The 144179-nt window shown below is 38.3% G+C and overlaps 1 protein-coding gene, 1 non-coding gene and 2 pseudogenes across 2 annotated transcripts; 3 read left to right on the top strand and 1 right to left on the bottom strand.

Annotated features, from left to right (window-relative positions):
* Positions 1–5584: 5584 nt before the first annotated feature.
* On the bottom strand, positions 5585–82618 carry ZNF782 (zinc finger protein 782). Its single transcript, XM_025931577.2, has 5 exons — positions 82492–82618; positions 80315–80370; positions 75342–75468; positions 14616–14711; positions 5585–8909 (listed from the first exon to the last, which is right to left on the bottom strand). The coding sequence occupies exons 1-5, from the start codon at positions 82502–82504 to the stop codon at positions 7039–7041; spliced, it is 2163 nt and encodes a 720-aa protein (XP_025787362.1). The 5' UTR covers positions 82505–82618; the 3' UTR covers positions 5585–7038.
* Positions 48989–57616, top strand: LOC147574797 (F-box/WD repeat-containing protein 2 pseudogene; annotated as a pseudogene).
* Positions 82619–107692: 25074 nt separating the features above from the next.
* On the top strand, positions 107693–108379 carry LOC112868712 (translin pseudogene; annotated as a pseudogene).
* A 28402-nt stretch (positions 108380–136781) lies between these two features.
* On the top strand, positions 136782–136888 carry LOC112868754 (U6 spliceosomal RNA). The gene has a single exon (XR_015243612.1). It is a non-coding gene; the product is annotated as a U6 spliceosomal RNA (small nuclear RNA).
* The last annotated feature ends 7291 nt before the right edge of the window (positions 136889–144179 follow it).

Raw genomic sequence — 144179 nt, forward strand, 5'->3', positions numbered from 1 at the left:
CAAAAAACCCAAAATATGAGCAAAAAATATTCAATTACAGCTTGCTTTTATACTTACATTGTTTTATGGCCATGCTCTTTGGGAAAAATATGTAAAACTACCTCATCTTTTTCCTCAACTGCATATTATTCCATTGTATGGGTGTATCTTTTTTTTTTAATGTTTATTCATTTTTTGAGAGAAAGCATGAGAGGGGGAGGGGCAGAGAGAGGGAGACACAGAATCTGAAGAAGGCTCTGGGTTCTGAGCTGTCAGCACAGAGCCTGACATGGGGCTCGAACTCATGAACTGTGAGATCATGACCTGAGCTGAAGTCGGACGCTTACCCAACTGAGCCATCCAGGTGCTCCTATACTAGAGAAAGATATAGAACAACTGTCTTAAAGATACTCTAGGAGCTGAAAGAAAACATGCACAAAATCAGGAAAATAATGTCAAAATGGAAATATCAATAAAGAGACAAAAAACATAAAAAGGAACCAAAAAAATTTTGGACCTGAAGTGTAGCTGAAATGAAAAATTCAACAGAGGATTCAAAAGCAGATTTAAGTAGGCAGAAGAATCTATGGATTTAAAATAAGAGTCTGACCTACCCTATGACCCAACAGTAGCACTGCTAGGAATTTACCCAAGGGATACAGGAGTACTGATGCATAGGGGCACTTGTACCCCAATGTTTATAGCAGCACTCTCAACAATAGCCAAATTGTGGAAAAAGCCTAAATGTCCATCAACTGATGAATGGATAAAGAAATGGTGGTTTATATACACAATGGAGTACTACGTGGCAATGAGAAAGAATGAAATATGGCCCTTTGTAGCAACGTGGATGGAACTGGAGAGTGTTATGCTAAGTGAAATAAGCCATACAGAGAAAGACAGATACCATATATTTTCACTCTTATGTGGATCCTGAGAAACTTAACAGAAACCCATGGGGGAGGGGAAGGAAGAAAAAAGAAAAAAAAAAGAGGTTAGAGTGGGAGAGAGAGCCAAAGCATAAGAGACTCTTAAAAACTGAGAACAAACTGAGGGTTGATGGGGGTGGGAGGGAGGGGAGGGTAGGTGATGGGCATTGAAGAGGGCATCTTTTGGGATGAGCACTGGGTGTTGTATGGAAACTAATTTGACAATAAATTTCATATAATAAAAATAAAATAAAATAAAATAAAATAAAATAAAATAAAATAAAATAGAGTCTGAGAAACAGAAAGAAAACATATGTAAGAAAAGTGACCAGAGCCTAAGGGACCCATGGGACACCATGAAGTGTACCAACATACACAATGTGGGAGTCTGAGAAGGAAAAGAGAAAGAGAAAGGGGCAGAAACATTAGAGAAATAATAACTTAAAATTTCCCAAGTTTGATGAAAAAACGTGAACATAAACATACCAAAAGCTCAACAAACCCCAATCAGGATAAAGTCAAAGACTCACGCTGAGGCAAATTATAATCACACTTTTGAAAGCCAAAGAGAGAATCTTGAAAGCAGCGAGAGAAGCGAACCATCCTATACAAGGAATCCCAATAAGAAAGTAAGCAGATTTCTCATCAGAAACTTTGGATGCCAGGAGTTGATATATTCAAAATGCTGCAGGAAAAAAGAAAACTGCCAGTCAAGAATCCTGTATCTGTGAAAATCATCATTCAATGAGGCAGAAAATAAGGCATTTCCAGATAAACCAAATAATAAAAGTTTATAACAACTAGATGTCCCTGCAAGAAATGCTAAAGGAAGTCCTTCAGGTGTAAATGAGACCAGATAGTAACTGAAAGTCATATAAAGAATAGAGACTTCTAGTAAAGATAAACATATAGACAAGTATAAAAAGTAGTATTATAATTTTGGTTGATACCTCTACTTTTTGTTTCCTACATGATTTGAGACTAATGCATAAAAAAACCCTTATTAATGGTTTTGGAGACACAACATATGATGTAATTTTGTGACATCAATAACTGAAAGGGGTTAGGGATCTCCATCCCTCCATCCCTGTATAGAGGCAAGAGCTTTTGTAAATTACTGAAGTTAAGCTGATATAGAGTGCAATAACACTAGGAAGTTAAATGTAATCCCCATGGTAACCACAAAGAAATAGCTCTTGAATATGCACAATAGGAAATGAGAAGGTAATTTAAATGTTTCACTAAAAAAAAGTCTACAAAACAAAAAAGATGAATGTGGAAAATGAGGGACAAAAAACCCAATAAGCCATATAGACAACATACAGCAAAATGAATAGAAGTAAAATAGAAGTTAATTCCTCTTTTTCAGTAATTAAATGTAAATGGAGTACACTCTTCAATTGTGAGAGACTGGCAGAATGGATTAAAACAAAACAAAACAAAACAAAACCTTGATCTAACTCTACGCTATTTACATGAGACTTTAGATCCAAAGACACAAATTAGTTGACAGTGAAAGGATAGAAAAGATATTCTATGCAAACAGTAACCAAAAGAGAGCCTGGATACCTATAATATCAGACAATATAGACTTTAAATCAAAAAAAGTTTGGCACAAAATACATTATACATTAATAAAAGGTGCAATAGAGCAAGAAGATCTAACAATTGCAAACAATTACACACATAATAACAGATCAAAATATAAGAAGCAAAAATAGGCAGAATTGAGGGAGAAACGTATATTTCTACAATAACAGGGAGATTTCAATATCTCACTGTCAATAATGGACAGTACAACCAGACAGAAGATAAATAAGGAAATAGAGGATCTATATAACAAAATAAACCAACCAGATCTAACAAACATTTATAGAACAAAATAAACCAACTAGATCTAACACTTATAGAACACAATACTAAACAAAATACACATTTGTATCAAGTGCACATGGGGTATTCTTCAGGAGAGACCAAATGTTAGGATAAAAATGAAGTCTCAATAGATTTAAAAAGAAAGGTATTATACAAAGGCTCTTCTATGACCATAGCAGGACGAAGTCAGAAATCAGTAACAGAAGGAAAATTGGAAAACTCAAATTTGTGGAAATTAAACAGCATTCTCTTAAACAAACAACAGATCACAAAAGAAATCACAAGGGAAATTAGAAAATACTTAGAAACAATGAAAAGGAAAAGACAATACACCAAAATCAAGGGATACAATAAAAACAGTACTAGGAGGTGGGGGGAGGGGGTGTGTGGTGGTGGTGGTGGAATTCAAAGCCAAATACTATAAAAATATTGGGAAAATATGGCAAAGAGCAGTCTATGCCACACTTATTTTGAAAAATTATATGCATTTCCCCACCAAAACATAGCATATAAAAACATATTACTAGTGTGGTTGACTGTTAGAAGTATCACTCAAGCACTCCTTGGTTTGGTAAGTCTGTCATTGACACAGATTAACTCAGAAAATGCTTCAAAATGGATTGTAGGTAATTACTATCATTATGCACCTTTCACAAATGAGGAAAGTGAAGAACATAAAGGAGAACTGATTTGCCTAAGGTCACAAAGACAAACAGGGAGGGGAAGGGGGGAATAAATACCCAAGTAGTAAAGTCAACAAGCCACTTGGTACTGGGTCTCATAATGTACTGGGGATTTTAAGTTCACTATGATCTTTCAAATCAACTGTACTGATATGTAATTTATGAAATATAAAGTATATTAATTTTTTGCACATTTTGATGAGTTGTGAACATTTATTCAGCTTTGTAAATGCTATCATAATCTAAATATAGAATATTCCATCACACTAAAACATTCCTTTGTTCCTCTACCCAGTGAATCCTCACCCTCCACTCTTGGAAACCAATGATCTGCTTCCTATCACTCTAGATTAGATGTCTTCTCTTGAATTTCATTAATTGAGATCATAGAGTTCTACGTTCTTGTGCTTGGCTTCTTTTCCCAGTCTAATCTCATTGAGATTTATCAATGTTGATATATCCATTAGTAGTTATTTGTATTGCTGAGTGCTATTCCATTGTAAGGTAATATCACTGTTTACACACATTTATCTATTGATGAACATTTTGGTTAATTTGGGGCTATTATGCATAAAAGTTCCATGAATATCTTAATAAAATTCTTTAAAAAAAACTATCAAAAAGTTTTTGGTATAGTTTTTTATGTTTCTTTGGGGGTAAATATCTAGACCTGAAATTGTTGGTTGTAGGTGTAATATTGTTAACTTTATAAGGAACTATCAAAAGAACTGCAATGCTATCACATTACAATTTTAATTTGCACTTTCTTGATTACTGAAGCTTTGGACATCTTTTCTAGTATTTATTAGCTATCTATATATCTTCTTTTGTGAACTGTCTTCCTGTTCTGCCCATTTTACCTAGGTTGTTTGTATTATTATTGCATTATAAAAATTCTTTTTTATTATTAATATTTTTTACATATCATGGATACAGGTCCTTTGTCAGATATAATTGTCAGATCTATTTGAGACATTTTCTCCTAATCTGTGTTTTTCTCCATTTTCATAATAAAATCTTGAAAAGCACTTTAAATTTTCATAAACTCCAACTTTTTTGCTTTGCTGTTTCATACTTTTTGTTACATCTTAAAAATCTGGTCTCAAAGTGAAGTTACTTTTTTCTCTGTTTTCTAACAAATTTTGTACTGTTAGCTATTTTGTTTAGGTCTGTTTCATTTTTTAATAAATATTTAATTATGATGTAAACATCAAGGTACATTTAAAATAGATGAATATCCAGTTATTTTCTCACCATTTTTGATCCTTTCCCCATCAAATTATGCTGGAACATTTATCAAAATCCAGTGACAACTTTCAGTTTTAGCTCAGGTAAGTAGAGAGCAGGAAAAGAGCACTGCTCCCATCCATAAAACAAAACAAAAAAAACCCCAGCTAGGCAGAATTTAATTTAACAAGTTTTCTTGAAAGCATCAGACATCTGACATTTTAGGACAAAAAACCCCCACAGTCTGGAGAGCTAGGTGCCTGCAGGGAGAAGGAAGCAAGGGCTCAAGCAGTTGCTTAACTGAGCCAGAGAATGCCAAATGCCATACAGAACGACTCTAATAGAAAAGCTAGACAACATCCAAGATCAGATAGGTTATTTCAGCAGAAATATGGAAAGTTTAATAAAATTTAAGTGCTTGAAATAAAAAGCACAGTATCATAAGTAAAGAATGCCTACAAAGGGCTCCTCAGTATACTTGACACTTCTGAGAAAACAATCAGTGACAATGAAGATGTGTGTGTGTGTGTGTGTGTATGGTTAAATGTGCTTAAATGTTTTGGTGACCCCGAGATAATACAAAAGTACACAGAAAACGTTGTTTGGCTTCTTTGAAGAGACTGTTAGTAACAATGGCCTTTCCTATATGTACATGTAGTATGGGATTCTCACTTTTCAGATACTTTCTGTAAAAGGTTTATTTGTTATTAATCTCTATGTGGCAAAACATAGCTGATGTCAGAATAGTTAATGAGCAAGGTACATAATTATATTACAATGATGTAGAGTTCCAGTATACATATTAACTAACACCTGGTAAGTGGTATGCATGTATACAAACCCACACAAAAATTAGAGAACTCAGAAAATAATCACATACATTCAATGCTGTTCAGTTTATGCAATTTATTTCTTATTCTTTTAAAGCTTATTATTCTAGTGAATCTTGTATCAACACTGTTATGTTTCAGTAACTGTCTTAATAATAGATATGAAGTAACAGTCTCATAGAACAACGTCTAAGTAAACACCATTACTTACCTTTCTCAAATTGATAGATTTTCCTTGTAACACATTCTGAGAGAGATTAAAGTTTGATGACTTGTTGAAAACTTTCATACATTTACAATTCAATTATCAGATATTTAATGAGAAACCATTTTTTTTTTTTGGTAAAGGATTTCCTATGTATATTCAAATGTTGGATTTCTTCCACTGATATTTACCTGACTGATGAAGAGTTGTGGATATAAACTATGGTCATTCAGGATGTTGTCAGGGGTTTCTCCTGTGTCGGGTTTCTGATATACGTTGAGTTCAGATATCCACAGAAATCATATTCATAGGCTTTACTGAGGGTTGGTGAGTATATGTCAGTATTAAGTATACCCAAATCTGTAACTCAGCAGAGAACAAGTTTATTTCCTTGCCGCAAAAAGTCTGTGTACATGGAGGAGAAAACTCTATTCCAGTCACTCTTTTTCTGTTTCCTTCCATCTTGTACTCTCCCATTTTCAGCATATGACCCCCATGGTTTCACTGAGGGCAATCTCCACTCCATTATGATAAGGGACAGGAGAAAACATTGGGAATTTGAGGGATGTTTTCAACGAGGCTTGTCAATGATCCCCATATTCCACTAGCCAGAGATTACTAACATGACCCCATTTGGGTGGCACTAGTTGAGAAATTTAGACTAGGTGTGGCATGAGGGAGAGAGGAAATGGTGGGTTTTTTTTGTTTTTTGTTTTTGTGAACAATTACTAGTCATTATGGCATACGGGGATTACTTCTGTGTAAGTCAAATTGAGGATTGATTTATAATATAAGGATTCTCACATCCATTGCCTCATTTTTTGTTTTTATTGATTAGATCTCTAGTCTCTATATATTTTCTGTTGTACTAAGAAAGCTGACTTTTGGCTAAAGGTTATCCAACACTTATTACATTCTCAGGTTTCCCACTGAATCATTTCTCTGATGATGAGGAAGTTTTGATTACTGATACAAAGCTTTCACATTTTTATACATTCCCAGAGCTTTTCTGCAGTGTGATTTTTCTGAGGATTGAGTACAGAGTATTTTTCACATTCATTATCTTTACATTTTCTTTGCTGGCTGAGTTCTCTGATCCATAATGAGGACTGCACTCTGGGTGAAAGACTGCCCACAGAAAATATATTCCAAGAATTTCTGTCCTGTTAAGTTCTCTGATGTTTGTGAAGGTTGGTATCTTACAGAGGAACTTGCAAGTGTTGATTGTATTCATAGGGATTCTTTCTCTTTTGTATTGTGAGATTTGATTTCTGGCTCAAAGTTTTTCCATATTCTTAACATTCATATGTTTAACTCCCTGTGTGGGCTTTCTGATGTTCTCTAAGGCTTGATTTCTGGCTGAAAGTTTTCCCACATTTATCACATTTATAGGGTTTTTCCCCTGTGTGAGTTCTCTGATGGACTCTGAGGTTCGACTTCTGGCTGAAAGCTTCTCCACAGTGATTACAATTATAGGGTTTTTCCCCTGTGTGAGTTCTCTGATGTTTTCTTAGGACCGATTTCTCACTGAAAGCTTTTCCACACTCATTACATTCATAGGGTTTCTCCCCTGTGTGAGTTCTCTGATGTCCTCTGAGATTTGATTTCTGCCTGAAAGTTTTTCCACACTCATCACATTTATAGGGTTTCTCCCCAGTGTGAGTTCTGTGATGCACTCTGAGGTTTGATTTCTGGCTGAAAGCTTCCCCACAATGATTACATTTGTAGGGTTTCTCCCCTGTGTGAATTCTATGATGTCCTCTGAGTTGTGATTTTTGACCAAAAGCTTTCCCACATTGATTGCATTTATAGGGCTTCTCTCCTGTGTGAGTTCTGTGATGTTTTCTTAGACCTGACTTCAGTTTGAAAGCCTTCCCACATTCATCGCATTTATAAGGTCTTTCCCCTGTGTGAGTTCTCCGATGATTCCTTAGGCCTGACATGTGGCTGAAAGATTTTCCACATTCATTACATTCAAAAGGTTTCTCTCCTGTGTGAGTTCTCTGATGTACTATGAGGATTGACTTATAGTTGAAAGATTTCCCACATTCATTACATTCATAAGGTTTCTCCCCTGTGTGAGTTCTCTGATGTATTCTTAGGCCTGACTTTGCACTGAAAGCCTTCTCACAACCATCACATTTATATGGTTTCTCTCCTGTGTGAGTTCTCTGATGTTTTCTTAGGCGTGACTTCTCACTGAAAGCTTTCCCACATGTGTGACATTCATAGGGTTTCTCCCCTGTGTGACTTGCTAGAGACTGAATCAAAAATGAATTCATAGAGCAGGATTTTCCACATTCATTACATTCATATGGTTTCTCTGTTATGGGAGATCTCTGATGTATGTTGAAAGCTGACTGACAAACTAATGTCTCTGTACATGTGTCATAATCAGATCTGTCTGTTGTGTGAGTTCTCTGATGCACTGGGAGGGCTGAATTACGGTTGAAATTCTTTCCATATTCAAAGGGTTTCACTCCTATGTGAATTTTCTGATGTTCTCTAATTTGTGATTTTTGGTTGAAAGATTTCCCTTCTGTGTCAGTTTTCTGAGTGACCCTACTGAAATTATTTCTGTTTTCAGTACATTCATATTCATTAAGCTCATAATGACTCTTCTCCTCTGGATTATTGCTATGAGAGACCATAAAAGTTGACTTATCACATTGTTTTCCCCCAAATTTATTAAATTTATAAGATTTCACTTTTGGGTGGGTACTCTTAGATGTAATGAGGACAGTCTTTTCAAGGAAAGCTTTTCCACATTCATTGTATTCAGAAGCTTGCTGCAAAGTCTGAATTGTCTGATACTGAGTAACCTTCTCTTTATGACTAAAGGCTTTCACGTTTTTACTACAAACAAAAGACTTCTCTCCAGTATTAGTTCTTCCCTCTTTAATACTGAGGAGCCATTTCTCACATACATTAAGCTCATGAGCCTTCTTTCTTGAATACTGACAATGTGGAGCCACTGAGCTGAGATGTAGGTAAGCAGGTCCTGTACTGTCAAATTTATAGGGCATTGTTCTTGGAGTTAAATTGTTTATGTCCAGATTACATGGTTTTCCTGAAAACTCTTCCTCTGTAGTCAATGATCTGTTGGTGAATAAAACTTGCCACAAATATTTGCCTTGGTTTTCTAGGCTCTTCTCTGAGAGTTGATTAGGTTGGTATTCTTCTAAAAAATGAGAAAATTAAAAATACTTTATGATATTTAACACACTTATGGAATGGGACATAAAGATACATGCCCTATTATGTATTTGACTCCTTGGTTTCTGGCTAAGTTTTGCAACAATACAGTAATTCCAAGTGCATATTCTCTCTTTTTTGTAGTAGAAAAAGAGAAGTAATTAGAAATAAATAAGAAGAAGATATAAAGGAAAGGAAAAACTGAGAATGGAGAATATATTCAAGAGAGATGGATCTTGGAAACAGAAAAGAACAGAAAAAAACAGAGAATGGGATGAATTTAGCAAAGATTATGGCATTAAATAGATTAAAGGCCTTCAGTGGATTTATCTGACATAGAATATGCATTAGGAAAAAATACCAGAGTCTAGGTTCTTCGTGAAATACAGATTGCAATGGGAGCATAATCATTAGTCTATATGATTCCAGTTGGAGCTCCATTTTTTCCAGTCTATACAACAACACTAAAATAAACTTATAATGGCACCAAATTCCTCATGGTGAAAAAAATAATTCTACTTGTCATGCTTTTATTCTCTCTGTATATCATTCAGAAACAAGTGTATCAGTAGAAGTATGAAAAGAAAAAATGATGGGAGTTAAGTAATTTTCCATCTATATTGGGAATCACTGCTCTATCCTGGTTCTCATACCTTGGTATATCAGAGTTGTTCAATACTGACTATCTCTTGGTCATCAAACTTTAACTTTTCTCTTTTCAATGTGCTTGCTCATAATTTCCCCCAAAATACCTTGCTTGCTCAATCCTTGATTCTGTTTTTCAGCATATCTAGGTTTTTTTTTTGACCACAAGAACTTAAAGGATCATGTTCCAAACTGGCCCTAAAAACAAGTATCTTTTGTATTTATTTACCATATGTTTCCTGTGCATATTTAACATTTATTTTCCTGCTTCTACCCACACTTCTAGCAAAAATGTCAGGCCTATTGTAAAAATATGTGAAGGCCTTGAAAACAGTGCCCTAGGGACCAAGAGATGAAAGATTTAAGTGATTTAGGGAAAGAAAGTTTCACATTAACTGCATGAACATTATGTGTTCTGGCTATCATTCTACCAGTTCACAGTATCTTCTGCTCTAATCTTGATAAGATATCAGTCCCCATTACTTGGTTCATTTCCATATAATTTTATATTTATAAGTTTCCGTAAATTACCCTCCATTCTAGCCTTAGGACTATATAGAATCTAGATGTCCTTCAGGCACAGCAAAGCTATCTTCCCCAAACTTAACAACAACAACATCAACAAAAAGGCTTCTAGTATCTTCTCACAAATTTAAGCAACATTTATTTTAAAATCTGACAGAAGTATCATTCTGCCTATATCATTCATTTTAACAAGGGATATAGAGAGCACCCATCATGACCCATGATTTTTAAAAGCAAATTACCATAACTGAAATCAGGAGGCATCTTAAAATTGATGGCAAGTCCATAGTTAAATCAGCAGCATTTTCTTTTTCTTGGATGTACTTATAATACTGGTTCATTTTTTAATTAACAGCACCTTATATGATATGAAATATATTTTATGTAGTTTTGCTCACTTTTCCAAAATGAAACCCTCACTGTGATATTCTTTGGATCCTTCTCTGATGTAAAGTCAGTGGTCCATAGAAAGCAGTGTGCCTCAGAATTACCTAGAGAATTACCTAGAGAGCTCTACACATATAAGGGCTCAGATCAATTGCTGACCTACAACTGAGAATTCAAAAGTCCCAGAAATTTTACTTGGGCATTGCATTTATGAATGTCTTCTGTATGAATATATATGAAATAGTTATCTCCACCTGGGTTTGGAATCAATCCACAATGTTATTAAAAAATATTTATCATAGGGGCGCCTGGGTGGCGCAGTCGGTTAAGCGTCCGACTTCAGCCAGGTCACGATCTCGCGGTCCGTGAGTTCGAGCCCCGCGTCAGGCTCTGGGCTGATGGCTCAGAGCCTGGAGCCTGTTTCCGATTCTGTGTCTTCCTCTCTCTCTGCCCCTCCCCCGTTCATGCTCTGTCTCTCTCTGTCCCAAAAATAAATAAATGTTGAAAAAAAAAATTAAAAAAAAAATTTATCATATGATGTGTGTATATATATATATACACATACCAGAGTAAGGAAAAATAAAACAGACCATCCTTTTGGGGGCGAGGGGATCTCATTTGATAACCATATGCTATCTGGCACAGATATCTCATTATCTTTGACACATCCATCAAATGGGTTAGAAGTTTACAAAAGTAAGAGATAAAGTATAGGGTAAAGTATTCCAAGGTTATTTTATAGAAATAGGAATCTGTTCCAAATTTTATGAGTAATGTGCTTTCTTTCCTTTTTCTGGCCGAGGTTAGCTACATTATTTATTTTTATTCCAAAACTACCTTTTGCTTTATAATTTATACCATTATAGTTTTTATTATATCTTTTGCTTTACTTAAGATTTCTTTTACAACTCTCTCACTTGTTAAAATAAGTACACTTGACCCTTGAACAACACAGGGCTTAGGGGTGTTGACTCCCACTTGCAGTTGAAAATCTGTGTATAATTTCTGACTCCCCAAAAACTTTCCTAATAGTCCTATTGGACAGAAGCCTTACCAATAAGATAAACAGTTGATTAACACATATTTTGTAAGTTACATGTATTATATACTGTATTCTTATAAAAAAGTAAGCTAGAGAAAAGAAAATGTTATTAAGAAAAAAATATATCTATAGTACTGTACTGTATTTATTGAAAAAACAAATCCATGTATAAGGAGATCAATGAAGTTCAAACCTGTGTTGTTCAAGGTCAACTGTATATGAGACTAAAAATTCTGCACTGCTTTATCTACAGTCCAAAGTTTGTAATTAAAACATGTTTTTCATTAAAAAAATTTTCTGGATATTGTATAATTTTGATAAAATAGGTTTTAAGTTTATTAATTTATTTTTGAGAGAGGGAGCATGAGGGAATACAGGGAAGGGGCAGAGACAGAAGGAGAGAGAAAGAATCCCAAGCAGGCTCTGCACTGACAGTGCAGGGCTAGAACTCGTGAAGTGTGAGATCATGACCTAAGCACAAATCAAGAGTCAGGTGCTTCACTGACTGAGCCACCTAGGTGCCCCGATAAAATAGGTTTTTAAGATATATATTCATCACTGATTTTAAGATAGAGGAATTTTAACTTTTCTCATATTGTTTGCAATTTACAGTGTTACTAAACAACAGTATCTCTACCTTGTGGAATTTATTGATGTTTGTCTAAAATGCTTGTACATTTTCTCAATATTCCAAAGTCATTTAAAAGCAGGTTTATTTTTTGTTTTCAGAATAGAGTTTTGAAAGACACTTAATAGACTCATTTTATAAAGTATGCTATTTATACTTTCTAGATCAGAGGTTGGCAAACTTTCTCTGTAAAAGGCCAGAGAATAAATGTGTCAGGCTTTGCTGGTCATGTAGTCTCTGTTGCAATTATAGTTGACTCTTGAACAACATGGGGTTTAGGGGCACCAACTTCCACCCCCACCCCACGACGTAGTTGAAAATCTGCATTACAATTTTTGACTCACCAAAAACTTAACTATTAATAGCCTGCTGTTGACCAGAAGCCATACCAATAACATAAAGTCAATTAACACGTTTTGTATGTCACATTATTATACCCTGTATTCTTTTTTATATACTTTATTCATACAATGAAGTTAGCTACAGAAAAGAAAATATTAAGAAAATCATAAGAAAGGGCAAATACATTTATAGTGCTGTACTGTATTTATTGAACAAAAAATCCACATAGAAGAAAACCTGTGCAGTTCAAACCCATGTTACTCAACTCTGCAGTGTGAATACATAAACAAATGGATATGGCTGTGTTGTAATAAATGTTTCTTTACCAAAAAAAGCTGCAGGCAGGATATGACCTAGGGATAGTTTCCTGAGCACTATTCTAGACTCCACTGGGTCTGGTATGAAATCAGAGCGGCATATTAAAGTCTACTGCATCTAATGTACACCTACTTCTCCTTATAACTCTTGCTGTTTCTTGTTTTGAATCTTGATAATCTATTTGGTGCACCAATAGTCAAAACTTTCACATATCCTTTAAACATGATCTTTTTTAGCTTTATCAAACTGTCCTTTTTCTTCTCTGTTTTTGACGTGATCTTATTTTACATTTTGGGCTTAACAATTCATGACTATATTTCAAACTTTGTATGTTACTTTTTAGGCATATCTCTGATACAATCTGGTGGCATGTTATCTTAATAGGTGAATTTAATTCATTCACATATTAGTTGATATGGCAGATAGATTTACCTTACTGTATATTAGATAGTATATTTGCATAGCTTTTGTGCAGAACACTTAACACAGCAGGCCTGAGATTATTACCTTAGAAGGTGTGCTTGCAAGATTAATCCTTGGCTGGCATCTGGGAATTTAGATTTTGAAATGGTTCCCAAGAACCTAGTCGCTAATGAACTTTCCAGGTAGACAACATTTCACATGTGTTGCCACATTCATTGCTGGGATGATGGAAGCTTGCACCTGTTTCCTCTGGACTTTGTCCATTTTCTCTTTGCTAATTTTGCTTTGTACCAATCATTTCACTTTATAAATCTTAGCTATGAGTATGACTATATGCTGAGTAAGAGAACCAGTGAATGTAGTGGTTGTCCTGGGGACTTTTTTTTTTTTTAATTGAAGTATAGTTGACACACAATTTATCAGGGACTCTTTATACAGCTTTATAAGAAACTTTTCTATCTTTGCTCAAACACGTTTAACTTCTAATAATTAGGAAGGATGCAGTTTGCTCCAGGAATTATCCTTTCCAATTACATTATGTAATTCCTTAATCATCTATTTATTTAGATGGCTTCTAGTAATTAATTATTATATAATGATAAAATTATGGTTCCTGGGGTGCCTAGATGGCTTGGTTGGTTAAGCATCTGACTTTGGCTCAGGTCATGATCTCACAGTTCATGTCGGCCTGACAGCTTAGAGCCTGGAGCCTGGAGCCTGCTTCAGATTCTGTGTCTCCCTCCCTCTTTGACTCTCCACTGCTCATTCTCTCTCAAAAATAAATAAACATTAAAAAAATTGAAAGACATCATGGTTCCTGGGGCACCTGGGTGGCTCAGTCGGTTTAGCATACAACTTCGCCTCAGGTCATGATCCCGTGGTCTTCAGCCCATGGTTTGAGCCCCACATTGTGCTCTGTGCTGACAGCTTAGAGCCTGTAGTCTGCTTCAGATTCTGTGTCTCCCTCTCTCTGCCCCTCCCCCACTCACACTCTGTCTCTTTCTCTCTCTCAAAATAAATAAACATTAAAAAATAATTATCATTCCTTTCTCTTTTCTGATCTGCTGACTCTCAAGTTTAGTTGTTTTATTAACTTTAGTTTCTATCTTTTTTACTGTTAAGTATGCAAAATTCGTTACTTTTCAGCTTCAAATGGGATACTTAGCTCCCATCTTTTAAAGGTAAGAATATAAACATGCTTAATCCATTCCTTGTGTTAGCTGGCCCCTTCCACATTTTATTAGATCTATTATTTTTACAATTTCAAATGTAAAAGCCTGTAAAAAGGACAGTACTGCAAAATGTTTCAAACTGCTCACTTCTAGCTCATCACTTTGTACCTAATTTTCTTGGATGCCTTCTGCCAGTATTCAATAACTCACCTGGGGAGCCTTTTCTTAGAAATTCTTTCTTAAATAACCATGGATCTTCTCCTTGCTCCAATGTGAAGATCAGTTCTGGTTTTGTAAAGCAGTACCCTGTAAAAGGGAAATAATTTAGCACTTGAGTTAGCTGCACAGGTTTCACTGTTTCAGAATGTGAAGGAAGGTATAGTTTCAAAAGTGGAACATTCAGGGTGTTCATGACAATTTTTGTGAGGGGGGAAGTGATAACAAAAAACATTTTTTAAGGCTCATCAAGGATCTATCTTAAAACCCCGAATCACAAGCGTAAGTGATGTTAAATTCTAAAACAGTTAATGCCTGTGTTTCAAACAAGATTTCAGAAGGACTTCCCAAACTTGCCATAACAGAGTGAAAGGAACGGATTTACCCCTCCATAGCAGAATTTAAAAAAGCATACAAACTATATAAACTGGTTTTTAGACTTCAGACACCAGGCAGTCTGGTGGGATACTTACAAGAGGAAAACAAAGGAGGTGAGTCCTATGATTATCACACATCAATAAAAATGAACAAACGTTTAAAAAATTTTTAAAGAGGGACTCCTGGGTGGCTCAGTGAGTTAAGCTTCCAACTTCAGCTCACATCATGATCTCATGGTTCATGAGTTTGAGCCCCACTGGGCTAGTTGCTGTCAGTGTGGAGCCTGCTTCAGATCCTCTGTCCCCTTCTCTGTCTGCCCCTCCTTCGCTTGTGCTCCCTCTCAAAATTAAAATATAGCATTAAAAATTTTTTTTAAAGAGAAAGGAAGAATTGTATTTGAACCCAAGTTAGGACAACTGCCGATACACAATCTTTACAAGGATGAGAGTGCTCCAGGGAAGGAACATTTGGTGCACGGTTATATATGTTCTTTACATAAAGAGTCACAAATCAAGAGGAAGGACATTCCAGAAAGTTACAGACTTTATCTTATGTTTTTATTATGTGCAAGGTTGTATGACTTTAATCTTATGGGAACCAGGGAGAGTTTTTTGTTTTGTTTTTCTTATCTTTATGTTTGGAATGTTCCTTTTTTTTTTTTTTTTTTTTTTTTTATTTGAAGCAGATGTACGCTTGGGGCAGAAATAGAACCAATGCTTTGAGGTTTTTTGCCAAGTCATTTTTACCTTGGTAAATGTTAATGCATAGCATCCCTGGAAGCCCAGGAGCAGGGCCCACAAATATTAAAAGTTGAAAATTTCCCTTATCACACAGCTTACTGCCCAGAAGACTTTACATCCTACATAACAAAAAGATCCAAAAAAAAAAAAAAAAAAAGCCTGGCTGACTCAGTAAGTTGAAATGACATAATTAACTTTTTAGGAATCCATGACAACTAGAATTGTTACGGATAAAACAGCAGAAAAGAAAAAGGTATAGTGATATACAGTCTTAGAGATTTGCAGAAGAGTCTCCTAAATTGTGCAAGTATGTAAGAGATACTTAAGGCTGGGGAAAGACCAGTGAATCAGAGTAGGCTGAAAAAATCATCAAAGCATAAACAAATGTAGGAAGTTTCTGCTGCACCAGGCAGGGTAGAAAAATCTCCTACTTCAAGGCCAATTGGGAAGAATACCAGAAAATTGTCTTTTGCTTAAAAGAGGAGCCAATTAGTCCTAAAGTGAGCTCTGAATCTAATGTAACAAAGCTTAAAACAAGCCTTGAAATGATCAAATTAATTCCAAGTAACTTAATTGTACATCAGAAAACGCCTCAAAAGATTTAAAATAATACAGCAAAACTAGAAACTAACAATATAAAGTTCACAACACCCAGCGGCCAATAACAAATTATGAGTTATGAATAGAAGTAAGGATATACAACTTTTATTGAGGAGAAAATCAATCAGTAGCAACAGAGTAAGAAATAACACATGATAAAATAATCAAGGCCATTTAAAACTGCAAATATACACCATATGTTCAAGAAGAGAAAGAAAAACATAAACATGATGAGAACAAAAGAGAACTTACTTGAAAATTTCCAAACTAAAATCCTAAATATAAAAAATATCTGAAATGAGAAAACCAACCAACCAAACAACAAACAAGAAAACACTAAATGGGATTAAGAAGAGAATAGATACTACATAAGGAATGATAAATAACATAATGGATACTTTAAGGCATAGCAAAACAAAAACAAAAACAACCCCCAAAAACCCAAAAAACAACAGCAACAAAAAAACTATGAAAGAAGAAACCCAGTGAATAAAGACCAGAAAATAATAAACAGAATTAGTTATCTGTGACCTTTGTGATGATATCAAGTAGTTTAACACAGGTACAATAAAAATTTCAGAAGAAAAAAAGAAAGATAGAAACATTTGAAGAAATAATGGGCAAATGTTCAAATTTTGATAATGTGTACAAACCCTTAGATCCAAAAAGCTAAATGAATTAAGGAGCAGAAAGATGAAGAAACCCACACCAAGGTACACTATAATCACACTGCTAAAAACTGCTGATAATATCAACAGAAAATATTTTTTTAAAAATATAATTAACATAGTTTTATATTAGTTTCACGTGTACAATATAATCATTCACCAATTCTATATGTTACTCAGTGCTCAACAAGATAAATTTACTTTGCATCCCCTTTATCAATTTCATCATTCCCCCCACTGACTTCCCCTCTGGCAACTACCAGTTTGTTCTTTGTATTTAAGAGTCTGCTCTTTTTGTTTGGCCCTTTTTTGGTTCATTTGTTCATTTGTTTTGTTTCTTAAATTCCAAAAGGAATGAAATCATATGGTATTTGTCTTTCTCTGACTGACTTATTTCACTTAATATTATGCCCTCTAGGTCTATCCATGTTATTGCAAATGGCCAGATCTCATTCCATGAAAAGAAAATCTTAAGTAGACTGGGAAAGGTACAATACATATAGAGGAACAAAAATAAAGATGAATGCCTACTTCTTGTCAGAAGTTATATAGCCAGAAAACAATGAAGTGACAATTTTAAAGTACTGAAGGAAAAAAGTCAACCTTTAATTCTATATTTAGCAAATACAACACATTTTCAGTTAAAGCTGAATTTATTACCAACTGACATATATTACAGGAGAAGTTAAAAGAAATGCTCAGACTGAAGAAAATTGCTATCAGGTAGAAATCTGGATTTATACACAGAAATGCAGAGCACCATAACCTGGAAACATGATGATATATAAAATATACTTTTCTTATTTTCAGAATGCTTTTTTAAAAAAAATGGTAAATTATCTTTTAAAATAACACACTGTAAGGTTTATAATATATGTTATACATATGTATGTATATGTAAAATATACAGTGACAATAGCATAAAAAGTAGCAGGTAAAAAATGGAAAACTACAAACTTCTCATAAATGAAGTGAAAAAATTATTTGAAGTAGATTGTGGTAAGTTACCGATGTATGCTGTAAGTGCTAAAGCAACCACATATCCACAGAAGAGAGGCACAGCTAATAAACCACTAATCTAGATGTAATAAATCATTCAAAATATACAATTAATCCAAAAAAGCAGCAAAAGCAGAAAAATGAAAAAAAAATTGCAAAAATAGCTAGCAAATAGCCATATGGTACATTTAATGTTAGACATAAATGGTCTAATCATTACAATTAAAGGCAGAGATTAACAGATATGATACAAAAGCCAGACCCAAATATATGATGTATACAAGAAATTCACATTAAAGACATATATAAATTATAAGTAAAAGGAACAAATTAAAAGGAACAAAGTAAAATAAACTATAAGTAAAAGAAACAAAAAAAAAGTACCATGCAAACATAATAAAAAGAAAGTCTTGTTCACAGAAACTTGGCAGGCAAGAAGGGAGTGGCAGGATATATTCAACATGCTGAATTGGAAAAATATGCATAAGAATTCTTATCCAGCAGACTGTCATTCCAAATAGAAGGAGAGATAGTTTCCCAGACAAACAAAAACTAAAGGAGTTTATGACCACTAAACCAGCCTTGCAAGAAATTTTAAGGGGAACTCTGAGTGGAGAACAAAACAAAATAAAACATAACAGACCAAAAGCAACAAAGACTAGAAAGGACCAAGAACATCACCAGAAAGACCAACTGTACAGAGAGCACAATGGCACTAAATTCCTATCTTTCAATAATCACTCCAAAGGTAAATGGACTAAATGCTCCAATCAAAAGACATAAGGTATCATAATGGATAAGAAAATAAGACCCATCTATACATTACCTACAAGAGACTCATTTTAGATATAAAGACACCTGCAGATTAAAAGGGGATGGAGAAGCATCTATCTTGCTCATGGATGTCAAAAGAAAGCCAGAGTAGCCATACTTACATCAGACAAAATAGATATTAAAATAGATTGTAACGAGAGATGAAGAAGGGCATTATATCATAATTAAGGGGTTTATGTACCGAGATCTAACAACTCTAAATATTTATGCCCCCAACTTGAAACACCCAAATATATAAATAAATTTGTGGTATTATTATTACAAATGAGTTTATATTTATGGTTAACATAACGAAACTCATTTGTAATAATAATAGCATTCAACACCCCACCTGTAGCAATAGACAGATCATCTAAGCAGAAAATCAATAAGGAAACAATGGCATTGAATGACACGCTGGACCAGCCTTAACAGATATATTCAAAATATACCATCCTAAAGCAGCAGGATACACATTCCTCTTGAGTGCACATGGAACATTCTCCAGAATAGATCACATATTGGGTCACAAAGCAGCCCTCAACAAGTACAAAAAGAATAATATCACACCATGCATATTTTCAGACCACACCACTATGAAACTTAAAGTCAACAATAAGAAAAAATTTGGAAAGACCACTAATTCTTGGAGATTAAAGAATATCATTAAAGAATGAATGGTTAACAAAGAAATTAAAGAGGAAATTAAAAACTACATGGAAGCCAGTAAAAATGAAAACACAACAATCCAAAACCTCAGGGGTGCAACAAAGGTGGTCATAAGACAGAAATATATACCAATCCAGGCCTTCCTAAAGAAGGAAGAAATGGCTCAAATACACAACCTATCCTTACACCTAAAGGACCTGGAAAAAGAACAGCAAATAAAGCCCCAAAACAGCAGAAGAAGGGAAATAATAAAGATTAGAGCAGAAATCAATGATACTGGGAAAAAAATAAAACAAAACAGTACAATAGATCAACAAAACTAGGAGCAGATGCTTTGAAAGAATTAACAAAATTGATAACCCCTAACCAGATTTATCAAAAAGAACAAGGAAAGGACCCAAGTAAATAAAATCATGAATGAAAGAGAAGAGATAACAAGTAACACCACAGAAAAACAAACAATAAGAGAGTATTATAAGCAATTATATGCCAACAAATTGGGCAATCTGGAAGAAACGGACAAATTCCTAGAAACATACAAACTACCAAAACTGAAACAGGAAGAAATTAAAAATTTGAACAGACCTAGGGTGCCTGGGTGACTCAGTTTGTTGACTGTCTAACGTCAGCTCAGGTCATGATCTCATCATTCATGAGTTCAAGCCACACATCAGGCTTGCTGCAGTCAACCTGTCAACGCAGAGCCCACTTCAGATCCTCTGTCCCCTTCTCTCGCTGCCTGTCCCCTGCTTACGTTCTCTCTCTCAAAAACTAAATAAAAAACATTTAAAAAAAAGAAAATTTGAATAGACCTATAACCATTGAAGAAATTGAATCAGTAATAAAAAATCTCCAAACAAGAGTCCAGGGCCAGATGGCTTTCCAGGGGCATTCTACCAAACATTTATATTTTTTATTTATTTTTAAAAGTTTATTTTTTGAGAGAGAGAGAGAGAGAGAGCACGTGCACAAGCAGAGGAAGAGGAAGGAGAGGAGGGGGAGGAGGAAGGGGATGAGAAGAGAGAGAGAGAGAGACAGAGAATCCCAAGCAGGATCCGCACTGTCAGTGACAGCCCAACACGGGGCTCAAACCCACAAACTGAGATCATGACCTGAATCGAAATCAAGAATCCGAGGCTTGACTGACTGAGCAACCCAGGCATCCCTCTACCAAACATTTAAAGAGAGTTAACACCTATTCTTTTGAAGCTGTTAAAAAAAAAAAAAAAAAAAAAAAAAAAGGAAGGAAAACTTCCAGACTCATGAGGCCAGCAACACCTTGAGGCCAGCATCACCTTGATTCCAAAACCAGACAAAAACTCCACTAAGAAGTAGAGTTTACAAGTCAATATTCCTGATGAACATGGATGGAAAAGTTCTTAACAAGATATTAGAAAATTGAATCCAACAGTACATGAAAAGAATTATTCACGATGATCAAGTCGGATTTATTCCTGGGCTGCAGTGTTGGTTCAATATCTACAAATCAATCAACATGATATATCACATTAATGAAAGAAAGAATAAGAACCATACAATCCTCTCAACAGATCCAGAAAAAGCATCTGATAAAATACAACATCCATTCTTGATAGAAAACCTCAACAACGCAGGGATAGATGGAACATACCTCAATATCATAAAGGTCACATATGAAATACAGCTAATATCTTCCTTAATGGGGAAAAACAGAGAGCCTTTCTTTTTCCTTTCTTTTCTTTCTTTTTTCCCTATACTCAGGAAAAGGACAAAGATGTCCACTCTCACCATTACTATTTAACATAGTATTGGAAGTCTTAGACTCCCTCAGCTAACAATAAGAAATAAAAGGCATCCAAACTGGCAAGGAAGAAGTCAAATTTTCGCTATTTGCAGACAACATGATACTCTATGTAGGAAACCAGAAACACTCTATCAAAAAATTGCAGAACTAATACATGAATTCAGCAAAGTGACAAGATATAAAATCAATGTACAGAAATTGATTGCATTTCTATACACCATTAATGAAGCAGCAGAAAAAGAAATCAAGGAATTGATCCCATTTGCAATTGCACAAAAAACAGACACCTAGGAATAAATCTAACCAAAGAGATAAAAGATCTGTACTCTAAACTATAGAACACTTATGACAGAAACTGAAGGGGACACAAAGAAATGGAAAAGCATTCCATTGGATGGATTGGAAGAACACTGTTAAAATGTCTATACTACCCAAAGCAATCGATACATGTAATGCTATCACTATCAAAATACCACCAGCATTTCTCACAGAACTAGAACAATTCTAAAATCTGTAACAATTCTGGCTTTCAAGCTATATTATAAAGGCATAATCATCAAGACAGTATTGTATTGGCACAAAAACAGACACAGAAAACCCAGAAACGGACCCACAACTATATGGTCAACTAATCTTTAACACAGCAGCAAAGAACATCCAATGGAAAAAAGACAGTCTCTTCAACAAGTGACACTGGGATAACTAGATAGCATCATGCAGAAGCTTGAAACTGGACCGCTTCTTTATACCATACACTAAAATAAATTCAAAATGGATTAAAGACCTAAATGTGAGACAGAAAACCATGAAAATCCTACAGGAGAACACAGGCAGCAATCGCTTTGACCTCCATTGGAACAACTTCTTACTAGACATGTCTCTCCAGAGGCAAGGGAAACAAAAGCAAAACTGAACTATTGGGACTTCCTCAAGTTAAAGAGCTTCTGCACAGTGAAGGAAACAATCAACCAGACTAAAAGGCAACCTACAGAATGGGAGAAGATATTTGCACATGACAAACTTGATAAAGGGTTAGTATTCAAAATCTGTAAAGAGCTTATCAAACTCAACACCCAAAGAACAAATAACCCAGTGAAGAAATGGGCAGAAGACATGAATAGACATTTTTCCAAAGAAGACATCCAGATTTTTAACAGACACATGAAAACATGCTCAACATCACTCATCATCAGACAAATACAAATCAAAACCAAGATGAGACACCATGTCACACCTGTCAGAATGGCTAAAATTAACTACATAAGAAACAACAGGTGTTGGTGAGGATGTGGAGAAAAGGCAACCCTCTTGCACTGTTTGTGGGAATGCAAACTCAGAGTGCAGCCACACTGAACAGCAGAGTTTTCTCAAAAAACAGAAAACAGAACTACCCTACAACCCAGCAATTACACTACTAGGTATTTACCCAGGGATACAAAAATACAGATTCAAGAGGGTACATGCACCCCAATGTTTATATAGCAGCATTATCAACAATAGCCAAAACATGGAAAGGGCCCAAATGCCCACTGATTGATGAATGGATAAAGAAGATGTGGTATATATACAATGGAGTATTACTCAGCCATCAAAAAAGAAAAAGAAATCTTGCCATTTGCAATGACATGAATGGAGCTAGAGTGCATTATACTAAGTGAAATAAGTTGGAGAATTATGATTTTACTCATGTGAAATTTAAAAAACAAAACAGATCAACATATAGAAGTGGGGAAAAGAGAGGGAAATAAACCATAAGAGACTCTTAATGATAAAGAATTAACTGAGGGTTGATGGAGGAAGGTGGGTAGGTAATGGACTAGCTGGGAAATGGGTATTTGTTTTTATTTATTTATTTTGAAAGGGAGAAAGAGAGCGAGAGAGAGCAAGCATGTGTGTACATAGTGGAGGGAGAGAGACAGAATACCAAGCAGGGTCCATGCTCAGTGCAGAGCCTCCTGTGGGACTCACTCTCACAACAGTGAGATCATTACCTGAGCCAAAATCAGGGGCTGGACGCTTAACCAACTGAGCTACCCAGGTACCCCTGGGTGATGGGTATTAAGGAGGGCTCTAGTTATGATGAGCACTGGGTGTCATATGTGATGAATCACTGAATTCTACTCCTGAAACCAATATTGCACTGTATATTAACCACCTAGAATTTAAATAAAAATTGGAAAAACAAAAAAAAGTGTGATATTTATTTTCCATTTATTTGTGACATTCATTTTCCATGGTCATTGATTCTGTATTTTCATTAATTGTGATTAGAACAGATACTGCATACGATTTCAATCTTTATTTTTTTATTTAAAAAAATTTTTTTTCAACGTTTATTTATTTATTTTTGGGACAGAGAGAGACAGAGCATGAACGGGGGAGGGGCAGCGAGAGAGGGAGACACAGAATCGGAAACAGGCTCCAGGCTCCGAGCCATCAGCCCAGAGCCTGACGCGGGGCTCGAACTCACGGACCGCGAGATCGTGACCTGGCTGAAGTCGGCCGCTTAACCGACTGCGCCACCCAGGCGCCCCAACGATTTCAATCTTTAAAATGTATCAAGACTTGGGGTGCCTGAGTGGCTCAGTCAGTTGTGCATCCAAGTCCTGATTTCAGCTCATGTCATTATCCCAAAGTCATGGGATTGAGCCCTGTGTTGGGCTCCATGCTGAGCATGGAACCTGCTTGAAATTCTCTCCCTCTGATCTTCTCCCCTATTCTTTCTAAAATAAAAATAAAATAAATTGTATTAAGACTTTTTATTTTTGGTCTATTCTGAAGAATGAACTATGTACATATGAGAAATACATAGTGTATTACATTTGACTGGAATCTTCGTTTTTTAATTAAATTATTTTACTTTTTTAAATTTGAGAGTGTGTGCATGTACCAATGGGGGAAGGGAGGGGCAAAGAAAGAGGGAGAGAGCAAATACCAAGCAGGCTCCAGTTTAGTGCAGAGCCTGACATGGGGCTTGATCTCATGATCATGAGATCATGACCTGAGTCATGACAAGAGTCAGATGCTTAACCAACTGAGCCACCCAGGAGTCCCTTGACTGGAATCTTCTATATGTTTGTACAGTTCAATTGGTTTCTTGTGTTGTTCAAGTCCTGTTTTTCTTTGGTTGCTCAGTCCAATATTGAAAGTGAAGTATTAAAGTGTTTATTACTGTACAACTGTGTATTTCTGCTTTCAATTCTGTTCACGTTTGCTTATATATTTGGGGTCTCTGATGTTTGGTGCATATATGTAACAGCTGTTATGTCTTCTTGGTGAACTGACCCTTTTATCAACATATAATGTTCTTTGTCTCATAACAGTTTCTGACTTAAAGTCTATTTTGTCTGATATTAGTACAGCCTCTACTCTCTTTTGGTTACTATTTGGATAGTATATCTTTTTCCATCTTTCATTTTCAACTTGTGTCTTTAGGTCTAAATTGTCTCCTATAGACAGCAGTTTTCTCATTTTTAAAAAATTCATTCTCCCAATCTCTTACTTTTTAAATACTTTCATTTAAAGTATTTACTGACAAAGAATGATTTAATTGAGCCATTTTGCTATTGGCTTCCATAAGTATCATAGCTACTTTGCCTTCATTTTCTCCATTACTGCCACCATAGGTTGATTTTTTGTTTTGGTGCTGATACATTTTGATTCTCTTCTCATTTCTATTTGTGTATATTCTGTAGATATTTTCTTTGTGGTTATCAAAGAGGTTAAATATAACATCAGATTGCAACAATCTAATTTAAATTAGATATCAACTTAACTACAGTCACATTAAAAAACCTCTACAGTTCAATCCTACCTTTAGGTTACTGATGTTACAAATTACATCTGTATTTATCATAAATCCAAATAACATAAATTTATAATTATTATGCTTGTGTCTATTAAACTTGGTAAAAGTCAAAAGTAGAGCTATAAACCAAACTTAAGATAATACAGGTTTATATATTTGTCCATATATTTTGTTTACTGGAGATCTTTACATCTTCATATGACTTAAAGTAACTAGCTAGCATCTTTTCAATTCAACGTTAAGTACTCCCTTTAGCATTTCTCATAGGGTAGCTCCAGTAGTAATGAACACCCTCAGATTTTGCTTATCTGGGAATGTCTTAATCTCTTCCTAGTTTTATGGATACAAAACTGTCACTTAACATTTTATTTCTTTTAGCACTTTACATACACCATCCTACTGCCTTTTCTTCTCCAATGTTTCTGGGAAGAAATTAGCTAATACTGTGTTGAAGATTCCTTGTAGTGATGAGTCACTTCTCTCACTGCTTTCAAGATTGTCTTTTCACAGATTATGTGCCTCAGTTTGGGTCTCTTTGGAATTATCCTCCCTGGAGTTCATTGAGGTTGTTGGATTTGTAGATACAGGTCTGTAATAAAATCTAGAAGAGTTTTTGGCCATTATTTCCTTAAATAACTTCCTTTTTCTCATCTCCTTTTGGGATTCCCATTACATTTGTTACTTTTTAATTTTTAAAAATTATTTCTGTTTATTTCTGAGAGAGAGGGAGAGACAGAGTGCGAGCGGCAGAGGGCAGAGAGAAAGGGAGACACAGAATCTGAAGCAGGCTTTAGATTCCGAGCTGTCAGCACAGAGCCTGATGTGGGGCACGAATTCATGGATTGCAAAATCACGACCTGAGCTGAAGTTGGACGCTTAACTGACTGAGCCACCCAAGTGCCCCAATTTTTGTTATTTTTCTTTATTGATAGTGTCCCACAAGTCCCTTAGTCTCTGCTCATGTTTTTTTCATTCTTTTTCCTTTGTGCTTCTCAGATTCAGTAATTTCAATTGTCCTATATTCAAGTTCACTAATTCTTCTTTCTTCCTGCTGATATCTGCTGTTGAAGTTCCCTAGTCAGTTTTTCATTTCAGATATTATACTTTTAAACTGCAGAATTTGTTTGGTTCCTTTTTATTATTTCCATTTCTTTGTTGGTATTCTAATTTTACTCAAATATTGTTTTCCTGATGTCCTTTAGTTCTTTTTCCATGTTTTCACTTAGCTCTTTGGTCATATTTAAGATAATTATTTTAAAGCATGTGTCTAGTAAGTCTACTATCTCGGCTTCTTCAGACAGTTTCTGTAGGTGCATTCTGTTCCTTTAAATGAAGTCATTGTTTTCTTGTTTCTTCATATTTTTTTCTTCATTCTTTTTTTGCTAAAAACTGGGCATTTAATTCTTAATGTGGTAACTCTGTAAATCAGATTCTTCCCCTTTGTCAGGGCTTGCTATTTTTTTAAATTATTGGAGGATAGAACAGTCTGTTTGAGACTTTTCCAAATTATTTTTGTGATGTTAACTGCTTGTAGTACACGATTACTGAAGGCCGTTCCTTTTGTTATACTCAGACTAATATGTTTTTACACAATTTCCTTGAATGTTAGGAACTAAACCAAACAAAAAACTAAAAAAACAATGCAAAAAAAGAGAAAAGCTGCCTCTCTAGTCTTTGCAAATTGGCTCTATTCTGGGGTACTCCGTTACTGCTTATTTAGGTTTTCTATGAGCCTAGAAATCAGCCCTAGGAGAAAGCTTAAGATCTTAGATCTTTTCTGAGTATGTGTCTTGCTTAAGCATGCATATGGCTTTCTAAATTTCCCCATGTTCTCAGCTACTTTTGCATGTCCTAATTTTTTTTTATATATGAAATTTATTGTCAAATTGATTTCCATACAACACCCAGTGCTCATCCCAAAAGATGCCCTCTTCAATACCCATCACCTACCCTCCCCTCCCTCCCACCCCCCATCAACCCTCAGTTTGTTCTCAGTTTTTAAGAGTCTCTTATGCTTTGGCTCTCTCCCACTCTAACCTTTTTTTTTCCCCTTCCCTTCCCCCATGGGTTTCTGTTAAGTTTCTCAGGATCCACATAAGAGTGAAAACATATGGTATCTTTCTTTCTCTGTATGGCTTATTTCACTTAGCATCACACTCTCCAGTTCCATCCACATTGCTACAAAGGGCCATATTTCATTCTTTCTCATTGCCACGTAGTACTCCATTGTGTATACAAACCACCATTTCTTTATCCATTCATCAGTTGATGGACATTTAGGCTCTTTCCATAATTTGGCTATTGTTGAGAGTACTGCTATAAACATTGGCGGACACGTGCCCCTATGCATCAGCACTCCTGTATCCCTTGGGTAAATTCCTAGCAGTGCTACTGCTGGGTCATAGGGTCGGTCTACTTTTAATTTTTTGAGGAACCTCCACACTGTTTTCCAGAGCGGCTGCACCAGTTTGCATTCCCACCAACGGTGCAAGAGGGTTCCCATTTCTCCACATCCTTTCCAGCATCTATAGTCTCCTGATTTGTTCATTTTAGCCACTCTGACTGGCGTGAGGTGATATCTGGGTGTGGTTTTGATTTATATTTCCCTGATGAGGAGAGGCATTGAACATCTTTTCATGTACCTGTTGGTCATCTGGATGTCTTCTTTAGAGAAGTGTCTATTCATGTTTTCTACCCATTTCTTCACTGGATTATTTGTTTTTCAGGTGTGGAGTTTGGCGAGCTCTTTATAGATTTTGGATACTAGCCCTTTGTCCGATATGTCAGTTGCAAATATCTTTTCCCATTCTGTTGGTTGCCTTTTAGTTGTGTTGGTTGTTTCCTTTCCTGTGCAGAAGCTTTTTATCTTCATGAGGTCTCAATAGTTCATTTTTGTTTTTAATTCCATTGCCATTGGGGATGTGTCAAGTAAGAAATTGCTGCGGCTGAGGTCAGAGAGGTCTTTTCCTGCTTTCTCCTCTAGGGTTTTGATGGTTTCCTGTCTCACATTGAGGTCCTTCATCCATTTTGAGTTTATTTTTGTGAATGGTGTAAGAAAGTGATCTAGTTTCAACCTCCTGCATGTTGCTGTCCAGTTCTCCCAGCACCATTTGTTAAAGAGACTGTCTCTTTTCCATTGGATATTCTTTCCTGCTTTGTCAAAGATGAGTTGGCCATACGTTTGTGGGTCTAGTTCTGGGGTTTCTATTCTATTCCATTGGTCTATGTGTCTGTTTTTGTGCCAATACCATGCTGTCTTGATGATGACAGCTTTGTAGTAGAGGCTAAAGTCTGGGATTGTGATGCATCCTGCTTTGGTCTTCTTCAAAATTACTTTGGCTATTCGGGGCCTTTTGTGGTTCCATACAAATGTTAGGATTGCTTGTTCTACCTTTGAGAAGAATGCTGGTGCAATTTTGATTGGGATTGCATTGAATGTGTAGATAGCTTTGGGTAGTATTCACATTTTACCAGTATTTATTCTTCCAATCCATGAGCAGGGAATGTCTTTCCATTTCTTTAAATCTTCTTCAATTACCTTCATAAGTTTTCTATAGTTTTCAGCATACAGATCTTTTACATCTTTGGTTAGATTTATTCCTAGGTATTTTATGCTTCTTCGTGCAACTGTGAATGGGATCAGTTTCTTTATTTGTCTTCCTGTTGCTTCATTGTTAGTGTATGAGAATGCAACTGATTTCTGTACATTGATTTTGTATCCTGCGACTTTGCTGAATTCATGTATCAGTTCTAGCAGACTTTTGGTGGAGTCTATCGGATTTTCCACGTATAGTATCATGTCATCTGCTAAAAGTGAAAGCTTGACTTCATCTTTGCCAATTTTGATGCCTTTGATTTCCTTTTGTTGTCTGATTGCTGATGCTAGAACTTCCAACACTATGTTAAACAACAGCGGTGAGAGTGGGCATCCCTGTCGTGTTCCTGATCTCAGGGAAAAAGCTCTCAGTTTTTCCCCATTGAGAATGATGTTAGCTGTGGGCTTTTCATATATGGCTTTTATGATGTTTAAGTATGTTCCTTCTATCCCGACTTTCTCAAGGGTTTTTATTAAGAAAGGGTGCTGAATTTTGTCAAAGGCCTTTTCTGCATCGATTGACAGGATCATATGGTTCTTATCTTTTCTTTGATTAATGTGATGTATCACGATGATTGATTTGCGAATGTTGAACCAGCCCTGCATCCCAGGAATGAATCCCACTTGATTATGGTGAATAATTCTTTTTATATGCTGTTGAATTCGATTTGCTAGCATCTTATTGAGAATTTTTGCATCCATATTCATCAGGGATATTGGCCTGTAGTTCTCTTTTTTTACTGGGTCTCTGTCTGGTTTAGGAATCAAAGTAATACTGGCTTCATAGAATGAGTCTGGAAGTTTTCCTTCCCTTTCTATTTTTTGGAATAGCTTGAGAAGGATAGGTATTATCTCTGCTTTAACCTTTTATTTATTTTTGAGACAGAGAGAGACAGAGCATGAACGGGGGAGGGGCAGAGAGAGAGGGAGACACAGAATCGGAAGCAGGCACCAGGCTCTGAGCCATCAGCCCAGAGACCGACGTGGGGCTCAAACTCACGGACCACGAGATCGTGACCTGAGCCGAAGTCGGACGTTTAACCGAATGAGCCACCCAGGCGCCCCTATCTCTGCTTTAAACGTCTGGTAGAACTCCCCTGGGAAGCCATGTGGTCCTGGACTCTTATTTGTTGGGAGATTTTTGATAACTGATTCAATTTCTTCGCTGGTTATGGGTCTGTTCAAGCTTTCTATTTCCTCCTGATTGAGTTTTGGAAGAGTGTGGGTGTTTAGGAATTTGTCCATTTCTTCCAGGCTGTCCAATTTGTTGGCCTATAATTTTTCATAGTATTCCCTGATAATTATTTGTATTTCTGAGGGACTGGTTGTAATAATTCCATTTTAATTGATGATTTTATCTATTTGGGTCATCTCCCTTTTCTTTCTGAGAAGCCTGGCTAGAGGTTTATCAATTTTGTTTATTTTTTCAAAAAACCAACTCTTGGTTTCGTTGATCTGCTCTACAGTTTTTCTATATTGTTTATTTCTGCTCTGATCTTTATTATAATTTCTCTTCTTCTGCTGGGTTTGGGGTGTCTTTGCTGCTCTGCTTCTATTTCCTTTAGGTGTGCTGTTAGATTTTGTATTTGGGATTTTTCTTGTTTCTTGAGATAGGCATGGACTGCAATGTATTTTCCTCTCAGGACTGTCTTCGCTGCATCCCAAAGCATTTGGATTGTTGTATTTTCATTTTCGTTTGTTTCCATATATTTTTAAATTTCTTCTCTAATTGCCTGGTTGACCCATTCATTCTTTAGTAGGGTGTTCTTTAACCTCCATGCTTTTGGAGGTTTTCCAGACTTTTTCCTGTGGTTGATTTCAAGCTTCATAGTATTGTGGTCCGAAATTATGCATGGTATGATCTCAATTCTTGTATATTATGAAGGGCTCTTTTGTGACCCAGTATGTGATCTGTGTTGGAGAATGTTCCATGTGCACTCTAGAAGAAAGTATATTCTGTTGCTTTGGGATGCAGAGTTCTAAATATATCCATCAAGTCCATCTGATCCAGTGTCTCATTCAGGGCCCTTGTTTCTTTATTGACCATGTATTTAGATGATCTATCCATTGTTGTAAGTGGGGTATTAAAGTCCCCTGCAACTAGCACATTCTTATCAATAAGGTTGCTTATATTTGTGAGTAATTGTTTTATAAATTTGGGGGCTCCTGTATTCGGCACATAGACATTTAAAATTGTTAGTTCATCTCTTTTTACAGCCTTTAAAGTCTAGTTTGTCTGATATAAGTATGGCTACTCCAGCTTTCTTTTGACTTCCAGTAGCATGATAAATAGTTCTCCATCCCCTCACTTTCAATCTGAAAGTGTCCTCAGGTCTAAAATGAGTCTCTTGTAGTCAGCAAATAGATGTGTCTTGTTTTTTTATCATTCTGATACCCTATGTCTTTTGGTTGAAGCATTTAGTCCATTTACATTCAGTGTTATTATTGAAAGATATGGGTTTAGAGTCATTGTGATGTCCGTAGGTTTCATGCTTGTAGCGATGTCTCTGGTACTTTGTCTCACAGGATCCCCTTTAGGATCTCTTGTAGGGCTGGTTTAGTGGTGACGAATTCCTTCAGTTTTTGTTTGTTTGGGAAGACCTTTATCTCTCCTTCTATTCTAAATGACAGACTTGCTGGATAGAGGATTCTCGGCTGCATATTTTTTCTGTTCATCACATTGAAGATTTCCTGCCATTCCTTTCTGGCCTGCCAAGTTTCAGTAGACAGATCCGTCACGAGTCTTATCGGTCTCCCTTTATATGTTAAAGCACATTTATCCCTAGCTGCTTCAGAATTCTCTTTATCCTTGTATTTTACCAGTTTCACTATGAAATGTCATGCAGAAGATTGATTCAAGTTACGTCTGAAGGGAGTTCTCTGTGCCTCTTGGATTACAATGCCTTTTTCCTTCCCCAGATCAGGGAAGTTCTCAGCTATGATTTCTTCAAGTACACCTTCAGCACCTTTCCCTCTCTCTTCCTCCTCTGGAATACCAATTATGCGTAGATTATTTCTCTTTAGTGCATCACTTAGTTCTCTTAATTTTCCCTTCATACTCTGTATTTTTTTATCTTTTTCTCAGCCTCTTATTTTTTCTTAACTTTATCTTCTAGTTCACCTATTCTCTCCTCTGCTTCTTCAATCCAAGCCGTGGTCGTTTCCATTTTATTTTACAGCTCGTTTATAGCATTTTTTAGCTCCTTCTGACTGTTCCTTAGTCCCTTGATCTCTGTAGCAATAGATTCTCTGCTGTCCTCTATACTGTTTTCAAGCCCAGCGATGAATTTTATGACTATTATTTTAAATTCATTTTCTGTTAGATTGTTTAAATCGTATTTGATCAGTTCGTTAGCTGTCGCTACTTCCTGGAGTTTCTTTTGAAGGGAATTCTTCCTTTTGGTCATTTTTGATAGTCCCTGGAGTGGTGTGGAACTGCAGGGCACTTCCCCTGTGCTGTCTTGAATAACTTGCGTTGGTAGGGGCAGTCAGATCTGATGTCTGTCCCCAGCCCACCGCTGGGGCCACAGTCTGACTGGTGTGTACCTTCTCTTCCCCCTCCTAGGGGTGGGATTCACTGTGGGGTGGTGTGGCCCGTCTGGGGTATTTGCACACTGCCAGGCTTGTAGTGCTGGGGATCTGGTGTATTAGCCTGGTTGGATCAGCAAGGTGCACAGGGGTGGGAGGAGCAGGCTCAGCTCGCTTTTCCTTTGGAGATCCGCTTCTGCAGGCACCCTGCAGCACCAGAAGGGAGTCAGACCCGCCGGAGGGATGGATCCACAGAAGCACAGTGTTGGGTTTTTGCATGGTGCAAGCAAGTTCCCTTACAGGAACTAGTTCCCTTTGGGATTTTGGCTGGGGGATGTGCAAGGGACATGGCGCTGGCGAGCGCCTTTGTTCCCTGCCAAGCTGAGCTCTGTCGTCGGGGGCTTAACAACTCTCCCTCCCGTTGTCCTCTAGCCCTCCCGTTCTCCGAGCAGAGCTGTTAACTTATAACCTCCAGATATTAAGTCCCACTTGCTGTCAGAACACACTCCGTCTGGCCCCTTGGCTTTTGGAAGCCAGACTTGGGGGCTCTGCTTTACTTTGCCAGCGGGCTGCCCCTCAGCCCCAGCTCCCTCTTGCCAGTCTGTATAGTGCACAACGCCTCTCCGCCCTTCCTACCCTCTTCCATGGGCCTCTTGTCTATGCTTGGCTCCATAGAATCCATTCTACTAGTCTTCTGGCAGTTTTCTGGGTTATTTAGGCAGGTGTGGGTGGAATATAAGTGATCCACAGGACGCGGTGAGCCCAGCGTCCTCCTACGCCACCATCTTCCTCCCTCCTCTTTTTCCTATATTTTCTGCATGTCCTAATTTTTAAGAGTCTTGGCCCAGTTTTTCCTTTGGGGGGAGAAATATACTATTGTGTATTTCTACTCATAATCTGTTACCCCAGGCATGTGTGGACTTGTAGTCCACCTTCAGCCTTTTAAGAGCAAGACTCAGTTGCTTTTCCTGCCTGCATTCTTTATTATGTGAAATAGATAAGCACCTTGAGTCAGTCCTCCAGGTATCCTCCATACAGGTCAGAGCAGCTAGCTAACAATTTAAAAATAAGGTGTGTTCTCCCTCTGATCTGAGGGAGGACCTGTGAACTGCGCTGCTGCCTGACCACCACTACATTGGGGAGAGGTAGGATCAAGTAAAAACACTAAGACCTTCCTACCATTTTGAAGATGGCTTTTTCTTAATTGTGTGTTTGGTTACAGTAAACCTGTTGCCCAGAGGTTTCAAAAAGTTGGTTCAGATAGTTTTTGGTTGGGTTTTTGATGTTTCTATCGGGGAATGAGAGGCTATAATTTCCAGCATTTTGCTGACATCACTCTCTTGTATGTAAAAACTCATCAACAATCCCAGGTCCTAAATTTTCTTTTTACCTTCTAGAAGCTTTTGTTTTGCATTTTACTTTAGGTCTATAACCCATTTTGAGTCAATTTTTATGTAAGATATGGAGCCTGAATTTGAGTTCACTAAAAATATATATATGTATATGGGCATCTAATTGTTCCAGCACTACTCAACAGAAGGCTGTCCTTTTGAAAAATTTTTAATTTATATTTATTTATTTTTGAGAGAGAGAGAGAGAGACAGACAGAGAGAGACAGAGAATCCCAAGCAGGCTCCATGCTGTCAACACAGAGCCACATGTCTCACAAACTGTGAGACCATAACCTGAGCTCATATCAAGAATCAGACACTTAATCTACCTAGCCACCCAGGCACCCCAAAAAAGCTATCCTTTCTCCATTGAGTTGCCTTTGCACTTATCACTTTTGTCAAAATTCATTCGATTAGATTTGTGTGGATCTATCTGGTCTCTCCATCCTGTTCCATTGAATAATAAAAGTATTTTCTGCCAGTATCTCATTATCTTTTTTTTTTTAATTTTTTTTTCAATGGTTTTTATTTATTTTTGGGACAGAGAGACAGAGCATGAACGGGGGAGGGGCAGAGAGAGAGGGAGACACAGAATCGGAAACAGGCTCCAGGCTCCGAGCCATCAGCACAGAGCCTAATGCGGGGCTTGAACTCACGGACCGTGAGATCGTGACCTGGCTGAAGTCGGACGCTTAACCGACTGCGCCACCCAGGCGCCCCAGTATCTCATTATCTTAATTACAACAGGCTTATACTAAGCCTTGAAATTGGGAAATATTATTCTTCCAACTTTGTTCTTTTTAGAGCTATTTTGGCTATGGCAGGTCCTTTATTTTCCATATAAAATTTAGAATCAGTTTGTTACTAAGAACTTCCTGGGATCATGATGGAGATTACCTTGAATCTTAGATGACTCGAAAAATGGACATCTTAATCTGAATTGTTCAATCCATGAATACAAAACATCTCTCAATTATTTCAATGTTCTTTGATTTCTTTTATCAATGTCTTATGGTGTTCTGCAAATACATCTTGTATTTTGCTTGATTTATCCCTAAGTACTTCCTTTATTTTTGTGCAATTGTTACTTAAAAAAAAAAAAAGTCAAGTTCCAACAGTTCATTCCTGATATACAGGAAAGCAACTTTTGTAAACTAGCTTACAATCCTGTAAAGTTACTAGATTTGCTTTTATTTCCAGAAACTTTTTTGGGGGGGAGGGGTTCTAGATAGAAAATCATATCATCTGAGGCTAAGATAGTTTTACTTCTTTCTATTCAATATGTAGGCTTTTCCTTTTTCTTCCAGTAAGACATTGAATAAGAGTAATGACAAATGAAAACTTACCTTATTCCCTAACTTAGAGGGAATGGGTTCTGTCTCCAACCAATAAATATGATTTTAGCTTTAGATTTTTCATATATATCTTTTATTGTTATTATCTTTCTATTCCTAATTTTTTCAGTGGTTACTTTTTCTTCATGGTCCATTTGAGCTACTATAACAAAAAATGCCATAGACTGGTATTAAACAACATTTACTTCTCATAGTTCTGGAGGCTAGGAAGTTCAAGATCAAGAAGCTGGTAGTGAGGGTCTGCTTCCTGTTTCATAAGTGGCTGTCTTCTCACTGTGTCCTCATATTTTGGAGAGGGTGAGTAAAGTCTCTGGGGTCTCATTTATAAGGGCACTAGTACCATCTATGATGGTTCTACCCTTATGACCTAATCATCTCCCAGAGGCACCACCTCCAATACCACCACACTGAGGGTTAGTATTTCATATGAATTTTGAGGGGACACATTTCAGTCTACAGCAAATGGCTTGTGATTTTATGAAATGCTTTTTATTCTCACACTGATATGATCATATAGTCTTTCTTATTATCTGTTAGTGTGATGATTTACACTGACCAGCTTACAAATGTAGAATCAACCTTACTTTTTTGAATGAAACCATTTTGGATATATTACCCTTTTACATATTGCTGGATTTAGTTTCCTAACATTTATAAAAGATTTTTAAATTTATGTTCATGAAAAATCTTAGTCTGTAGTTTTCTTACTGAATATTAGAGTAATACTGACTCAAAATGGTAGGGATTGTTTCCCTCCTTTTTACTTTACTGCAAGTTTGTGTAGAATTGGTATTATTGCTTAAAAGTTTGGTAGAATTCACTGGTGAAATCACTTGTGTCTGGTGTTTCTTTTCTAAAAGGTTTTAAAATCTAAATCAAATTTCTTGTATAGATATAGGACTACTCAAGTTAGAGATTTCCTGAGTACATTTGGAAGTTTGTGTATCAAGGAATTGGTCTATTTCATCCAAATAATCAAATATATGGGCCTATAGCTGTTCATAGTATTCCCTTATACTTTTAGCATCTGTACAATCGGTAGTCATGACCCTTCTTTCATATTTGATATTGTTAACTTGTGTTTTTCCTCTTTGTTAGCCTGGGTAGAGATTAATCAATTTCTTAAACATCTTAAGGAATTTGTCTTGTTTTGATAATTTTTATCTATCATTTTCCTATTTTCAATTTTATTAATTTGTGCTCTAATTTTTTTCCTTTTTTTTCTTTTCTTTTTTTAATTTATATCCAAATTAGTTAGCATACAGTGCAACAATGATTTCACGAGTAGATTCCTTAATGCCCCTTATTCATTTAGCCCATCCCCCTCCCACAACCCCTCCAATAACCCTGTTTGTTCCCCATATTTAAGTGTCTCTTATGTTCTGCCCCCTCCCTGTTTTCATATTATTTTTTCTTCCCTGCCCTTATGTTCATCTGTTCTGTGTCTTAAAGTCCTCATATGAGTGAAATCCTATAATATTTGTCTTTCTGTAATTTCGCTTAGCATAATACCCTCCAGTTCCATCCACGTAATTGCAAATGGCAAGGTTTCATTTTGACTGCCGAGTAATACTCCATTGTATATATATACCACCTCTTCTTTATCCATTCATCCATGGATGGACATTTGGGCTCTTTCCATACTTTGGCTACTGTTGATAGTGCTGCTATAAACATGGGGGTGCATGTGTCCCTTCGAAACAGCATCCCTGTATCCCGTGGATAAATACCTAGAAGTGCAATTGCTGGGTCACAGGGTAGTTCTATTTTTAATTTTTTGAGGAACCTCCATACTGTTTCCCAGGGGGGCTGCACCAGTTTGCATTCCCACCAGCAGTGCAAAAGAGATTCTCTTTCTCCACATCCTTGCCAATATCTGTTGTTGCCTGAGTTGTTAATGTGAGCCATTCTGACAGGTGTGAGGTGGTATCTCATTGTGGTTTTGATTTCTATTTCCCTAATGATGAGTGATGTTGAGCATTTTTTCATGTGTCAATTGGCCATCTGGATGTCTTCTTTGGAGAAGTGTCTATTCATGTCTTTTGCCCATTTCTTCACTGGATTATTTGTTTTTTGGGTGTTGAGTTTGCTAAGTTCTTTGTAGATTTTGGATACTAACCCTTTGTCTGATAGTCATTTGCAAATAGCTTCTCCCATTCCTTCAGTTGCTTTTTAGTTTTGCTGATTGTTTCCTTCACTGTGCAGAAGGTTTTATTTTGATGAGGTCCCAATAGTTCATTTTTGCTTTTGTTTCCCTTGCCTCTGGAGAAGTTGCTGCGGTCAAGGTCAAAGAGGTTTTGGCTTTCTCCTCGAGGATTTTAATGGTTTCCTGTCACATTTAGGTCTTTCATCCATTTTGAGTTTATTTTTGTGTATGGTGTAAGAAAGTGGTCCAGGTTTACTTTTCTGCATGTCACTCTCCAGTTTTCCCGGCACTATTAGCTGAAGACACTGTCTTTATTCCATTGGATATTCTTTCCTGCATTGTCAAAGATTAGTTGGCCATATGTTTATGGGTCAATTTCTGGGTTCTCTATTCTGTTCCATTGACCTGAGTGTCTGTTCTTGTGCCAGTATCATACTGTCTTGATGATTACAGCTTTGTAATACAGCTTAAAGTCCAAGACTGTGATGCCTCCTGCTTTGGTTTTCTTTTTCAAGATTGTTTTGGCTATTCGGGGTCTTTGCTGGTTCCATACAAATTGTAGGATTGTTTGTTCTAGCTCTGTGAAGAATGCTGATGTTATTTTGATAGGGACTGCATTGAATATGTAGATTGCTTTGGGTAGTATTGACATGTTGACAATATTTGTTCTTCCTATCCAGGAGCATGGAATCTTTTTCCATTTCTTTCTGTCTTCTTCAATTTCTTTCATAAGCTTTCTATAGTTTTCAGTGTATAGATTTTTCACCTCTTTGGTTAGATTTATTCCTAGGTATTCTATGGTTTTTGGTGCAATTGTAAAGTGTGCTCCAATTTTCATAATTTCCTTTTCCTGGTTACATTTGCTTCTTTTCTCTAGTATCCTAAGGTGGAAACTCAATTTACTGATTTTAGACCTTTCTTCTTTTCTATTCTGTGCACTTAATGGTATAAAGTATTCTCTGAGTACTGCTTAATTGCATCACACAAATTTATTTTCACTTAAAAATATTTTCAGAATTTCTCATGACTTATTTGACTGATGCATTATTTAGAAGTGTGTTGGTTAATTTCTAAATATTTATGAATACTCCAGTTATCTTTCTGTACTTGATTTCTTATCTACTTCTGATAGAATGTGAGAATATATTTTTCAATTTCTACACATTTAAAAAATTCGTTAAAATATGTTTTTTGGCCTAGAATGTGCTCTATTTTGGTGAATGCTTCATGTACACTTCAGGAGAATGTGTACTCTTCTGTTGTTGGATAGCCTTCATATATGTCAATAGATTCAAGTTGGTTGCTAGTGATGTTCAGGCCATCTACATCTTTAGCAATTATCTGCCTTCCTGATCTATCAATACTAATGGAATAGAGACAAAGAGCAAGTTTGTCTATTTCTTTTAGGTTTTATCAGTTTTTTTACCTCATATACTTTGAAGCTCTGTTTCTAGGTGCATGAATATTTAGAACTATTATGTCTTCTTAGAGAGTAGATTGCTTATATCAGTGTGTAATATACTGGTAATGTTTGGAAATCTTCCATGTTTTGAAGTATACTTTCTCTGAAGTTAATGTAGTTTAATTTACTTTTGATTGGTGTTAGCATGGTATATTTTTCTATATGTCTTAGCTTTTAACCTTTCTGATCTTTGTATTTAAAGTATATTTCTTATAGTCAGCATAGAGTTCCCTCTTACCTTTTTTTTTTAAATCCTATCTCACAATCTCTTTTCCTTGATGTCTTTAGACCATTCATATTTGTGGTGACTTACTGATACAGTTGGATTAAATTTTTGTAACTTTTCTATTCATTGTGTTTATTCTTTGATATTTCCCCACCAATTCCTTGTGGGTTTTTTTTTTTTTTTTTGCCTTCTCTTTCAAAGAACATTTTGTATGAATCCATCTTATTCCTTCTCTTCGTATATCATTTATACTTGTTTTAAAATCTTTTTAGAGATTTCCTACTATTTATATGACACCTTTTTAAGTAATCTTTGTCTATCTTAAAACAACACCATAACCATACCACTTCACATATAGTGCAGGCAATTTACAACAGAGTATTCCTATGGCCCTTGCCATCCCTTATACTAATGTTGTCATTAACTTATTCATATGCTATAATCGCCTCACAGAGTGTTATTTTTATTATTATTACTATTATTATTATTTTAAATGTATTCCGGAATTCTAGGCATTATAAGATTCCAGATCTTTTTCACCTTTAGTTTTAGTATATTTCCTCTAACAGCGTGGCAACTGGAGAGAGAGGGATACTGTTTCTTACTCCTAGAGGTTTGGAGTCCAGGTTCTCCACTTAGCCTCTGCTGACACGAGGTAGGCCAGTGTTTGCTGACCCACTGACAAGTGGTGAAAGTCCTGGCTCTCTACTTGTCCTCCTCTGACATCATCCCACTGGAAAGTTGGAGGGGTACTTTGTTACTGCAGAATAGTGGTAGAAGTCAATCTTTACTGATAGAGGCACATAACTTTTCCCCATGGTGTACAGCTGAAGTAAAGCAATTATCTGAAATTTTCTTTCTAAGCTATCTTTCCTTTTACTTGTCTAGAGAAAGCAGTCTTTACTGGGAATTTTTTTTGTCTATGCACATTGGCTTGCACAGATCAGGTTGTCTGAGTTGTTGGTTTTATCCAGTACTGAATTTAGATGTGTTAGGCAAAAATAAAAAAGAAGAAACTGGGTGTTCTTTCTTGGATTCTGAGATCACTAGCAAATCTCTTTCCTTCGTTCATTCCACTGTCCAAAGTCTTCCTATGTTTGCTTTATAATTAGTGTCTAGGGTTTTAGATGGACTTAAAGTGTGGGACAGAGTGAAGTGTATCTAATTAATCTTATTTGGAACCATCAGTCTCTGAAATTTTCACACTTAAGAACTGCTTTTAAATTTAGTGTAGTTTAAGAATATGTAAAATAAACTATTAAAAGGTATATTCCAAGTCTCATTTCCATTCTTGTCTCCTCCATTCATTCCCCTCCTGTCCTTTTATTACTTTCTGATTTTTCTTCCAGTGCTTCGTTTTTGCAAATATAAGCAATTACATAATCCCTGTCTCTTTCTTTCTTACTCAAAAGAGAGCTTTTTATACCCACTACTCTGCTTCACGCTTTTTGATTTTATATGGGAATATTCCTCCTTACCTATGTGTAAACTCTTGTTCATATTATGAATGCATAATCTTCACTTGTGGGTAGACACAACCCAAGTTTATTAACTAGTCAATGATGAACACTTGGGTTGTTTATATTTTACTGTTATTACCAGCAATGCTGTAATGAATAACCTTGTATACATATTACTTTATACCTATGCAGTTACACCTTTAAGATAAATTCCTAGAGCTGAAATGTTGATAAAAGTTAATGCATTTGATTTGTATTTCTTAAAGATAGTTGTAGCAATATTACTATCTTACTTAAACATTCACTGGCTACTGATCGCTTAAAAACTTCCAAATATGGATTCAAGAAAATATATTATCTTCTCTTTCACATCTTGTGCCATATGACCTCTTGCTTTCTTTGTTCCAGTCTTGTTAATCTGTTTTTAGGACCCTGTGCTCACTGTCTTCTTTTCTGACAAGGAGCTTGGTACTTGTTCTTTTCTGTTTGGAATGTTCATATCTCCTTATTTTAGTTATTCCTATACTTTCCTTAAAGATTTGCTCAAGTATCATTTTATCTCAACCTTCCTTTTTCTTTGAGTTTGAAAATGTCCATAAAAATAGTAAGTAGAGGGGCACCTGGGTGGCTCAGTTGGTTAAACGTCTGACTTTAGCTCGGGTCATGATCTCACGGTTCATGAGTTTGAGCCCCACGTTGGGATCTGTGCTGACAGCTCAGAACCTGGAGTCTGCTTTGATCTGTGTCTCCTTTTCTCTCCGCCCCTCTGCCTCTGGAGCTCTGTCTCCCTCTCTCTCTTAAAAATAAACAAACATTAGCAAGATGGCAGAACAGCATGGAAGCTTTTTGTGTGTCTCGCCTCCGTGAAATACAGCCAGACCAACACTAAACCATCCTACGCACCTAGAAAACCGCTTGGAAGATTAACACGACAATCTGCACAACCTGAACCGCAGAATTCAGCAGGTACATGACGTGAAGAGCTGAACTTGGGGAGCAAGAAGCCTCGAAAGGTAGGGAACCCCTTTTGCGGGCAGAGAGGATGGAGACTGGGAAGGGGGGGAGCATGTGGGAAAAGCATCCCTCCCCAAAAGCAGCTGGAGAGAAAGTGGAAAATTGGAAACAGCCACAGGGACTAAACTAAAAAGGGAGAAAGGAGAAAGGAGAGGGTTTAAATTCCATTAAAACTGTAAACAAGGGGAGCGCAAAGGCTCGATACCTGGCGATACTTTGGTGGGAAAGGTGAATCGCCAGGAACAGAGTGGGGTCCAGGTGGTTCTCGGGCCACACAGGGAAAGCGGTTCCACTGCTGGAAGAACATTTGGTAGAGACTGTTGAAGCCACCTGGTCCCAGCAGACCCTGGAAGGCAGCCACATTCGCTGGTGCTGGAGCAAGGTTGTTGAGGGTGAAGCCTGGTGCCAGATGTGTGTTGCAATTTTCCATGGTCCCTGAAACCTTGAGGCTACACTGTCTCATGATTTTTTGGGGGCCGGCTGGCACCTGGCCACAGTCTCAGGGCACCGGCAACAGCAGGGTCCAGCGGACATTTCTGGGTGCAGCTGACATTCGGCTATTGCTCATTCAGCCATTGCTTGGTGAGACCCTCCGGCAGAGAGGCGGAGAGGGTCAAAGCCACAGTCCTTCAAAGTAAGAGGCCGGGGAAAACAACCGCATCCGAGACAAAACTTGGGAGAAAAAAAAAAAAAAAAAAAAAAAAAAAAACTTGGGAGAGAGGTACTGCCTGGGGCCTGGTCACGGAGAGTGGAAAAGTGGGGAGTGGACAAGAGCTGAAGAGGAAGGGACCAGTGCGCCATTGCTGATCTGGGAAAACAGACTGGGTGGCTGGGTGGCGCCATTTTTCACCGCTCCTGCGCATGCGCACCGACAAGCACCGCAACAATCCACCCCAGTAGGCTAGCAGCGCCATCTAGGGGAGAGCGGAGCTGTTACACTGAACCCTGCCCAACTGGGCCAACTTTGCTGTTGAAAAACACAAACCTCACTGCCAGCTTAATTTATGGACTATAAAGAGCTACATGGACTGACCTCTAGGGGAAAATGAAGCAATTTCAGTCCTACTTCAATCTGTTAGGTTCATCTATTCAATTTTTTTTTCCTTTCTTTTTTCTCTTTTACACTTCTTTTCTTTTTCTTGAATACAGAAAGAGAAAAAACTCATTTTTATTTTCAATTTTTATTAAAAACATCGGTCTTTAATTTTCATTACTATATTTTTTACTTTTGTGTAAATTTTTTCAAATTTTACTTTACTTCCATCATTTTATTTTAGTCTACTTCAGTACTCACCTTTTCAAATTTTCAAACAATTTCTTTTTTTTATTTTTTTCTTTTTCATTTCTTTTTTTTTTCTTGAATGCAGAAAGGGAAAAACTTCATTTTTACTTTCAATTTCTTTTAAAAATATTTTTATTTAATTTTTATTACTATATTTTTTGCTTTTGTGTAATTTTTTTCAAATTCTATCTTATTCCCATCATTTTATTTCAGTCTGCTACAGTGTATTCACTTTTTCAAATTTTCACACAATTTTTTTCTTTTTCTTTTTTTTAATCTTTTTTCTCTTTTTCATTTCTTTTTTCTTAAATACAGAAAACAAAAAAGTTCATATTTCTTTTTAATTTTTATTAAAAATAATTTTCTATAATTTTTTCTACTATATTCTCTACTTTTGTGTATTTTAGTCTACTTTAGTGTATTCATTTTTTCAAATTATCAAACGATTTACTTTTTTTTCTTTTTTTCATTTCTCTCCCCCTCTTTTTTTGTTTCTCTAATCTGTCAAATCACTTTCTACACCCAGACCAAACCACAACTAGGATCTAGCATCATCTATTTGATTTTTCTGTGTGTGTTTTTAATTTTAATATTTTTTTAGTTTTAATTTTTTTAATTTCAATTTTTCTACCTCATTAATTCCTTTTCTCCCTTCAAAATGACAAAACGAAGGAATTCACCACAAAAGAAAGAGCACAAAGAAACCACAGCCAGGAATTTAACTGACATCAGCAAGATGTCTGAACCAGAATTTAGAATCACGATAAGAATACTAGCTGGAGTCAAAAATAGATTGGAATCCCTTTCTGCAGAGATAAAAGAAGTAAAAAATAGCCAGAATGAAATTAAAAATGCTATAACTGAGCTGTAATCACAGATGGATGCAGTGGCAGCAAGCATAGACGAGGGAGAACAGAGAATCAGTGATATAGAGGACAAACTTATAGAGAATAATGAAGCAGAAAAAAAGAGGGAGATTAAGACAAAAGAGCACGATTTAAGAATTAGAGAAATGAGTGACTCATTAAAAAGGAACAACATCAGAATCATAAGTTTCCCAGAGAAGGAAGAGAGAGAAATAGGGGTAGAAGGGTTATGTGAGCAAATCGTAGCAGAAAACTTTCCTAACCTGGGGAAAGACACAGACATCAAGATCCAGGAAGCACAGAGGACTCCCATTAGATTCAACAAAAACCGACCATCAACAAGGCGTATCATAGTCCAATTCACAAAATTCTCAGGCAAGGAGAGAATCATGAAAGCAGCAAGGGGAAAAAAGTCCCTAACCTACAAGGGAAGACAGATCAGGTTTGCAGCAGATCTATCCACAGAAACCTGGCAGGCCAGAAAGGAGTGGCGGGATATATTCAGTGTGCTGAATCAGAAAAATATGCAGCCAAGAATTCTTTATCCAGCAAGGCTGTCATTCAAAATAGAAGGAGAGATAAAAAGTTTCCCAGACAAACAAAAATTAAAGAAGTTTGTGACCACTAAACCAGCCCTGCAAGAAATATTAAGGGGGACTCTCTGAGGAGACAAAAGATGAAAAAATAGATAAATAAATAAATAAATAAATAAATAAATAAATAAATAAATACCAAAAGCAACAAAAGATTAGAAAGGACCAGAGAACACCACCAAAAACTCCAACTCTATAAGCATCATAATGACAATAAATTCACATCTTTCAGTACTAACTCTAAACGTCAATGGACTCAATGCTACAATTAAAAGACATAGGGTAACAGAATGGATAAGAAAACAAGATCCATCTATATGCTGCTTACAAGAGACCCACTTTATTTTATTTTTTTTTTTTTTTAATTTTTTTTTTTGAACGTTTATTTATTTTTGGGACAGAGAGAGACAGAGCATGAACAGGGGAGGGGCAGAGAGAGAGGGAGACACAGAATCAGAAACAGGCTCCAGGCTCTGAGCCATCAGCCCAGAGCCTGACGCGGGGCTCGAACTCACGGACCGCGAGATCGTGACCTGGCTGAAGTCGGATGCTTAACCGACTGCGCCACCCAGGCGCCCCGAGACCCACTTTAGACCTAAAGACACCTACAGATTGAAAATAAGGGGATGGAGAACCATCTATCATGCTAACGGTCAACAAAAGAAAACTGGAGCAGCCATACTTATATCAGACAATCTAATCTTTAAAATAAAGACTGTATTAAGAGATGCAGAAGGGCATTATATCATAATCAAGGGGTCTATAGACCAAGAATACCTAACAATTGTAAACATTTATGCGCCAAATGTGGCAGCACCCAAATATATAAATCAATTAATCACAAACATCAAGACTCATCAATAGTAATACCGTAATAGTAGGAGACTTCAACACCCCACTCACAGCAATGGACAGATCATTTAATCAAAAAATCAACAAGGAAACAATGGCTTTGAATGACACACTGGACCAGATGGACTTAATGGATATATTCAGAACATTTCATCCTAAAGCAGCAGAATATACGTTCTTCTCCAGTGCACGTGGAACGTTCTCCAGAATAGACCATATACTGGGACACAAATCAGCCCTAAGTAAGTACAAAAAGATCAAGATCATACCATGCATATTTTCAGACCACAATGCTATGAAACTCGAAATCAACCACAGGAAAAAATTTGGAAAGGTAACAAACACTTGGAGACTGAAGAATATCCTACTAAAGAATGAATGGGCTAACCAAGCAGTTAAAGAAGAAATTAAAAAGTATATGGAAGTCAATGAAAATGATAACACCACAACCCAAAACCTCTTGGACACAGCAAAGGCGGCCATAAGAGGAAAGTGTACAGCAATCCAGGCCTTCCTAAAAAAGGAAGAAAGATCTCATATACACAACCTAACCTTATACCTTAAGGAGCTGGAAAAAGAACAGCAAATAAAACCCAAAACCAGCAGAAGACAGGAAATAATAAAGATTAGAGCAGAAATCAATGTTACTGAAACCAAAACAAAAAAAAAAACCAACAAAAAAAACCCACAAAAAACAAAAAAACCCCAGTAGATCAATGAAACCAGAAGCTGGTGCTTTGAAAGAATTAACAAAATTGATAAACCACTAGCCAGTTTGATCAAGAAGAAAAAGGAGGGGCGCCTGGGTGGCGCAGTCGGTTAAGCGTCCGACTTCAGCCAGGTCACGATCTCGCGGTCCGTGAGTTCGAGCCCCGCGTCAGGCTCTGGGCTGATGGCTCAGAGCCTGGAGCCTGTTTCCGATTCTGTGTCTCCCTCTCTCTCTGCCCCTCCCCCGTTCATGCTCTGTCTCTCTCTGTCCCAAAAATAAATAAAAACGTTAAAAAAAAAAAAATTAAAAAAAAAAAAAAAAAAAGAAGAAAAAGGAAAGGACCCAAGTAAGTAAAATCAAGAATGAAAGAGGAGAAATCACAACCAATACAACAGAAATAAAAACAATAATATGAGAATATTATGAGCAATTATATGCCAACAAAATGGGCAATGTGGAAGAAATGGACAAATTCCTAGAAACATATGCACTACCAAAACTGAAACAGGAAGAAATAGAAAATTTGAACAGACCCATAACCAGTAAGGAAATTGAATTAGTAATCAAAAGTCTGCCAAAAAACAAGAGTCCAGTGCCAGATGGCTTTCCAGGGGAATTCTACCAAACATTTAGGAAGAGTTAACACCTATTCTCTTGAAACTGTTCCAAAAAATAGAAATGGAAGGAAAACTTCCAAACTCTTTCTCTGAAGCCAGCATTACCCTGATTCCAAAACCAGACAGAGACCCCACTAAAAAGGAGAACTATAGACCAATTTCCCTGATGAACATGGATGCAAAAATCCTCAACAAGATATTAGCCAACCGGATCCAACAATACATTAAAAAAATTATTCACCACGACCAAGTGGGATTTATACCTGGGATGCAGGGCTGGTTCAATATTCACAAAACAATTAACGTGATTCATCACATTAATAAAAGAAAGGACAAGAACCATATGATCCTCTCAATAGATGATGAGAAAGCATTTGACAAAATACAGCATCCTTTCTTGATAAAAACCCTCAAGAGAGTAGGGATAGAAGGATCATACCTCGAGATCATAAAAGCCATATACAAGCAACCCAACGCTAATATCATCCTCAATGGGGAAAAACTGAGAGTTTTCCCCCTAAGGACAGGAATAAGACAGGGATGTCCACTCTCGCCACTGTTATTCAACATAGTATTGGAAGTCTTAGCCTCTGCAATCAGACAACACAAAGAAATAAAAGGCATCCAAATTGGCCAGGAGGAGGTCAAACTTTCCCTCTTCACAGGTGACATGATACTCTATAAGGAAAACCCACAAGCTTCCACCAAAAAACTGCTAGAACTGATTCATGAATTCAGCAAAGTTGCAGGATATAAAATCAATTCACAGGAATCGGTTGCATTCCTATACACCAACAATGAAGCGACAGAAAGAGAAGTCAAGGAATCGATTCCATTTACAGTTGTACCAAAAACCATAAAATACCTAGGAATAAATCTAACCAAAGAGGTGAAAAATCTGTATGCTGAAAACTATAGAAAGCTGATGAAAGAAATTTAAGAAGACACAAAGAAATGGAAAAAGATTCCATGCTCCTGGATAGGAAGAACAAATATTGTGAAAATGTCAATGCTACCCAAAGCAATCTATATATTCAACGTGATCCCTATGAAAGTAACACCAGCATTCTTTACAGAGCTAAAACAAATAATCCTAAAATTTGTATGGAACCAGAAAAGACCCCGAATAGCCAAGGCAATCTTGAAAAAGAAAACCAAAGCAGGAGGCATCACAATCCCAGAGTTCAAGCTATACTACAAAGCTGTAATCATCAAGACAGTAAGTTACTGGCAGAAGAACAGACACTCAGATCAGTGGAATAGAGTAGAGAATCCAGAAATGGAACCACAAACGTATGGGCAACTAATCTTTGACAAAGCAGGAAAGAATATCCAATGGAATAAAGACAGTCTCTTCAGCAAGTGGTGCTGGGAAAACTGGAGAGTGACATGCAGAAAAATGAACCTGGACCACTTTCTTACACCATACACAAAAATAAACTCGGAAGTGGATGAAAGACCTCAATGTAAGACAGGAAGCCATCAAAATCCTCGAGGAGAAAGCAGGCAAAAACCTCTCTGATCTTGCCTGCAGCAATTTCTTACTCAACACATCTCCGGAGGCAAGGGAAACAAAAGCAAAAATGAACTACTGGGACCTCATCAAAATAAAAAGCTTCTGCACAGCAAAGGAAACAATCAGCAAAATTAAGAGGCAACTGAAGGAATGGGAGAAGGTATTTGCAAATGACATATCAGATAAAGGGTTAGTATCCAAAATCTACAAAGAACGTAGTAAACTCAACACCCAAAAATCAAATAATCCTATGAAGAAATGGCAGAAAGACATGAATAGACACTTCTCCAAAGAAGACATCCAGATGGCCAACTGAAACATGAAAAAATGCTCAACATCACTCATCATTAGGGAAATAGAAATCAAAACCACAATGAGATACCACTTCACACCTGTCAGAATGGCTAACATTAACAACTCAGGCAACAACAGATGTTGGTGAGGATGTGGAGAAAGAGGATTTCTTTTGCATTGTTGGTGGCAATGCAAGCTGGTGCAGCCACTCTGGAAAACAGTATGGAGTTTTCTCAAAAAACTAAAAACAGAACTACCCTACAACCCAGCAATTGCACTACTAGGCATTTATCCAAGGGATACAGGTGTGCTGTTTCGAAGGGACACACGCACCCCCATGTTTATAGCAGCACTATCAACAGTAGCCAAAGTATGGAAGGAGCCCAAATGTCCATCGGTGGATGAATGGATAAAGAAAATGTGGTATACAATGGAGTATTACTTGGAAATCAAAAAGAATGAAATCTTGCCATTTGCAACTATGTGGATGGAACTGGAGGGTATTATGCTAAGAGAAATTAGTCAGAGAAAGACAAAAATCATATGACTTCACTCATATGAGGACTTTAAGAGACAAAACAGATGAACATAAGGGAAGGGGAACAAAAATAATATAAAAACAGGGAGGGGGACAAAACAGAAGAGACTCATAAATATGGAGAACAAACTGAGGGTTGCTGGAAGGGCTGTGGGAGGAGGGATGGTCTAAAAGGGTAAGGGCGGGGCGCCTGGGTGGCGTAGTCGGTTAAGCGTCCGACTTCAGCCAGGTCACGATCTCGCGGTCCGTGAGTTCGAGCCCCGCGTCAGGCTCTGGGCTGATGGCTCAGAGCCTGGAGCCTGTTTCCGATTCTGTGTCTCCCTCTCTCTCTGCCCCTCCCCCGTTCATGCTCTGTCTCTCTCTGTCCCAAAAAAAATAAATAAACGTTGAAAAAAAAAATAAAGAAAAAAAAATAAAAGGGTAAGGGCATTAAGGAATCTACTAAAATTTTGCTTTCTAGGGAAGATGGCGGTGTAGGAGGATGCTGGGCTCACCGCGCGTCCTGCTGATCACTTAGATTCCACCTACACCAGCCTAAATAACCCAGAAAACCGCCAGAAGACTAGCAGAATGGAGTTTCTGGAGCAAAGCGCAGATGAGAGGCCCATGGAAGAGGGTAGGGAGGGCGGAGAGGCGGTGCGCGCTACATGGACTGGCGGGAGGGAGCTGGGGCAGAGGGGCAGCCCGCCGGCCAAGCAGAGCCCCCGAGTCTGGCTTGCAAAACTGGAGGGGCCAGACAGACTGTGTTCCGACAGCAAGCGGGACTTAGCGTCTGGGAGGTCATAAGTTAACAGCTCTGCTCAGAGAGCGGGAAGGCAGGAGGACAACGGGAGGGAGAGTTGCTGAGCCCCGGGAGGACAGAACTCAGTTTGGCGGGGAACAAAGGAGCTCGCCAGCGCCATCTCCCTCGCCCATCCCCCAGCCAAAATCCCAAAGGGAACCAGTTCCTGCCAGGGAACTTGCTTGCTCCGCGCAAACACCTAAGGCTGTGCTTCTGCAGAACCACCCCTCCGGCAGCGGGTCTGACTCCCTCCTGCTGCCACAGGGCCCCTCCTGAAGTGGATCACCTAAGGAGAAGCGAGCTAAGCCTGCTCCTCCTCCCCCCAATCACCTTGCCTACCCACCCCAGCTAATACGCCAGATCCCCAGCACCACAAGCCTGGCAGTGTGCAAGTAGCCCAGACAGGCCACCCCACCCCACAGTGAATCCCGCCCCTAGGAGAGGGGAAGAGAAGGCACACACCAGTCTGACTGTGTCCCCAGTGGTGGGCTGGGGGCAGACATCAGGTCTGACTCGGCCCCGCCTACCAAATCCAGTTATACACCACAGCACAGGGGAAGTGCCCTGCAGGTCCACACCACACCAGGGACTATCAAAAATGACCAAACGGAAGAATTCCCCTCAAAAGAATCTCCAGGAAATAACAACAGCTAATGAACTGATCAAAAAGGATTTAAATAATATAACAGAAGTGAATTTAGAATAATACTCTTAAAATTAGTCGCTGGGCTTGAAAACAGTATAGAGGACAGCAGAGAATCTATTGCTACAGAGATCAAGGGACTAAGGAATAGTCAGGAGGAGTTGAAAAACGCTATAAACGAGGTGCAAAATAAATGGAAACAACCACAGCTTGGATTGAAGAGGCGGAGGAGAGAATAGGTGAACTAGAACATAATATTATGGAAAAAGAGTAAGCTGAGAAAAAGAGAGATAAAAGAATCCAGGAGTATGAGGGGAAAATTAGAGAACTAAGTGATGCACTAAAAAGAAATAATATACGCATTATTGGTATTCAGAGGAGGAAGAGAGAGGGAAAGGTGCTGAAGGGGTACTTGAAGAAATCATAGCTGAGAACTTCCCTGATCTGGGGAAGGAAAAAGGCATTGAAATCCAAGAGGCACAGAGAACTCCCTTCAGACGTAACTTGAATCGATCTTCTGCACGACATATCATAGTGAAACCGGCAAAATACGATAAAGAGAAAATTCTGAAAGCAGCAAGGGGTAAACGTGCCCTACATATAAAGGGAGACCTATAAGACTCGTGACTGATCTCTCTTTTGAAACTTGGCAGGCCAGAAAGGATTGGCAGGGGATCTTCAATGTGATGAACGAAAAAATATGCAGCCGAGAATCCTCTATCCAGCAAGTCTGTCATTTAGAATAGAAGGAGAGATAAAGGTCTTCCCAAACAAACAAAAACTGAAGGAATTTGTCACCACCAAACCAGCCCTACAAGAGATCCTAAGGGGGATCCTGTGAGACAAAGTACCAGAGACATCGCTACAAGCATGAAACCTACGGACATCACAATGACTCTAAACCCATATCTTTCTATAATAACACTGACTGTAAATGGATTAAATGCTTCAACCAAAAGACATAGGGTATCAGAATGATAAAAAAACAAGACACATCTATTTGCTGACTACAAGAGACTCATTTTAGACCTGAGGACACCTTCAGATTGAGAGTGAGGGGATGGAGAACTATTTATCATGCTACTGGAAGCCAAAAGAAAGCTGGAGTAGCCATACTTATATCAGACAAACTAGACTTTAAATTAAAGACTGTAACAAGAGATTAAGAAGGTCATTATATAATAATTACAGGGTCTACCCAGCAGGAAGAGCTAACAATTACAAATGTCTATCGCCAAATACGGGAGCCCCCAAATATATAAAACAATTACTCACAAACATAAGCAACCTTATTGATAAGAATGTGGTAATTGCAGGGGACTTTAACACTCCACTTACAGAAATGGACAGACCATCTAGACACACAGTCAATAAAGAAACAAGGGCCCTGAATGATACATTGATCAGATGGACTTGACAGATATATTTAGAACTCTGCATCCCAAAGCAACAGAATATACTTTCTTCTCGAGTGCACATGGAACATTCTCCAACACAGATCACATACTGGGTCACAAAACAGCCCTTCATAATTATACAAGAATTGAAATTATACCATGCATACTTTCAGACCACAATGCTATGGAGCTTGAAATCAACCAGAGGAAAAAGTCTGTAAAACCTCCAAAAGCATGGAAGTTAAAGAACACCCTACTAAAGAATGAGTGGGTCAACCAGGCAATTAGAGAAGAAATTAAAAAATATATGGAAACAAATGAAAATGAAAATACAACAATCCAAATGCTTTGGGATGCAGCGAAGGCAGTCCTGAGAGGAAAATACATTGCAATCCACGCCTATCTCAAGAAACAAGAAAAATCCCAAATACAAAATCTAACAGCACACCTAAAGGAAATAGAAGCAGAACAGCAAAGACACCCCAAACCCAGCAGAAGAAGAGAAATAATAAAGATCAGAGCAGAAATAAACAATATAGAATCTAAAAAAACTGTAGAGCAGATCAACGAAACCAAGAGTTGGTTTTTTGAAAAAATAAACAAAATTGATAAACCTCTAGCCAGGCTTCTCAAAAAGAAAAGGGGGATGACCCAAATAGATAAAATCATCAATGAAAATGGAATTATTACAACCAGTCCCTCAGAAATACAAACAATTATCAGGGAATACTATGAAAAATTATAGGCCAACAAATTGGACAGCCTGGAAGAAATGGACAAATTCCTAAACACCCACACTCTTCCAAAACTCAATCAGGAGGAAATAGAAAGCTTGAACAGACCCATAACCAGCGAAGAAATTGAATCAGTTATCAAAAATCTCCCAACAAATAAGAGTCCAGGACCACATGGCTTCCCAGGGGAGTTCTACCAGACGTTTAAAGCAGAGATAGGGGCGCCTGGGTGGCTCATTCGGTTAAACGTCCGACTTCGGCCCAGGTCACGATCTCATGGTCCGTGAGTTTGAGCCCCACGTCGGTCTCTGGGCTGATGGCTCAGAGCCTGGTGCCTGCTTCCGATTCTGTGTCTCCCTCTCTCTCTGCCCCTCCCCGTTCATGCTCTGTCTCTCTCTGTCTCAAAAATAAATAAAAGGTTAAAGCAGAGATAATACCTATCCTTCTCAAGCTATTCCAAAAAATAGAAAGGGAAGGAAAACTTCCAGACTCATTCTATGAAGCCAGTATTACTTTGATTCCTAAACTAGACAGAGACCCAGTAAAAAAAGAGAACTACAGGCCAATATCCCTGACGAATATGGATGCAAAAATTCTCAATAAGATACTAGCAAATCGAATTCAACAGCATATAAAAAGAATTATTCACCATAATCAAGTGGGATTCATTCCTGGGATGCAGGGCTGGTTCAACATTCGCAAATCAATCATCGTGATACATCACATTAATCAAAGAAAAGATAAGAACCATATGATCCTGTCAATCGATGCAGAAAAGGCCTTTGACAAAATTCAGCACCCTTTCTTAATAAAAACCCTTGAGAAAGTCGGGATAGAAGGAACATACTTAAACATCATAAAAGCCATATATGAAAAGCCCACAGCTAACATCATCCTCAATGGGGAAAAACTGAGAGCTTTTTCCCTGAGATCAGGAACACAACAGGGATGCCCACTCTCACCGCTGTTGTTTAACATAGTGTTGGAAGTTCTAGCATCAGCAATCAGACAACAAAAGGAAATCAAAGGCATCAAAATTGGCAAAGATGAAGTCAAGCTTTCACTTTTTGCAGACGACATGATACTATACATGGAAAATCCGATAGACTCCACCAAAAGTCTGCTAGAACTGATACATGAATTCAGCAAAGTCGCAGGATACAAAATCAATGTACAGAAAGCAGTTGCATTCTCATACACTAACAATGAAGCAACAGGAAGACAAATAAAGAAACTGATCCCATTCACAGTTGCACGAAGAAGCATAAAATACCTAGGAATAAATCTAACCAAAGATGTAAAAGATCTGTATGCTGAAAACTATAGAAAACTTATGAAGGTAATTGAAGAAGATTTAAAGAAATGGAAAGATATTCCCTGCTCATGGATTGGAAGAATAAATATTGTCAAAATGTCAATACTACCCAAAGCTATCTACGCATTCAATGCAATCCCAATCAAAATTGCACCAGCATTCTTCTTGAAACTAGAACAAGCAATCCTAAAATTCATATGGAACCACAAAAGGCCCCGAATAGCCAAAGTAATTTTGAAGAAGACCAAAGCAGGAGGCATCACAATCCCAGACTTTAGCCTCTACTACAAAGCTGTCATCATCAAGACAGCAATGGTATTGGCACAAAAACAGACACACAGACCAATGGAATAGAATAGAAACCCCAGAACTAGACCCACAAATGTATGGCCAACTCATCTTTGACAAAGCAGGAAAGAACATCCAATGGAAAAAAGACAGTCTCTTTAACAAATGGTGCTGGGAGAACTGGACAGCAACATGCAGAAGGTTGAAACTAGACCACTTTCTCACACCATTCACAAAAATAAACTCAAAATGGATAAAGGACCTGAATATGAGACAGGAAACCATCAAAACCCTAGAGGAGAAAGCAGGAAAAGACCTCTCTGACCTCAGCTATAGCAATCTCTTACTTGACACATCCCCAAAGACAAGGGAATTAAAAGCAAAAATGAATTACTGGGACCTTATGAAGATAAAAAGCTTCTGCACAGCAAAGGAAACAACCAACAAAACTAAAAGGCAACCAACAGAATGGGAAAAGATATTTGCAAACGACATATCGGACAAAGGGCTAGTATCCAAAATCTATAAAGAGCTCACCAAACTCCACACCTGAAAAACAACCCAGTGAAGAAATGGGCAGAAAACATGAATAGACACTTCTCTACAGAAGACATCCGGATGGCCAACAGGCACATGAAAAGATGCTCAACGTCACTCATCAGGGAAATACAAATCAAAACCACACCCAGATATCACCTCACGCCAGTCAGAGTGGCCAAAATGAACAAATCAGGAGACTACAGATGCTGGAGAGGATGTGGAGAAACAGCAACCCTCTTGCACTGTTGGTGGGAATGCAAACTGGTGCAGCCGCTCTGGAAAACAGTGTGGAGGTTCCTCAGAAAATTAAAAATAGACCTACCCTATGACCCAGCAACAGCACTACTAGGAATTTACCCAAGGGATACAGGAGTACTGATGCATAGGGGCACGTGTCCGCCAATGTTTATAGCAGCACTCTCCACAATAGCCACATTATGGAAAGAGCCTAAATGTCCATCAACTGATGAATGGATAAAGAAATGGTGGTTTGTATACACAATGGAGTACTACGTGGCAATGCGAAAGAATGAAATATGGCCCTTTGTAGCAACATGGATGGAACTGGAGAGTGTGATGCTAAGTGAAATAAGCCATACAGAGAAAGACAGATACCATATGTTTTCACTCTTATGTGGATCCTGAGAAACTTAACAGAAACCCATGGGGGAGGGGTGGGGAAAAAAAAAAAGAGGTTAGAGTGGGAAAGAGCCAAAGCATAAGAGACTCTTAAAAACTGAGAACAAACTGAGGGTTGATGGGGGGGTGGGAGGGAGGGGAGGGTGGTGATGGGTATTGAGGAGGGCACCTTTTGGGATGAACACTGGGTGTTGTATGGAAATCAATTTGACAATAAATTTCATATATTGAAAAAAAAGTCATTGCTTCACTATATATTAATTTGGATATAAATTTTAAGAAACAAAGTTAAAAACAAAACAAACAAAATAAATAAATATTTAAAAAATTAAAAAAAAAAAAAGTAGTCTAGTGAACCCCTCCCCGACCCAGCCTCAACAAATAGCACCATTTTGTTTTTTTAAATGGAAAGGTTTCATTAAGCTCCCTGAAGTCAAGTACTGCAATTAGAAAAACTGCATTGTATAATTTTGCTTCCTGGTGCTTATCATTTTGCAGAGCTGTATTTGCTTATAAAATTTAATTTTAATTTCCCCCTAGAATGCTGAACTTTCTGAAAGCAGACATTCTATATTTTGTTCATAATTACTTTTCTAGTACTTAGTTGAATGCTTGGCTAAGTGTTCAAACCACTCTAGGAAAATTAAAGGCTGTGCTATTAAATAGCTTGAGAATTGCACAGGTATCTACCAACTAGTGAGTATTAAGTAAATAGTTATGTTTTAAATACATTTCTTCAAGATCACATACTGTAATCTATAATGGAGGAGATACATTAGGAAATATAAATGAAGAATTTGTTTTAGTGACTTGATACACAATTTGTATAATACAGCTAAAGGAGTGCTGAGAAATTTATAGCACTAAATGTTTACTTTAGAAAAGAAAAAAAATGTCTCAAATCAATAGGGGCGTCTGGGTGGCTCAGTTGGTTAAACATCTGACTTTGGCTCAGGTCATGATCTCATGGTTCATGGGTTTGAGCTCTGCATTGGGGTCTGTACTGACAGCTCAGAGCCTGGAGTCTGCTTCGGTTTCTGCATCTCCCTCTCTGCCCCTCCCCAGCTCGCGCTCTGTCTTTCTCTCTCAAAAATAAACATTAAAAAAAAGCATGAGAGCACAATAAACCCAACTTCAGCAGAAGGAAAACTCAAGAGCAGAAATCAATGAAATTGGAAACAGAAAACAATTTTTAAAAAATCCAGTAAAAGAAAGCTGCATGAAAAGAATAAAATTGACAAACTTCTAGAAACAATGAACAAGAAAAAATAAGACAAATGATCAATATGACATATAAAACAAGGGTATAAAAAACAGAACCCACTGACACCAAAATTATAACAAAAGAATAATATCGTGAACTCTATGCACATAAATCTGACACATAAAATGAACTAATTGCTAGGAAAGCAAAAATAATACAATTAACCTAAACGTGATAATTAAATTGTCCAATAACTATTAAAGAAACTGAATTTGTAATTTAAACACACAAAAAAATCTCCAGGACCAGATACTTTTGCTAAAGAATTCTACCAAACAGGTTGCAGACCCCGAGAGACGGCTGCTGGTCCAAGCACCATGGCCGCGGAGCGGACCTGGCCGCTACGAGGCTCTGGTGGCTGGAGCACGCCTAGTTGGTGTGAGCCCGGCGCGAGGTCCCGGGCCCCGAGACGCTGGCTCAGGTAAATTTTTCCATAACCTTACAGAGAGAAAGGACTTTGAGACATGGCTTGATAACATTTCTGTTACATTTCTTTCTCTGACGGACTTGCAGAAAAAAATGGAACTCTGGATCACCTGATTAGTCTGAGTGGGGCAGTCCAGCTCAGGCATCTCTCCAATAACCTGGAGCCTCTCCTCAAGCGGGACTTGCTCAAACTCCTTCACCTGGAGCTCAGTTTTTGTTAAAATGGCTCGATCCCCAGACTTTACTCACATGCTGCCTTGTCTCTAAACAGTGGAATAAGGTGATAAGTGCCTGTACGGAGGTGTGGCAGACTACACGTAAAAATCTGGGCTGGCAGATAGATGATTCTGCTCAGGACGCTTTGCACTGGAAGAAGGTTTATTTGAAGGCTATTTTGAGAATGAAGCAACTGGAGGACCATGAAACCTTTGAGACCTCATCATTAATTGGACACAGTGCCAGAGTGTATGCACTTACTACAAAGATGGACTTCTCTGTACAGGTGGTTTTGCAGAAGTGCAAAGTCAAGTCTCTTTTGCACAGCCCTGGAGACTATATACTCTTAAGTGTGGACAAATATGAGATCAAGATTTGGCCGATTGGGAGAGAAATTAACTGCAAATGCTTGAAGACATTGTCTGTCTCTGAGGAAGGAGTATCTGCCTGCAGCCAAGACTTCATTTTGATGGCAAATACATTGTCTGTAGTTCCGCACTGGGTCTCTACCAGTGGGACTTTGCCAGTTACGATATTCTCAGGGTCATCAAGACTCCTGAGATAGCAAACTTGGCCTTGCTTGGCTTTGGAGATATCTTTGCTCTGCTGTTTGACAACCGCTACCTGTATACCATGGGCTTGAGGACAGAGAGCCTGATTAGCCGCTGGCCTCTGCCAGAGTACAGGAAATCAAAGAGAGGCTCAAGCTGCCTGGCGGGCAAAGCATCCTGGCTCAATGGACTGGATGGGCACAATGACATGGGCTTGGTCTTTGCCACCAGCATGCCTGACCACAGTATTCACCTGGTGTTGTGGAAGGAACACGGCTGATGCCACGAGCTTACCATGGCTGACTGACTTTGGGTGCCCGGGCTGCGGGTTTTCAGTGCAACCCCTGTGGCACCCAACTATACGAACCAAAGTTCTCACCTAATGGTATCATTGTGCAGTGCACCATCATTTATCCATGTTTGCCAGGGGGCCAGGGCTTGGGGCGGGGGAGGGCTTGTTTTATTGACATACAGCGCAGCATGCTAGTGGGGGTATGCCACTGACTTCATTTGTACTTAGTTATGTTGGTCAGTATAAGAGGATGCATTTTGGGTTCATCTTTCTTGACTATTGGTTTTAAGTAAAGAAAGTTAAATGGCTCATTAATCTGCTAATTGGTTGCCTATAAAAACACATTCACTCTATTAAATTAAAGCTTTTTACTATAAAAAAAAAGAATTCTACCAAACATTTAAAGAAAAATAAACATAATTTTCACACAATCTCTTCCAGATAATAGAAAGGAGAGAACAATTTCAGACCAGTTTTATGAGGTCAACATTATCCTGATGTGAATACTAAGACAAAGACAGTATAAAACCATAGACCAATTTACCTCATGAATAGAGATGCAAAACTACTTTAAAAATATTAGCAAACATGGGGCACCTGAGTGGCTCAGTCGGTTAGGCATCCAACTCTTGATCTGGACTCAGGTCATGATCTCATGGTTTTGGAGTTTGAGTCCCTGGTTGGGATCTGGGCCGACAGTGCAAAGCCTGCTTAGGGTTCTCTCTCTCTGCCCCTCCCCCGGTTGCGCTCGCTCTCTCTGTCTCTCAAAATAAATAAACATTAAAAGAAATATTAGCAAACAGAATTTATCAACAAAAAAAGAATTATATGACATGACCAAGTAAGGTTTATTCCAAGTATGCAAGGCTGATTCAGTATTTAAATTTTTTTTTTTTTCAACGTTTATTTATTTTTTTTGGGACAGAGAGAGACAGAGCATGAACGGGGGAGGGGCAGAGAGAGAGGGAGACACAGAATCGGAAACAGGCTCCAGGCTCTGAGCCATCAGCCCAGAGCCTGACGCGGGGCTCGAACTCACAGAACGCGAGATCGTGACCTGGCTGAAGTCGGACGCTTAACCGACTGCGCCACCCAGGCGCCCCGTGGCTGATTCAGTATTTAAAAATCATTCAATGTAGTCTACCACATTAATGAGATAAATAAGAAAAACCATAAAATTATAGCAAGTAGATACAAAAATGTTTTTTGACAAAATTCAAAATCCATTCATAAGAAATACTCTCTGAAAACTGGAAATAGGAGAAATAAGAGAGCTTCCTCAAGTTGATGAAGAATGTAAAAGACCTCCTGCCAAATAATATAACCTGGTGAAAGACTGATGCTTTCCCTCTAAGACTGGAAACAAGGCAAATTACCACTGCTCTTACCACTCCTAAGAAAGTTCAGCAAGCTCTCAGCATAAAAGGACATATAAAAATATTCTATAAACTAGCAACTCATAAGAAAACAAAGTAAAATACAATGCCGTTTACAATCCCTCAAAATAATCAAAAATTGATTACTGATTGAGGTATACATTGAATAAAACATGTACAGGACTTTTATACTGAAAACTATAAAACCCTGATAAAAGAAATCAAAGATCTAAATAAGTATATATCATTTGTTTATGGATTGTAACACAGTACAGATATTAACTCTTATAAGAATTGGAAACTGATACATTAAATGTAATTGCCAGAGCAAGTAAGATTTTAAAAAACACAACATTGGGGCGCCTGGGTGGCGCAGTCGGTTAAGCGTCTGACTTCAGCCAGGTCACGATCTCGCAGTCCGTGAGTTCGAGCCCCGCGTCGGGCTCTGGGCTGATGGCTCGGAGCCTGGAGCCTGTTTCCGATTCTGTGTCTCCCTCTCTCTCTGCCCCTCCCCCGTTCATGCTCTGTCTCTCTCTGTCCCAAAAATAAATAAACGTTGAAAAAAAAAATTAAAAAAAAAAAAACAAAAAAACCACAACATTATTCTAAATTTATATGTAAAGCTGAAGTAACCAGAAGAGATAAAACAATGTTGAAGAAGTATGATTTGGGAAGCATCACTTTACCTGATTTAGAAAACCCAGAAACTAACCAATGAAAATACAGCCAACTGATTTTTGGCAAAGGAAAAAATTCAATGGAAGAAAGGTAATGGTACAGAACAAGTAGATATCCACAGGCAACAAAATGATCTCAACGTAAACTTCACTATACAGGAATTAACTCAAAATGCACCATTAATGTAAATGTAAATGTAAAATGACCTAATTTTTTAAAATGTGGAGAAAAACTTTGGACCAAAAACTTGGTGAAGCATTCTTAGACACAACAACAAAACACTCTGATAAATCGGACTTCATCAAAATTAAAAATTTACACTCTGCTAAAGACTTTATGAAGAGGATGAGAAGACAAGGCACAGACTAGTATAAAAATGTACAAATTATACATTTGACAAAAAACTTATATCTAGACTATATGAACTCACAAAATTCAGTGGTAAAGCAACAACAACAACGTGAAGTAAGAGGAGGGAACACTTTCAAATTCATTTTGAGGCCAGCATTACTCTGATACCAAAACCAGACAAGAACACCACAAGAAGGAGAATTACAGGCCCATATTCTGGATGAACATACATAGTCCTCAACAAAATATTAGCAAACTGAATTCAACAACACACTAAAAGGATCATATAGCATGATCAGGTAAAATTTATTCCAAAGATGCAAGGATGGTTCAATATTTGGAAATCAATCAATGAGATATACCATATTAACAAAATGAAGAATAAAAATCATGTGGTCATATCAATATGCAGAAAAAATATCTGATAAAATTCAATGTCCATTTATGATAAAAAAATTCTCAACAAAGTGAGTACAGAGGGAATGTATCTCAACATAATGGAAGCCATATATAACAAGCCCAGAGCTAATATCATACTGAATGGTGAAAAGCTGAAGAGTTTTTCCTCTAAGATCAGGAAAAAAGATGCCACTCTCACTAATTTATTTAACATCCTATTGGAAGTCCTAGCCACAGCAATTAGGCAAGGAAAAGAAATAAAAGGCATCCAAATCAGTAAGGAAGTAAAACTGTCACTATTTGCAAATGACACATTATACATAGAAAACCCTAAAGACTCTACCAAAAAACTCTTTGAATACATGAATTCAGTAAAGTTGTAGGATATAAAAATCAAGATACAGAAAACTGGTATGTTTCTATACACAAGCTATCAGAAGAAAAAAACAAAAACAATCCCAGTTATAATAAAAAAATAAAATACCTAGGAATATATTTAATCAAAGAGGTGAAAAACCTATACAGTGACAACTATAAGGCATTGATGAAAAAAATTAAAGAAGAGAAATAAATGGAAAGATATTCTGTGCTTATGGAGTGGAATAATTAATACTGTTAAAAAGTCCATACTAACCAAAGCAATCTGCAAATTCAATGCAATCCCCATCAAAATTCCAATGGCATTTTTCACTGAACTGGAAGAAACAATTCTAAAATTTGTATGTAATCACAAAAGACCCCAAAGAGTCAAAGCAATCTTGAGAAAGATGCTAGGGGCATCACACTCCCTGATTTCAAACTGTATTACAAAGCTGCAGTAATCAAAATAGTATGGTATTGTCACAAAAACAGACACACACAGCAATGAAATAGCCCAGAAATAAACCTATGCATATATAGTCTATCAACTCACTACAAAAGAGCCAAGAAATATACAATAGGGAAAGGGCAGTCTCTTAAATAGGTGTTGGAAAAACTGGACAGCCACATGTAAAACTATGAAACTGGACCATTATCATAAACCAGATATAAAAATTAACTCATAATGGATTAAAAACTTTAATTTAAGACCTAAAGCCACAGAACTCCTAGAAGGAAACAAAGGCTTGGTCCTTGACACTGGTCTTGGTGAGGACTTTTTTGGATTCAACATCAAAAGCATAAGCAAAAAAGCAAAAAATTAAATGGGACTACATAAAAGCTTCTGCACAATAAAGGTACTATCAACAAAATGAAAAAAGCAACCTATTTGAATGGGAGAAAATACTTGAAAACCATATATCTGATAAGGGATTAATATCCAAAATATATAAAGAACTCCTACAACTCAACAGCAAAAACCAAACAATTTATTTAAAATATGGGCAGAGGCGCCTGGGTGGCTCAGGCGATTAAGTGTCTGACTTCAGCTCAGATCATGATCTCATGGTTTGTGAGTTCAAACCATGCATCGGGCTCTGTGCTGACAGCTCAGAGCCAGGAGCCTGCTGTGTCTCCTTCTCTCTCTGTCCCTACCCTGCTCACGCTCTGTTTCTTTCTCAAAAATGAATAAATATTAAAAAAATAAAAACAAAATAAAATAAAATATGGACAGAGCAACTGAATGGATTTTTCCAAAGAGGACACATAGATGGCCAACAAATACATGAAAATGTGGTCAACATGATTAGTAATCAGGGAAATGAAAATAAAAACGAAATGAGTTATCACCTCACACTTGTTAGAATGGCTATTATCAAAAGGATAGGAAATAACAAGTGTTGGCGAGTATGGGGAGAAAAGGAAATCCTAGTGCACTGTTGATGGGAATGTAAATTGGTACAATCACAATGGAAAACAGTATGGAGTTTCCTCAAAAATTAAAAGTAGAGCTACCATATGATTCAGCAATTCCACTTCTGAGTATCTGAAGAAAATGAAAACACTAACTAGAAGAGACATATTAACCCCCATGTTCACTTGGCATTATTTATGACAGCCAAGAAAATGGAAATAACCCAAGTGTCCACTGATAAGCAAATGGATAAGAAAATGTATTTATAGGGGCGCCTGGGTGGCGCAGTCGGTTAAGCATCCGACTTCAGCCAGGTCACGATCTCGCAGTCCGTGAGTTCGAGCCCCGCATCAGGCTCTGGGCTGATGGCTCAGAGCCTGGAGCCTGTTTCCGATTCTGTGTCTCCCTCTCTCTCTGCCCCTCCCCTGTTCATGCTCTCTCTCTCTCGGTCCCAAAAATAAATAAATGTTGAAAAAAAAAAAAAAGAAAATTATTTATATATATTTGTACTTATTTATTTAGATGGAATTTTATTCAGCCCTAAAAAAGAATGAAATCTTGCTATCTGTGACAACATTAATGGATCTTGACAGCATTATGCTAAGTACAATAATTCAGACAGAGAAAGATGAACAGGATATGATCTCATATGTGGAATCTAAAAACAAAAATCAAGTGCACAGATACAGAGAATAGGTTGGTGGTTGTCACAGGCAGGAGGTAAACGGGCTTGAAATAAGTGATGGGAGTTAAAAGGTACAAATTTCTAATTTAAAATAAATAAATCATGAAAATGTAATCATAAAAAAAAAAGTGAAGAAGACTCCAGTGTAAGAGGGTAGACTAGGAGGTCCGAGCTGTTGTTTCCCAATAATGATCTAACAACTATCCATTGATGAAAATAGATCTGGGTCAGCTCTAGAGTATAATTAACACATTGTAGCAACCTAGTAGAGTGCAAAAACTGAGGACAGTGGCATAGAAAAGCACAGAAAACATCTTACATGTATTACCCCATGTTCTAGCATGGCACCCTTTGGTGCCAGGAGGAATTCCCTCAGCCATATTCCTTTGTTAGGGAAAAAAAGAGCAGAAAGGACCTCCTTTGTTACCAACAACCTTAACAGTCCTCACTGTCACAAAAGACAGCTTGCAACCTTCTCCAATAAGGACACCTCTAGTCTTTGCCTATGCTGCCCAGAGTCCATGCTGTTGTAACCCTCTGGAGCAGGAGACACTACTGTGTTCCCTTTGGGGCTGGAGCCATGGCACCCTGGCAATACCAAACACATGCTTGAGTCCTGGACTTTGGTGCTGCCATTCTGTGTGTCTGCACCCTGGCACCAAAAGAGAGCCTCATGGCCATATCCATCAATGGGGCAACGGAGACCAGGGGCAGTCCAACAGCCTTTGTCACCAGGACCCCAGAAGCTCTTGCTGCTGCTATAGACATTTGCAGCCTTCACTGCCAACAATCTCCAGTGCTGACTTCAGCTAATGGAGCTGCCCTAAGTCCACAGTATGCTGCCCACCCCTGCCAGCGATGCAGCTTCCATACACGACCAACTAGTCCCCTCATACCCACCCTTAAGTAAAGGTCTTTCTTTACTGAATCCAGTCTGTAAGCTTAAAAGAAGTGAATGCTCCTACAAAGGACATCAGCACAAAACTACAAGGAACATGAGAAACAAAACAAACATGAGACTACCAAAAGAAAGAGAGAAATTTATAGTAACTCAACAAACATGAAACTACCAAAAAAAAAAAAAAAAAGAATAAATTTACAGTAACCCCAAAGATATGGAGATCTACGAACTGGCTGGCAAAGAATTAAAAATAGTTGTTTTAAAAAAGATCAGCAAGCTAAAAAAGAACACAGCTCAGTGAAACCAGGAAAATATTCCACAAACAAAATGAGAAGTTCAACAAAGAGAAATCATAAAAGTAAAAAATTTTTAAAAACCAACAAATTCTGAGGCTAAAGAACACAATGAATGTAATAGAGAATGTCAACAGCAGACTTCATCAAGAAGAAATAATTTGTCAATCTGAAGATAGGTCATTTGAAATTATCTAGTCAGAGAAGAAGAAGCAATGAAAAAAAGTGAAGAACACCTTTGGGATTTATGGGACACCAACAAAAGAACCAATACACACATTCTAGGAGTCCCAGGAGAAGAGAGAAAGAGACATAAGGTTTATTTAAAGAAATCATGACTAAAAAGGTCTCAAATCTAGGGAGGGAAATGGACATCCAGATTCATTAAGCTCCAAGAACCCTAAATAAGATCAACTTAAATAAGAGCACACCAAGTTACATTATCATCAAATTGTCAAAAGTCACAAAGAGAATTTGGAAAGCAGCAGGCAAAAAGTGATTCATCAAATAGAAGGTAAGACTGTTAGTAGATTTCTCAGCAGGAACCCTGCAGGTTAGGAGAGAGTGGGATCATATATTCAAAAATACTAAAAGAAAAAGCCTTCCAACCAAGAATACCTTACCTGGCAAAATTATCCTTTACAAATGAAGAAGAGATTAAAATCTTTCCCAAACAAACAAAAACCAAGGGAGTTTATTACCACTAGATCTGCTTTACAAGAAACACTTAATCAGAGGAATTCTTCAAATCAAAATGAAAACACAGAAGTTTATGAAAGCATAAAGCTCATTAATAAAAATAAATAGGCCAAACACAGAATATGATAACACTGTAATAGTGGTATGTAAATTACTTTTAACTAATTTAAAAATTTGTTAATGGATATATAGTATGAAGAGAATTCTGACAAGAACATAAATTGTGAAAGAGTAAAAGTACAATTTTTATGTGCAACTGAGGTTAAGTTGTTATTAATTTAGAATAGATGGTTATAACTACAAGACATTTTATGCAATAGTCAAGCTAACTACAAACAAAACATCTATAATGGATACACAGAAGATAAAAAAAATCCAAGCAAATGACATAAAAAAATCTTTACATAATAAAGACAGCAAGACAAGAAGAAAAGGACAAAAAAAAAAAAACCCACAAAAAGACAGAAAACAATTTAACAACATGCCATAAGTCATCACCTATCAATAGTTAAATGTAAACAGATTAAACCCCCAATTGAAAAGGCATAGAATAGCTAAATGAATTAAACACACACACACACACACACACACACACACACACACACAGGACCTAGAGACAGGCTGTCTATAGGCAACTAAGTTTAGATTTAAGGACACATATAGACTGAAAGAGAATGGATGGAAAAAGATATTTTATGTAAATAGCAACCAAAAGAAAGCAGAGTGGCTATACTTGTACCAACAAAATGGAAATAAAGTGAAAAACTCTCCAGAAACTAAGTCACTACATAATGATAAGAGGATCAATTTGACAGGAAGGTATCACAATTATATACACACCTAACATCAGAATGTATGCATGCACACGCACGTATGGGCTTATCTCATTTTATTGTGCTTTGCTTTATTGCACTTTACTGATATTGCACCTTGCATAAATTGAAGGCTGGTGGCAACCCCGCACTGAGAAGTCTATTGGTGCCATTTTTTCAATAGTGTTCACTCACTTTGTGTCTGTATCACATTTTGGTAATTCTCAAAATATTTCAGATGTTTTCATTAGGACTTCCAAGGAATATGGCAGAGTAGGGGGACCCTAAGCTCACCTCACCCCATGGCACAACTAGATAACATTCACATTAATGTAAGTAACCCAGAAACAACTGAGGACTGGCAGAACAAACTCCACAACTAAGGGTAGAGAAGACGCCACATGGAAGAGGGTAGGAAGGCCAAAGATGCAGTCAGGAGCTAAATGGCCCATGGGACGGGAAGGATGCCAAGAGTATAGAACAAGATGGGAAGGATGCCAAGAGCGTGGATGTCAAGAGAGAGAAACAGATGCATACTGCAGAGTCCACATGGGAACAATGAATCCCTGTAACATTTGGCTTTAAAAACTGAGGATTTGGGACACCTGGGTGGCTCAGTTGGTTGAGCATCCAACTTCGGCTCAGGTCATGATCTCACAGTTCATGGGTCTGAGCCCACATCAGGCTCATTGCTGTCAGTGTGGATCCTGCTTTGGAACCTCTGTTCCCCTCCTCCTACCCCTCCCCTACTCATTCTCTCTCTCTCCCTCTCTCCCTCCCCCACCCACTTCTCTCTCTCTCAAAAATAAATATTTAAAAAAAACAGAGGAACCAAATCTCCTGAGTTCTTACAATCAACGGGATTTAACACCTAGAACTTTAAAAATCAGTAGCCTAATCTCTGGGAGAGCAGGGGGTTGAGTCCCCCTCCTTAAACTGGGGACCCCATCCTTAAAAACAGCACAACAAACAGTCCTGCAGTGATATCACACAGGAGCAGCAGTTTAAAAACAGCCTGGGGTATATAGGAGGGAATTTGTTTACTAATCTTGCAGCCTGTGCTAGAGGGACAGGGATCATTGGGAGACTTTTCCAGGAATAAAGGAGTTGGCAGGTGCCATTTCTCTCCTACCCCCCAGCAAAGCAACATGTGGGAACCAGCACAGTGCCAACATTCACTACCAAACTTGCTAATAGTGAACCCCCAGCCCCGTTTCCCTGTGGACTCACCCCCTCCAGCCAGCTCCAGCTCTCTTTCCACAGAAGACCCTTCCAAACCTTGTTAACACAGTGCATCCCACCCCCAACCTCCATCTCCTGCACTTCTGTGGCCAATATACTCCTGGCCAGAGCCCATCCAAAGCACTGCCACAACCCTGGTAGTGTGCAAGCAGCCACACAAGGGTCAGCAACACTCCACAGTGACTCCTGCCCCTGGGAGAGGGAAAGATAACCACATAAAATAGACTATGGCCCAGTGAGGGCAGACAGCTGGTCTGACTGCAGGCTCCACCCACCACAGAAAGCTTCTCAGGGGACAAAACAGGGAAAGTAACCTGCAGTTCAATGCTGCTGCATCTCTGGCAAATAGCTGGTCTGACTCACGTCAAGCCCAAGGCAGCCCCAGAGTGACCACTAATACCACCAGGACCACACCCTGTACACAACAGGCAGAGAGACATTGCAGACAACTGGACTGAAGGAAAGGTGGCTTAGCCACAACAGACAGCACAAGCAACACACATAGGAGACACCTTTGAAGCACCAGGTTCTGGTGATCAAGGGACACTTCACTGCAGGACACTATAGAACCTCTTTTTCATAAGGCAATTACTTTCAAGAGCAGGAAATGCAGCTTACTTTCCTAATACAGAAACAGACACAGTCAGGCAAAATAAGCAAAGGAATATGTCCCAAATGAGAGAACAGGACAAAAATCACAATGACATAAGCAAAATGGAGACAAATAATATGCCCGATAGAGAAATTAAAGTAATGGTCATAAAGATACTCACAGGACCTCAGGAAATCCTTAACAAAGAGACAGTAAACATAAAAAAGAACCAATCAGAGATAAAGAACTCAAAAAATGAAATTCAAAATACACTGGATGGAGGGGCGCCTGGGTGGCTCAGTCAGTAAGGGTCCAACTTTGGCTCAGGTCATGATCTCGCAGTTCGTGGGTTTGAGCCTCCCATCGGGCTTTGTGCTGACAGCTCAGAGCCTGGAGCCTGCTTTGGAGTCTGTGTCTCCCTCTCTTTCTCTGTGCCCAACCTCCCACTCATGCTCTGTCTCTCTCTCTCTCTCTCAAAAATAAATAAACATTAAAATTTTTTTTTGTTCATACACTAGATGGAATGAATGGTAGCCTAGAGAAAGGAGAAGAATAGATCAGTGACCTGGAAGACACAGTAATGGAAAGCAATCAAACTGAACAGTAAGAGAAAAAAAGTAATACAAAATGAAAATAGATTTAGGAAACTCAGCAACATCATCAAGCATAATAACAGAGAGAAAAGGTGGCAGAAATTTTGAAGAAATAGCTGAAAACTCCCCAAACCTGGGAAGAAAACAAAAATCCAGACCCAGGAGACACAGAAAGTCTTGAATAAAAGCAACCCAAATAGGTCCACACTAAGACACACAGTAATTAATATGGCAAAAGTAGTAATAAGGAGAGAATTTCAATAGCAAGAGAAAAGAAACAGTCATATACAAGGTAAACCCCTTACGACTATCAGCTGAGTTTTCAGCAAGAAACTTTGTAGGCAACAAGGGAGTAGCATGATATATTTAATGTGCTGAAAGGAAAAAAACTTGTAGCCAAGAATACTCTACCTAGCAAGGCTATCATTCAGAATAGAAGAGGAGGGGCGCCTGGGTGGCGCAGTCGGTTAAGCGTCCGACTTCAGCCAGGTCACGATCTCGCGTTCTGTGAGTTCGAGCCCCGCGTCGGGCTCTGGGCTGATGGCTCGGAGCCTGGAGCCTGTTTCCGATTCTGTGTCTCCCTCTCTCTCTGCCCCTCCCCCGTTCATGCTCTGTCTCTCTCTGTCCCAAAAATAAATAAACGTTGAAAAAAAAAAAAAAAATTAAAAAAAAAAAAAAAAAAAAAAAAGAATAGAAGAGGAAACAGAAAGTTTCCAAGACAAACAAAAGCTAAAGGAATTCATGACCAATAATCAGCCTTGAAAGAAATGGGGCATTGGGGGCTCAGCCAGTTAAAGTGTTTGACTCTTGATTTCAGCTCAGGTCATGATCTCATGGTTGTGGGATTGAGCCCCACAGAGCCTGCTAGGAATGCTCTCTCTGCCCCTCCCCCACCTGCTTTCACTCTCTCTCAAAACAAACAAACAAACAAATAACAACAAAATGTTAAAGGAGACTCTTTATGTGGGGGAAAAAAAAAAGACCCTAAGTAGGAGTAAGAAAAGTAGGAAGCACAATGGGCATTAAGGAGGACATTTGGTGGGATGAGCACTGGGTATTATATGTAAGTGATGAATCACTAAATTCTACTCCTGAAATCATTATTACACTATATGTTAACTAACTTGTATTTAAATAAAAAAAAAAAAAGAAAAGTAGGAAGCACAAGAGCAGTAAAAATAAATGTACCTATAAAAATCAGTCAAGGGACTCACAAAATAAAAGGATGTAAAATGTGACACACACCTAAAATGGGGTGGAGGGAAGTAAAGAATGGGTTCAAACTTAAGTGACCATCAACTTAATATAAACTGATATATGCAAAGGATGTTACATACAAATTGAATGGTAACCACAAACCAGAAATCAGTAATAGATACACAAAAAATAAAAAGCAAGGAATCCCAGTACATCACTAAAGAAGCAAGCAAGCAGTGAGAGAAGAGAGCAAGAGAAGAAAGGAACAAAGAACAACAAAAACAACCATAAAACAAGCAACAAAATGGCAAGAAGTACATACCTTTCAATAATTACACTGAACGTACATGGACTAAATGCTCCTATCAAAGACATGGGTTGACAGAATGCATAAAAAAGCAGGACCCATCAATATGCTGCCTACAAGAAATTTATTTCAGACTTAAAGACACATGCAGATTGAAAATGAAGGGATGAAGAAGTATCTATCATGCAAATGGATGTGAAAAGAAAGATAGGGTAGCAATATTTATATTGGACAAAATAGACTTTATTTATTTAATAAATAGTCAATATATACTATTTTATTTTTTTAGCTTTTTTAAAATTATAGTTAGTTAACATACAATCTAATATTAGTTTCAGATGTATAATATACACCTGGATTCAACACTTCCATATACCACCTAGTGTTCATCACAAGAAGTATACTCCTTAATCCCCATCACCTATTTAATCCATCCCCCACATCCACTTCTGTTCTGGTAACCAGTGACAAAATACACTTTGAAACAGAGACTGTAACAAGGACACTATTTAATTGTGAAGGGAACAATCCAATAAGAAGATATAACAATTTTAAATACTTATGCACCCAATATTGAAGCACCCAAACACATAAAGCAGTTAATAATAACATAGAAAGAACTTCTACAACTCAACTCAACACACACACACACACACACACACACACACACACACACACAGAAATAATAATCCAATTAAAAACGGGCAGATGACATGAATGGACATTTCTTTACAGAGGACATACAAATGGCCAACAGCAAATGGAAAGATGCTCAACATCACTCATCATCAGGGAAATGTAAATCAAAACCACAATGAGACATCACCTCACACCTATCAGAATGGCTAAAATCAAAAACACAAGAAACAATGGATATGGAGCAAAGGAACCTTTGTGCACTGTTGGTAGCAATGTAAACTAGTATAGCTGTTGAAAACAGTATGGAGGTTACTCAAAAAAAAAAAAAAAAAAAAGAATTACCATATGATCAAGTAATTCCACCCAGTAGTGGAAGAAGTGCCCTATGTTTAGGGCAGCATTATTTACAATAGCCCAGATATAGAAGCACCCCAAGTGTCCACAAATTGATGAATGGATAAAGAAGGTATGGTATATACATACAATGGAATATCACTCAGCCTTAAAAAAGAATGAAATCCTGCCATTTGCAACAACACACATGGAACTAACTAGATGGTATAATGCTAATAAATGAAATAAGTCAATCAGAAAAAGACAAATACCATGTGATTTCACTAATATATGAAATTTAAGGAAAAAAAAACACAAATGAACAAGAAAAAAAGAAATAACAAAAACCAGATTCTCAATTATAGAGAACAAACTGATGGTTAGGAGAGGGGAGGTGGGTGGAGGGACGTATGGGTGAAATAGGTAAAGGGGATTAAGAAGAGTACACTTATCTTGACGAGCACTGAGTAATGTACAGAATTGCTGAATTATTACATTGTACTCCTGAAACTAATAGAACACTGTATATTAACTATACTGGAATTAAAATTAAAAAAAAACCTTTCATTATTATTATTTTTGTTAATGGCAATCTGTTATCAGTGATAATGACTTCCTAAAAGCTCAGATAATGATTAGCAGTTTTTCAGCAACAGTTTTTTTTTAAGTAAGACATGTACATTGTTTTTTAGACATAATGCTATTACATACTTAATAGACTACAGCATAGCGTAAACATAACTTTTATAATGCATTGTGAACCTAAAAAGTTCATTTGACTTGCTGTATTGTAGTATTCATTTCATTGTGATGGTCTGGAATTGAACCTGCAAAATCTCTGAGGTATGTCCAAATAGATCTAAAGAGAGAAGCTGAGAGCAATTTTCATTGCTTCATTACTGAAGTAGGTAACTTCAGTACTTCACTTACAATAATGGGTAATGAATCTAGACATAAAAATAAAGAAAGAAACAGCTGACTTGAACAACACGATAGATCAACTGGATCTAGCAGACATACACAAAACTTTCCATCCATCAAAATAAAACACATTTTCTCCAGTATACACATTACTGTCCTGGATAAATCTTATGTTAGGTCACAAAACAAATCTTAAATTTAAGAAGACTGAAATCATTCTGAGTATCTTTTCTGAACTATAAATCAACACAGCAAGAAAATAGGAAAAATCACAAAAATGTGGAAGCTAAACAACAAAGTTGAATAAACACTGGGTCAGAAAGGAAAAGTAACGTACAAAGTATCTTGAGTCAAGTAAAAGCAAAAACCCAATGTACTGAAAGTTACGAGATACAGCACAAGCAGCATTAGGAGGAAGTTTATAGCAATAATGCCTACATTAAAAAATTTAAAAAATCAAATAAACAAGTTTACATCTTAAGGAACTAGAAAAAGAAGAACTGAGCCAAGAAGGTAGGAAATAATACAGGTTAGAGCAGAAATAAATGTAACAGAGAAGAGAATACAAAAATGAATAAAATTAACAGTTGGTGTTTTGAAAAAATAAACAAAATGAACAAATCCCTTTTAGACTAAAAAAAGACAAAAGACTCAAAATAAAAAATGAAAAGAGATATTACAACAGATTCTTCACAAATAAAAAGGTCATAAAGGATTAATATGAACAACTATACAAACAAATTCACCTAGAAGAAATGGATAAATTCCTAAAAATATACAAGATGAATAAATAGATGAATGGATAAAGAAGAAACAGAGGGGCACCTAGGTGGCTCAGTTGGTTAAGCATCTGATTCTTCATTTTACAGTTGTGAAATCAAGTCCTGTGTCGGGCTCTGCACTGGGCGTGGAGCCAGCTTAAGATCCTCTCTCTCTCTCTCTCTCTCTCTCTCTCTCTCTCTCTCTGCCCCTTCCCCCTCTTGTGTGTGCATGAGCACACGCGCACTCTCTCTCAAAGAAAAAAAAAAAAGGAAGAAGAAGAAAGAGAAAGCTTAAACAGACTAATGACAAATAAGGAGATTGAATCAGTAATCAAAAATCTCCTGACAAAGAAAAGTCCGGGGTGACATGGCTCAACAACCGAATTCTACCAAACATTTAAAGAATACCAATCTTTCTTGAACTCCTTCAAAAAATGGAAAAAAGGGGGCGCCTGGGTGGCGCAGTCGGTTAAGCGTCCGACTTCAGCCAGGTCACGATCTCGCGGTCCGTGAGTTCGAGCCCCGCGTCAGGCTCTGGGCTGATGGCTCGGAGCCTGGAGCCTGCTTCCGATTCTGTGTCTCCCTCTCTCTCTGCCCCTCCCCCATTCATGCTCTGTCTCTCTCTGTCCCAAAAATAAAATAAAAAACGTTGAAAAAAAAAAATTAAAAAAAAAAAAAATGGAAAAAAGAACATTTCCAAACTCATTTTGTGAGACCACCATCACCCCGATTGTAAATCCAAAGAAAGACATCACAAGAAAAGAAAACTATAGGCTAATATCCTTGATGAACACAGATTCAAAAATTCTTAAAGACCAGCAAACTGAATTTAATAGCACATTTAAAAGGATCTTATATCATTAACAAGTAGGATTTATCCCTGGGACACAAGGTTGTTTACATGCAAATCAATCTAGGTAATACACCATACAAAGAAATGAAAGGAAAAAAAACCATATTAGCATATCAAAAAACAGAGAAAAAACATTTGACAAAGCTCAACATTCATTCATGATTAAAATTCTCAACAAAATAGGTATAGAAGTAAATTTCCTCAATACAATAAAGGCATATATGAAAAGCCCATAGCTAACAACACAATCAATGGGGGAATACTGAAAGCTTTCCCTGTAAGATCCAGTAGAAGGCAAGGGTGCCCACCATTACCACTTCTATTCAACATACTATTGGAAATGTTATCCAAGGCAATTAGACAAGAAAAAGAAATAAAAGGTATCTAAAACTGAAGGGAAAAAGTAAAATTATGTTTGCAGATGACATGATTCTATAGGTAGAAAACCCTAAAGACTCAACTAAAAAAAAAACAAAAAACTGTTGGGGCGCCAGGGTGGCTCAGTTGGTTAAGTTGCCAACTCTTGATTTCAGCTCAGGTAATGATCTCACCGATTGTGAATTTGAGCCCCAAGTCGGGCTCTGTGCTGACAGCATGGAGCCTGCTTGGTATTCTCTCTCTCCCTCTCTCTCTCCGCCCCTACCCTGCTTGTGCTCAAACTCTCTCAAAAATAAATAAATAAACATTAAAAAATAAAAATTAAAATAAAAATTAAAAACCTATTAAAACTAAAAAAGTTAGTACCATTGGAGGGTTCAAAATCAACATAGTTTCTATACATGAACAATGAATTATCTGAAAAGAAAATTTAAAAATACTTAGGAATAAACTTAACCAAAGAGCTGAAAGACTTGTATACTAAATATTATAAAACATTGATGGAAAAAAAAGAAGATACAGATGTATGGAAAAACATTCCATATTCATGGATTGAAGAATTAGTACTGTTAAAATGTCCCTAGTATCCAAAGTGATCTACAGATTCAATGCAGTTCCTATCAAAATCCCAATGGTATTCTTTACAGAAGTACCAAAAAAATCCTAAAATTCATACATAACCACAAAGACCCTGGACAGCCATAGCAACCCTGAGAAAGAATAATATTGGAAGCTTATGATAGGAAAAGATAGGATTCAGTAGGCAGAGAGAGAAAGGTTGGGACCGGAGGTCCCTGGATGGGGAAAAACACATATTTTAGAACAATGCTGGGAGTGTCTGACCACAGCAAATCCCCTTGGCATAAGGCTCCTCCTAAGAATGTAAGAGACACCACTTACTCCCCTCAGGTTTTCCTCAGGAATTTGATAAAAGACCTAACTAAAAATAAGTAGACCATAAAACACATGACCCACAAGGAATGATATGGCCACACCCCTCATACAATGGAACTGAGTCAATCAGAAATGGACAACTCAGCATCTAAAGCTATCAAGCCAATAATGGTAGAACCTGAGAACGATTAAGGGGGAAGGAAGTGGATGGGGGGGCACCACTAGAACCTTATAAAACAAAGTCCATTGCCTAAAGTCTGTGGGCATTCGAAAGTGAATGTAAACAGCTTTCATACTATTCTTCCTTTCTGCTCTTATACTCTAATAAACTTTTGCTTGCTGCTCATTTTGTGTATACCTCTTCATTCCTGAAGTGGTGAGATAACAAACCCCGTGTAATGAAGTAAAAATTCCTGCAAAAGCATCACACTTCCAAACTTCAAAATATGCTACACAAAACTAGAATAATGAAAACAGTATGGTACTGGCATAAAAACAGGCATTTAGACCAATGGGTAGTACAGAGGACACAGAAATATATCCATACGTCTATAGTTAACTGGTCTTAAACATGGTATCAAGAATACACAATGGAAATAGAACAGTTTCTTCAATAAATGGTACTGGGAAAACTGGATATCCAGAAGCAGAAGAATGAAAATGGACTCTTAAACTACATAAAAAAGTAAACTCAAAATGGATTAAAGACTTAAACGTAAGACCTGAAAATCCTAAAACTCCCTAGAAGAAAACATTGAGAGAAAGCTCCTTGACATCAGTGTTGGCAATTGTTTATTGGATATGATACCAGAAGCACAGGCAACAAAAATTACAAGTGAGACTACTTCAAACTAAAAAAGTCTCTGGACAGCAAAGGAAACAAGGTGAAAAGGCAATTTATATTACAGAAAAGAGGCTACAATGATATAATATGTATTATTTATACCTCATTATATCATTGTATCATTTATACTTCAGCAAAAGTGATTAACATTTTAAAAATAAAAACCAGAATACGCAGTTGAAAGAGAGTCACATGGTAAGGTCTGCTTACCCACTGAGACCAGATGGCTGTAGTTCTCCAGCATCACATCTCTGTACAGGGTCCTCTGAGCAGAGTCCATTTGCCGCCACTCCTCCTGGGTGAACTCCACAGTTATGTCCTTGAATGACACTGATGCCTGTTAACAGCACAATTCTAATAAATCTGTCCAGAATCAGGGACATGGAAAAAACTTTTGGAAACTAAGTCTTACTATGTTTACTGTTTTAGAGTTTAAAACAAAATGCTATAAAGGATATAACTAGCATGGCCCTAACTCTGTCTTATACTTTGGGGATATGCACATGATTAGTAAAAAAAAAAATATATTCTCGTGCTTGGGTTTATTTATATTTACTTTTTTTTAAAGTTTGAGAGAGAGAGAGAGAGAGAGAGAGAGAGAGAACATGTGCACGCACATGGGGAGGGGCAGAAAGAGAGAGGGGGAAAGAAGGAATCTCAAGCAGGCTCCGTGCTGTCAGCATAGAGCATTACATAGGGCTCGAACTCACAAACCAAGAGATCATGACCTAAGCTGAAATCAAGAATCGGACACTTAACTGATTGAGCCACCAACGCTCCCCTACTTATATTTACTTTTAATTTACATACATATATTGTCACTTAATATAATAAGAAAGCTTAATGTCTTTTTTTTTTAGGTAAAGTTATTACAAATAGGATTCCTGTATACATTTCCCCTACACAAACAGATTACACTGAGCACTCTGTAGATTATACACATTCCAACCTGGAGATCTGTGCGGGGGTAATAGAGAACCAATGAAGAGATACATGTAAGACTGGGGGAGTATTTACCCACCACCGGACTCATATTTCAGGAGCAATGCTTTAGAACAGGATTCCTTCAACCCAGCACTACCAACAATGTGGACTAGATAATGCTATTTTTGTGGAAGACTGTCCTGTATGTTTTAGGATGTTTATCAATATCCCTATCTTCTACTGATTAGATGCCAGCCACATGCCCAGTTGTGACCATCAAAAATATCTCCAAACATTGCCAAATGTCTTCTGGGGAGCAAAATTGACTCCAGTTAGGAATCACTGATCTATATTAACAGTGGACAATGTCTTAAACAGCAAAACAAAAGACCCAATTTAAGACATAAATTATACTCAGGCATGATGAAAAATGGGAAACTAATCCCTACAAGAAACAAAACCTGGTCATTATTTTCATGTGCAACTATATACAGAGATGCTACACAAGCAACTGGGTATACTGATGTCATATGCAGAGACTGGAAGAACAATTAAGGATCAGAGGTTGGCTCATGGTGAGGCAGATGTTCTTCATTTGTACTCAAAACACCTGTGGAACATACAGATGGAATTATTTATTTCATTGCTGGTTGCATGATTTTGGAACAGAGAGAGGTCTAAAATGAAAATGAAGATTTTAAAGATGATAACTGAAGTCATCAGAGAAAAAGGAATGGCTCAAAAAGAACAGAGAAACAGGAAAGAAAAGGACCAAGTAAGGAATTCAAGGAAATACCAAAATTTAAGAGGCAGGTAGAAAAAGAAAGGCCATGAAGGCTGAGAAAGAATTCTGAAATAGCAGAAGGAGAAATTGGAAAGACTAGAGTACTAGAAATTAAGAGAAAAGAGAATTATAAGCATGATTCCTCTAGTTCAAGGAATAGACTGAGTACATCCCTGCCTTCAAACCACAGTCAGGTAAAATACAAAACCTACTATAAAAGCATGACAAAAGAGAAACACAGGGAAATACCCCAGCAGAAGGCCTGAAAATCTTAACAAATTCTGGAAGACAGTGGGTAAGATGGTATTAGATAAGCAAAACAGGACAATGCTGGTCACAATCTAATACAAACATAGAAGTGGGCAGAAGTAGCAGGGAAATGATAAGAGTGTGAAAAGACATCCAAGATGACCTAGAACCAAGTGTGTAATAGGAAGAATAATTAACAGAGTAAATTTCTTATTTGAATACAGGTGACATCATTCAAATGAGTGAAAAAAGACTATACAAAAAAAATGTCACAGGGTAACCAGATGGCCATCTGAGAAAAGACTAATCTATACCTTGTACCATACAGCAGGATAAAAATTAAAGTGGGGGGTGCATGGGTGGCTCAGTCAGTTAAACGTCCAACTTCGGCTCAGGTCACAATCTCATGGTTCGTGAGTTCGAGGCCCACATCGGGCCCTCTGCTGTCAGCACAGAGCCTGCTTCAGATCCTCTGTCCCCTCTCTCTGCCCCTCCCCAGCTCATGTGCATGCCCTCTCTCTCTCAAAAATAAATAAAACATTAAAAAAAAATAAAATGTATTCAAGATCTAAATGTAAAAAATAAATTCCAGAGTACTACACAGAACAATTATTTTACAATGTTAGAGTGGGAAATACCCAACTATGACTGAAAATCTAGGAATCATAAATGAAAAAAAATGCTAAATTTGACATAAAAATCAAAGGCCTTTATGACAAAAAAAAAAAAAACATGAGCAAGGCAAAACTGCAAAAAACTTCAGGAAAATTGTGCAATTTATATTACAGAAAAGACGCTATAATGACATACTGGATACAGTAATTAAAATCAGCACATCAATAGGAAAACAGGCAAGGGATAAACAGTTCAACAAGAAAGAAATATAAATGAATTACAAACAAAAAAAAATGTTCCACACCTCACTCATGAGAAGAGAAAGGCTTATAAAACGAAACAGATCTTTAAAATCACATTGGTAAAAATTTGGTAAATTTAACAGCATGCTCTATTTGCAAGGCTGTAGAAAAGAAACACATACTCTCAGACTGTTAGCTCTAACCTAAATTACATCCAGAGTTGGACCACTTCAAAGTAACTAACACTCTTACGATCATCATTTCTTGGTAGGATTATAGAAGTAGGCTCCTATATTGTTCCCACTTCTAGTCTAGAGTCTATCTTCAGATAGTAGACAGTATTATTCTTGTGAACTGTAGTCAAAATTATCCTTTTGACATAGAAAGATAAAACCCAAAACCCTCAAAATCCTCCATATCACCTAACTAAACAGAAAGAGATACTGTGTTCATGAATTGGAAGATTCATTACGATCAAGATGTTAATTCTTCCCAAGTTGATCTACATTACAGACACTGTGGATTCAGTGCAATCAAAATCAAAAGCTCAGCAGGCTTTTTTTGAGATAGACAAGCTGATTTTCAAAACTGTCTACAAAGAAGTAAGGACCTAGAATATCCCAAACAAGTTAGAAAAACAACAAAGTTGGAAGACTCACATTATCTGATTTCAAGAGTTACTGTTAAGAGACAGTCATCAAGGTAGTATGGTATTAGCAAAAGGATTAACACAGATCATCAGAAGTGAATAGAGTCCAGACTCTATTCTGGACTCAGACATGCATTACTAATTGGTTTCCCACAGATGCCAAAGTAACTCAATGGAGAAAGTATATTTTTGTCAAGACAGGGTGCTGAGAGGTGGGTATGCAAAGGTAGAGAGCACAATACAGCAAGTATATGTTCTTCTTTTCCCAATATTTAGAGTCTCCTGCCAGCATAAAATATTAAGACCCTTAGACCCTGAAATTCTAGATTTGGACTGGGCCAACTAGAATCTATTTTGTGTTTTTCTGATTAGCGGCCTTTATGCTAAAATAAAATTTAAAAGCTGATCAAAGAAGGAATTACTAATACAACAAAGATTTTGAAATCCTAAGAGAGTACTATTAATTAGTACATGAAAATACATGTAAAAATGCAAATAAAAATGGACAATTTTCTATGAAAATGTAATGACAAAAATTATATTAAGAAAAAAATACAGGGTGCCTAGCTGGCTCAGTCGGTTGAGCGTTCGACTCTTGATTTCAGCTCGGGTCATGATGCCAGGGTCATGGAATTGCGCCCCTTCCCAGGCTCTGCACTGAGCACGGAGTCTGAGACTCTCTCTCTCTCTCTCTCTCTCTCTCTCCCTCTGCCCCACTCCTTGCTCATGCACACTCTCTCTAAAATTAAAAAAAGGGGGGGGGGGAGGGGGCTGCAAGTCTTTAAAAGAAAAAAATACAAATACAAATCCAGTATAGTCTTATGACTAACAAGTCAACAACCAAACATCCATGCAAAAAACCTGTGTAAGGTCCAACTTTATAAGTGAATTTTACAAAATCCTCATGTAATACAATTTTCTCATCTAAATTCCTAGAAAAGAAAAGCAGAAAAGTTCTCCACTTACTTTCATGAGACTATGACCATGATACCATAATTGGACAGAAAAACAAGAAGGTAGAGTCTAAACCAACTTGTGGATACAGAGATAAAAACCCTGAATATAGCATTAGCAAAAAGCCTGAGGAAAATACGTTAGAAGCAACTTACCACACTTATTAGCAATGAGGATCTATACAGGAATTCAAGTTAAAATTAGAAAATACACCATTTACAGTATTTCTAGATTAAAGGAAATAAGCTATAGTTTTATTCTAATACATACACAAAAGGTAATCAATAATTCAGTGTATATTTATGACTAACATGAAATCTTAGCAAACTGGTACATGGAGGGAACTTAACCCTACCTTAACAAAGGTTTCCTTCCAAAAGCTGAGGGCAGACTTCACAGTTGATAGTAAAACAGTGTATATTTTTACTCAAGATTGATGCAACCTATTTCTTTTTTTTAACTTTTCAATGTTTATTAATTTATTTTTGAGAGAGAGAGAGAGAGACAGAGCACGAGCAGGGTTAAGGGCAGAGGGACAGAGGAAGACAGAGAATCCAGAGCAGGCTCCAGGCACAGAGTCCGATGTGGGGCTTGAACTCATGAACCACGAAATCATGACCTGAGCAGAAGACGGACCCTTAACCGACTGAGCCACCCAGGTGCCCTGATGTGACCTATTTCTAGTTCTCCTTTTCCATTTAATGCACTGATCCTTCTAAACCTCATAAATCCAATATAATAAGTGGGGAATAAATGAAGAGCTCACCTGAGGTGTGTTCATTTTCTGTGGCTCTTGGGAGAGTGCAGAGAACTGTGGTCCAGCTGAGGGGACAGAAAGAAGACAGGGGTCCTGAGATCTGACCTTACAGCTCCTACATTCACTTCTCCAAATCTCAGCACCTCAGTCAAGGATCATTCTCCCTGCAGGCGTGGGGCCCTCTGGACGTTGAAGAGGCATAAGAAGGATCATGTACAGGCAGCACATGTGTGACTCTAAAATGATCATGGGCTTAAATCTGCAGTTTTATACTGAGCAAACATAAATTCTGATTTAACAATAATGCATGTGTCCTTCTGACGGACACAAAGAAAAGCAACAGAAGATTAGCTGAATTAAAATACACCAAAGAATGAGACACTACTTCCAGTAAAATTATCTTGCATGCATCATTTACATTATTTTTCTCAGTAACATTATTTACCGCCTGGTATAGACAATCCACGACAAGCCTACTAAAAGACATCGGCTGCTTCAAGACAGGAAATTTTAATTGTTTGTTTCAGCTGTTATGTATTTTTCAAAAGGCCCCTTTGATAAGATGTTTTTGGTGACTTATGTATGAGAGAGTAAACTGTACTCTCCTCTTTCACAAACTGGGTTTTCCCAGATAAGTCACTCAACCTTTTAGGTTCAATGTCTTTAAAGCTTTCGAAAGAGAAGCAGGTAACTTTAGAAAACACTTTCCTTATCACTGCTCTGAGATCCTGTGAGGTGAGGATAATATCATTAGTGTCACATGTGGTGATGGACAGGTGTGACAGCAGTACAATATCTGCAGAGTGGGGGCCATTTAAGGGAAGCAGAATTTTCTCCCTCTTCCTGGTTAAGGGTACCCCCAGACCTCGCCTTCACAAGCTCTCCAAGAAGTGGCCTCTTCTGAGTAGCCTGTTCCCACCAGGCCACCCCAGCTCACATCACTCTTCTCAAGGCTGGCCCAAACCCCCTACTGTCACACAGTGTGGTGGCTTCTGAAGATGGTGTTATCACTAAGTCTAGCTTATTCTGGACAAGGGGATCAGGAACTGCTTCTGACCCTGAAAATCTAGGATCTGCTCCTTTCTGGGCCCTTCTGTCTTTTTGAAGCTCCAGAGAGAGGTCTTAAGGTCAGAGGCGTCCTCTCTTCCAGGTAAGACTCCTGTTCACAGAGGTCCTCTGCTTCCTACCTCACAAGGGTTTGTTTCAAGGCAATTGGGACATGGACCTAAAAAATAATTCATTTGAGGGGCAAAACTATGACTCTTGGAATTCGTTATAATATCAGACTTAAAGACAGCCTGGCAATGCAGAAGGGGTCAGGAACCTCTGTCTGACCCAAGGGACTGAAAAGACACTAAAAATCTCAGAATACTTTGACACATCATCAGATTCCATCTACATTCACTTTCCCTTATATCCTTGGGGACTTGGGGGCAGGCCACTTTGTGTTGTGCTGTGTTGCAATGCTGGTTTTAGGCAGATGTGATATTTAGACAATGCCTGAGGTTGGAAGTAAAGCACACCTGCCCCTGAATCCAAACTTCCTCACAGCTAGTTTGTGACCTGACAAACTTGACCACATCGTTCAACCAAGCTGAGCCTAGGTTTTGTTTTGTTTTGTTTTAAGCGGTTGAAATGAAATGAAAAGAACACAGTGTCTTCTAACTATAAGAGCAGTTGTTATTTACTCAGTGAGTAGGGCTTGGCACTTGTCTAAGTTATGACTTCGATCTAAGTTTCAAATCAACCCCATGGAGCAGTCATATTAATAATATCATTTTGAGATGAGAAACCTGACTCTCTGCCAGATTCCTTCCATCGTCTCTGCTGAAATGTACCCGGGCCTTTTCTGGCTCCGAAGCTCAGGCTGTCACCGCAGACTCACGGTCCCCAACACCTTTATAAATGCACTTTCCCTCCCGCCAACACTAAGTCGGGCAGTAGGCCGGCCCGACCACACGGTCCCGGCACACCTAGGCTCTCACCGAGCACCTGCTCAGAACCGGGCTCAGCCCCATCGGCGCGCCCCAAGTCCGAGGGCCGGGGTTCTTCAGTCTACGCCCCCACCGGCCTTCCGGCGGCCGAGGGCTGGCCGGGGCGCCTACCAGGGATGTCCCAAAGATTTCCCGCTTCCATCCCCAGACGCAAGCGCATCTCTCCCATAGAGACCTCCCCTGGACTCTCACCCCAGGTGCGCATCCTTTACTTTCGGAGCAAACCTGTGGGCTCCCAAACGGCTGGCCAGCAGATCCGAGACGAATGAGGAGGCGGGGCTACGACTACGCTAGCGCAGAAGGAGGCCCGAATTCTCTTCCCAGAGTGCCACGCGGTGAAGCCTAAGGATTCAAGACTACGTTTCCCATAGATCTCCACGGCCACTTTTGAAGTCTCTCTTTTGGCATTTCCGCATTTTAGAAAGCTAGAGGTTGGTGTTCTTAATAGTCTCCTGCCCAGGTTTTCTCTGGGCCCAAATAGGTTAAGGGTGAAACTTGAATAGAGGGTGCTCCTCTATTGGCTATCGACTGATGTATTTTCCTCCCTCAGGATATTTGGAGACAAGGGGGAAATGTGAATATGGATTGAATATTGAAAATACTAAAATGATGGTTACTTAGGTGAAGTGTGAAAAAAAATTGAAGTTATGTAATTGACTGTGTAAAAAAAAATTGGCGTGACAACTGATTTAGGATTGAAATGATATAGCTGTAAAATTATAATTTTATAATTTTTCAACCTGGGACTTCCATCCTGTCTCTTTATCGCCACAGGTCCTGCTGCCCTTGGAGCTCAATTTAGAGGTTCTGCTGGGGGTCAAGACGGGTGCTGCAGTTGTAAATGTATATGTTTAAGTTGGTTTAACTTAACCAAAGTTAAAGTTAAAGCTGTTGGTTTAATACACTAACCTTGTTGGTGAATTTATATTAAATCAATCAGTCATAATTGACTTTAACATAAAGATCGCTAATGGAGAGAAAGTGGTCACTACATATGTTCATGTAAGAAACATTTATTGATAACCTGCTGTGCAAGAGACATCATTCTAGATGCTGGGATAAAAACATCAAATAAAAGAGATTAAATTCCCTATCCCCATGGACTTTGTGACCAGAATTGTTTTGAACATGAGGAGACTAATAGGTCTCCTCAAGAAAGAGGTGTCAGTTGTCAAGAAACAATAGGACCTTGAGGAGAGTCTAATAAACAGGCCTTGAAAAACATGGGTAGGGTTGGGAAAGTGTCCTGTAACTAGTAATGATATGGAGGCATTATCACCACCAGGCCCATAGTGACTATAGGTAATTACCAGAATCTGGCAGAAAAGGCCACTCTTATGAGAGCTGTGGCCTTAGGAAGAGAAACATCATAATGGCTGTTACATGGCTCAGCACAGAGAGCCAAAGGAATAAATATCCAAACCTCACTGTACTCTTCCCTCTAATGCCCTATCCTCAGTTAAGTATTTATAAACCTCATTCAATACCTGTTCTAGAATTCCATCCACACATATCTTCTCCAGACCTTTTTGTCACCAAATTTCAAGTCTTGTCTAGCACCCTACCACTGAACAACTAATTGAAATATTGGACATGAATTCATATAAATATAAACTTAAGACATATCTCTTCTTCACAAAGTGAGTAACTAAATATACCTACTTAAACTCTGCCCACTGGGAAGATTTCAACACACATTTCAGAGCCACTGCTAAGTGAGACTGTAATTGCAGAAGCCATACTTCCAATGATGACACTCTACATTGTAGACTCAATTTGAAGTAAATTTGACTGGTATATAGTCACAGGTCTCCCTAGGGGACTCTTGGGGAATGATTAATTGTATGTACTTATGACTAAGTTATGAGGAATTTTGTCAAAGGAACCCAGTCTGCCCTTCAGTCAAAGCTTCCTGTCTGTAAAGTAGGAGATACCAAGGACTGGGAAAGAGTATCTGAATCCCTGTTATAATCACTTGTGTTAGTTTTCTTCCCATGAGACCCAGAATTTCTTTTTTTTCTTTAAGTTTATTTATTTATTTATTTATTTAGAGAGAGAAAGAGGCAGAGAGAGGGAGAGAGAGAATCCCAAGCAGGATCTGCACTCTCAGTATAGCAGAGGCTGACACAGGGCCTGATCTCATGAACTGTGAGATCAAAACCTGAGCCCAAATCAAGAGTTGGATGCTTAACCAACTTCGCCACCCAGCTCCCTGCCCCAAGACCCAGAATTTCATATATAGATATATATCTTAAGAAATATCTTAATAAGGTAGCCACCTACTTAATTTCAATGGATCAAAGAGCCACCACTGCAGATCTCTTCAGGTCACCAAAAAAAGATGAATTCACATGAGAACTACTCAGAGGGCTTTTAAAAAATATTTGTCAGGATCCCATTAGAGAAACACAGGCATATCTCAAAGATATAGTGGGTTTGGTTCCAGGCTACCACAATAAAGTGAATATTGCAATAAAGTGAGTCAAATGAATTTTTTTTGTTTCCCAATGTATAACACTTATGTTATATTTATACTATATTGTTTGATAAATGAGCAATAGCATTATGTCTTAAAAAACAATGTACATATCTTAATTAAAAATATTTTATAGCTATAAAGTGCTAACTATCATCTGAACTTTCAGCAACACATAATCATTGATCACAGATCACCATAACAAATAGAATAATAAAGTTTGAAATATTGTGAGAATTACCAAAGTGTGACACAGAAGCATGAAGTGAGCAAATGATGTTGGAAAATGGTGCTAATAGACTTGCTCAATGCAGGATTGACACAAACCTTCAATTTGTAAAAAACACAATATCTGCAAAGTGCAATAAAGTGCAATAAAATGAGTTATGTCTGTATATATTTCTTTGGTATGAAATGCACCATGGGTTGCTCCTGAGTCCACAGTGAATATACACCTATTGATAAATTTGGCCTTGTCCAAAAACAATTCATCCTTCTTGGCCTAATACCCTAAGGATCCACCTTCATATATGCTACCTAGTTTCTGCTTATACTATTGAACAAGATCTTGAGTTCGTGTGTGTGTCTGTGTGTGTGTGTGTGTGTGTGTGTGTGTGTGTGTGTGTGTGTGTGTGTGTTTTAATTTCTGGATTAGCCCTTGCAATTTTCCTTCTGAGCATAGCTGGGTTTTTATTCTCACTATAGGCCTGGAGCCAGCAAGGGAGGTTGTACAGGCAAAGACTGAGGACAGCGTGCATTCCTTTTTAGGGGTAAGTTGTATTAGGGCCACCCCTTAGGATTTAGAGAGAAAGAGAGCCACTGTCAGAAGTCAGTTAACCTTCCTTTTTTTTCTCAGCTCCTCACAAACAGCGATTTTTAGTAAATCTTAAAAGCCTTAAAATTGCAGAGTGTGCCAAGTACAATGAAACCTGAACTACCCTGTAAGCCTCAAAGGCCTAATTTGCTTTTTTTTTTTTTTTTTTGAGAGAGAGAGAGAGAGACAGGGAGAAAGAGAGAGACAAAGAGAGAGAGAGAGAGAGAGAGAGCACAGAATCAAGGGGGGGGGACAGAGAGAGAGAAAGAGGGAGGGAGACATAGAATCCAGAATCTGAAGCAAGACCCAGGCTCTGAGCTGTCAGCACAGAGCCAGATGTGGGGCTCGAACCCACAGACCGTGAGATCATGATCTGAGCCAAAGTCGGATGCACAACTGACTGAGCCCCCCAGGTGCCCCTAACTTGCTTTTGATCCTAGTTGTACACCAAAGGCAAAGTGTACAGAGCAGAGAATAGCTATTTCGACCAACTACTAATAGATGTTTGACCATATCCTTCTTTTCTGATAATAACTTTGGGCTTCCTGGATACCAGATAATCCACCTAAGTGAAGTAATATAATTTCCTTACCTTGATCTTTTTTTTTTTTTTTTTACTGATTTAAATGTTTTCTTAAATTTTTTATTTTATTTTATTTTTTAAATTTACATCCAAGTTAGTTAGCATATAGTGCAACAATGATTTCAAGAGTAATTTCCTTAATGCCCCTTACTCATTTATCCATTTAGCACCTCCCACCACCCCTCCAGTAACCCTCTGTTTGTTCTCCATATTTAAAAGTCTCTTATGTTTTGTTTCCCTCCCTGTTTTTATATTATCTTTGCTTCCCTTCCCTTGTGTTCATCTGCTCTGTGTCTTAAAGTCCTCATATGAGTGAAGTCATATGATAGTTGTCTTTCTCTAACTGACTAATTATGCTTAGCATAATAGTTCTATCCATGTAGTTGCAAATGGCAACATTTCATTCTTTTTGATTGCCGAGTAATACTCCATTGTATATATATACCACCTCTTCTTTATCCATTCATCCATGGATGGACATTTGGGCTCTTTCCATTCTTTGGCTACTGTTGACAGTGCTGCTATAAACATGGGGGTGCATGTGCCCCTTCGAAACAGCATCCCTGTATCCCTTGGATAAATACCTAGAAGTACAATTGCTGGGTCACAGGGTAGTTCTATTTTTAATTTTTTGAGGAACCTCCATACTGTTCCCCAGGGGGGCTGCACCAGTTTGCATTCCCACCAGCAGTGCAAAAGAGATCCTCTTTCTCTGCATCCTCGCCAACATCTGATGTTGCCTGAGTTGTTAATGTTAGCCATTCTGACAGGTGTGAGGTGGTATCTCATTGTGGTTTTGATTTCTATTTCCCTGATGATGAGTGATATTGAGCATTTTTTCATGTATCAGTTGGCCATCTGGATGTCTTCCTTGGAGGAGCATCTATTCATGTCTTTTGCCCGTTTCTTCACTGAATTATTTGTTTTTTGGGTGTTGAGTTTGCTAAGTTCTTTATAGATTTTGGATACTAACCCTTTGTCTGATAGTCATTTGCAAATATCTTCTCCCATTCCTTCAGTTGCCTTTTAGTTTTGCTGATTGTTTCCTTCACTGTGCAGAAGCTTTTTATTTTGATGAGGTCCCAATAGTTCACTTTTGCTTTTGTTTCCCTTGCCTCTGGAGAAGAAGTTTCTGTGGCCATGGTCAAAGAGGTTTTTGCCTGCTTTCTCCTTGAGGATTTTAATGGTTTCCTGTCACATTTAGGTCTTTCATCTGTTTTCAGTTTATTTTTGTGTATGATGTAAGAAAGAGGTCCAGGTTCATTCTTCTGCATGTCGCTGTCCTGTTTTCCCAGCACCACTTGCTGAAGAGACTGTCTTTATTCCATTGGATATTCTTTCCTGCTTTGTCAAAGATCGTCACCTTGATCTTGACCTTACTCTAAGTCCACTCTACCAGGGATTGGGGGAGAAGGTGTAATTACCTGACATCCATCCCCGTATGGGTAGTGATAATTTTATAAATGACATTACAGAACTGTAATGTCTCTCTTGAAGATATTCTTTTTTTTTTTAATGAATTATATTTATTTTAAAAATCTTGGATTATATTATTATAAATGTCTTTTATTCCTAATTTTTTTAATTATTTTTTTTATTTATATATGAAATTTATTGTCAAATTGGTTTCCATACAACACCCAGTGCTCATCCCAAAAGGTGCCCTCCTCAGTACCCATCACCCACCCTCTCCTCCCTCCCACCCCCCATCAACCCTTAGTTTGTTCTCAGTTCTCAACAGTCTCTTATGCTTTGGCTCTCTCCCACTCTAACCTCTTTTCTTTTTTTTTTTTTTTTCCTTCCCCTCCCCCATGGGTTTCTCTTAAGTTTCTCAGGATCCACATAAGAGTGAAACCAAATGGTATCTGTCTTTCTCTGTATGGCTTATTTCACTTAGCATCACACTCTCCAGTTCCATCCACGTTGCTACAAAAGGCCATATTTCATTTTTTCTCATTGCCACGTAGTACTCCATTGTGTATATAAACCACAATTTCTTTATCCATTCATCAGTTGATGGACATTTAGGCTCTTTCCATAATTTGGCTATTGTTGAGAGTGCTGCTATGAACATTGGGGTACAAGTGCCCCTATGCATCAGTACTCCTGTGTCCCTTGGATAAATTCCTAGCAGTGCTATTGCTGGGTCATAGGGTAGGTCTATTTTTAATTTTCTGAGGAACCTCCACACTGCTTTCCAGAGAGGCTGCACCAATTTGCATTCCCACCAACAGTGCAAGAGGGTTCCCGTTTCTCCACATCCTCTCCAGCATCTATAGTCTCCTGATTTGTTCATTTTGGCCACTCTGACTGGCGTGAGGTGATACCTGAGTGTGGTTTTGATTTGTATTTCCCTGATAAGGAGCGACGCTGAACATCTTTTCATGTGCCTGTTGGCCATCCGGATGTCTTCTTTAGAGAAGTGTCTATTCATGTTTTCTGCCCATTTCTTCACTGGGTTATTTGCTTTTCGGGTGTGGAGTTTGGTGAGCTCTTTATAGATTTTGGATACTAGCCCTTTGTCCGATATGTCATTTGCAAATATCTTTTCCCATTCCGTTGGTTGCCTTTTAGTTTTGTTGGTTGTTTCCTTTGCTGTGCAGAAGCTTTTTATCTTCATAAGGTCCCAGTAATTCACTTTTGCTTTTAATTCCCTTGCCTTTGGGGATGTGTCGAGTAAGAGATTGCTACGGCTGAGGTCAGAGAGGTCTTTTCCTGCTTCTCCTCTAAGGTGTTGATGGTTTCCTGTCTCACATTCAGGTCCTTTATCCATTTTGAGTTTATTTTTGTGAATGGTGTGAGAAAGTGGTCTAGTTTCAACCTTCTGCATGTTGCTGTCCAGTTCTCCCAGCACCATTTGTTAAAGAGACTGTCTTTTTTCCATTGGATGTTCTTTCCTGCTTTGTCAAAGATGAGTTGGCCATACGTTTGTGGGTCTAGTTCTGGGGTTTCTATTCTATTCCATTGGTCTGTGTGTCTGTTTTTGTGCCAATACCATGCTGTCTTGATGATGACAGCTTTGTAGTGGAGGCTAAAGTCTGGGATTGTGATGCCTCCTGCTTTGGTCTTCTTCTTCAAAATTACTTTGGCTATTCGGGGCCTTTTGTGGTTCCATATGAATTTTAGGATTGCTTGTTCTAGTTTCGAGAAGAATGCTGGTGCAATTTTGATTGGGATTGCATTGAATGTGTAGATAGCTTTGGGTAGTATTGACATTTTGACAATATTTATTCTTCCAATCCATGAGCAGGGAATGTCTTTCCATTTCTTTAAATCTTCTTCAATTACCTTCATAAGCTTTCTATAGTTTTCAGCATACAGATCCTTTACATCTTTGGTTAGATTTATTCCTAGGTATTTTATGCTTCTTGGTGCAATTGTGAATGGGATCAGTTTCTTTATTTGTCTTTCTGTTGCTTCATTGTTAGTGTATAAGAATGCAACTGATTTCTGTACATTGATTTTGTATCCTGCAACTTTGCTGAATTCATGTATCAGTTCTAGCAGACTTTTGGTGGAGTCTATCGGATTTTCCATGTATAATATCATGTCATCTGCAAAGAGCGAAAGCTTGACTTCATCTTTGCCAATTTTGACGCCTTTGATTTCCTTTTGTTGTCTGATTGCTGATGCTAGAACTTCCAGCACTATGTTAAACAACAGCGGTGAGAGTGGGCATCCCTGTCGTGTTCCTGATCTCAGGGAAAAAGCTCTCAGTTTTTCCCCGTTGAGGATGATGTTGGCTGTGGGCTTTTCATAAATGGCTTTTATGATCTTTAAGTATGTTCCTTCTATCCCGACTTTCTCAAGAGTTTTTATTAAGAAAGGGTGCTGGATTTTGTCAAAGGCCTTTTCTGCATCGATTGACAGGATCATATGGTTCTTCTCTTTTTTTTTGTTAATGTGATGTATCACGTTGATTGATTTGCGAATGTTGAACCAGCCCTGCATCCCAGGAATGAATCCCACTTGATCATGGTGAATAATTCTTTTTATATGCCGTTGAATTCGATTTGCTAGTATCTTATTGAGAATTTTGGCATCCATATTCATCAGGGATATTGGCCTGTAGTTCTCTTCTTTTACTGGGTCTCTGTCTGGTTTAGGAATCAACGTAATACTGGCTTCATAGAATGAGTCTGGAAGTTTTCCTTCCCTTTCTATTTCTTGGAATAGCTTGACAAGGATAGGTATTATCTCTGCTTTAAACGTCTGGTAGAACTCCCCAGATGGGAAGCCATCTGGTCCTGGACTCTTATTTGTTGGGAGATTTTTGATAACCGATTCAATTTCTTCGCTGGTGATGGGTCTGTTCAAGCTTTCTATTTCCTCCTGATTGAGTTTTGGAAGAGTGTGGGTGTTCAGGAATTTGTCCATTTCTTCCAGGTTGTCCAATTTGTTGGCAAATAATTTTTCATAGTATTCCCTGATAATTGTTTGTATCTCTGAGGGATTGGTTGTAATAATTCCATTTTCATTCATGATTTTATCTATTTGGGTCATCTCCCTTTTCTTTTTGAGAAGCCTGGCTAGAGGTTTGTCAATTTTGTTTATTTTTTCAAAAAACCAACTCTTGGTTTCATTGATCTGCTCTACAGTTTTTTTAGATTCTATATTGTTTATTTCTGCTCTGATCTTTATTATTTCTCTTCTTCTGCTGGGTTTAGGCTGCCTTTGCTGTTCTGCTTCTATTTCCTTTAGGTGTGCTGTTAGATTTTGTATTTGGGATTTTTCTTGTTTCTTGAGATAGGCCTGGATTGCAATGTATTTTCCTCTCAGGACTGCCTTTGCTGCGTCCCAAAGCGTTTGGATTGTTGTATTTTCATTTTCGTTTGTTTCCATATATCTTTTAATTTCTTCTCTAATTGCCTGGTTGACCCACTCATTCGTTAGTAGGGTGTTCTTTAACCTCCACGCTTTTGGAGGTTTTCCAGACTTTTTTCTGTGGTTGAATCAAGCTTCATAGCATTGTGGTCTGAAAGTATGCATGGTATGATTTCAATTCTTGTAAACTTATGAAGGGCTGTTTTGTGACCCAGTATATGATCTATCTTGGAGAATGTTCCATGTGCACTCGAAAAGAAAGTATATTCTGTTGCTTTGGGATGCAGAGTTCTAAATATATCTGTCAAGTCCATCTGATCCAATGTCTCATTCAGGGCCCTTGTTTCTTTATTGACCGTGCGTCTAGATGATCTATCCATTTCTGTAAGTGGGGTGTTAAAGTCCCCTGCAATTACCACATTCTTCTCAATAAGCTTGCTTATGTTTATGAGTAATTGTTTTATATATTTGGGCGCTCCGGTATTCGGCGCATAGACATTTATAATTGTTAGCTCTTCCTGATGGATAGACCCTGTCACTATTATATAATGTCCTTCTTCATCTCTTGTTACAGCCTTTAATTTAAAGTCTAGTTTGTCTGATATAAGGATGGCTACTCCAGCTTTCTTTTGGCTTCCAGTAGCATGATAAATAGATCTCCATCCCCTCACTCTCAATCTAAAGGTGTCCTCAGGTCTAAAATGAGTCTCTTGTAGACAGCAAATAGATGGGTCTTGTTTTTTTATCCATTCTGATACCCTATGTCTTTTGGTTGGCGCATTTAATCCATTTACATTCAGTGTTATTATAGAAAGATATGGGTTTAGAGTCATTGTGATGTCTGTATGTTTTATGCTTGTAGTGATGTCTCTGGTACTTTGTCTCACAGGGTCCCCCTTAGGATCTCTTGTAGGGCCGGTTTAGTGGTGACAAATTCCTTCAGTTTTTGTTTGTTTGGGAAGACCTTTATCTCTCCTTCTATTCTAAATGACAGACTTGCTGGATAAAGGATTCTCGGCTGCATATTTTTTCTGTCTAGCACACTGAAAATCTCGTGCCAATTCTTTCTGGCCTGCCACGTTTCAAAAGAGAGATCAGTCACGAGTCTTATAGGTCTCCCTTTATATGTGAGGGCACATTTACCCCTTGCTGCTTTCAGAATTTTCTCTTTATCCTTGTATTTTGCCAGTTTCACTATGATATGTCATGCAGAAGATCGATTCAAGTTACGTCTGAAGGGAGTTCTCTGTGCCTCTTGGATTTCAATGCCTTTTTCCTTCCCCACTTCAGGGAAGTTCTCAGCTATTATTTCTTCAAGTACCCCTTCAGCACCTTTCCCTCTCTCTTCCTCCTCTGGGATACCAATTATGCGTATATTATTTCTTTTTAGTGTATCACTTAGTTCTCTAATTTTCCCCTCATACTCCTGGATTTTTTTATCTCTCTTTTTCTCAGCTTCCTCTTTTTCCATAACTTTATCTTCTAGTTCACCTATTCTCTCCTCTGCCTCTTCAATCCGAGCCGTGGTGGTTTCCATTTTGTTATGCATTTCGTTTAAAGCGTTTTTCAGCTCCTCGTGACTGTTCCTTAGTCCCTCGATCTCTGTAGCAAGAGATTCTCTGCTGTCAGCTATACTGTTTTCAAGCCCAGCGATTAATTTTATGACTATTATTCTAAATTCACTTTCTGTTATATTATTTAAATCCTTTTTGATCAGCTCATTAGCTGTTGTTATTTCCTGGAGATTCTTCTGAGGGGAATTCTTCCGCTTGGTCATTTTGGATAGTCCCTGGCGTGGTGAGGACCTGCAGGGCACTTCCCCTGTGCTGTGGTGTATAACTGGAGTTGGTGGGCGGAGCCGCAGTCAGACCTGATGTCTGCCCCCAGCCCACCGCTGGGGCCACAGTCAGACTGGTGCGTGCCTTCTCTTCCCCTCTCCTAGGGGCGGGATTCACTGTGGGGTGGGGTGGCCTGTCTGGGCTACTTGCACTCTGCCAGGCTTGTGATGCTGGGGACCTGGCGTCTTAGCTGGGGTGGGTAGGCAAGGTGCACGGGGGCAGGAGGGGCAGGCTTAGCTTGCTTCTCCTTAGGTGATCCACTTCAGGAGGGGCCCTCTCTTGAAGATATTCTTGTATTCAAACCTTATCTGAATGAATACATGACATAAATTCCATCTATTGAGAGCCCAAATATATTGGATCACTTTTTAAACTGTTGAGTCAACTCCATCTTGGAAATCTCTTTCTGGATTTCTGTCACTATAGATTTGTTTTGTCTTCTCTAGAGTTTCATGCAAAAGGAATCACATAGTGTATACTATTTTGTGGTAATTTTAAAAAACATTTTTTAAAAATGTTTATTTTTGAGAGAGACAGACAGACAGAATGTGAACGGGTGAGGGGCAGAGAGAGGGAGACACAGAATCTGAAGCAGGCTCCAGTCTTTGAGCTGACAGCACAGAGCCGGATGTGGGGCTCCAACCCAAGAACCTTGTGAAATCATGACCTTAGCAAAGTTGGGCGCTTAACAGACTGAGCCACCCATGTGCCCTCTTGTGGTGGCTTTTTAAAAGTTCAGGGTAATAATTTAGAAATTCATCTTATAGTTGAATTCCAGCAATGCAGAAACAGACTCACATAGGGAGAAAAAACTGCTTATGGGATCAAGACGTACTCATTGTGCTAAATGGTTTGAATTCAAAGACATGTACTCATTCCAATTTCCTAGTTCTTAGACTTTCCCAATAAATGTCTAAAATTTCATCTAATATACTTCCTCAAGGTGTGGGTACAATAGTAACTGTGATTCTTTGAAGAAATAGTGGCCTCAAACTACCTAAATTTGTTTAAAAAAAAATATTAACTTACGCATCCAAGAAGTTTAACGAACCATAATTAGGACAAATTCAAAGAGATTTATACCTAGATACATCATAGCCAAAGTGTTGAAAGCCACACACACAAAGAAAAGAATCTTGAAAGAAGCAAGAGAAAAACAACTTAATATGTGCAAGGGTGCATCAATATAGAAAATGTCTAAGTTCCCATCAGAGAAAAATTACCCTAGAAGGCAGTGAAATGATATATTCAAAATACTGAAAGAAAAAACTGCTAATAAGGAATTTTTTATCCAGTGAAACTATCTACCAGTTATAAAGGTAAAATAAGGACGTTCCAAAATTTAAAATGATTGAGAGAACTCCTTGATATCAGAACTGATTTATGAAAAATACTAAAGAAAATTCTTTGGAATGTAGAAGAGAATGACACCAGATGGTAGCTCAAATTGACTGGAAGAAATGAAAAGTGTAGAAGAAATCAATATCCATGTTAAAAATAAAATAATCTAAATATATTTTCACATTTCTTCTGTTAAATTCTTTAAAATATATAACTTTGTGTAAATAAATAATTATAACATTGTAATGTTGGTTTTGTAAAATGTACAGATGTAATATATATGAAAATAATAGCACAAGAGGGGAAAAGAATAGAGTTATGTTGGAGAAAATATCTTATATTTCATGGGAATCAAGTTAACATCAATTTGAAATAAACTGTAATGAGTTAAGATGCATATTGGAATTTCTAGAGCACACACTAAGGAAATGGTTAAAAATATAGTAAAAAAAAATTATTAGAGGAATTAAGATGATATACTAAAAGATTTATTTAATACAAAAGAAGTTATTAAGGGAGGAAAATAGGAACAAGACAGTTAAAGACATAACAAAATGGCAACTGTAACTCTGACCCTATTAACAACTGCACTAAATATGAATTGTCCAAACAACCCAACTAAAAAGCAGAGATTGGCAAAATAGGTAATAATGTAAGATCCAACTATAACAATTTACAAAAGACACACATTAGATTCAAAGACACACAGGTTGAAAGCAAAAAAATGGAAGATATACCATGCAAATAACAACCAACAGACAGATGGAGGGGTTGTACTGATACTGGACAATGTAGGGTTTAAAAAATTTTTATATAAATTCCAATTAGTTAATATACAGTGTAATATTAGTCTCAGGTGTGTAATATAGTGATTCAACACTTCTATACAATACACGGTGCTCACAACAAGTGCACTCCTTAATTCTCATCACCTATTTAACCCATCCCCTCAACCTCCTCTCTGGTAACCATCAGTTTCTTCTGTATAGTTCAGTCTGTTTTATTGTTTGTCTCTCTCTTTTTTTCCCCTTTTGCTCATTTATTTCTTATATTCCACATATGAGTGAAATCATGTGGTATTTGTCTTTCTCTGACTTTTTTCACTTAGCATAATACACTCTATCTCCATCCACATTGTTACAAATGTCAAGATTTCACTGTTTTTATGGGTGAGTAATTCCATTGTGTATATATACCACATCTTTATCCACTCATCAGTTGATGGACATTTGGGCTCTTTCCATAATTTGGCTATTGTTGATAATGCTGCTATAAACATCAGGGTACACCTGTCCTTATGAATCAGTATTTTTGTATGTTTTTGATAAATACCTAGTAGTGCAATTTCTGGATCATAGGGTAGCTCTATTTTTAACTTTTTAAGGAATCTCCATATTGTTTTCCACAGTGGTTGACCAGTTTGCATTCCTACCAACAGTATAAGAGGGTTCCCCTTTCTTTGCATCGTCACCAACATCTGTTGTTTCTTTTATTGTTAATTTTAGCCATTCTGACAGGTGAAATGAAAGTCAAAACACAATGGTCCGAAATCTGTGCCATGCAGCAAAAGTAGTCATAAGAGAGAAGTTTATAGCAATACAGGCTTACATCAAAAGCAACAAAAATCTCAAATACAAAATCTAACCTTACACTTAAAGGAGATGGAAAAAGAACAAGTTAAGCCTAAAGCCAGCAGAAGAAGGGAAATAATAAAGATTAGAGCAGAAATAAGTGATATAGAAACAACAAGAACAAAAACATTAGAACACAACAATGAAACTAAGAGCTAGTTCTTTGAAAGAATTAATAAAATAGGTAGACCCCTAGCCAGATTTATCAAAAAGAAAAAAGAAAGGACCCAATAGGTAAAATCATGAATGAAAGAGGAGAGATCACAACCAACACCACAGAAATACAAACAATTGTAAGAGAACACTAGAAAAATTATATGCCAATAAATTGGGCAATCTGGAAGAAATGGATAAATTCCTAGAAACATAGAAACATAAATTCCTAGAAACATTCCTACCAAAACTGAAACAGGATGGAATAGAAAATTTCAACAGATCCATAACCAGTAAAATTTAATCAGTAATCAAAAATCTGCCAACAAACGAAAGTCCAGGTCCAGATGGCTTCCCACAAGACTTCTACCAAACATTTTAAGAAGAATTAATACCTCTACTTCTCAAATTGTTCCAAAAATATAAATGGAAGGAAAACTTCCAAACTCATTCCAGAAAGCCAGCATTATCTTGATTCCAAAACCAAAGACCCCAATAAAAAAGAGAATTACAGGCCAATATCCCTGATGAACATGATGCAAAAACTCTCAATAAAACAGCAAATTGAATCCAATAGGTCTTTCAACTTCTTGTTTAAGTTTATTCCCAAGTATTCTTTTTGGTGCAATTGTAAATGGGAAATATTTTCTTAATTTCACTTTCTGCTACTTCGTTATTAATGTATAGAAATTCAACAGATTTCTGTACATTGATTTTGTGTCCTGCAACCTTACTGAATTCATTTATCAGTTTTAGTCATTTTTGGTTTTTGTTTTTGTTTTGTTTTTGTGAAGTCCTTAAGGCTTTCTATATACAGTATCATGTCATCTGCAAATAGTGAAAGTTTTACTTCCTCATCACCAGTTTGGATGTCTTTTATTTATTTTTCATGTCTGACTGTTGTGTCTCAGCACTTTCAGTACAATGTTGAATTAAAGTGGTGAGAGTTGATATCCTTGTCATGTTCCTAACCTTAGGGGAAAAGCTATTTGTTTTTTCCCAATGAAGATGATATTAGCTGTGGGTTTTTCATACATGGCCTTTATTATGTTGAGCTATGTTCCCTCTAAATCTACTCCATTAAGGGTTTTTATCATGAATGGATGTATTTTGTCAAATACCTTTCTGCATCTATTGAAATGATTGTATGGTTTTTATCCTCTTCTTTTTTATTTTTATTTTTTATTTTTTAAAAGTGTTTATTATTTATTTTGTGAGAGAGTGCAATTGGGGGAGGGGCAGAGAAAGAGAGAGGGAGAGGAAGAGAGACTCTCAAGGAAGCTCTGTGCTATCAGAACAGAGCCTGACATGGGGCTTGATCTCTCGAACCATGAGATCATGACGAACCAAAATTCAGAGGTGGACACTTAACCAACAGAACCACACAGGAGTCCCCTCTTCTTTTTTTTTAAATGCAATGTTTAAAAAAATATTTATTTAAATTCAAGTTAATTAACATATCATGTAGTATTGGTTTCAGGAGTATAACCCAGTGATTCATTACTTATACATAACACCCCATGCTCATCTCAAGCGCCCTCCTAAATGCCTATCACCCATTTAGCCCTTTCCCCACCGACCTCTCCTCCAGAAACCCTCAGTTTGTACTCTGTATTTAAGAGTCTCTTATGGTTTACCACCCTCTCTGTTTTTGTCTCTTTTTTTCCTTCCCTTCCCCTATGTTCATCTGTTTTGTTTTTTAATTCCTCATATGCCTGAAATCATATATTTTGTCTTTCTCTAACAGACTTTTTTCATTTAGCATGATATACTCTAGTTCCATCCATTGTTGCAAACGGCAAGATTTCATTCTTTTTGATCATTAAGTAATATTCCACATCTTCTTTATCCACTCATCAGTTGATGGACATTTGGGCACTTTCCACAATTTGGCAATTATTGATAATGCTGCTATAAACACCAGGGTACACATGTCCCTTTGAATCAGTCTTTTTGCATCTTTTGGATAAATAACTAGTAATGCAATTTCTGGGTTGTAGGGTAGTTCTATTTTTAAATTTTTGAGAAATCTCCATACTGTTCTTCAGAATGGTTGACCAGTTTGCATTCCCACCAACAGTGCAAAAGAGTTCCCCTTCCTCAGCATCTTCACCAACACTGTTGTTTCCTGAGTTCTTAATTTTAGCCATTCTGACAGGTGTGAGGTGGTATCTCATTGTGGTTTTGATTGTATTTTCCTGATGATGAGTGATGTTGAACATCTTTTCATGTGTCTGTTAGCCATCTGGATGTCTTCAAAAAGTGTCTGTTCATGTCTTCTGCCCATTTCTTCACTGGATTATTTGGTTTTTAGGGTGTTGAGTTTGACAAGTTCTTTATAGATTTTGGATGCTCACACTTTATCGGATATGTCATTTGCAAATATCTTCTCCAATTCTGTTGCCTGCCTTTTAGTTTTCTTGATTGTTTCCTTTCTTGTGCAGGTTTTTATCTTGATGAGGTCCCAATAGTTCATTTTTTATTTTGTTTCCCTTGCCTATGGAGATATGTCTCATGAGAAGTTGATTTAGCCAAGGTCAAAGAATTTGCTGCCTAATTTGTCCTGTAGGATTTTGATGATTTCTTATTTTACATTTAGGTCTTTCATTCATTTTGAATTTATATTTGCGTATGGTGTAAGAAAGTGGTCCAGTTTCATTCTTCTGCATGTTTCTGTCCAGTAATCCCAACACCATTTGTTGAACTGACTGTGTTTTTCCATTGGATATTCTTTCCTGCTTTGTTGAAGATTAGTTGGCCATCTTTGTGGGTCCATTTCTGGGTTTTCTATTTTGTTCCATTGATCTGAGTGTCTATTTTTGTGCCAACACTGTACTGTCTTGATGATTACAGCTTTAATAAGGCTTGAAGTCTGGAATTATGATGCCTCCAGCTGTGATTTCCTTTTTCAACATTGGCTATTCGGGGTCTTTTTTGGTTCCATACAAATTTTAAAATTGTTTTTCTACCTCTGTGAAGAATACTACTGTTATTTTGATAGGGATTGCATTGAGTGTGTTGATTTCTTTGGGTAGTATAGACATTTTAACAATATTTGTTCTTCCAATCCATAAGCATGGAATGTTTTTCCATTTCTTTGTGTCATCTTCAGTTTCTATCATAAACTTTCTATTATTTTCAGGCTATAGATCCTTTACCTCTTTGGTTAGGTTTATTCCTAGGTATCTGGATTTTGAAGCAACTGTAAATGGAATTGATTACTTGATTTCTCTTTCTACTGCTTCAGAAATGCAACCGATTTCTGTACATTGATTTTATATCCTGTGACTTTGCTGAATTCATGTATCCATTCTAGCTGTTTTTTGGTAGAGTTGTTCGGGGTTTCCATGTAGAGTATTATGTCATCTGTGAGGAGTGAAAGATTGACTTCTTCCTTACCTATTTGGATGCCTTTTCTTTTTTCTTTGTTGTCTGATAGCTGAGGATAGGACTTCCAGTACTGTGTTGAATAGCAATGGTGAGAGTGGACATCCCTATTGTGTTCCTGACCTTAGTGGGAAAGCTCTCAGTTTTTCCCCATTGAAGATGATGTTAGCCTTGCGTCTTTTGTGTATGGCTTTTTGATGTTGAGGTATGTTCCTTCTATCCCTACTTCCTTGAGGGATTTTATCAAGAAAGGATGCTGTATTTTGTCAAATGCTTTTTCTGTATCTATTAAGAGGGTTCTATGGTTCCTGTCATTTCCTTTATTAATGTGGTGTATCATGTTGATTGATTTGCAAATCCTGAACCAGTCCTTAAGGCCAGGAATGAATCCCACTTGATCAGGGTGAATAATTCTTTTAATGTACTGTTGAATTCGATTTTCTAGTCTCTTGCTGAGAATTTTTGCATCCAGTTTCATCAGAGATATTGGCCCATAATTCTCCTTTTTAGTGGGGTGTTTGTCTAGTTTTGGAATCAAGGTAATGCTGGCTTCATAGAATGAGTTTGGAAGCTTTCCTGCCATTTTTATTTTTTGGATCGGTTAGCAAAGAATAGGTATTAACTCTTCTTTAAATGTCTGGTAGAATTTTCCGTGGGAAGCCATTTGGCCCAGGAGATTTTTGATAACTGATTCAATTGCTTTGCTTGTTATGGGTCTGTTCAAATTTTTTATTTCTTCCTGTTTCATTTTTGGTGGTGTGTGAGTTTTTAGGAATTTATGCATTTCTTCCAGATTTCCCAGTTTGTCAGCATGTAAGTTTTCATAATATTCTCTTATAATTGTATTTCTGCAGTGCTGGTTGTGATCTCTCCTCTTTAATTTGTGATTTCATCTATTTGGGTCCTCTCTTGTTTCTTTTTGATAAGTCTGGCTAGAGGCGTTATCAATTTTATTTATTCTTTCAAAGAACTAGCATTTAATTTCATTATCTATTCTATTTTTTTCTTTCTATATTGTTTATTTCTGGTTTAATTTTTATTATTTCCCCTCTCCTGCAGAGTTTAGGCTTTATTTGTTGCATCTTTTCTAGCTCTTTTAGGTGTGATGTTAGGTTGTGCATTTGGGACCTTTATTGATCCTTGAGGTAGCCCTGAATAGCAATGTACTTTCCTGTTAGGACTGCCTTTGCTGCATCCCAAAGGGTTTGACCATCGTGTTTTCATTTTCACTGGCATTCATGTATTTTTTAAAAAAATTTTCTTTAATTTCCTGGTTAACCCATTCATTCTTTACTAAGATGTTCTTTAACCTCCATGTATTGGAGGACTTTCCAATTTTTTTCTTGTGGTTGATTTCAAATTTCATATCATTGTGATCTGAAAATATGCATGCTATGATCTTGAAGCTTTGTACCTGTCGAGGGCTGATTTGTCACCCAGTATGTGATCTGTTTTGGAGAATATTCCATGTGCACTTAGGGAAAATGTGAATTCTGCTGCTTTAGGGTGAAATGTTCTGAATATACCTGTTAAGTCCATCTGGTCCAGTGTGTCATTCAAAGCCATTGTTTCCTTATTGGTTTTCTGCTTATATGATCTGTTTATTACTGTAAGTGTGGTATTAAAGTCCCCTAGCTTTATAGTAATATTATCAATGAGTTTCTTTACATTTGTGAGTAATTGATTTATATGTTTGTGTGTTATCAAGTTAAGGGTATAAATATTTATAATTGTTAGCTTTTCTTAATGGATAGACCCCTTAATTATGATATAATGACATTCTTGTTACAGTCTTTGTTTTAAAATCTAGTTTGTCTGGTATAAGTATGGGTTCTCCAGCTTTCTTTCGATGTTCATTAGCATGATAGATGGTTTTCCATCCCCTTACTTTCAATCTGTAGTTGTCTTTAGGGCTAAAATGAGTCACATATAGGTGGGTTTTGTTTTTTATTATCCATTCTGATACCCTATTTCTTTTGATTGAAGCATTTAGTCATTTTTAATTCAGAGTGATTATTGAAAGACATGAATTTAGTCCCATTGTGTCACCTTTAGAGTTGGTATTTCTGGTGATGTTCTCTGGTCCTTTGTAGTCTTTGCTGCTTTGGTCTTCTTCTTTTTTTTTTTTTCCTGTACTCAGAGATTCCCCTTAAAATTTCTTTCAGGGCTGGTTTAGTGGTCATAAATTCCTTTAGTTTTTGTCTGGGAAACTCTTTATCTCTCCTTCTATTCTGAATGACAGTCTTGCTGGATAAGAATTCTTGGCTGCATACTTTCTCCAGCCAGCACATTGAATATTTCTTGCCATTCCCTTCTGGCCTGCCAAGTTTCAGTAGACAGGTATGCTGCTAACCTTATGTGTCTACCCTTTTAGGTTAAGTATCTTTAGTCGCTAACTGCTTTCCAAATTCTCTCTTTATCTTTGTATTTTGCAAGTTTCACTATGATATGTTATGGTGTTGACTTGTTTTTGTTGATTTTGAGAGGAGTTCTCTATGCCTCTTTGACTTGAATTCCTGTTTCCTTCCCCAGATTAAGGAAGTTATCAAATATAATTTTTTAAATAAACTTTCTGCTCCTTTTTCCTGCTCTTCCTCTTCTGGGCCTCCTATGATATGGATACTGTTTCATTTTATGGAATCACTATGTTTTCTAAGTCTCCCTTCATGATCTAATAATTTCTTTTCCAACTTCTTTTCCGCTTGATTATTTTCCACAATTTTATCTTCAGTATTACCTGTTTTCTTCTCTGCTTCTTCAGTCCTCATTGTGACTGTATCCAGTCGGTTTTGCATCTCAGTTATAGCATTATTTATTTCAGTGTGACTAGTTTAGGCCTTTGATCATTCCAGCAAGGGTTTCTCTGGTGTCTTCTACATTTCTTTAAGCCCAGCTAGTAGTCTTATGACTGTTCTAAATTCTTGTTCAGATAAATTCCTTATATCTGTGTTGTGGATTTGGGCATCCACACCCTGGATGTGATTTCTTCTTCACCTTTCATTTGGGGGAGAATTCCTTCATTTTGTCATTTTGGCTAGGTTTCTAGGGTTTTTGTTGTGTGTGTTTTGAAAGCTTGTAATGTTTTCTGCACCTGAGAGCTAGGCTATATGAAAAAGGAACCATCCACTGTACAGGGCCTGGCACTTCAGGAAGTGTTTATGGTGTATGCTGTGTGCATTCTGCTACGTACACTGTTTCTCTGCCAAAATGTGTTTTGGTTGCTCTTTCCACTGGTCAGTCCTCTGCACAGCTCAGCCTTGTTTGCAATGGGTTTTGGACATTTAACTAGGTTTTCTTTGATTTGTCTGTTAAAATAAGCCTGGAAAAAAGGAACACTAAAACAAACCCCGATCCCCCAAAAAAAGAGGAAAGCAAAGGGAAGAAAAAAACCAGAGAACCCAAAAACTATAAGGCTGATTTCAAAGAAAAAGAAAGGAGAAGAAGAAGAAGAAGAAGAGGAAAAAGAAAAGGAAAAAGAAGGAAAAACAGAAGAAGAAAGAAGCTTGATCTGTCCCCCCCAAAAAAAGAAAAGAAAATGAAAACAAAACAAAACAAAAACAAGACTATGAGCTTGATTCCAAGAGAAAAAAGAAGAAAAAATTAAAAAAAGAATAAGGGGATGGGGGTGGGAAAGTAAGCTTGGTTCTATTTCCACTAGTACTGCAGGTGTCATTTTGAAGCAATTGATTTTAAGTGCCCTTGGTGCATGGGGGTTGCTGGCTGTGGTGGTCTTCTGGAGGAGAGGCCCACTGTGTTTGCTCAGAGTCATTCTTGCCCTAGTGAATAAGCAGTTGCAGGCACAGGGGGCGAGTTTTTTGTAAGCGGGTCCTACCTTCACTGGGGCCTGCTGTGTTGCTCTCTGAAGTCCCATCGTGGTGGTGTTGGGGAAAAATGGTGCCACCCCAATCTTTTGTCCGTGGACAGGGGATCTCACACCCCACACACTATTCAGGCAGCCCTCACAGAATAGTGACTGCCGTCAGCTCGCTCTGTGCCTCAACTCTCCTGCGTTTTTTCTTTGGTGTGCAGCTGGGATTCAAAACTTGAAGTCCTAAAAGACCAGGCACCACGCAGATCCATTCCCCTCTTCCAGAATAGAGTCTCTCCACACTGTGTCTCTATCCTCTTCATAGTGTTATCACTTTGATTGGTTTGCAAGTATTGAACCATACTTGCATCCTGGGAAAAATCCCACTTGATTGGGGTGAATGAATTTTTTAAATGTATTGTTGGACTTGGTTTGCTAGTATTTTGTTGTCGATTTTTGTATCTATGTTCATCAGAGATATTGGCCTGTAATTCTCTCTTTTTGTGTGTGTATAGTATCTTTATCTCATTGTGGTATCAAGGGTAATTATGGCTTCATAGAATGAATGCTTTCCTTCCACTCCTATTTTTTGAAATAGTTTGAGAAGTTTGCTTTAAATGTCTGGTAGAATTCAGCTGTGAAATCATCTGGTCCTGGACTTTTGTTTGTTGTGAGTTTTTTGATTACTGATTAAATCTCATTGTGATAATTGGTCTGTTCATATTTTCTATTTCTTCCTTCTTCAGCTTTGGAATGTTATACATTTCTAGGAATTTATGCATTTCTTCTAGGTTGTTCAATTTGTTGGCATATAATTTTTCATAAAATGTTCTTTTAATCCTTTGTATTTCTGTGGTGGCGATTGATATTTCTCCTCTTTTATTTTTGATTTTGTTTATATGAGTTCTCTCTCTCTTTCTTTTGGATATATCTGGCTAGAGGTTTTTCAATTTTGTTGATCTTTTCAAAGAAACAGCTCCTGATTTCATTAGAAATAGGAGAATAGAATAGAACAGAATTCTATTTTTTTTAAGTTTCTTTTTCATATTTCTGTTCTAATCTTTATTATTTCCTTTCTTCTATTGGTTTTGGGTTTCATTTGTTCTTTTTCTACCTCCTTTGGGTGTAAGGTTAGGTGGTTTATTTGAGATTTTTCTTACTTATACTCCTGTATTGCTAGAAAGTTCCCTCTTAGTACCGCTTCTCTTGCATTCCAAAGATTGTGGACTGTTGTGTTTTCATTTCCATTTGTCTCAAGTTATTTTTTTATTTTCCCTTGATTTCTTTGTTGACCCATTCATTGTTTAGTAACATGTTATTTAATCTCCCTTTATTTGTACTCTTTCCAGGTTTTTTCTTGCAGTTGATTTCTAGTTTTATAGCATTGTTGTCAAAAAGATGCATGGTATAATTTGATATTTCCTAATGTGGAGACTTGTTTGTGGACTAATATGCAATCTATTCTGGAGAATGTTCCATGTGCCCTTGAAAAGAATGTATATTCTGATGTTTTAAGGCGGAATGTTCTGAATATATCTGTTAGATCTGTGTGATTCAACAACACTGTTTCCTTGTTTATTTTCTATTTGATTGAACTATCCATCAATGTAAATTGGTGTTAAACTCCTCTACTTTTATGGTATTACTATCAATTACTTCTTTTAGGTTTGTTATTAGCTGCTTTATGTATTTGGGTCTTCCATTTGGGGTGCATAAATATTTACAAATGTTATATCTTTTTGTTGGAGTGTTCCCTCTATGATTATATAGTGTCTTTCTTTGTTACAATTTTTGTTATTTTGTTCAATACAAGTATTGCTACCCATTTTCACATCCATTTGTATGATAAATACTTCTCCATCCTTTTATTTTCAATCTGCATGTGTCTTTAGGTTTGAAATGTGTCTCTTGTAGGCAGTGTAAGGATGGTACTTGTTCTTTTATCCATTCTGTCACCCTATATCCTTTGAGTGGAGACTTTTGCCCATTTACATTCAAAGTAATTAGTGGTAGACATGTACTTATTGCTATTTTTTACTTTTTTTTTTGTTTTTACTTGTTTTACTTGTTTTTTTGTTTGTTTTACTTGTTTTATGGTTGATTTTGTAGTTCTTCTCTGTTACTTTCTTTTCTTGCTCTCTTCTCTAATGGTTTGCTGGCTTTATTTAGTGATATACTTGGATTCTTTTCTCTTTGTTTAGTGCATATCTGTTATTGGTTTTTGATTTGTGTTACTATTTGGTCTTTATCTTTCTGGTATGTCTGAATTGTAGCCTTGTTGGATAGAGTATTCTTGGCTGCAGGTTTTTTTCCTTTCAGCATTTTGAATATATCTTGTCATTCCCTTCTGGCCTGAAAAATTTTTGCTGAAAACTCAGTTGATAGCCCTGTGGAGTTTGCCTTGTATGTAACTGTTTTCTTTTCTCTTGCTGCTTTTTAAATTCTCTCTTTATCACTGTTTTTTGCCATTTTAAGTACTATGTGTCTTATTGCGGACTTTTGTGTTGATTTTGTTTGAGGCTGTATGTGCCTCTTGGATCTGGATTTCTGTTTCCTACCCAGATTCAAGATGTTTTCAAGTATTAATTTTTCAAATAAGTTTTATGCCTTCTCCTTCTAGGATTCCTATAATGGGAATGTTTTTACATTTGATGGTGTTGCTGAATTCCGTAAGTCTATTTTGATTCATTATTTTTTTTCTCACCTGTTCAGTTTCTTTCTTTCCATTACCCTGTCCTCCAGATCACTGATCTGCTTCTTTCAATCTATTATGTATTGTGTGTGGTATATTTTTAATTTGTTGCTGAGTTCTTTATTTCTGATTCATTCTTTTTTATGTTTTGTATCTTTTTGTTAAGATTCTCACCAGGTCCTCCATTCTTAAGTTCAGTGAGTATCTTTATGACCATTTTTTCTTTTTTTGTATTCTCTATCAGGCATATTACTTATCTCCATTTCGCTTGAGTCTCTTGCTTTGATTTTGTTCTGTTCTCTCATTTTGGGACATATTCATCTGTATCCTCTTTTGTCTAATTCTGTGTCTGTTTGTATGTATTAGGAAAGTCAGCTATGTCTTCTGCTCTTGAAAGTAGTGGCCTTATGAAGAAGAGATCCTGTTGTGCCCTGCAGTGCATTGTCACCTGTTTATCAGAACATGGTGCTTCAGGGGTGTGTGCTTTGTGTGTTATACACACCCTGCTGTTGTGGCTGAGTTGCTTTTTGCCTTCAGTCATCTGCAATGGTTCTTCACCTGTTATCAGCAAGGTTTGGGTCCTGTGTCATCAGTGGGTCAGTCTGGGGCTGCTTTTGGCTTGAGTTGAGTCAAACCAGGTGTTTGCCAGAGATATAGTACCACCAAGCTGCAGAGAGCTTTTCCTGCATGGTCCCCTGAGAGGCCTTCATTGGTGGGTGGGGCCTGTAGTTAGATCTGATATCTTCCCCCAGGCCACTCCTGGGGCATAGTTGAACTGATGCGTGTGATTACGTTTCCAACCTCCCAGGGCAAGAGTTAACTTTGGATTAGTGCTGGTCCCTGTTGGGGCTGTTTGCACACTGCCAGGCTTGTGGCATTGTTTTGGATAGCTTCCAGCCAAGGCATATTAGAGGGGGTAGGGGCATGTTGTTAGAAATTTAGGTGGTGAATATTGGTGCTGAACTAGTTCTTTCAGGTGTCTGTGTGCCTAGACTGGGGGGTGGAAGAGGGAAATGGTGCCTGCCAGCTCTTTTGTTCTTGGAAAAGTCTCCCAATGATCTTTGCCCCTCCAGCACATGCTCTGAAATCTGCTCCCTTTCATATACCTTAGTGATTTTTCAAACTGCTGCTTCTTTGTTGTATCTCTGTGGGCTGTTATTTGCACTTTCTTTTTAAGGGTGACAAATGAGTTTCTTTTCGCTCTTCTGGCTCTCTCAGAGCCAAGCCTGCTGATTTTTAAAGTTCTGGATATTGAGCCCCATTGATTATGGGAACTCATGAAATTCATCCTTTCTGGTTTTCAAAGCCAAATTCTAGGAGATTCATCTTCTGTGTGCAGATTCCCCATGCCTGGAGTGCTGGGAATGAGGGTCTTGTTCTCTCCCCTTTCTGAGCCCATGGTGTCCCTCCCTCAGACAGTCCTGCAGGTCCATTTATCTCCCAACCATATCTCTGCTCTTGCTATCCTCCTTGATGTGGCCTCTTTTCTACATTTGGCTTTGGAGAGTCAGTTCTGCCAGTCTTTGGATTATTCTCTGGGTTATTTACACTGATGTGGGTGTTATCTAGTTGTATCCATAGGATGAGGTGAGCTTAGGATCCTCCTACTCCTCCACTTTCCCGAGAAGCCTACAACTATAAATTTAACTCAGCATTGCTTTGTATTTGTTAATTTCCCTGTGATTTCTTCTTTGACCCACTATTTTGTTAAGAGTGTCGTTTAAGCATAGGAACTGGTGGACATGGTGGTGGCCTTGGGTATTGTGACTGATGTGCTGGTGGTCTCTGAAATACTTTTTGGTGGTCACACTTGTGTGCACTGGCTGATTGTTGTGCAGCTGGCAGCATGTCTGTGAGTGAGATCTTCGTGGAGCTGCAGGGCTTTTTGGCTGCCAAGCAGGACATCTAAGAGGAAATCTGAAAAGTTGTACAAAGTTTATAACAAACAGCTTGAGCGATTTTAACTCTACTGCAGGGGGTCCAGCAGGGTCCTGGTTTTCAGGATATTCCAAAGAGGTGTTTGAAAGCTTGAGAACACTTTGGTACAGTAAAAACACATTTAATGTCTTCAGAGACCAAGTTCTCTGCTGAACAGTATTACGGATTTCATGAGCACTGGGGGTTTGTGCTGCAGCTTTTGGTCTTCTTGGTAACATTTGTTGTGTATTTGGAATCAGAAACACTAATGACTCCAGAAGTGGTTACTGAAGTTCTTGGCATTGAGCCATATTGGGAGAAAGGATTTCATCTGGATGTAGAAGATCATCTTTCAGGAGTTCTAATTCTTGCCAGTGAATTTTCAAGGCTCTCTGTCAAGAGTGTGACTGTTGGAGGCTACTCCCAGATCCTCCACATCTACACTTTCATTAATGAACTGAATTCTAGCTTCTGCCTTCCCAACCCGAAAAACGACTCCCTGAGGAATTGCTGTGATGGCTTCAAGTATGATCTGAAAAAAGTAGAGGAGGTGGTCTATGATCTCACCATCCAGGGCTTCAGTAAGGAGACAGCAGTGGCTTATGCAGAGAAATAGGTGGCCATCTATGTGCCTGGCCCTGCTGATTTCAGTGGTTGCCAGTGAGTGTGAGCACAGTGTCTCTCAAGGTAGTTAGGATTGTCCTGTTGCTAAATACCATGCTTTATTTTCTTAACCAGTGTGTGGTGTAATTATCAAAATTGAAACAATTTTGGGGGGGGTAAAAATATAACCTTCACAAGGACAGATTTTCTTTATTGTTTTAGTGAATTTGCTCTGTAATTCAGTGTATTTCAGTTTTGTCAAAGAGTGTAAATGTCAGTCTCTTTGTGAAGTCCTTTTCTTGCTTACCCTGATGCCCTGATGACTGGGACGTTTCTTGTCTTCTGGGTTTTTTTGTTTTTGTTTTGTTTTTTGTTTTTAAAGAGTGTTGTGTTGTCTAATTTCCATTTATTGGTGAATTTTAAAGTTTTCTTTTTTTTTTCTAGGTTTGTGATGAGAAGAGTTGTTTTTTTTTTTTTATAATTTCAGTCTTTTATTGTTTTAAATTTTTTTTTAATGTTTATTTATTTTTGAGACAGAGACAGAGCATGAATGGGGGAGGGTCAGAGAGAGGGAGACACAGAATCTGAAACAGGCTCCAGGCTCTGAGCTGTCAGTACAGAGCCTGACGCGGGGCTCGAACTCACGGACCACGAAATCATGACCTGAGACGAAGTCGGCCACTTAATCTACTGAGCTACCCAGGCGCCCCCCCCATTCTTTTAAAATTTATTAAGATTTGTTTTGTGTTCTAACATATAATCTGCCCTGGACAATGACCCACATGTGCTTGAGAAAAATATATACTCTGCTGTTATTTGGTGGTGTGTTCTTTATACATCTGTTAAGTTTAATTAGTTTGCAGGTTGTTCAAATAATCTTTTCCTTATTAATCTTTTGACTGGTTGTTCTATTCATTACTGATTATGTGTATTGGCGTCTCCAACTGTAATTGTAGAATTACCTATTTCCCCTTTCAATTTTGTCAATTTTTTCATAAATTTTGGAGGTCTGGTGTTCAGTGCATGTATATTAGTGATTGTTATTTATTTCAGTGAATAAATTCTTTAATCAATAAAATATCACCTTCATTTGTCTCTTGTGACAGTTTCTGATGTAAAGTCTATTTTATCTGATAATAGTATAGGCATCCAAGCTGTCTTTTGGTTACTATTTGTATAGGACATCTTTTTCTATCCCTTCACTTTTGTTGAAATAGATCCAAAGTATGTCATTTGTAAGCAGCATATTCCTGGATCATTTTAAAATTCATTCTGCTAATCACTACCCACTTGAGAGTTTAATCTATTTACACTGAAAGTAATTACTGATAAACAAGGGCTTACCTGTGATATTTTGTTATTTCCTTGTGTAGTCTTACAGCTTTTTTGCTCCTCATATCTTCCATTACATCCTTCATTTGTGTTTACTTGATTTTTGTAGTGATACACTTTGAACCCATTTTCATTTCATTTTGTGTATATTTTATAGATATTTTTATTGTGGTTACCATAGATGTTATATATAATATGTTGAAGTTGGAGCAATCTAATTTTAATTGATGCCAACTTAACTTCAATTGCATACAAAAATTCTACTCCCAAATAGCTCCATTCCTCTTCTTTATGTTACTGATATCAGAAATTACATCTTTATACATTATGTGTATAATAACATAGACTTATAATTATTTTTTATGTATCTGTCTCTTAAAATCAGTAGAAAAAAGTTAAAAACCAAAATTACAATAATATTGGTGTATGTACTTGCCCACATGTTTACTTTAACTAAAGATCTTTATTTCTTCATGTGGCTTCCAATTACTGTCTGGCATTCTTTCATTTCAACCTGAAGGATTTCCTTTAGTATTTCTAAAAGGGCATGTGTAGTAGTAATGACTGCCCTCAGCTTTTGTTTATCTGGGTCTTAATTTCTGCCTTGTTTTTCAGTAAATGTCTTGCTGGATATAGAATTTCAGGCTGGACATTTTTTTTTTTCTTTTAGCACCTTAAATATACAATCCTATTGTCTTCTGGTTTCCAAGGTTTCTTATTAGAAATTACCTGATAATTTCCTTGAAGATCCCTTATAAGTAATTATAGTGTAAGTGCCTGACATTAGCTTTTTTGATTATAGTGTAAGAGGCTGACATTAAGCTTTGATTGTTGGAGACATCCATTTCAAAGATATCCATCTTGAATAAACATACTGCCCCCAGTATGACAGAACTACTGGCTAAACAACGAAATAAGGAGTCAAGCCTCCTCCACCCATTGAGTTCCCCTTTCAGAAAGCCTTGTTTTTTCAAAGTTCCCTGACAGTTGTTTCTGAGGTGCAGCTTATAATCATATAAGAGTTGCCAGGGCTGGTCCCACTACCACATTGGCTCCAGATGGGAAGTGTCACAAGCAGCATGGGCCCAAGGGAGTGCCTCAGGAATTCCTAGCTGCTGTCATTATTGATAGGCTGAGACTATCAATGAAGCAGTAATGAATTGTTTCTTTCTTGCTGCTCTGAAGATTCTTTTTGTCTTTGTCTTTTGGTAATTTGATTATACTGTGTCCCAAGTTGAGTTTCTTTGAGTTTATCCAACTTGGAGTTTGTTCACCTTGTTGTAGATATGTATCTTTCAGCAAATTTGAGGAAATTTCAGCCATTATTTCTTAAAATAATCTTTCTATTTCTCTCTCTTCTCCTGGGATCACCATATTATGTGTGATTTTTTGTTGTTGTTGTTGAAAATTATTTGTTTGACTATTATAACATGGTAACTCTGGAATTCAGATTCTCCCCATTCTTTAGGGTCTGGTGTTTAGTTTTTTGATTGTCAAAGACTGTAGTACTCCATTTTTTGAGACTTCTCATCTATTTTTGCAAAAACTGCTTTTTGCTCTGTGTGGTAACTGAAGTCTCTATTCCTTTAGCTCATGTTTAGCTAATGTTTTAACAAAGATTTCCCTGAATACCAAGAACTCCCCTTGGGCTTTGCAAATTGACCTTATGTTAGAGTAGTCCTTTAGCACTTAGCTAAATTTGTCCTGAGCCTAGGAATCAACCCAAGGTGAAACCTTAAAGTCTTCTTAGGTCTTTCTGGGCATGCATGTGGCTTTCTAAATTCCTTTGTATACATGGCTGCTTCCGAATGTTCTAATTTCTTAAACAGTCTCACCTCAGCTTCTCCAGACCTCAAATGGCCTATTATATATTTTCACTTGTAATCTCTTGCCCCAGACATCTGTGAATCTTATAGGTATGAAGAGCAGCTCCCACCATGTATCTGCCCAACTTCCAAGTTATATGTAACAGACATGTGCCTTGTATCTCCCAGTTTAAAACAGGTACACACAACTTTCAAGAAAGGTCTGCTTTGTTCCCAGCTCAAGGAAGGGAACTGGAAACTGAACTGCTGCTGCTGCTTCAACACCAAAATCACTGTCATGACTGCAAGGGGAAGGAATGAGTACAAGTGTCACAAAACTTTCCTATTAGTTTGAAGATGTTTTTTCTTGATCAGATGTTTGCCTGATTGCTATAAACCTTTGACTTTTTCCACAGCTATGACAAAGTTGGTTCAGACAGGATCCCCCCCCCCCCCCCCAGTAGTTCTATGGGAGAAACAAGAGCTTGGAGCCTCCTACTCCACAGTTGTGCTTACATATCTGAATAGATTTTTCATTTCATTTCATTTCATTTCATTTCAAGATTTTTAAATGATCAGATTTTAGTTTTGTTTACATTATTTTCAATTTCTAATTTTACTGAACTGTGATATTTGTATTTTGTGGAGTTTATTGAAAGTGTTTTTTTGGTTCTAATATACTTTTATATTTTCTGAATGTACCGTCAACATTGGTTAATTATTTTTAGAGCACACAGTTTAAAAGATGCATCTAGATATTTATTAGGTTCACTTTTTAAATATTCTATGTATATATTTTAGTGCAGAGTTTCTCAAATTTGTCACTATTAACATTTTGGACCAGATGATTCTTGGTTGTGTGCATGTATGATGGAGGTAGCTGTGGTTGTCCTGTGCTTTATAAGATATTTAGTAGCATCCCTAGTTTCTACATGAAATACTAGTAATATCATCTCTCAGTTGTGACAACCAAAAATATCTCCAGAGATTGCTAAATGTCCTGTGGTGGGCAAAATCACCTTCTGTTGAGCACCATTGTTCTAGAGTATGGATTAGCAAAAAGTTTTTCTGTAAAAGGCCAGATAATAAATATTTCAGACTTTGTAGGCCATGTGGTCCCTGTCATTAGACAACTATGCCTTTGTAGTATAAAGGCAGTAGCTGACAATACATAAAAGAACTGAAATGGCTGAGTTCCAAAATCTTAATTTATAAAAACAGGTATCAGGTTGAATTCAGCTCAAGGCCTGTAGTTATTGCACTGTATTGCCAACCTTTGTATTGTATTGTTTGTATTGTATTGTACTGTATTGCCAACCTTTGTTTCAGAACTTCAATTGCTCTCTACTACATTTGGTATAAAATCTGGGAGTATATTAAGGTCTACTATACCTAATTTGTTTCCCTTTATCCTTATATCTCTTACAATTTTTTTATGGATCCTGATAACTTATTTGATACACAGATATTTAAAACTTTTACTATCCCTTGAAACTGGTCTTTTAAAAACATCATTTGAGTGCTGGTTTTCTGATTTAATATTGTTTTGTTTGAATTCAACATGTGGCAGCTAGGTAAATAAACCCTGAATTATTTGTACATTTATTGGCTTACTAATGTATTATTTTATATTTCAAACAGTCTGCATTATTTTTGGATATCTTTCTTTTTTACAATCTGATAGCACTTAATAGGTAACTTTATATTAGTTGATGTGGCAGATAAATTTGTTGTACTTTATGCTGAATTATACTGTAAAAAAGTAAAAGAAAAAAATATTTTTAGTAATAGTTCTGTTCTCATTGTTCCATTGATTTTTCTTCTATAATTACAAAATATTGTGTTCTGCTCTACTACTTAGTAGAGTACCTTTATAATTATAAACTTTTGTATTTTATGAATCTTCTATTTCCATAGTATCTAATAATTCCACATTATAGAACCAATGATAAAATTAATGTTTTTTCTTTCTTTCTAACCATCCTTTAATCCCTATTTTAGTGCCTTTTAAAATGTTTCTCAGTTTTTATCATTTTACTATTAAATACAAATCTATAACTTGATTTGTCAGTTGTAAATGATATAATTGGGCTTCTAGCTTCTAAAGATGAAAGAATCAATATGTTTACATTGCATTGGTTATGTTACACTTTCACCTTCCATAGTATGCTGAATCCATTCTTTGTTAATTTCCAAAGATAAAAACCTCTAAAAATTCCCATCTGTAACTGATCACTTTGGATTTAATTTTCCCTGGATACCTTCTGCTAGTACTCAATAACTCATCTGTCTGGCTCCTATTTAGAGATTCTTCCTCTAATAACCATGGATTTTCTCCTTCCTCCAACTTGAAGATCACATATGTTTTTCTAATACTGTACTCTATAAATGGAAAATAATTTAGGATTTAGATCAGCTGCATGTGCTTCAATACTTCTGAATGTAAAGGAAGCTATAGCTTAAGAGCTGCACATTGATGGGATTCATCTGAGGTGCTCATTTTTGAGGAGATGACAAAAGAATGAATCTCCTTAGATCCCTGAATCTCAGGACAAAATAATATTAACTTCTAAAAATGGCCCAGGTGCTTTGGGTTTTATAAAAGGGACCACATAGGGATTTCACTTTACCTCCTCATGTCAAACAAAGTAGAGAACCATACAAAATTGGACAATAGGCAGTGCAAAATCGGACAATGACAGGGAACTCTTAGGAAAAAGGAAACAACTTGGGTGAACCCTATTTTGGCCAGAGTTTGGAAAATTTCTATGGCACAGCATAACAAAGGGACCCCCACCCCCCGCCCCGCCCACGCCTCCAAAAAAAAGCCTGACAGTCTCAATAAGTTGAGGAGACAATGTTAGGAGTTTAGAATGCTGAGGCAACTAGAATTTGCCAGACAAAACACTGGAGAGGAAAGAGCTGCACTAAGTGAGAGCCATGAGATCTGCAGAAAGGTCTCTGTGAATCTTTGGCTGAGTATGGACTTGTGGTTGCATGTAAGAAAACTATTCAAGGTTAGGGAAAGAACTGCTTGGAAGGTGTAGAGTGGAAAACACAGAAAAAAGAAGTTTTTTATCCCACCAGCCAGAGTGGAAAGGTTTCTTAATTAATGGAGGATATGTAGAATAACCTGAAGGCTACAGGAACAAAATTGGTACTGGAACAAAATTAGCCCTAAACCAGAAGGTGTTCTGAATCCTACAGAACAAAGCTTAATAGCAGACCTTGAGAGGATCAAACTAATTCCAAATAACATAGCTTTATTCCAGAGAAAGCCCCAAAACATTTTAAAATACCAAAAAATATAGCACCCAATAATGTAAAATCCATAACAACTAGAATCTAATAAAAAAAATTACAAAGCATGCAAAGAAGGCACATATGACCCTTAACCAGGAGAAAAGTTAATTAGTAGAAACAGAACAGGATATGACACATATGATAAAAGTAGCAATCATGAAAAACAGGATTGCATTCTCGAGGCAATGACGTGGCAAGGTCTGCTCATCCACCGGGATGCACATGTGTCTGTACAGAGTCCTTTGAGCAGGGCCCAGATGCTTCCACTCCTCCTCGGTGAACTCCACAGTCACATCCTTGAATGATGGTGCTGCCTGTAACAGCATATTTCTGATCAATCTGGAGTGTTCAGAAACTGGTGACATGACCTCTGAAAACTCTTATATAATGTTTACTGTTAACAGTTTAAAACAAAATACAAAATAAATAAAATTATAAAATGTTATTAAAAACCTAACTCTGTCTTATACTCTGAGGCATCACACAATTAGTATCAATATTATTTTCATGTCCTAATTCATCTGTATATATTTCAAAAATATGTACATATGCTACCAGTTAATATTATTACTGATAAAACTTTGTGCCTTAAAATTTTTTTTTAATATTTATTTATTTTTGAGAGGGAGAGAGGAAGGGAGGAGCAGAGCGAGGGAGACACAGAATCTGAAGCAGTCTCCAGGCTCCAAGCTGTCAGCACTGAGCCTGACACGGGGCTCGAACCCATGAACCATGAGATCATGAACTGAGCTGAAGTTGGACGCTTAACCAACTGAGCCACCCATGTGCCCCAAACTTAGTACCTTCTTAAAGATAAAGTCATTATAAATAAGCTTCCCATAATCATTTCCTGTATACCAGTGACTCACTAGGGTACACACATCCTCACTCTGGGTCCTCTGCTAGGGTAATGGGGAATCAATAAAGAGATCCATTTAAACCCTGGAGGTAGTACTCAGAACCAGACTTGTATTTCAGAGGCACATATTTATATTCAATTGATTCCCAACAGAGGTAACCAAGGCAATCCAACAGAGAAGGTATATACTTCTCAACAAATGGTGCTATAACTTTCAAACTTATAAAAGGAAAAAAAAAGTGACAGGCTTGTGACCATATTAGGCAAATATTTCTTAGATAAGACACACAAAAAAGTATAAGTTACTGTTATGGGCTGAACTGTGTCTCCCATGTATGTTGAAGCCTTAACCCCTATGTGGCTGTATTTGGAGATAGGGCCAGACCATAAGGAGGTAATTAAGGTTAAATGAGGTGATAAAGGTGGGGTCCTGATCTGATAGAATTGATGTTCTTAGAGGAAGAGGTAGAAGCACCTGAGAACACTCTCGTTCTGTGTGTGTGCACAGATAAAAGGCCATGTGAGAACACAGAAGGTGGCCCTCTGCAAGCCAGGAAGAGAGATTGCACCAGAAACCAATACTGATCACATCTTGCTCTTGGACTTATGTTGTTGAATCTACCTGGTCTGTGGTATTTTGTTATGGCAGTCCAAATAGATTAATACACCCATGAAATAAAAGCATTGAAAATTATGAAAATTGATAAATTTAAACCTCTGCTCTTTTTTTCTTTAAGATTTTATTTAATTTCCAATTAGCTAACATATAGTATAATATTAGTTTCAGGTGTACAAATCAGGTATTCAATATTTACATGCAACACCCAGTGCTTATCACAAGTGTACTTCTTAACACCATCGCCTATTTAACCTGTTTCCCACATACCTCCCCTCCGGTAACCATCAGTTTGTTCTGTATAGTTGAGTATGGTTCTTGGTTTGCCTCCCTCTTTCTTTTCCTTTCCCTATGATCATTTGTTTTGTTTCTTAAATTCTACATATGAGTGAAAGCATATGATACTTGTCTTTCTCTGACTGACTTATTTCTTTTAGCATAATACTCTGTAGCTCCATCCACATTGTTGCAAATGGCAAGATTTCATTCTTTTTTATGGCTGAGTGATATTCCATTTATATATATATATATATATATATATATATATATATATACATATAGATAGATTCATCTGCCATCCATTCATGTGTCAATGGATGCTTGGGCTATTTCCATAATTTGGCTGTTGTCGATAATGCTGCTACAAACATTGGGGTGCATGTATCCTTTTGAAGTAGTACTTTTATATTCTCTGGGTGAATACCAGTAATGCAATTTCTGGGTTGAAGAGTTGTATTTTTAACTTTTGGAGGAAACTCTACACCATTTTTCAGAATGCTGTACCAGTTGGCATTCTCAACAGTGTAGAAGGGTTCCCCTTTCCCCATATCCTCACCAGCATCTGTTGTTTCTTATTGTTGATTTTAGCCATTGTGACAGGTGTGAGGTCATACTGTAGTTTTGATTTGTATTTCCCAGATGATGAGTGATGTTGAGAATCTTTTCATGTGTCTGTTAGCCATCTGGATATCTTCTTTGGAAAAATGTCTATTCATATCTTCTGCCCATTTTTTAATTGTATTATTTGTTTTTTAGCTGTTTAAGTTCTTTATATATTTTGTATGCTAACCTTTCATCAGTTATGTTGTTTGCAAATATCTTCTTCCATTCCAGAGGTTGCTTTTTAGTTTTGTTGATTGTTTCCTTTGCTGTGCAGAAGCTTTTATTTTGATGAACTCCCAATAGTTTATTTTTCCTTTTGTTTCCCTTGCCTCAGGAGACATATCTAGAAAGAAGTTACTGTGGCTGATGACAAGGGTTACTGCATGTGTTCTCCTCTGGTATTTTAATGGTTTCCTGTCTCACATTTAGGTCTTTCATACATTTTGAATTTGTTTTTGTGTATAGTCTAAGACAGTACTTAAGTTCCATTCTTTTGCATGTTGCTGTCCAGTTTTCCCAACACCATATGTTAAAGAGACTGTCTTTTCCCCATTGGATAGTCTTTCCTGTTTTGTGTAACATTAATTGACCTTATAGGTGTGGGTTCATTTCTGGGTTTTCTATTCTGTTCCATTGATCTGTGTCTATTTTTGTGCCAGTACCATACTGTTTTGATCACTACAGCTTTGTGACATAACTTGAAATCTGTAATTGTGATGCCTTCAGTTTTTTCTTTTCAAGATTGTTTTGGCTATTTGGGGTCTTTTGCAGTTCCATACAAATCTTAGGATTGTTCTACATTGGAGAAAAATGATGTTGGTATTTTGATAGGGATTGCATTGCATGCATAGAATGCCTTGTGTAGTATAGACATTTTAACAATATTTGTTCTTCCAATCCATGAGCATGGAATGCCTTTCCATTTCTTTGTGTCTTCTTCAATTTCTTTCATCAGTGTTTTATAGTTTCCAGAGTACAGGTCCTTCACCTCTGTGGTTAGGTTTATTAGTAGCTATCTCATGGTTTTTGGTGCAATTGTAAAAGGGATGAAGTCCTTAATTTCTCTTTCGGCTGCTTCATTATTGGTGCATAGAAATGCATCATATTTCTTTATGTTGATTTTGTATCCTGAGACTTTACTGAATTCATGTATCAGTTCTCATAATTTTTTGGTGGAGTCTTTCAGGTTTTTTATATAGAGTATCATGTCATCTGCAAAGAGTTAAACTTTTACTTCTTCCTTGCTGATTTAGATGCCTTTTATTTATTTGTGCTGTCTGATGGCTATAGCTAGGACTTTTGTATTATGTTAAGTAACAGTGGTGAGAGAGAACATCTCTATCTTGTTCCTGACCATAGAGGAAAAGCTACCAGTTGTTCCCCATTGATTATTATATTAGCTGTGCATTTTTTGCATATGACTCCTTAATTATGCTGAGGTATGTTCCCTCTAAACCAACTTTGTTGAGAGTTTTTATCATGAATAGATGTTTGTATTTTGTCAAATGCTTTTTCTGCATCTATTGAAAGGATCATATGGTTCTTATTCTTTCTTGTATTATTGTGGTGTATCATGCTCATTGATTTGTGACTATTGAACCACCTTTGAATTTTGGGACTAAATCCCACTTGAACATGGTGAGTGAATCTTGGATTTGATTTGCTGGCATTTTGCTGAGAATTTTTACATCTATGTTCATTAGGGATATTGGCCTGTAGTTCTCTTTTTTAGTGGAGTCTTTATCTGATTTTGGTATCAGGGTAATGCTGACCTCATAGAATGAGGTTGGAAGTTTTCCTTCCTTTTCTATTTTTTTGGAATAGTTTGAGAAGAATAGGCATTAACTCTTTTTAAAATGTTTGGTAGAATTCCCCTGTGAGGCCAGGGTTGTTGTTTGTTGGGAGATTTGTGTTACTGATTCAATGTCTTTGCTGGTTATCGGTCTATTCAAGTTTTCTATTTCTTCCTGTTTCAGTTTTGGAAGTTTATATGTTTCTAGGGATTTATCCATTTATTCCAGCTTGTTCAATTTTTTGGCATATAGTTTTTCATAATATTCTTATATTATTGTTTATATTTTTATGCTGTTCATTGTTATTTCTCCTCTTTCATTTGTGATTTTATTTATTTGGGTCCTTTCTCTTTCCTTTTTCATAAGCCTGGCAAGGGGTTTATCAATTTTATTAATTTTTTCAAAGAACCAGCTTATGGTTTCGTTCATTGATCTGTTCTACTGTTTTTTGTTTGTTTCTATATCATTTATTTCTGCTCTAATCTTTATTATTCCCTTCCTTCTGTTGGCTTTCAGCTTCACTTGTTGAGGTTGTTGTTGTTTTTTTTTTGGGGGGGGGTTCCTTTAGGTTTAAGGTTAGTTTATTTGAGGTTTTTCTTGTTCCTTAAAGTAAAAACCTCTGCTTTTTGAAAAATACTATTAAGAATATGAAAAAACACAGGCTGAGGGAAAGTATCTACAAATCATTTATCTTTGGAAGAACTTTTGTAGCATATATACAACTCTTGAAATCAGTAAGAAACAACTTTTTAAGATGAGGAAAAGATCAAATAGGCACTTCATCAAAAAGGAACAGATGACAAACAAAAACATACTCATTATTATACATTAGAAAAATCAAATTAAAACTAAAATGTAATACCATTACAAAGCAATATGATGGCTCAAATAGAAAAACCTGACATCATTAAATTCAGATGAAGATGCAGAGCAACTAGACCCCTCACATCTTGCTGATGGAAATGAAAAATGGTATGGCCACTTTGAAAAAGTATGACAGCTCCTTATTATGCCAAACATACACTTCTTATGAGATCCAGCAATGTCATTCACTCCTTGGTATTCACCCAAGAGAGTGAAGACATATGTCCACACATAGAAACCTGTATATAAATGTTCATGGCTGAAAATTATCCAAATATGCATCAGTTGGTGAATGGATAAACAAACTGTGAACCGCCACATAAAAGATCACTACTCTTCATTAAACATAAATGAACTGAAACATGGACCTGACACCAAATAATGGCACTTTGATTTTCAGATCTGTCATATAGGTGACTCTGGACAATTGACTGACAATCTTGGATCTTCAAAGGTTCTTTAAAGTTTTCAATAAGTCAGAGGTAGATGAGCATGGAAACTCTTCATGAATCATCATGTAAGGTGATGGACACATGTGACAGCAGCATCTGTAAAGCATGGGGCCATTTAGGAAAAGTGAAGGCAGACTTTCTTTCTTCTTCCTGGTTAAGGGTACCCACAGACCTCGTTCTCACAAGCTTTCCAACAAAGTGGCCTTTCCTGAGCAACCTACCCCTTGCTCACCTTGCTCTTCTCAAAGCTGGCCCACACTTCCCACTGTCACACAATGTTGTGACTTCTGAATGTGGTGGCATCACCAAGTCTGTCTCATTCTTTTTTTTTTTTATTTTATTTTTAATTTTTAAAAATTTACATCCAAATTAGTTAGCATATAGTGAATCAATGATTTCAGGAGTAGATTCTTTAATGTCCCTTACCCATTTAGCCCATCCCCCCTCCCACAACCCCTCCAGCAACCCTCAGTTTGTTCTCCATATTTATGAGTCTCTTCTGTTTTGTCCCCCTCCCTGTTTTTATATTATTTTTGTTTCCCTTCCCTTATGTTCATCTGTTTTGTCTCTTAAAGTCCTCATATGAGTGAGGTCATGTGATTTTTGTCTTTCTCTGACTAATTTCACTTAGCATACTACCCTCCAGTTCCATCCATGTAATTGCAAATGGCAAGATTTCATTCTTTTTGATTGCCAAGTAATACTCCATTGTATATATATATACCGCTTCTTCTTTATTCATTCATCCGAGGGACATTTGGGCTCTTTCCATACTTTGGCTATTGTTGATAGTGCTGTTATAAACATGGGCGTGCATGTGTCCTTTAGAAACATCACACCTGTATCCCTTGGATAAATGCCTAGTAGTGCAATTGCTAGGTCGTAGGGTATTTTTAATTTTTTGAGGAACCTCCATACTGTTTTCCAGAGTGGCTGCACCAGCTTGCATTCCAGTCTGTCTCATTCTTGACAGGGGGATCAAGAAATGCTTCTGGCTGTGCAGACCTTTGTGGGTTCTCCTGTCTCTACTCTGAAATTCTGGATTGAAGTCTAAGGTGAAGGGGTGCTCTCTTCCAGGGAAGATTCTTATTACCAGAGTCCCTTGCTTCCTGCTTCTTAAAAGCTGCTTTGCTCTAAAGTGAATTTCCTAGGAGCCCCAGCTCCTGAGCCTGAGGAACTAATTTTAAGGCCACAAAGTGGAGCCTCTTGGAATTCACTATAATCTCAGACTGAAAATACAGACTGCCAGTGCATTGGGGGCTAGAAGGCTCTGTCTGACTCAAGGGATCTGAGGAGACACCAGAAATCCTAGAACACATTTGAGGCATGGTAGATTCTATCTTACATTCACTTCCCATTATATCTCTGGGGATTTAGGGACAGGTCACTCTGCTAAGTGCTCTGAAGGCTGCAGTGCTGTTTTTAGGAAGGTGTTACATTTACACAAAGCCTGAGGTTAGAAGTAAAGCACACCTGCCCTTGAATCCAAACTCCCTCCCTGCTACCTTCTGACCTGGGCACATTCACTCCACCAACCTGAGCCTTGGTTGTTATTTTTAATGCAAATGATTATACCCATCTCACAGAATGGTTAGAATGGTTGTGAGGTTTACATAAACTACCCAATTAAAAGGAACAAAATGTCTTCTAAATATAAAACAACAGTTGTCACTTAGGGCTTAGTACCCTGAACCAGCCTATTTGATTTACAACTTAGACTTACGTTTCAAAACAACGCCATGAGACAGTTATTAATACCTTCATTGTCAGTTGAGATACTTCTTATCCAGGTTCCTTTTCTAGTCCCTACTTACAGGTGACAGCTGGAATTTACCCCCCCCACCCCAACCTCGTCTTTCTGGCTCCAGAGCTTGGGTACCACCGCAGACTCACCTCTGGTGCTCTTTGGCACGCTCACAGTCTACAATATAAATACTTTTTACCTTCCTGCCACCAACAGGGGCTTTTCTCTGGTTGTGCTGCAGGTGGGGCCGGGCACCGATTCCCGCAGATCCCAGCGTGCACCGAACACCTGTTCCTGACGTGGGCTCAGTCTCAACTGCATCCGGAAGCCTGACTTGGAGGTTGAGCCCAAGGGTGGGGGTAGGAGTGAGGGGGATGGTCCTTAAGACTTCCTGCTCCCTCAGTCTGGGTCACAAGCCCACTCTACTCAGTGTTTCCAGGCAGCGCAGAGTCTCCACACCCGCCTTCCATTCCAGATGTGTACAACCAAGGCCTAGGCAGCACCTCCCCACCAGGGCAGAGAGTGCAGAAGCAGGAAGGCAGAGCAGGGCCTGCACGCGAGGGGGTGTGGCACAGACGGTTCCGGTTCGTGCACAGACTGTTGCATGATGAGCCAGCCAGATTCAAGATCACATTTGCCATAAACCTCCACGCCTTGACGTTACTTTGCAGTTTCTTAGTAGACGGTTGGAAAATGTCTTTGATAGTGTCTCCTACCCAGGATCGCTCAGAGCCTCCAGGTGTAGAGGTTAAATTTGAACATTAAAGCGAAATGCAATGTGTGGTCCTCCATCAAACCCCAAACGGAAAAGCAACTATCGCCAAGGACGTCGGGAACAATTTGAGAAATTTGAATGTGACTGGCAATAAGGAATATTAAGGAACATTACAGTTAACTGTTAAGTGGAATTATATTGGAAAATGTATTGATTTTATAAAGGTATGCATAGTGCCGCACTTAGCGCTGAAATTAACTTTGTTAATTTGCTTTACGAAATTTCAGCAAAAACTAACAGCAAATATGGCAAAAGTTTAAGTAAGGTTTCTTAAATCAATGGCATGGCTGGCTATATATGTTCATTTTACCATTTTCTACTTTTCTTATGTTTTTCAAATTTTTGTAATACAAAGAAAAAATAGGGATTCTCTCTCCATCAATGTACCTTTTAAACGCAAAGCTGCTCAGAGAAGTAAAGATACAAATATCTGTTGAGAATAAGGTTGAGAAATGTAAATACAGACACTTGAATATGGCGCACAACAACCGTAGTATAAAAGAAAGTGTGACCAATAGAGTTTATCCCACGAAAGGAGAAAAAAAAAAGCAAATTTCAAGAATACATAACATACGAAAGAACACACAATGGAAAATAATAAAATGGTTATCAAGCAAATCACACATTTGCTGGAGAAGATCCTGCTTAAACCTTATAATGCGCATTTTGTTGATTTTTAAAAAAAACAAATTATGGTCACACAGTCATAATATTATAAGAACATCTTTTTTACTGTTTTTCTCGTTCTTCCTTCCTTTCTTTTTTTTTTTTTTTTTTAAGTTGGCTTCACACCCAGCGCCGAGCAAAACTGCGGACTTGAACTCACGACCCTGAGACCAAGACCTGAACTGAGATCAGGAGTCCCACACCTAACCGACTCAGCCAATCAGGCGCCCCTATGACAATGATTTTTTAAAACTGGACCCGGAGAGAGGGAAGATGGCGGCGTAGGAGGACGCTGGGCTCACCGCGCGTCCTGCTGATCACTTAGATTCCACCTACACCTGCCTAAATAACCCAGAAAACCACCAGAGGATTAGCAGAACGGAGTCGCCGGAGCCAAGCGCAGACGAGAGGCCCACGGAAGAGGGTAGGAAGGGCGGCGAGGCGGTGCAAGCTCCACGGACTGGCGGGAGGGAGCCAGGGCGGAGGGGCGGCTCGCCGGCCAAGCAGAGCCCCCGAGTCTGGCTTGCAAAAAGCGGAGGGGCCTGACAGACTGTGTTCCGACAGCAAGCGCGACTTAGCGTCTGGGAGGTCATAAGTTAACAGCTCTGCTCAGAAAGCGGGAAGGCTGGAAGACAAAGGGAAGGAGAGCTGCTGAGCCCCCGGACGACAGAGCTCAGTTTGGTGGGGAACAAAGGCGCTCGCCAGCGCCATCTCCCCCGCCCATCCCCCAGCCAAAATCCCAAAGAGAACCAGTTCCTGCCAGGGAACTTGCTCTCTCCCCAAAAACACCCAACTCTGCGCTTCTGCGGAGCCAAACCTCCGGCAGCGGATCTGACTCCCTCCTGCTGCCACAGGGCCCCTCCTGAAGTGGATCACCTAAGGAGAAGCAAGCTAAGCCTGCCCCTCCTGCCCCTGTGCACCTTGCCTACCCACCCCAGCTAAGACGCCAGATCCCCAGCATCACAAGCCTGGCAGTGTGCAAGTAGCCCAGACAGGCCACCCACCCCACAGTGAATCCCGCCCCTAGGAGAGGGGAAGAGAAGGCACACACCAGTCTGACTGTGGCCCCAGCGGTGGGCTGGGGGCAGACATCAGGTCTGACTGCGGCTCCGCCCACCAACTCCAGTTATACACCACAGCACAGGGGAAGTGCCCTGCAGGTCCTCACCACGCCAGGGACTATCCAAAATGACCAAGCGGAAGAATTCCCCTCAGAAGAATCTCCAGGAAATAACAACAGCTAATGAGCTGATCAAAAAGGATTTAAATAATATAACAGAAAGTGAATTTAGAATAATAGTCATAAAATTAATCGCTGGGCTTGAAAACAGTATAGCTGACAGCAGAGAATCTCTTGCTACAGAGATCGAGGGACTAAGGAACAGTCACGAGGAGCTGAAAAACGCTTTAAACGAAATGCATAACAAAATGGAAACCACCACGGCTCGGATTGAAGAGGCAGAGGAGAGAATAGGTGAACTAGAAGATAAAGTTATGGAAAAAGAGGAAGCTGAGAAAAAGAGGGATAAAAAAATCCAGGAGTATGAGGGGAAAATTAGAGAACTAAGTGATACACTAAAAAGAAATAATATACGCATAATTGGTATCCCAGAGGAGGAAGAGAGAGGGAAAGGTGCTGAAGGGGTACTTGAAGAAATAATAGCTGAGAACTTCCCTGAAGTGGGGAAGGAAAAAGGCATTGAAATCCAAGAGGCACAGAGAACTCCCTTCAGACGTAACTTGAATCGATCTTCTGCACGACATATCATAGTGAAACTGGCAAAATACAAGGATAAAGAGAAAATTCTGAAAGCAGCAAGGGGTAAACGTGCCCTCACATATAAAGGGAGACCTATAAGACTCGTGACTGATCTCTCTTTTGAAACGTGGCAGGCCAGAAAGAATTGGCACGAGATTTTCAGTGTGCTAGACAGAAAAAATATGCAGCCGAGAATCCTTTATCCAGCAAGTCTGTCATTTAGAATAGAAGGAGAGATAAAGGTCTTCCCAAACAAACAAAAACTGAAGGAATTTGTCACCACTAAACCGGCCCTACAAGAGATCCTAAGGGGGACCCTGTGAGACAAAGTACCAGAGACATCACTACAAGCATAAAACATACAGACATCACAATGACTCTAAACCCATATCTTTCTATAATAACACTGAATGTAAATGGATTAAATGCGCCAACCAAAAGACATAGGGTATCAGAATGGATAAAAAAACAAGACCCATCTATTTGCTGTCTACAAGAGACTCATTTTAGACCTGAGGACACCTTTAGATTGAGAGTGAGGGGATGGAGATCTATTTATCATGCTACTGGAAGCCAAAAGAAAGCTGGAGTAGCCATCCTTATATCAGACAAACTAGACTTTAAATTAAAGGCTGTAACAAGAGATGAAGAAGGACATTATATAATAGTGACAGGGTCTATCCATCAGGAAGAGCTAACAATTATAAATGTCTATGCGCCGAATACCGGAGCGCCCAAATATATAAAACAATTACTCATAAACATAAGCAAGCTTATTGAGAAGAATGTGGTAATTGCAGGGGACTTTAACACCCCACTTACAGAAATGGATAGATCATCTAGACGCACGGTCAATAAAGAAACAAGGGCCCTGAATGAGACATTGGATCAGATGGACTTGACAGATATATTTAGAACTCTGCATCCCAAAGAATATACTTTCTTCTCGAGTGCACATGGAACATTCTCCAAGATAGATCATATACTGGGTCACAAAACAGCCCTTCATAAGTTTACAAGAATTGAAATCATACCATGCATACTTTCAGACCACAATGCTATGAAGCTTGATTCAACCACAGAAAAAAGTCTGGAAAACCTCCAAAAGCGTGGAGGTTAAAGAACACCCTACTAACGAATGAGTGGGTCAACCAGGCAATTAGAGAAGAAATTAAAAGATATATGGAAACAAACGAAAATGAAAATACAACAATCCAAACGCTTTGGGACGCAGCAAAGGCAGTCCTGAGAGGAAAATACATTGCAATCCAGGCCTATCTCAAGAAACAAGAAAAATCCCAAATACAAAATCTAACAGCACACCTAAAGGAAATAGAAGCAGAACAGCAAAGGCAGCCTAAACCCAGCAGAAGAAGAGAAATAATAAAGATCAGAGCAGAAATAAACAATATAGAATCTAAAAAAACTGTAGAGCAGATCAATGAAACCAAGAGTTGGTTTTTTGAAAAAATAAACAAAATTGACAAACCTCTAGCCAGGCTTCTCAAAAAGAAAAGGGAGATGACCCAAATAGATAAAATCATGAATGAAAATGGAATTATTACAACCAATCCCTCAGAGATACAAACAATTATCAGGGAATACTATGAAAAATTATATGCCAACAAATTGGACAACCTGGAAGAAATGGACAAATTCCTGAACACCCACACTCTTCCAAAACTCAATCAGGAGGAAATAGAAAGCTTGAACAGACCCATCACCAGCGAAGAAATTGAATCGGTTATCAAAAATCTCCCAACAAATAAGAGTCCAGGACCAGATGGCTTCCCATCTGGGGAGTTCTACCAGACGTTTAAAGCAGAGATAATACCTATCCTTGTCAAGCTATTCCAAGAAATAGAAAGGGAAGGAAAACTTCCAGACTCATTCTATGAAGCCAGTATTACGTTGATTCCTAAACCAGACAGAGACCCAGTAAAAGAAGAGAACTACAGGCCAATATCCCTGATGAATATGGATGCCAAAATTCTCAATAAGATACTAGCAAATCGAATTCAACGGCATATAAAAAGAATTATTCACCATGATCAAGTGGGATTCATTCCTGGGATGCAGGGCTGGTTCAACATTCGCAAATCAATCAACGTGATACATCACATTAACAAAAAAAAAGAGAAGAACCATATGATCCTGTCAATCGATGCAGAAAAGGCCTTTGACAAAATCCAGCACCCTTTCTTAATAAAAACTCTTGAGAAAGTCGGGATAGAAGGAACATACTTAAAGATCATAAAAGCCATTTATGAAAAGCCCACAGCCAACATCATCCTCAACGGGGAAAAACTGAGAGCTTTTTCCCTGAGATCAGGAACACGACAGGGATGCCCACTCTCACCGCTGTTGTTTAACATAGTGCTGGAAGTTCTAGCATCAGCAATCAGACAACAAAAGGAAATCAAAGGCGTCAAAATTGGCAAAGATGAAGTCAAGCTTTCGCTCTTTGCAGATGACATGATATTATACATGGAAAATCCGATAGACTCCACCAAAAGTCTGCTAGAACTGATACATGAATTCAGCAAAGTTGCAGGATACAAAATCAATGTACAGAAATCAGTTGCATTCTTATACACTAACAATGAAGCAACAGAAAGACAAATAAAGAAACTGATCCCATTCACAATTGCACCAAGAAGCATAAAATACCTAGGAATAAATCTAACCAAAGATGTAAAGGATCTGTATGCTGAAAACTATAGAAAGCTTATGAAGGTAATTGAAGAAGATTTAAAGAAATGGAAAGACATTCCCTGCTCATGGATTGGAAGAATAAATATTGTCAAAATGTCAATACTACCCAAAGCTATCTACACATTCAATGCAATCCCAATCAAAATTGCACCAGCATTCTTCTCAAAACTAGAACAAGCAATCCTAAAATTCATATGGAACCACAAAAGGCCCTGAATAGCCAAAGTAATTTTGAAGAAGAAGACCAAAGCAGGAGGCATCACAATCCCAGACTTTAGCCTCCACTACAAAGCTGTCATCATCAAGACAGCATGGTATTGGCACAAAAACAGACACACAGACCAATGGAATAGAATAGAAACCCCAGAACTAGACCCACAAATGTATGGCCAACTCATCTTTGACAAAGCAGGAAAGAACATCCAATGGAAAAAAGACAGTCTCTTTAACAAATGGTGCTGGGAGAACTGGACAGCAACATGCAGAAGGTTGAAACTAGACCACTTTCTCACACCATTCACAAAAATAAACTCAAAATGGATAAAGGACCTGAATGTGAGACAGGAAACCATCAACACCTTAGAGGAGAAGCAGGAAAAGACCTCTCTGACCTCAGCCGTAGCAATCTCTTACTCGACACATCCCCAAAGGCAAGGGAATTAAAAGCAAAAGTGAATTACTGGGACCTTATGAAGATAAAAAGCTTCTGCACAGCAAAGGAAACAACCAACAAAACTAAAAGGCAACCAACGGAATGGGAAAAGATATTTGCAAATGACATATCGGACAAAGGGCTAGTATCCAAAATCTATAAAGAGCTCACCAAACTCCACACCCGAAAAGCAAATAACCCAGTGAAGAAATGGGCAGAAAACATGAATAGACACTTCTCTAAAGAAGACATCCGGATGGCCAACAGGCACATGAAAAGATGTTCAGCGTCGCTCCTTATCAGGGAAATACAAATCAAAACCACACTCAGGTATCACCTCACGCCAGTCAGAGTGGCCAAAATGAACAAATCAGGAGACTATAGATGCTGGAGAGGATGTGGAGAAACGGGAACCCTCTTGCACTGTTGGTGGGAATGCAAATTGGTGCAGCCGCTCTGGAAAGCAGTGTGGAGGTTCCTCAGAAAATTAAAAATAGACCTACCCTATGACCCAGCAATAGCACTGCTAGGAATTTATCCAAGGGACACAGGAGTACTGATGCATAGGGGCACTTGTACCCCAATGTTCATAGCAGCACTCTCAACAATAGCCAAATTATGGAAAGAGCCTAAATGTCCATCAACTGATGAATGGATAAAGAAATTGTGGTTTATATACACAATGGAATACTATGTGGCAATGAGAAAAAATGAAATATGGCCTTTTGTAGCAACGTGGATGGAACTGGAGAGTGTGATGCTAAGTGAAATAAGCCATACAGAGAAAGACAGATACCATATGGTTTCACTCTTATGTGGATCCTGAGAACCTTAACAGAAACCCATGGGGGAGGGGAACAAAAAAAAAAAAAAAAGAGGTTAGAGTGGGAGAGAGCCAAAGCATAAGAGACTGTTGAGAACTGAGAACAAACTAAGGGTTGATGGGGGGTGGGAGGGAGGAGAGGGTGGGTGATGGGTACTGAGGAGGGCACCTTTTGGGATGAGCACTGGGTGTTGTATGGAAACCAATTTGACAATAAATTTCATATATAAATAAAAAAAAAAATAAAAATAAAATAAAATAAAATAAAAAAAAATCTATTGTCCTTAACATAAAAACTAATGATTCATATTCTTTATCTGTTATTATTTTTAGAGTTTTAATGTCTTGTTTATTGATTTAATGAGGCCTTTCTTAATGTGCAATAGCATTTACTGAACTGTCCTTTCAAACTGCTTTGTGAGAACTAGCTGTTAGACTGGGCTGCTGCTTTTAATGAATGAATGCAATTCTAAGATGGTGTACAAACATCATGAGAAAATTCAGTCTCAGAAATAAAACTTGTGCAGCTTGTTAATAGTTGGTATAGTATTAGCCACTGGATATGGATATGAGGTTGGTTTTGATATTCTTGTTTCTTTAAGAATCTTAAGAATTGCACTTATAGACTATCATTAGGTTATTATATTAGAATATTTTGGTACTTCTAATTCTATTTTTAGTTGTATCATGTATTCCATTCATTTCAACTTTGTAATAGTTACTAATCAGTGTCTATTGTAATAATGTACATATTTCTGTAAGCCATCTCAAATCCTGTTTTTGAAAGACTAAAGGGTACAAAAAACCTTTCAAATAAATAAACTGAACACACACACACACACACACACACACACAAAACTGGACCCTACTTATAAGATGGGGGGGAAAAGGTATACAGTCATCAACAAGTTAGTTGCAATCTATATGAACACACGCGGAAAGCTTTACTCTTTCCAGGAAACTCTCGTTTCTCCCTCCCCCCCCTTAGAACCCCGCCCCTGGGGCCCGCCGTTCTTAGCCTCTCCCAAGCCCACTGAGGGATGTGTGGACTCCGAGGCTCTAGACCTGCGGAACTGGTGGTGGGCGGAGCTCAGCAGGTGGTGACGCGCTCTTCCAGGGGCTCCCCAGCCCAGCCGCCGCTTTCTCGCCTTGCCCTGCCGCCTAGCTCCGCGGAGTCTAGAGGCGGGGGGGGGGGGGGGGGGGGGGGGGGGGGGGGGGGGGTTAGGGTGGGCCTCAGTTCTAGCTCTTCCAGGGTGGCCTGGGCGGTGCGGGTGCTGGCGCATCCTTCCTCCCAGCGGGTGGAGTCTGGGGATGTTTACCCGTCTAGCTCCTCCTCCCACCGCCACCTCCCAGGCCAACGTGAGAAGAGTCTGGGTTTACTCTTGATGGGAAAAGAGTGTTCTCTGTTGGACAATTCCCGAGGGTCGTGGATATGTCCCCTTAATCTGACTGAGTTTTCTATCTTTGCAAAAATGGACCCTGATAATGTGTTTTGTTTGTTTGTTTGTTTGTTTTTAGGAGGGTCAAAGGTTTTATTTTCCATAAACGCCGTAATTGGTTCCTCAATAGTGAAATACCCTTCTTGCAGCTTTCTGGACAAAAACCTTGCACTTGTCAATGAGAAAGCTAAATGTGACAGTTTCACCCCATTTATTTGTTTTGTAATAGGCTTTACAATTTGATGTTTTATTGCCCTTAAGTTCTGTGCTGAGCAAGACTTACTTTTTAAACACTTGAGTTGCTCTTGTTTATCTTTTAAATATAAATATATTTAAGTGTTTCTTTTAAAAATGTAAATACATGCTCAATTTGATCAAAATATAGCAGTGATTGAAAGGGCGGGCCTACGCCAGCCGACTCCATCTTGTTCTGTGTCCTTCACCTTGACCACACCTCCTCCCCTTGAGTAACCCCCCCCCTCACCTGCCTAACAGGACTCGGACCCTTCCCCAGGACCCTTCCCCAGCCAATCGGCTGAGGCCATAGCCATTACCTCACCAACTGCCCCCAGGCCCCAATAAAACCTTTGTCCTTTTGAAACTCGCTCTCTTTCCCTGGTATCTCACCGCTGCGTCGGTGCAGGTAGGGGATTGAGCTCGAGCTAGCTCGAATAAAGGCTCTTTGCTTTTGCATCGGACTCGGCTCCCTAGTGGTCTTTGGGGATCACGAATTCTGGGCATAACATTTGGGGGCTCGGCCCGGGATCCCCAAGAACCCCGAGGGACCCCCGACCCGGAGAGCCTGACTGGCCACGGTTAGTGTCTGTTTGTTCTGTCTTTTCTGTGTGAGCTCATTTCTGGAATTCTGGTAGTGCCCGACGCGGTCTAAGTGGACGCACTGGAGGACCACAGGCCGGGAGTTTCGGAAGACGTTCCGATTCTCCCTTCTGGAGGGACGTGGAATCCCCTCAAAGGTCTGAGACGAGGCGGGTCTCTCCCGCTGGTCGGCGTGAGGCCGTCGTCTTTGGAGGGACGTGGAATCCCCTCATCGGTTTTGGAGGGACATGGAATCCCCTCAAAGGTCTAAGCTAGCTTGCAGTTTTGCTTCCATGGAGTTGGAAGACTTTCTAGGGGCCCTCTGTTTGTCTGTTTTTGTGTTTCTCTGTTTTGTTCTGTGGACTTACTGGACGGACGTTATGGGACAGACTCAAACTACTCCTCTAAGTATTATGATTGATCACTTTAAGGATGTGAGGGGAAGAGCTAACAACCTCAGTGTGGAAGTCTGAAAGGGTCAGTTGCAGTTTTTTTGTTCTAGCGAGTGGCCAACTTTCAATGTCGGATGGCCACCAGAGGGGACCTTCGACCTCCCTACCATCCACCGAGCCAGGAGTATCATCTCTCAGCCTAAGGCGGGCCATCTTGATCAGCTCCCTTACATTATCACTTGGCAGGACCTTGTAGAAGACCCACCCTCTTGGCTTAAGCCCTTCCTAACCCTGCTCCCTCCGGAGCCAAAACCCATTCTTGCTTTGCAGGAGACAGAGAAGAGGAAAAGTCTTACCCAGCCTTCAGCACCCCTCTACCCTGTCCTACAGGGGGGTACTGAAGAAGAATTAATTTTTCCTCCCCCGTATAACCCCTCTAGGATGCCGGAAGAACACCATCCTCCCCCTCCGGGGGAGGCAGACGCTGTTCCGAGAGCGGGAGGCGGAAACGCTCCAGGGGGAAGCCCGCCCTTTACCAGACAAAGGGCTCAGAGGGGGCAATCTGCCTCCACTGCCGACTCCACTATTCTGCCCCTGCGAGCCACCGGACCCCCAGACGCAGAGGGGAATCAGCCCCATCACTATTGGCCTTTCGCCACTAGTGACCTCTACAATTGGAAAGCTCAGAATCCTAAGTTTTCCGAGAAACCGGCAGGGCTTATTGATTTATTAGACTCTGTTCTTTTTACCCATCAGCCCACGTGGGATGATTGCCAGCAGCTTTTGCAGGTCCTGTTCACGACTGAAGAAAGAGAAAGAATCCTCAGTGGGGCCCGAAAACTAGTTCCAGGCGCAGACGGAAATCCCACCGCCAACCAGGCTCAGATAGATGCCTCCTTCCCCTTAACTCGGCCCCAGTGGGATTTCAACACGGCAGAAGGTAAGGAGAGGCTCCGGGTCTACCGCCAGACTCTAATGGGGGGTCTCCGAATGGCTGCTAGAAAGCCAACCAATTTGGCCAAGGTAGGAAATGTACAACAGGGAAAAGATGAATCTCCGGCTGCCTTTTTAGAACGGATCATGGAGGCATTCCGTACCTATACCCCCATGGATCCAGAGGCTCCGGAAAGCAAGGCAGCTGTTCTCATGGCCTTTGTAAACCAATCGGCCATAGACATTAGGAGAAAATTACAGAAAATAGATAGACTAGGAGAAAAAAGTCTGCAGGACTTACTGGTGGTAGCCAAAAAGGTATATAATAACCGGGAGCCTCCTGAGGACAAGCAGGCTCGCGCCATGGCGGCTGCCAGCAGTAAGCAGACTCGAGACCTGGCCAGAATACTACTAGCTACCACTGCTGACTTCCCCGAGGAACGAGACCGCCATCTCTGGCAGCTGGCAGACGACACAAGAAAAGGTAAAAGCACCAAGGGGGGGAAGCAGAGGCTGCAGAAGGATCAGTGCGCATACTGCAAGGAGATAGGGCATTGGGCCCGAGATTGTCCAAAAAGAGCTGGCGGGAAGGGAAGCAAGACTGATCGAGTAAAAGTCCTAGAGCTGGATGAACTAAGTGATTAGGGGAGTCAGGGTTCGGACCCTCTCCCCGAACCCAGGGTAACTCTTAAAGTGGAGGGGACCCCTATTGACTTCCTTGTCGACACCGGAGCACAACATTCGGTCCTCCGCACCCCACAAGGAAAACTAGCTAGCAAGAAGTCCTGGGTACAAGGGGCAACTGGTATGAGCCAGTATTCATGGACTACCCGAAGAACAGTAGATTTGGGAACGGGCCGGGTATCCCACTCCTTTATGGTAATACCAGAATGCCCCTACCCGCTGTTAGGACGGGACTTACTGACCAAGATTGGAGCTCAGATAACTTTCAGACAAGGGGGGCCTCAGGTCACCGATGGCAAGGGCCACCCCATCCAGGTCCTGACCATGAAACTGGAGGATGAATACCTCCTCCACCAGGAGGCGCTCCCGAGAGAGAATAATATAGACAGATGGCTACGAGAATTCCCCTCGGTTTGGGCAGAGACAGGGGGGATGGGACTAGCCGCTCACAGGACCCCAGTCCTGGTAGAGCTCAAGCCAGGAGAGAGTCCGGTAAGGATCAAACAATACCCCATGTCTCAGGAGGCCTGGAAGGGGATCCAGCCACACATCCGGAGACTACGAAGCCTAGGGGTACTAGTTCCTTGCCAGTCTGCCTGGAACACCCCCTTACTGCCGGTCAAAAAGCCTCACACAAATGACTACCGACCGGTACAAGACTTCCGGGAAGTAAATAAGAGGGTCGTGGACATACACCCAACTGTTCCCAACCCATATACTCTCTTGAGCTCCTTGGCGCCCTCCAGGGTCTGGTATACTGTACTAGATTTAAAGGACGCCTTCTTCAGTCTGCCGTTGGCACCCCAGAGCCAACCCTTGTTCGCCTTCGAGGGGCATGATCCGGAGGAGGGCTACAGTGGGCAACTCACCTGGACACGGCTACCTCAGGGATTCAAAAATTCACCCACCATCTTCGACGGGGCACTACACGAGGACCTGGTATTTACAGACACCTTCTCTGGCTGGGTGGAGGCATACCCAACCAAGCATGAAACGGCTCAGACGGTGGCTAAGAAGCTACTAGAAGACATCTTACTCAGAGGGCGCACAAGGACATTTGGCCGCGCCTCCGTGCCATCTACGAGGCTGGCCTGATACCGACACCTCATCAGTACAGGCCGGGAGACTGGGTCTACGTCAAGAGGCACCACCGAGAGACTCTCGAGCCGCGCTGGAAGGGACCCTACATCGTGGTGTTGACAACCCCCACCGCTCTCAAGGTAGACGGCATCGCGACCTGGGTCCATCACACCCACGCTCAGCCAGCGGACCCCTCCTCGATCCGGAAGGACGTTGTCACGCGATGGGCCATCAGTCGGGACCAACACAACCTGCTCAAGCTCAAGCTACAGCGCATTTGACCTACCTAATATTGGTAACTCTGTTAACTCTGCTTGTCATTGCTCATGCTGCCGGGAGTCCCCACGCCCCCCAAAACATCACCTGGCAGATCATAGACACCAGCTTGGGGACAATACTTAATCAGACTTCCCAGAGCCACCCCAGGGACACTTGGTTCCCAGAACTTTGCGTAAACCTCCAAACTCTGTTCCCCTTGTCACCATAAATGCAGCCGGTCCCATGATTGGGTCCCTAAGCTACATGACAAGGGGGGAATGAAAGGGCGGGCCTACGCCAGCCGACTCCATCTTGTTCTGTGTCCTTCACCTTGACCACACCTCCTCCCCTTGAGTAACCCCCCCCTCACCTGCCTAACAGGACTCGGACCCTTCCCCAGGACCCTTCCCCAGCCAATCGGCTGAGGCCATAGCCATTACCTCACCAACTGCCCCCAGGCCCCAATAAAACCTTTGTCCTTTTGAAACTCGCTCTCTTTCCCTGGTATCTCACCGCTGCGTCGGTGCAGGTAGGGGATTGAGCTCGAGCTAGCTCGAATAAAGGCTCTTTGCTTTTGCATCGGACTCGGCTCCCTAGTGGTCTTTGGGGATCACGAATTCTGGGCATAACATGATGATGGGCTAATGGAAGCTCCCTTCTTTCCATCTCATTTTCCAAATAAAACCAATATGAACTGAAGCTTAGCTCTAGACTTTATGCTAAAGCTAACAATGCATTTTTCAAAGGAAATGGTTACTATTTATTTACAACTTGTTTTTACACTTAAAGTTATCTTCTGATCTGGTTATTTGGTCAGGCTTTGTAGAACTATCATTCTTTTCTGTATTGTAAGGGCGTATCAGGTTTATTCAATCAATCTTTGTGATTGATGTTCAGCTTGTCTCCAAGTTTCACTATTATAAATAATACATAGCAAACATCATTGTCCCTACATCTTTTGTATATATATGTGATTATTTCTTTGGCACAAATGTCCAAATGATAGACTTACCCAGTTAAAATGTGTACCTGTTAAATATTTGATAAATGCAAATAGTATTCAGAAAGGTTATAACAGTTTACACTGTTTCCTCACATCTATTTTAATACCAGATATCATGCATTTTTGAAAACTGATTATTAATGATGTTTAAGAAATTGCTATTCATGTTTTAATGGAAGGAAAGTGGACAAAACACATATTCACTCAACAAACATTTATGGAAAACCTGCAGTGTGACAGACATCATTTTAGATACTGGGATAATAGGCAATAAAAATTTCCACTCCTGTGTAGTTTATGATCAGGGTTGCTGTGGTCAATTAAGAAACAATGGCATACTTAAGGAGATCTAATAAAAAACACGGGCAGGGTTGATGAATCACCTGTGACTAGTGACAGTAGGGAGCCATTATCACCACAAGAACTGCTATGGAGGCAGGAAGTATTAACTACAACCTGGCAGAAAAGAGTGCACCTAAGGGAGCTGTGACCTTACTAATAGGAACATTGTGGCCAACTCAAGTCTCAGCATAAGGAGCCAAAGGTATAAACATCCAAACTTCATTTGCTTTCCACCCTCTCATGTCTTATCCCCTAATGAGAATTAACATTCCCCTACGCTGTGCAATTCTTAGAAGCGCATCCACATAGTCTCTCCTCCAGAGCTCCTTGTTAATTTTCCAGTTATATTTCTTCTTAGCCCTGGAATACCAATCAACTCACTGAGCCATTGGTCATGAATCAATATGACTCTTAACATGTCTCCTTCTGTGCTAGCTGCAGCAGCAGATATACTAAAATTGGAACGATACAGAGAAAATTAGCATGGCCTCTGAGCAAGGATGACAAGCAAATTCGTGAAGTGTTTCAAATAAAAAAAATAACAAATGTCTCCTTCCATACAAAATGAAAAATCAAATATACCTCTCAAAACTCTGTCCATAGGGAGAATTTTTCTTTACCAGAGTCTTTCAGGGTTAACTCTGAGCGGGGCTGTAATGCAGCAGCCATTCACTTCCAGATGATATCACCACACCTTGCAGACACATCTATAACCCAAGGAGGGTGTTTTTCCTCCTCTGGAAATGTCAAATGTTTATAGTGGACTTCCCATGGGGCTCTAAGGAGCATGAAGGATCAGGTGTTAAGGTAGTAGGAGTTAGTACCATGTGAGTGTGCACCACTTGCTTATACAGTTTGCTTGTATCTTCTGGTCTTGTAATTACCCTTACATTTAACAAAGGAATAGTCTTTCATACATCCAATACTTTGATTCAGTGAAATAGATTATCATGCTCATGATAGATATTTTGAGTCACATAGTCACTTGCTATCCCATGTTTAGGGAGTTTAGTCTCTATGGGGAACCCAGTAGCCCAGTAGCAAATCAGAAGCTGGTTTTCAAATGGAGGATAGTTATCATTGAAGTAAAGGCATACTTTACTCCAAAATCCTGGGAGCCTGAGCTATAGTGAGTCTTCCAATCTATGAACATGGCATGACTCTCGATTTATTTAGGCCTTTGATATTTTAATCAGCATTTTGAATTATTTGCCATATACATCCTGCACATGTTTTGTTAAACTTGTTTTAATTTTTTAGAGCAATTTTAAATAGTACCACATTTCTAATTTTCATTTCCAATTTTTTTTTTGCTAATATGTAGAAGTATGATTGATATTTATGTGTTTACTTTGTATTCAGTGATCTTACTAAACTCACTTGATACTTCTGGAATTTTTGGTAGACTCCTTGGGATTTTCTATGTAGAGAATCCTGCAATCTACAAATAAGGATAGGTTTTGTTCTTCCTTTCCAATCTTCCAATTTTGTTTTGTTTTGTTTTCTTGCATTATTGAAATGGTCAGGACTTATAGTACTATATAAATTGTTTTAGGGAAAGTGGAGACTTTTACCTGGGTCTTAATTTTAGGGGGAAAACCATTAAGACTCCAGCCATTAAGTGTGCTGTTAGCATTAGTAATTTTGTGGTTTTTTTATCAGATTGAGGAAATTTCCTTTTAATTCTAGTTTGCTGGGAGTTTTATTATGAATGGATGTTGGATTTAGTCAAATGATTTTCTGCATCAACTGATTTGAGCATATGGTTTTTCTTTAGCCTGTCAAAATGATAGATTACACTGATTGATTTTCATATATTGAGCCAGCTTTGCGCTTACAGTATAAAGTATACCTGGTTGTAGTATATCTTTCTTTTTATATATTAATGGATATATTTTGTTGAAAACTTGTGTTATGTTCATAAGGAAAATTGGACTGTAGTTTTCTTTTTTACTGTCTTTGTTTGACTTTGATATTGGCCTTATATGAGCTGGGAAGCATTCCCTCCACTTTTGTTTTCTGGGAGAGTTTGTATTGAATTGGTGTTATTTCATCTCCCCCATCCCAGCTCTGAGTATACATATACATTGTAAAATAATCATCACAATCAAGTTAACTAACATATCTATCATCTCACATAATTACCATTTTCTTTCTTTCATTCTTTCTTTTCTTTCTTTCTTTTTCTTCCTACTTGTGAGAACACTTAAAATTTACTCTCATAGCAAATTTTAAGTACACAGTACAGTTTTATTAGCTGTAGTCATATTGCTGTACATTAGATCTCCTGAACGTATTCCTCTTGCATAACTGAAAGTTTGTACCCCTTGACCAACATCTCTCCATCTCCCTCTCCTCCCAGCCTGTGGCTACCATAATTCTTATTCTCTGTTTCCATGAACTTGACTAGATTCTACACATTATTTCATCTTTAAATGTTTGGTATATTTACCAGTGAAGACAATTGTGTCTGGAGATTTCCATTTTTGGCAACTTTTTAACTACATATTCAGTCTATTTAATGTAAGACTACTTAAATGATCTATTTCATCTTGGGTGAGTTTTGTGTTTGTGGTTTTCAAGGAATTTGGCAATTTTGTGTAAGTTGTTGACTTTCTACATATAGGCTTGTTTGTATTGTTCACTTAATTTCCTTTTAATGTTTGTAGGTTCTGTAGTTAGAATTCCTCTTTTATTCTTGATATTTGAAAACTTCATCTCCCTTTTATATTTGTCAATCTTGCTAGAAGTTTAACAATTTTATCTTTTCAAAAAACCAAAACTTTTTCTATTTCCTTCTTTTTCTATTTCCTTGTGGTGGAAGCTTAGATTGTTGATTTGAGACTTTTTCTATTCTAATATAAACATTTACTTATTCTGACAATAATTATCAGAGATCTAAAAATAATAAGAAAAATCATATTCATGTTAAGAGTGTTCAGAATTTCATTAGCCAGTGGTTTGAAATTTACATAGATTGAGGTGACTGAAAAATAGGTTCAACAAAAAAGGACCTAAAGAGTTAAGTCAGTTTGTGTTTTAAGATTCTATATTTAGTGAAGAAAGTGATTTTAAAGGCTACAAGAAAGGTGATTAGATTTTAGTTTTTAAAAATAAAAACTACTGGGGCACCTGGGTGGCTCAGTCAGTTAAGCGTCTGACTTTGACTCAGGTCATGATCTGGTGGCTCATGAGTTCGAGTCCCGTGTCAGGCTCTGTGCTGACAGTTCGGAGCCTGGAGCCTGCTTTGGATTCTGTGTCTCCCTCTCTCTCTGGCCTTTCTCCTCTCTCTCTCTCAAAAATAAATAAACATTAAAAAAATACACACACACACACACACACACACACACACTACTATGGAGTTATCACAGGGAAGCAGCCTTGCTTATGTGGAATTTGGGCATATTCATCCATTATTATTTATAATAAAGCCATATTAGTAGCCTTTGCCCAGTACTTTTTTCATTATTCTCTTATGCAAATTTCACATAATAAATTCTGTTTAAGCTTGAGCACCAATAGAAAATTGGGCATTTCTTAAAGAAGGATAGGCTTCTTTTAATCAAGGATTTTGAATTATCCTTTAATTCTCAATTACAGAGATTATATTACTTCCTCGATGAACATATTCCCGTTTCATTTTAAAAGATGATTTTCATTACTTACTTTAATCTCTATTCCTTGTAAACTATGGACTCACCAAGGCTCTGACTAAAAAAATTCACAAAAACATCAGTAAGAAGGAATCAATCTTTTGGTCCTGTGGCTAGAGTTTTATATGATTGTTTTAACTGCATACATATTTATTTTTATTATGTGTAATTGTGAAATGTCAATGCCATTATAGAAATTTTAAATTCAAAAAGCACATCTCAGTTTATGTGCTTGATGTCCCAAAAGACTAGCTGAAGTTTTTCCTTTACTGCAATTGTTATCACTGAACTTAGATGGAGGGCATAAATCAGTCATTGACTCAATATGAGAATTCTCTTTTCTGTTTGGGTAACCTATGAACACCATTTCACCCATGTAATGTAATGCCATTTCACCCATGAATGAACAATTCAGAGAGAACACCAAACTGGTTGTTCAGGAAAGAATGGACTATAGCAGATGAAGAATGGAAGGAGGGACAGGATTCTGGTAATATGACAACAGAGCAGCAAAGTTGTTTAGTTACTCTGAATTGCCACATAAAAAAAAGGTAAAGCAACTAGATGTCAAAACAAGACTATTAAACATCAGAAGGGTGCCTGGGTAGCTCAGTTGGTTAAGCATCTGACTTCAGCTCAGGTCATGATCTTGTGGTTCATGAGTTCAAGCCCCACATCGGGCTCTGTGCTGACAGCTCAGATTCTGTGTCTCCTCTCTCTGAACCCCCAGTCTTGTGCTCTGTCTCTCTCTCTCTCAAAAATAAACATTAGACATCAGAAACAAATTTATAAAATAAAAAGATGAAAAGATATCCCCACAAATCCCAAAATATGGGTTGTGGAGACAACGCCCCTGCCTACTAGTAATCTATGTAGGAAGAAGCAAGGAAAGCAATGAGATGGGAGAGAGTTGGAGAACAAGAGCTATAAAAGGAGGTTTGTTGTCTCCAGTACCACATGCCTGTGTTGAGATGGACCAAAAGGGATAGAGCAGTATAACCTCTATGAACTCTAAATTGACTTCCCAGGGTTTCCTTTTAGGACAAGGCGCCACACTGAGAAGAAATTGCTTTTAGTGGCATTAAAATCAAGCAGGACAGGGACAACAGAGATGATGGAAAGAGAAGGTCTAGACTAATGTGAGGGAGGAGAATAAAGACAGGACATCTCAGAAGGCAAAGCCACAATATTTTTCAACTCTACACACAACAGAGAACGTAGTATTGAAGGGGCTAGGATTCCATACTTATCTGGAAGTAGATAGGTCTGATCTCCCCCTACCTCATGATGGTATTAATGGGATCAAGTATTGAGTTGAGGTTCCACACAGTGGCAATGAAACTTCACAAGCCAGTACAAGGCAGAACTAGTTACAACTAGGCTTCTACTCTCCTGCCCTGTCATCAAGGCCCATTGGGGAGATGACCTTTCACCTTTCCTGGTATTTACAAGGCAGAATAGAGTGGTGCAAGGAGGGGTAGTTGACAAGCTGCTTCTCCCTTCCCCTCATGCCAGGGGGTCCAGTGAAGAGCTGACCCTCCACCCTTACCCACAGCAACAAAGTGGTCAACTCACCCCACTTTCCCGCCTTGGAGGCAGTGGAGACAAATAGTGAGTTGCTCATACAACCCCACTCAGAGACTGCAAGTAGTATGAGTCAGTGCACTTTTGCCAGGAAGGTGACAGTGAGGTAAAGAGGGACTTGAACTTTCACCCTACCCATCTGTAATAAAGCAGTGTGATAGTGCCCAATTTTGGTCAGGAAAGTTTGGAGGAACCTGATAGGAAGCTAGCCCTTGCTAGCCCTGACTCACCTAGTCCTTGCATTATACCTGCTAAAAAGATTAAATAGGATCCACAGTCTAATATAAGACAAAAAATATCTAGGATTTAGTAAAAAAAAAAAAAAACCACTTATCATAGCAATTACAACAGGAATGAGAAAAAGACAATGAACAGACACCAGCATCAAGATAAGTTAGATATTAGAATTATCTGACAGGGTTTTTAAGAAGGCATCATAATGTTTCAGCAAGCAACTATAAATTTTTTTGAAACAAATGAAATATAGAAAATCTAATGAAAGAAATACAAATTATAAAAAGACAGCAAATGCAAATTAGAGAACCAAAAAATATAATAACCAAAATGAAAAATTTGCTGTATAAGTTAAATAGTAGAGTAGACATAACAGAGGATAGATTCAGAAAATTTGAAGACAGATCAAAGCATTTACCCGATGTGAGTGACAGGGGAAAAAAAAAAAGATGGCTTCTCAGGGACAAGGACCCTTAGGGCAAAAAAAGGGCGAACATTGGTATTAACAGAAACCCAGAAAGAGAGAAGAGGGAGTGGGACTGAAAAAGTATTTAAAAAAATAATGTCTGAAACTTCTCAAATTTGGAAAAAGACAAATCTACTGATTCAAGAAGGTACATGATCAGGATAATTCAGGATAAAACAGGACAAATTCAAAGAAATCCATGCCAAGATACATCATCATTAAATGTCTGAATACTAAAAGAAAAAATCTTGAAAACATCCAGAGAGAAACAGCACATTACTCATAGGGGAACAACAATTTGAATAACAGCGTATTTCTCATCTGTAATCCTGTGTACAGAGAAAGTACTGAAGGAAAAAACTTCAAACCAGAACTCTATATCTTGTGAAAATATCCTCCAAGAATGAAGGCAAAAATCACAACACTATCAGATGAAGTAAACCAAAGAGAATTTTAAGGGTAGCAAACCTACTCTTTAAAAAATGGCTGAAGAAAGTTCTCCAAAAGAAAGGCTTAGACATTTAGAAAGGAAAGAACATCAAAATAGGTAAAAATAGGGGTAAATACACAAGACTATTAAAAATTTTACGAGTTTTTTATACCATATTTGATTGTTGAAGCAAGAACGAGTTATAATACCATTTCATGGGGTGTTTGAAATGTAAGTAGGAAAGATGACAATTATGTTTAAAAAGTGGGGAGGGTAAAAGCAATCTACATATTCAATGCAATCCCTATCAAAATAGCACCAGCATTCTTCCCAGAGTTAGAAAAAATAATCCTAAAATTTGTATGGAACCAGAAAAGACCCCGAATAGCCAAAGCAACCTTGAAAAAGAAAACCAAAGCAGGAGGCATCACAATCCAGGACTTCAAGCTATACTACAAAGCTGTAATCATCAAGACAGTAAGGTACTGGCACAAGCACAGGCACTCAGATCAATGGAACAGAGTAGAGAACCCAGAAATGGACCCACAAACATATGGCCAAATAATCTTTGACAAAGCAGGAAAGAATATCCAATGGAATAAAGACAGTCTCTTCAGCAAGTGGTGCTGGGAAAACTGGACAGCGACATGCAGAAGAATGAACCTGGACCGCTTTCTTACATCATACACAAAAATAAACTCAAAGTGGATGAAAGACCTTAATGTAAGACAGGAAGCCATCAAAATCCTAGAGAAGAAAGCAGGCAAAAACCTCTTTGATCTTGGGCACAGCAACTTCTTACTCAACATGTCTCCAGAGGCAAGGGAAACAAAAGCAAAAATGAATTACTGGGACCTCATCAAAATAAAAATCTTCTGCACAGCGAAGGAAACCATCAGCAAAACTAAAAGGCAACCGACAGAATGGGAGAAGATATTTGCAATGACATATCAGAGAAAGGGTTAGTATCCAAAATCTATAAAGAACTTAGCAAACTCAACACCCAAAAAACAAACAATTCAGTGAAGAAATGGGCAAAAGACATGAATAGACACTCCTCCAAAGAAGACATCCAGATGGCCAACTGACACATGAAAAATGCTCAACATCACTCATCATCAGGGAAATAGAAATCAAAACCACAATGAGATATCACCTCACACCTGTCAGAATGGCTAACATTAACAACTCAGGCAACATCAGAAGTTGGCGAGGATGCGGAGAAAGAGGATCTCTTTTGCATTGCTGGTGGGAATGCAAACTGGTGCAGCCCCCCTGGGGAACAGTATGGAGGTTTCTCAAAAAATTAAAAATAGAACTACCGTACGACCCAGCAATTGCACTCCTAGGTATTTATCCAAGGAATACAGGGATGCTGTTTCAAAAGGGCACATGCACCCCCATGTTTATAGCAGCACTATCAACAGTAGCCAAAGTATGGAAAGAGACCATATGTCCA

The sequence above is a fragment of the Puma concolor genome, chromosome D4, assembly GCF_028749965.1.
Source record: "Puma concolor isolate L17-30 chromosome D4, mPumCon1.1.hap2, whole genome shotgun sequence".
NCBI lineage: Eukaryota > Metazoa > Chordata > Mammalia > Carnivora > Felidae > Puma > Puma concolor.

What these genes read in the sequence shown, in the direction of transcription:
- ZNF782 (XM_025931577.2), bottom strand. An exon ending in CAGCCATCTGGTCTCAGTGG is followed by an intron (nt 14,712 to 75,341) that starts GTAAGCAGACCT and finishes TCCCTTTTACAG; the next exon opens with GGTACTGCTTTACAAAACCA. An exon ending in TCTAAGAAAAGGCTCCCCAG is followed by an intron (nt 8,910 to 14,615) that starts GTGAGTTATTGA and finishes CTCATTTTTTAG; the next exon opens with AAGAATACCAACCTAATCAA.